The sequence below is a fragment of the Amphiura filiformis genome, chromosome 4, assembly GCF_039555335.1.
Source record: "Amphiura filiformis chromosome 4, Afil_fr2py, whole genome shotgun sequence".
Lineage (NCBI taxonomy): Eukaryota > Metazoa > Echinodermata > Ophiuroidea > Amphilepidida > Amphiuridae > Amphiura > Amphiura filiformis.
In genome coordinates this window covers 73,326,750-73,470,928 of record NC_092631.1, presented here as the reverse complement: position 1 = coordinate 73,470,928, position 144,179 = coordinate 73,326,750, and the positions used below count along the sequence as shown (strand labels likewise).

Here is a 144,179-nt window from a genome sequence, read left to right as displayed (position 1 = left end):
TTGAGACATGTAGTAGTCACGGTTACCAATACCATCATTGTACATTATCAGTGTACTGTTAATTGTTTACTCTCTAGAATCTGTAATAATGTAAGTAGCAAATTCGCTGTGAAACATGTTATTTGAATAAATTTAAGGATATTTTATTGTATTTCTCACCACATGCGTACATATACTTTTGCATTAAAATGTAAAATTGAAATGTTTACTTGTGATTTGCATTTTTCTTTCAAAGTGAATATCCATTATTACATTATGTCATGGAGCACAGATCCACTGCTTAGTGCCAGAAGTGGGTAAGTGCAATAGCTACTCGGTGTACATTTGGCAATTTACATACAGTATATTGTACTCATATGTATACATAAGGCAGTTATTGCACTTACCCACTTCTGGCACTGAGCAGTCGGGATGTGCTTTCTCACAAACCTTTCATCTTTGTGAGATGCCTCTAAAGGAGGCTGGTTTCATTTCATCATGTGGGTTTTAAACTTCAATGAAATTGATGTTTTGGCAAAACTTTGTATGGTCAGTTTTTTTTTTTCTGGAGGCTAAAATGACCCTAAAATATCACCAAAAGGATTTTTTGCAAATATATTTTGAAAATGTTTTGATTTTTTTTTTTCAAAAGTTTTCAGTCAAAATCAATAAACTTTGGCCCAAAATGGCTGATTTTACATGATTTTAGCAAAAAGTAAAAATAAATCTCCCAATATGCCTGTAAAACAGGGTTTTTTCATCTCCTTATGGATAGTATGAAGAAAAAACCGAAAGAAAATTTGACTGCCCACCTGCTTTAGAAGGTCCTAAAATTATATGTGAAAATAAATAAGTTAATCCATTAGAATAGTGGCTTTCAAGCTTAAAACTACACAATTATGTAGTCATTAGTGGTGCATATTGCAAGATACATTGTATTACCAAAAGAGATCAGGACACATTTTAGAGCCATTCCCCAGCATGTCACAATAATTACCAAGTCAACATATGATAAAAATAAACATGTTTGGAGCAATTGTTGACATACGGTAGTTATTTTTGTACAATTCCAAGAAAAATTAAGGTGTTGGGCTCACATTTTAGTGATGTTTCACCACTACACCAGTGGTTTCATCAGACTAGCAACTCATCACATCTGAGTGTTTCCTTCTATGGGTGACAGGAACCATCATAGAGGACATGATGAGTTGGTCAAAGATATTATTGAGTGAACAAACCCCCTCATCCTTATTCAGAGAGTGTCTTTGCCTTTTTGGCATCCAGATGGCTTCTTTCAGCCATGGCTTCTTTCTCTGTCGATAACTGATGTGATGGGTTGCCAGTCTGACATTAAGTGGTGAAATGTCATTAAAAATGTGAGTCTTCATTTTTCGTAGAATTTAACAGTTGAATCTAACATCCCAAATGAACTTGTTCAAAGATGTTTGTAAGAATTTCAAGGTATTGGCAGATCAAGCCAGACAATTAATTCATGTCAAAACTAAAAGGATTATTTAACAATCTTTCAATTTTCAACTGGGTTCAATGTTACATCCTGGAGAACGTCCCTTTAGCACAATATGACTTACAAAATCCAAATAAAGCACTTAATTCCAGCCATAATTATATTTCACATGGTTCATTGTACAAAATGACTATTCGCTGGCGTAGTGCATGTTAGAATATAACCATTGCTAGGTCAACTGGCTCACACTTTCTTTGTTATGAACCACTGATTGAAATGATCACCACACAATGCCTATGGCATATCATAATTAGGAATAGGTGTATGAGGCTAGGCTTGAACTAGTAACCAATGGATACAAACATGCACTACGTCAGCGAATACTTGCTGATTACAGTAATTATGTGCAAGACTGCTACATCAAAATGCAACACAAGATCCATCCAATTTGTAGCTAAATGCTGGTGTAATTTCAAAAGGATACAATGTTGCATATTGAGAAGGCGGCTTTTCAATTAACACAAAAATGGTTGGTATCAATACATACAATTTTCTTGTATAATAGTGCAAAAACTAAATTACCACATAAATAAAAAAATAATCAACATTGGATACAAACTAGACTTAAGTATTTTCTTGAATGATTGAAGTGAGCAAGCCTCCCTAATGTTACATGGGAGGCTGTTCTACAATGAAGGGGGCCGCAACATAAAATGACTTGTCAATAATGCGGTTTTTACAAGCATAAACATTGAGAAAGGTTGATCTTGTCACAGAACCAGTTGATGGTCTGCCTCTATGAGGCAAAAAAATCATAGATATTTTTTAAGAGCATTTTCATGTAAACACTCGTATACATACAATTACATACAAATCTCAAACCTGATTCTATCTCAGATAGGCAACCAATGAAGGTTAGGCGATACAGTTATTAATATGAATAAAAAGAAAAAGTTAAAATGGATTGCAAAGTAAACTTGAGTCACACCCTAAGTTTGTTAATTAGATTTTAATTATTGTCTTGAAATTGTCCCATGATATTACAGCTGACCAAGGACACATACGGCAGTGTCAACAGACCAATCGCATGCTGATATCGAATGCCTTTAGGTACTCTCAAAATCTAAGATAATCATGTGAAATACTTTGTGTGGCAGATGTACAATAGCATATAGGCCAACTGGGATCCCATCAAATATTATTCTGTGCCAGATCACAAATTTACACTTTTATTTTTGGCATCACAGAAGAATGTAAAACAAGAAAATTAAATTAAATTTGTCACATATTTGCATAATTCTAAATTTTCACAGTACTAAACACATCCATAAGAGAAAGTCCTCACTTAATTGGATGGTCATAACTTTGAGCACTATTAATTATACCATTTTTCACCCTGATGTGGCAGTGATGGTAGGCACAGCTTCAAGTAGCTTAAAGACACAGCATACATGCAGGCACGAAACAGCTGCCTCAACACTTTGAATTCCCTGCCACATCGGGGTGACAAATATTATAAAAGCAATAAAATCCCAAGAACATGCAGAGAAGGGTTTTGTTCAAGTTTGTTTGGCTTACCGTATTGCGTCAAATAAACGCCCCCGGGGCGTTACATTTTCCCAAGGGGGGGGGGGCATTTATTCAAGGTCAATTTTAGAACAATAATTCCTGTTAAAATCATTAGGTAAACTAAAAACACACGCTAAAATGACGAACTATGAACTAGAAACACTGACTTCTGGCTCACTTCGGGTTTCTGATCCAGATTTTCGCCAATTATTGACGCTATTCTCGACCATGTGCGCAACTTGGTAAGCTTACTACACAAGATAGCATGGAAATATCGGCATTTTTGAAACATCTTGGTTGAAAAAAGTGGTGGGGGGCGTTTATTTGAGGGGGGGGCGACTGTTTGACGAAATACGGTATAACTGGTGAAAAAACTCATTGTATTGATATAGAATAGCGTGCATGCAGTTGTTTGCAGCACCTATGCTAGTTGTGCGTCGCGTAATGTGTAACTGGCACACCCTTATGTGAATTTATGTGAGCATGAGTTGGGACTTTATTGATGCGGGCATTAACAAAAACTGAATAATTTTCACCAATTATGAGCCGAACAAACTTTAGCTGCAACATGATACCCCAACTAGTCAATAAGAAATGACAGAGAGATTGACATTGAGTGAATGACATTCGATATGATTCAAAAAGTTACAATGTATGAGATTATCCTGATAAAGGTTTGCATGGATATTGACCTTGCAAAATGCACTCCAGATTGAAAAAAGACTGGTCAGCAATCCATAATGGTCAGTATAGTCAAGCATGTTGAGAGCCACTGACTTCAGGTGAATGAAACATGCTCCATTGTAGGCTCTACAATTTCACACAGCATGATCATGAAACAGGTAGGCCCTATGGGGTAATCCATACACTAAAGCAGTGGAGCTGAGCGAGCATGTGTTTCAATGGACTGTGGTGTAAAAAGCTGGAGTGCTAGGCATAATTTACCATATTCCCAGCTCCACTGCTAGAGTGCACACCAGTAAATACAAGTCTCCCACACCCTGGGAGAAAAAAATCAGTGTTTCAAACGAGGAAACGTGCAATACGACTGAATTAAATCCATTAGAAAAGGCTTAAAACCCAACTATTAGGCCCTGATTCATATTTAATCCTCATTTAGGCCTGGGAAATAGATTGTCTGTGAAAAATGAGCAGGATCTGACTTTTTATTACAATTTGGCTAAACTTTCAAAATGTGTTACATTTCAGAAACACCAAGCTATTCAGTAAGGTGGCGACGCTGTATGGGCTATAGGGTGATCTAGTCGGCATTTTTCTGGAAAAAATGCTGGACTCAGATATAATTTCTACAATAGATGACTTTATCTGACCTTCGACTTGCAGAAAGGGTAAGTTTTGAAGAACTGAGTCGCTCTGGAGTCAAGAAAATTACGTTTTCCTGGACCCTGTTTGTACAGAAAGTCAATGGGAGCTATTTACTGGTGTGCACCCTGAAGTGTATGGATGACACCATACCCATTCTCAGTGTGATGTCTGTATTTAAAAATAAAAAGAGAACGGGCATGGGTTTTCTTAGTACCAATTACCAAAGATATACCCAATAACATTTAATGTCCATGTAAGAGTACAAGTATACTGTGCTGTTAACGGTGATGGTGCTGCTACTGCTGCTGATGATAAGTACAAGTCTTTTCAGGGTTCAAAAAGTTTCTGCATTGATCATTCACTGCTTTCCAGTCAAATCTATAATTTTGGAAAAAAAATAATAGTCACAATTATCATTTTGAAAATAAAACAAAGATCAAAAGTGTAAATTATAATGAAATGTATATGTGACCAGCTCCAACAAAGCTCGGAACAAGTCGCCAGGCATGTTTTTGAGTATAGGCCTTAGGTTATTAATTATTTTAAACTGTTGTGATTTGGTAGTTCACAGCATCTTACGAATGGTAGTGAGCTTTAGCAAAAACTGCATTGCTCAATTCATAGCGAGTGTATAGAAGAATTAAAATATCACAGATATACTTTTATAGGTGCGGCGGTTCTTGAGTTACGCTGTAAACAACAACACTTTTGTAAAACGTACATAACTCATTAACAACAATAAATTAAGCAAGTTTGCAAAGTATACAATTTGTAGAATGAACTTTTGCAAAACATCAAGGTGTTATTTTCAATAATATATTGATCTAGATAATGAAAATCGATTTTTAGGTTGCTTCGACCAACAATACCTCGTCTACCCTTAAAGATGACATTCCCATAAACAAAAATCAAATTTTGGAATTCTTTATTTCATGGTATTTGACCTTGGGCCTGAGTGGACTTTCAAATCCTTGAAAGTACTTATTAGAAAGAGGCTTATTTAATCAATAATTGACAGTTGATCTATGATAATCCCTATTCAATCCTGTGTAAAGCAGGAAACTAATGAGCCCATTACTCGAATAGCCGTTCGATAAAAATATCAAGGTATCATTTACAAAATAATCCATATCTTGAAAAGTATTGATGCTATGTATATAATTTTGGTATAATTTTGAAGCTTATTATCCCGTGCTTAGATTTGTATTAAAATCATGAAATATCAAAAATGAGACTTGTTCCTGGTTTTGTCAGAACGGGTCACATATATGTGACAGGATCTGAGCTAATCATACTAAAGTAAGCAATAATGAAATTCAGATATAGGCCAAAATAAGGTGTGAAAAATACAATAAAAATACAATGCGGGACGGTGATATACACAACAAAGGGTCGTACCACAACATGACCGAAGGAGTGGTACGATATTGGCGACATGTGCGCTGGTAGTAAATTCCAATTTTCTTTGCTTTGCCGTAGTTGTTCGCTCAAAAAAAAAGGGATATATCTGACAGTAAAAGCTAACATTTTATGGCAAAGAAATGCTAATCTATTTTGTTTGAAAATGTTATAATATTGCTTTAAGTACAGAGCAAGTTAGAAAAGTGAAACTCAATTTTCAAAATGTCTAACTTTGGTCTGAGTGTATCAAATCATATGGAACAATTTAAATAATTTCATCACATTTGTAGCAAACTCATTATCTTTGTGATGGAATTTGCATCTACCTTGAATTTCAGCTGCTCATGGCTTTGTTGATATACACAACAAAGGGTCGTACCACAACATGACCGAAGGAGTGAGTGGTATGACATGGCATATGTGTGCGCTGGTAGTAAATTCCAATTTTCTTTGCTTTGCCGTAGTTGTTCGGCTCAAAAATAAAAGGGATATATCTGACAGTAAAAGCTAACATTTTATGGCAAAGAAATGCTAATCTATTTTGTTTGAAAATGTTATAATATTGCTTTAAGTACAGAGCAAGTTAGAAAAGTGAAACTCAATTTTCAAAATGTCTAACTTTGGTCTGAGTGTATCAAATCATATGGAACAATTTAAATAATTTCATCACATTTGTAGCAAACTCATTATCTTTGTGATGGAATTTGCATCTACCTTGAATTTCAGCTGCTCATGGCTTTTATAAATTAATATGCAACACATCATACTACACATTAACTGACAGCAATAACATGCAACATTTTGCTTAAGGGATCCAAAATGAGCGTTTATTGCGTTTCGACAGTATTTTTTGTGGAACATGAGAGCACCTCAGACCTATCGAATTGCATTCTGAATACGAAGCATGTCTTTCTGATATCAAATAATTTTCATTTTTTCAAAATCACAATATAATACAAATTTTATGACAAATTATAAAAATTTGATATTTTTCACATTTTGATATATAACAGTCCTCGAAGTAAATTATATAAATCTAATGATATATTCTTAAAGTGTATGTAGCAGGAGGAAAAGCCGACGGTCAATTGAAAATTTTGACCTTTTATATTGAAGATATGGATTTTTCCCAAAAAGACCTTATTTTTGTTTGGTGTTTTGGGAAAAAAAATCCATATCTTCAATACGAAAGGTCAAAATTTTCAATTGATCGTCGGCTTTTTATCCCACCTACATACACTTTAAGTATAAATCATCAGATTTATAAAGTTTACTTCAAGTACTGTTAAATATCAAAAATATCAATTTTAATGATTTGCCATAAAATGTGTATTAAATTGCGAATTTCAAAAACCAAAATTATTTGATATCAGAATGACATTCTTCAGATTCAGAATGCAATACGATATGTCTGATGTGCTCTAATGTCCCAAAATAAATACTGTCCAAACGTTCATACCCCAGCCCTTAATAAGAGCGATTCAATGCTTTTTTCCCCTTCATTACAAGCAGAGCTCAAAATATGCTGACTAATTGAGGGCGATTCACCCAAAAATATTTGCAATGCTGAAAAATATTTGTTAATGGCAACAGCAACCACACAGGCTACTTTTTCATAGGATCTGTTCCAATCGCCCTAGTAAGGCTAAAATGAAGATTTTAAAATCCAATGTGGAAAGCATTTCAATCAAAATAAGCTTGAAAAAGTTGAGATGCTCAGAGCTTTCAAAACTTACAAACACTTAATGAAATATTTCACCAATTTAAAGTGTTAATTAAACAATTGTTCCAACAAATGCTATTAACAAAAAAATAGGAATAAAATTAAATTGGCCAATTTCTCTGAGACAATTGCACACTGCAAAATGAATGCACTTTGAGACATACTTTTTTTTACAGTAATTTGCCTTCAGTATACAGGTGTACATATACGAGGGGGCATCAAAAAGTTTTAGAAATCGCCCAGAAGTGAAAGAGCTATATCAATGAAATTTTGTCAGTGCAACCTATGTAACCACATAACCAGCAAAATGGAGAAAATTGAGGCATGTAGCATGATTAAGTTCCATTCTAAGGGTTACAGTGCCCAAAAAATCTGTGATGAAATAAAAAAAAAATTCATTTTCCAAAAAGCAACAGTGACAATATCACAATCACCACCGAAGATAACTTTCATTTCATCATCGATTTTCTGGGCACTGCAACCCTTCAAATGCAGGATCTTAATAATGCTGCTTGCCTCAATTTTCTCAATCTTGCAGTTTATGCGCAGTATGGGGCAGCAGGTTATTAGCATCTAGCGTCGCCTGTAAAAAAAGTAAACATTCTTATGAGACCATTTTTGCATCATAGTGTAAATAAGGACCAGTAATTGCACTGACAAAATTTCATTGATATAGCTCTTTCACTTCTGGGCGATTTCTAAAACTTTTTGATACCCCCTCGTAAGTGTCTACACATTGAACAACTCACCATGTTGCATTCAAGTACATCATAATAGCATCATTGAGGTCCATCTGAGCATGTTTTATGTAGCGAGTGGCTTCCTCAACATCCTCACATCCAGTGAATTCAAGAAACTGAGGCACCAAGGAATCAATGGCCTGATTGACATTATGGTCAGGAGAATCTACAACATCTGTAGCTATATCGGTAGTCATGTCAGTTGTTTCCTTAAAGTAAGTAATAAATCATAATGGGATGAATGAAACACATTCTATAATCTAATAATAAGTATAACCAGCGAATATACATTGAAAGATAGGGAGTGGGGAAGGATGATATACAGTGTGGAGTCTTTACTTCAAATACATAACAGACTTATTGATGAGATTCATCAGGATCGTTCAAAGTCAAGTTAAATTAATTGAGATTCTGGTCAACCACGCATTGCCTTAAAGAAGCCATTTGATTTGATTTGGATCAGGAGCAGGGGCAAAAACCCGGCAAAAACACTATGAACAAGGACGAGGGGGCATACAAATTGGACAGAATCTGACCAGATCATCTCACAATGGCAACCAGCAAAAGTGGCGATGTCATCACATCCACTTGGGTCTGCTGACATCTAGAAACACTTTTTACAGTCATTGCAGAGTGAACAAGGTTCCTGATTGGAACTGAAATATATCGAGTGAGTATACTACATTTTCTTGGATCTGTTTACCAGAATCTCAATTAATTTAACATAACAGACTTGTTTCACTTGTCCTCATACTGTTGGAATGGCATACATTTGAATTGTTTTGAGCAAGTGGACCAACTCTTTTATTTTGCTGATTGTAGCTATAGCATATCTGTCAACTCGTCCTATTTAAAGCCATAATGTACGATCCTATAATATGAAATTAGGTCATTTACAAGTCCCCCATACAACTCCACGTAACAGCCTAAACTAGCCAGTGGAGTTTCTTCCACTTTACCTTGTTATTGTGACTTCAAATGGACAAAAACTCTTCCTGAATTGTCTTTTTTGCCTGATTCAAGGATTTCATTCAAGGATTTGAACAAGCATTCCAAAAGTGGTCCTTCTTTATTAAGAGACACTAAGATATTTATTACTGATTTACCCATAGAGAATAGACCAAAAAGGAGTACCAACTCTGCCATGTGTTGGTACTCTTTGTGTGTCACTCATGAAGTGCAACACACTGCGCCTCTGCATTATTTGCTAAAATAAGGTAAAGATAAACTTTCATATTAAAGTGCAAGCTTGTGTGTTATGCATCATGCCTATGACACATGCTTAGTGCTACAACTTTCCCTGATAATTTAAGACAAACCAATATTGGGAGATTTACCATCGATTCTGAGTCAGGACTCTTTGGGTGCATCTCTTTGTATTTACCTCATCATCAGATTCCACTGACAATCCTTCCCTCTCTCTCTTCCTCTTTTCCTGCATTCTCTTCCGGACTTCCATGAGTCTCTTATGATGCTCATCATCAAGAGCTGGCGACACAGGATCTACCTGATACGGCTGACTTGTAGCAGCAGAAGGCTCAGAATTAGCAGAGGGAAGGGATGGATTGTCTTTCTGAGCCTTCCTCTTTTCTTGGACTCTTTTTCTGACTTCCAACAGGTGTTTCTCAAATTCTTCATCAGTTTGGAACATTGGAGAAGCTGCTGCTGCTGAACAGTCATCTTGATCTGGAGCATTAGAAGCACCTGAGGGCTTCGTATGATGGTTATTTGTAGTCACTGATGGATCAGCAGTATACAAGTCCTCATCATCTTCTCCAGCACTATCACAAATTTCCTCAGGAGGAATTTCAAATTCATCATCCTCGCTGGCACTGTCACATTTCTCCTCATCATCAGGGCCTTCAGATCCTACACTAACGGATCGTTCCTCCTTCACGCCACCTGTTGCTGCTGATGATCTCCCAGCACCTGTTTCATCAGCTGACTTACTATTTTGTTCATTTGATTTACTCAAAAATTGAAGTTCCCATGCTTCTTCATCGTCAAGTTCAACAGAATTTGTAGGGCTACTGGGAGCTGAGTTGGAATGACCATTTGTGGTAGCTGCTGCTGATGATGATGATTGCACATTGTTTGTAAATGCTGGCAAGGATTGGCTGCTGTTAAGTGGTGCTGATGATGATGACTTTGGAGGAAGGCAAGTTATGATGTATTCTGGTAGTACTCTCTCACTTTTGTACACAATAAATTCTTCAAATTCTGATATTTGGCCCTAGATTGAATTGAAATAGAAAAAGAAATCTATTAGTGCAGCCTTTGTCATCGAGGCATAGGATGAGAATTTCCTGTTTCTTATCTCTCGAGTCTCGACCCAAGGGCTAAGAGCAAAGTTGTTATATTGATTGTTGGGCATGGCCTTCTTTGCTTTTCTCTATTTCTTGACTATTTAACTTCCTTTAATCTATAGACGAATCCGACAAGCCACATTCCTACACCTCACTGGGGGCCATCCATCCATTTTACGTGACGCCAGTATCATAGACGTGCAGCGTTTACCACTCCCGTGACGCGGCGCAAGTGCTACACACTCTGATGCGCTTGCGATAGTGGGTGTCTTGGATCACAATCCAAACAAACTAAGCTAGTTTGGCGCAGATGGCCCCCAGCTATGGCCGACTTAATCCTGACCATCACTTGGCTCGTCGGATTCTTCTATATAGACCACTATGTTTTTATAGGATATAGCAAGCCTGACTTGTGTATTTTGCATAGGTCTGGACCAAAAATAGACCCAAGTGTGTGTCCCTTACAGGCCAACCTATATATGTAAACAAACAAACAAACAAAACAAATACACTGTGATTCCTGTGAGTCTATCCAATTAAAGGCACTGTCAGCGATTTGCTAAATCATAAAATCTAAAAAATCAGATTTTGTACATTTTTGTACAATCCCTAATGAAAGAGAGATGGGCACTCCACCTTGTAAAATACAGGTTTGACTTCTTTACCTTTACCTTTTTTACATTTTTGTAAGGAGCCATGCGACTGATAATACTGAAAACGACCTTATAAGGGTAAAATGTCACATTTTGGTCAATTTTGATCTATAGGGTACAAACTTATTCAGTCACACAAGCATGCACAGATGACAGAATGCAGTACTCATCTCATAATCCTCTATTGCTTTTGTTAAATTTAAAGCATGGTCAATAGACTACAAACTTGTTCAGTGAGAAAAGTGTAACATTTGGAGGTGGCAGCCCTATAGACTTTTCAATAAACAATTAACAAGCGTGGTTATCTTATTTATTTGTTTACAAGGTGAATGAACGAGCAATTATTCTCAATTATCCACAAAGTAGGCATACTACTAAATCATACTCGATTACCTGGACAGAGTCATAATATTTGATTCCTAGTGGTCCAGGTTTGTCTAGCTGTGGTTCTCGTTTTAAGTCTTTTGCATTCTGTCCCTTTGGATACACCTGACAAGGAAAGACAACATTAAAATTTAAAACATGATGTACGATCTTTTAAAATAAATTTGAATATTTTTCAAACTGATTTTTTTGGTATATTTGTAGTGTATACATGTATATTGTATGTTTGTCACAAGTTACATTACACCTTGAAATTGGTACTAAACAAATTCTTTGTGCTGGTAGAACAACAGAGCAATAAACTAATGTCTTATTTTAAGACATTTAAAAATCTCCTCAGTTAAGAGGCCACAATAGTAAGTGGGTTTTCTTCCATTTTACCTCCTTATTTTGGCTTAAAATGACCAAAAAAGCTTCCCGACAGTTGTTACTAATTATGTAATGTGATCAAGCAAAATCAGTCAGAAATATTGATTTTGAGATACAGTCAAACCATGGAAATAGAAGAAAGTATTTCCTTTTGTTTCCTACTGTTTTTAAAAATCTTAAATTGCTCATATCTTTTGAACTGTTTCTCTAAATTCAATGGGGTTTTCTGCAAAATGTAACTTTGCAAATGCTGTTTAAAATCCTATAAGAAACTGAAAATTTAATATGTCCGACTTATTTTGCTTGGTCACATCACATATCATTTCATAATATTTTGGCAAAGAATAACAAACTTAAAAGTTGGCTGAAAATAAATTAACCAGGAAGTAGTAGTACATATATACATGTAACCCTGGGCAATGAGACATACATGTTGGTTTGTCACACTAGGAGACTGAAATCATGTAACTTGTGGTTATTTTGGCAAGGCTTGATCAAATTAAATGATATTGTGCTGCACAGAATACATACGATTTGTGTATTTAGCACATTGTTGGCAATGTGTGGCATATAAATTCAACCGCTACTAAGAAAATTTACCAGGTGCAGAGGTTTAACAAATTTTAATCTTTCCCCAGAGTAGGCCAGTGCACATAAACGTTGAAAAAAACCAAACAGTGCATCCAGCCAGATTCGAACCAGTAACCTTCGTATTACCAGCACAACGCTCTAACCAACTGAGCTAAAGAGGCACATTGGAGAAAAGCGGAAGATATAAATCTATAGGTATTACGTTCAAATGATGTTGAGGTTCAAAGATAGGTCATTCACCCCAAGAGTATTAGACCATGCAGAGATAACAAACCACAATTCAATGAGGATCACAGCCAAAATCAAAAATTCAGCTTTTTGCCCAGAACTGTGAGAAAATGGAGTAACAAACTACTTTAGAAAGTTATCAGCTCCCCAAACCACAACCAGTTTAGATCCACAATTTAGAGCTACTCTTTGCCCATTGCCTCTTTGTTAGTCTTTCTTGATAAGTATTCAAGAGGATAACCAACAAGTAAGTACCATATCAAGATAGAAACAATCCAAAAGTACAATATGACACATATTTCAGAGTAAGCAAACTGGGTCACTGTCAATCAACTCCCATTTTATTTAAATGTAATATACAATATGTTGAAAATTCCATCAGAAATTGGATTTTCTATTCCTGATATATAATTTGTATAACTTTGTAAATAATCAATCTATAAGAAATTGAACAACCCACTGGATTTCCTCCAAATCAGTTTTGCTGATACTGTATGATTCATTTTGCTTCATTCACCTGTTTAGTTCTATTAACATTTGATGACAAGGACATACCTTAACAATTCCAAGTAGAACTCTACATTTATACACAGTGCATTGTTTATCCTCATCTGAGTGATCTTTCTTCTCCTTCGTATAGAAAAAACATTTCCTCACATCATTGCTGAAGTAGATACCACGCCCAAAGTGGCCTATTCTTGATAGTCTTTGATCAAGTCCTTCATGACAAATATCCTCTTTTTTACCTTTACTTCCATGAAATAAATAAACTTCATTCACAGCTGTATAATGAGAGAATACAAAATACAAATAGTATCTGAATGAGTTAAATCCTTTACTCACCTAATGACTGATTCCTTTACTCATCCAACTACTCACTCATTTACTCATCCAACTATTCACTAATTATCAAACTACTCACTCATTTACACAACCAATTATTAAAAACTCAGTCCTTTGGTCATCCAACTACTCACTCCTTTCTCATTCAATGACTCTCTTCTTTACTTGTCCAACTACTCTCTCCTTTACATATCCAACTACTCACTCCTTTGCTCATCCATTTACTCACTCCTTTTCTCATCCAATGACAGACTTTTCACTCATTTACTCATTTAACTACTCACTCCTTTACTCATCCAACTACATGTACTCATTCCTTTGCTCGTCCAACTACTCACTCCTTTCTCATCTAATGACTCACTCCTTTACTCGTCCTACTACTCTCTCATTTACTCATCCAACTACTCACTCCTTCACTCATCCAACTACTCACTCATTTACTCATATAACTACTGACCCAAATACTCATCTAACTACTCCTTTACTCATCCAACAACTTACTCAACTGCTCACTCCCTTACTCATCCAACTACTCACTCATTTACTCATATAACTTCTCACTCCTTTACTCATCTAACTACTCACTCATTTACTCATCTAACTACTCACTCATTTACTCATCTAACTACTCACTCCTTTACTCATCTAACTACTCACTCACTCATCCAACTACTCATTCCCTTACTCATCCAACTACTCGCTCATTTACTCCTTTACTCATCTAACTACTCACTCGTTTACTCATCCCAACTACTCACTCTTTTACTCATCAAACTACTTACTTCTTTACTCATCAACTACTCACTCACTCAATTATTCATCCAACTAATCACCCCTTTACTCATCCTACTAGTCACTCCTTATTCTCATCCAACTACTCACTCCTTTACTCATTCAACTACTCATGCTCACTCCTTTACACATCCAATTACCCAATTACTCATCCAAGTACTCACTCATTTACTCATTCAAGTATTTACTCATTTACTCATCCAATTACTCTTTTAAACATCTTCCTTCTCACTCCCTCAATGACTGACTACTTTACTCATCCAACTATTCACTCCTTTACTCATCTAACTACTCTCCTTTACTCATCCAACTACATGAACTTGTTCCTTTGCTCTACCAACTACTCACTCCTTTACTCATCCAACTACTCTCTCCTTTACTCGTCCAACTACTCACTCCTTCACTCATCCAACTACTCTCCGTTACTCATCTAACTTCTCACTCCTTTACTTGTCCAACTACTCATTCCTTTACACATAAAAACACTTACGCGTTTACTCATCCAACTACTCACTCCTTCACTCATCCAACTACTCTCCTTTACTCATCTAACTTCTCACTCCTTTACTTGTCCAACTACCCATTCCTTTACACATAACAATACTTATGCATTACTCATCCAACTACTCACTCCTTTACTCAATCCACTACTCACTCATTTACTCATCCAACTACGCACTCCTTTTCTCATTAATGACTCACTCCTTTACTCATCCAACTATCCATTCCTTTACTCAACCATTTACTCATCTAACTACTCACTCCTTTACTCATACAACTACATGTACTCAGTCCTTTACTCATCCAACTACTCACTCATTTCTACTCCAATGACCCACTCCTCTACTCATCCAACTACTCTCTTTTTTACTCATCCAACTACTCACTCTTTCACTCATCCAACTACTCATTCCTTCACTCATCCAACTACTCACTTATTTACTCATCTAACTGCTCACTCCTTTACACATCCAATTACTCACTCCATTACACATCCAGGTACTCACTCATTTACTCATCCAAGTACTTACTCATTTATTCATCCAATTACTCTTATTCATCTAACTACTCACTCCCTTACTCATCCAACTACTCAATGATCCTATACAGGTCCAACTACTCACTCTTTTATTTATCCAACTATTCAATCCTTTACTCACCCAACAACTCACTCCTTTGCTTATGCTTATCCAACAACTCACTCCTTTACTCATCCAACTACTTGCTCCATATAATATATATTGGATGTTGAATAATCGGTGCAACAGGTACATTTGTATTCATTATCCAATATGTTCCAATTCATTATGTTCTTAGTTCTGAATGAATATTTGATTTGATGTCAACAAGCATGACTGGAAATGGAAGGGAAATAGACGAACCAGGCCTAAATCACACAAATCAACCCAATCATTCACATTTCCATTGACTCAATGCTTAATCCCATATAATTCAAATTTACCTGTTCTTGATCTGAGCATACGTTTACTCTCTGCATGGAACTTCTCCCATAATTCCTTGTTCTCTATTCGATCAATGCGCATAATCTTTGCTCCTGCCTTGCTGAATTCCCCCTCTATGCTTGCATATTCCCAGCATTTTTCACTCAATTTTACCAAGGTAAATGGTTGAATATTTCTTGAATTGTGATTATCACTGTCCCAATTACATGGTATATTAAAGTCGCCGACAGGGAATGGCTGGAGGGCACTGTTCGCTGGACTCACTTCTTCCACTTGGTACTTTTCATGTGAAGCAGCAGACATGGTGAGATTATGATGACTGGTTTTCCCCAGAACTGAAATAAATAATTTACTTTACATGAGTATACACAGTGGAGGTGGCAAGAAAAAGTTTGGGGACTCCAAATAGTTACTTTCAATTTGGCATTTCTGGCTTAAAAAGTGGGAATTTTCCTGATTTCTTAATTTGACTGGGACAAGCCCATGATTGGGGGTGCCTCTATATAAGTGTCACCTGCACCTCTGCATGATTGTGATTCAGCTGTGTAAGACACACGGCACACTGACATATAGACACCCATATGATAATCAGGATGCAACGGTGTGATGCTTCTCACTAACAAAAACACATGTACATATAATTATACACACAATATATGGCAATGGAACAGAAATGACATGTTTGTGTGATTGCATAGCCATTTGGCTAGATTGTGTAGCGAAATGCAATGCAATACCGGTTATACAGTATTATGTCCTGCGCACAAAACACTTTGCACTTGAAGCTAGCAAAGGCGATCACTGAAGATTGAATTGTTGCTTCCAAAATGATTTGTAGCTTTCACTTCAAAGAACACTTAGATAAATATTTAGAAGTACAATTTTACCAATGATGACTTTTTGTGCTAGAGATGAAACTGGTTAATATGCACATACCATACCATGCACATATTTTTACGGTCTTTTGTGAGCGATCGCGTAAATGCCACGACATGCAACGCTCTCAAGGCACGCAATTAATGCTGCCGTGATTTGTTACACACGCATGATTGACTGTCATGAATATGCAAGCTTTGTATGCTGTGAATTCAGAATTCACAGCATACAAAGCACGGGGGACTTGCTGTGCAATAATTATGAGCCCCTCCCCGGGTAAAATTTCCAAACGGCTCGCCAAAAATCGCTTGCCCTCATCCCCCCCTTCCCCTCGGCCTGCCAAAAATTCTTTGCCCCCCTGCACATGCCAAATTTTTGGGATCCTGATTTCCAAACCATATAAAAATGGTCTATACATGTTGCGAGCGCAGCGAGCATGAAAATTTGCATAAGCATTTCCATACCGTTTTCCTAAGCCTTTTTAGCGCATTTTATTTAAAAGGCGCCCCATGAATGTGTGCCAAAAATCGCTTGCCCCCCCCCTCTTGCCAAAAATGTCTTGCCCCGCCAATTGTACCCTCCCCAGGGCTCATAATTATTGCACAGCCCAGCCCCTTATATGGTGAATATTCTGAGCTGTATTTATATGTGACTGATATGCAGTGATATGTGACATAAATGTTTTTCAGATTTATCATTTATAGTGCAAATAATCAAATAAAAATGTAATGTAATTTTTAAGCTTACCTGCTTTTCATGCTATAGCCTATGGACTTTGTCCCATGTCATTTACTCATGACCTGAGAGCTGAACTCATGTGAGCATGAGCGAGCTTTAACAAAACAGGAAAGACATTTTATATGCTTTTAAAACACATTAATTAAAACATTCTACTGATTTCAGTGATGACCTGTCCACAGTCATAGATCAAGCGGTGAGAGGCAATTGGGAAACGACCGGGAAATTCCCGTCTTCCCGGTCTAGTCGATTTTAATATGGGGATGGACGTTTAGTTTCAAATTAAATTTTTTTCTTATTTTTCATAAACGAGACATAAATAAACTATGTGTACGGAAGTGATTCTAGATTAGAAGTGTGTTGATCGAAGCGGATGATAGATGCATTCTTATTTGATGAAGAGAAAATTGTAACTTATGGTGTGGAAAACACCAAAACTTTTCCCCTCCTTCAAAATATTTTCTTGATCTTGACCTCTTCGGGTCTTCGGAGAGGGAAACCCTTCCCGAAATTTACCGAGAGTGACGTCACCCATGACCTAACCTGCCCGATTGACCCGATTCCATCATCAGAGTGGTCTGAAATCGCCGCGACTGATCATTGTGTTGATAAAATGGTATAAAATGTCCAAACGTGGAGTCTGACACCGCCATTACGTTGCGTACCCGTAAGATTGCTGGTATGGTAATTTTCTTGATAGATATTTCGGTAGAGAAAGTTAAAATACACTTGGGAATCCTTACGATAAGTTAGTGTTTGTGATGGTCAAATAGCGCCATCTTGGAATTTTGACAGGATGGGACGTGCTTGTTGAGAGCAATTCGTGTGAAATTTAATTAAGTGGCTCAGTTTACTAAGGTGTGAATAAAGAACCACGTAGAGCTGATGATATGCTACGGCCATATTGCAGCTTTTGTGGCGTAATCGAGGTAAACGGAAACGTGGAAGTGGTATTATAGAGTAACAATAACATGAAGAGCTGCTGTGTGTGTGACATTGACTTCACATTGGCATTGACAATGATCTTGATGATATTGTGCTTTTCCACATGAGTACACAGACATGCAGACCTGCTGTCTGAGTCAGCTAAATTGAAAAACAAATCATCAATGCAAGCTTGGTATGAAACAATACATGAAATCACTGTCTATTCATATAAATGCTCATGATATGATGATGTTCAGCATGTGTTTAGAGCTTCTGATACGCCCCTCGGCCCTGTTCAAAACAAAAGTCACAAAACGCACATTATCAATTCATGAATTACGTTGAACGCATTTTGTTTAGCTTGGGTCTCATGGTCATGATGATGGCCTGTTCAATGCAATGCTACCTGTATATTAATTAGTTCCAGTAACTGTAACTCAGTAATCTTTATTTAACATTATCATATGACATCTGATTCAGGTCCGTACATGTCATTATGTTTATGATAAAGACTGAAGTCTTGCTGGCAGGACTACCTGTATAATATTTTGCAGTAAACCTTGGACGAGAGCATACTACTGTCATGTTGCAAAGTTAGAGCTCTACAACGCGTATGGCGCAAAGTTCATAAATCATGTCCACTCATCAACAGCAGATCGCCTCAGCAGCCAGTCAGACACTAGACAGAGACAAGTTCGTTTCAGTGCACTTACTGCACTATCGCGATATACTGTGTACGCTTAAAAGACGCTCTTGTCAAAGGTTTACTGCAAAATATTATACTTTTATAGTGGTACAAATTACAATGGCAATGCCTGTTCATGTTGTTCAATAATACTAATTTACTTGAGTGATGAGTAGTCTAGCTTTGAATTTGCTAAACTTCTCAAGCAAATGCTAAACTTGTAAAGACAATGTGGTCAATTTAAAAAATGGGACATGGCACTATTTGGCAGCAGCAAGCTTCAATTCTTTCTTGGCAGCAAAATATTTCAATGTCGGACAAGTTGAACAATGCCGGGGTGTAAACCATGTAAATCGGGTACTTTCTAGTGAACTACCTAGTTCCAGATGTACGTGCTGGTGATCAACAAACACATTTAAGCTCTATTAAATTCTCCACCCGTTCTATGCGCTGCCTGATGACCAATGGGTTAACCATGTTGTTGTCATGACTAACATTTCAACATGTACTTTACACGTGTACGTATACTTATGTACTTAATCAAAATAATAATTCTTGATCATCTGAGCCCACTCAGAACACAGCACACCCTTCTTCTTCCAATATAGTACAGTCCGCACATGTATAGCGTATGTGTTTGCATTGAGCGACTAATGCAATGACCAGAGTTATGAAGTGTGACCATTTGAGACTAGTCATGGTCTTCAAATGTGGCTGTCGCAAACGTAGGTCGCGATTGTGTTATTCCACAAAAGTCTTAAGTGCTTGCAGCTTGATGTAGGGTAAGCAGTAGGTATCATGATCGAGAATTAAATATTTTGATAAAGTCTCATTAATTAAATACATTGTTGTGTGCATAAATCAGAACCCCATTTCATTGTCAATATCATCAGTACAGTATAGGTGTATATACAGGCAATTGGCATCCTTGAGACAGTGTCCATCCAGATACACGCACGATCAAAGGCAGTGTTATGTGTATCTGTAGGATGCCGCCAATACATGCACCTTTTATCGCACATGTATCACAAATGGACACTACTGTCTCGAGGAAGCCAAACTGACTATTATAGCATAACAATTGGTTTGTTCCGCATGGCTGCCAGTAAAATGTATATAGGCCTACATACATCTGTATTGTATGTACCGGTACTATCAGTACTACAGTGGGAATTCCAATTGAATAAATGCAGCTTTCAACAACTGTATTCGATCCAACAACGATCATATTTCAAACTACATGTACAACGCGAACCTTGTATACAATACTAACCAATGTGGGTTGGCATGGTTGGATTCACTTCTGCATTACCCACACACAGTCGCACACACTGGCGTACATCATGCAGTGTACACGAAAATCGCCACGCAATGTCAGGCTGTGTTCATTCAGTTGGAATTTCCACTGTAGTACTAGAAGTGGTACCGGTAGGCCTATACATACAAATCACTCAGGACTCAAATGCTTAATGGTGCTGTGGGCAAATAGCCTCCAAAATTAAGAGAATTGTACAGGTCTGCGAAAAATGTTTGTCAATTGATCAAGAGAGCTAGCTACTTGTTGACATTAAAGGGGATAACCCTGTTGGTTTAGGGTATGGAATGTCTTCAAACTTACAATGTCAAATATCGTCTCCTATATGTATCCATGTAAAAAAATGGGAACATTTTCAGCATAATGTGAATAATTCAAGCCAAGGCTTGTGTGAATTGCACTATGGTCCTGCATCTTTTTATACACAAGCGAAACATGTGAAGATATGCCGTACATGTATGCATGCCCAGTATCGTATCAAACTTCATTTGAGAAGAGCCAGTGATTTTATATCATCATACTGTAAACGTTCGCCTAATGGCGCTATGGGCTCCCTTGACATTAAGTGAAATTTTAGGCACAACCTAAAAGTGCCTTCCCGTAAAATTCCCACTAGCAAATAAGGGCACAAAACTTTAATTCTTGTTGGTATTTCAGAGGTGGGCGCTCTCTATTTGCACATGAAATTAACCCTGAGGCAAAGGAGCACATGTGCACCATTAGGCAAACGTTTACGGTATATTTAGTTCACCCACATGTTGTAGAAAACGTGCATAGCACATAGCAGGAATATTGCTACATTTAATCATAAAGGAGTACACATTAGTCCCTGTATCACTGTAGCTGTAAGTAAGGCTGGCATTTTCGGTCGGGTGGCGGGTACCGCCGAGATTACATACCGGGTAGGAAATACCTCCCGGGTACCAATTCAAAAAAAAAAAAAAAAAAAAAAAAAAGTTTTTTTAAGTTTTTTATTTTTTCGGTTTGTAGTGTCCCTGGACCTAGACCTAAATGCTAGGATCATTCATGGTTGACCTAAAAAAAAATTAAAAAAATTCAAGATATTTTGTTATTTTTAATATGAAAATTGATAATTTGTATTCATGTCATAGTCTATTAATGATTCAATACATTTTGAAATCATTAATAGACTATGACATGAATACAAATCATCAATTTTCATATAAAAAATAACAAAATATCTTGAATTTTTTTTTTTTTTTTTTTTTGTTTGGTATTCGGTTACCCACCCGAAAATTATGGCGGGTACCCGGTACAAAATTACCCGAAAATGCCAGGCCTAGCTGTAAGGAAGCTTATGGATGTTTGTGCACATCCTGATTTCAATGTATTTTTATGATCATTCTGAGAGTGCCTTCTGTATGCATGAGTGCCCAGTTGTCAACAGAAACTTGCATATTATACCGTACATGTACTGGTACATGTTCAATTGTTCATCATTGTAATGTATACATGCATTGTAATCTTAATAATACTTTAAAGAGAACAAGACAGTTGTGTTATGCAAGGATCAAAGGGCATGCCCTGGAATTATTTTCAAGGACAAGTAGATAACAGTAATTCCCAGAAGAACCATATGTACAAGCATATCAATACACTTTACAGATGCTCTACCACTGACCAGATTGTGGTTTGATAATAGTCTCAGGTTTGATTGTAACTCATTGTGTTTTCTACCATGCATCAATGCCCAGCGCCCACACATTTTTTTTACAAGTTTTGAGTCAAACTGCTCAAGCGATTTAGATTTTTGAATCAAAAATGTGTATCCTAGTGGTTCATAGAACAGTGTACGACTTCTATTGTAGTAATCACCAAAGTAGATCATGATTATTTTTCATATGGCCAAAATGAACCTTTTTCCAGCAGGTTCACTGGGGGTTATGAGAAAAATATGGATTGAGCTTTTGTAAGGTAAAGTGGGGAATGAGGCTGTCAATCTGGTCAAGCACCTGTAAATTGTTTTCTGTTACATTAATGTAGTACTATGTTATATGGGATTACTTGTACAATACTTTATACCAAGTCTCTTTCTGACACCTGTTGATTCTTATATGAATGGTGCATCGTAAAGAAGATGTCTTAAGGTCCGTTCATACTACGCCGCAATTGCTTTGTGGTGTGTTGCGGTGTCGCACTGCACCCAATGCAAAATACAGCATTGCCATATCGCAGTAAAGTTAAATACATTTCAACTTGGAAATGTGAAGGGTTGCGTTGAATTACGGCAAAAAGTAATTGATATACCAGCAACGAAAAGCAATTGTGGCGTAGTATGAATGGACCTTTACACTTCCCATAATGCATTTCTTCCCTGTACTGATTTGCTATTCAGTAGAACATGGGTACCGGTAGATTTTTCGATAGTGACAAGAAATACCTCAATTGCAAGATCTGGATGAGCTCTGTTAATTGAGGTTTTTTTTGTCACTATGGACCCTCGTTGCACTGAATAGCAAATCAGTACAGGGGTGAAATCCATTGTTGGAAGTGTATAGATATCTTATCTGGGTGCAGCATACATGGAATGCTGGCCCAATAGAGATACTGTCAGACTGGACTTAGAATGTCTCCAAAATATTCTGACACATTCAGCCTAATGTCATTTTGATACTAAAGTAAATTGTTTTGCTGTGCATCAAGCATGTACATGAATGTCTGTAACTTTATGACAGGGTTCCTATGGCGGTGTTGTGCACTTGAAAAATTTGCATAGCAATTTGTATCAAAAACATTTTACTTAGGTGATGTTCTAAATGATATCACAGCAATGTTTACATTGTAAAAAGTCACTATACAAGCTGAAATTTGTGTATTAGGTTGTCCAAAATTGGGAGCATTTGGCTCTGCTACACCAGGTAAATTGAACGCTGGTTTTGCATTTAATGTACATTGCCCTCAAGTCACACACTCATAGAGCGTATTGGAATTCCAAGCATTTATGATACCAAGTTTATAATGATCCATTGTTTTGTTTCCTTTCAGATAATTTGAGAAAACAGCAAACCTTGCATCAGACAAGATGCAAGACTTTAAGAACTTTGACCCGCAGAGGCTGGAGTTACTAGAAGCCCGGATTATGGGCAATCGTCACACACCAATAGTTATAAGTGACGACGAACATGACAAAAAAAGTAATGACAGTGCAGGGAGTGCTAGTAGAAATTCACATGCAGAAGAACAACCAGAAATAAAGGTAAGGGTATGTTCTAGAGAGATTAGATCCAAAGAATGTTGACACGGTAAATCCACCATCTTGCTTCGTCACATATGGAGACCACACTGCCAGTTAGACTTGGTAACTGTTAAAATGCACACAGTGTTGTTGATTACTGGTACCTCCACATCGTGAAATGTTTGCATCTACAAGCCATACCTACAATTGGAAAGTTTGAGGCTTTCATCCCAATGGTTTTCTATGGTGAAACTGTGATTAAATCTATTTATACACAGATTGTACAACATTTTCTTGGGCGCCGTCCAACAATATTTATGTATGTAGTGAGTGGCCATTCCAATTCAATATATTTGTCAAAATCTGGGGGGGCCAGTATGAATTTCGAAAATAAAAGTTATGCGGTAATGGTAAAACATAGTAAATCTATTTGAGCCATTAAAGTTTGCCTGTCAATCAAATATTACAAATCATAGCTACTTGTGGTTGGCTTTAGTGTGATACGAGCTGCACCAGCATCCTACTAAAAAAAGTTAGATGTGTCTGTCATCTATCACATGATCATGGTAGAGGATAGTAAACTCAAAAATTCCTTTTCTTTATTCTCTAATTGATTTTACTATCAAACTGCAGGAGAAACAAAGTATAGATAGCTGTTAAGAAATAGTAAAATTTAGTGTTGTGTGAAGTTTACCCTTTTGGATAGTGGCCATTACCCAAGTGGTCATTTTCCTTTTGTTTCAACATCACTTTTTAAACTCAAGCTTTTTTCATTTCAAATGTTTGCAGGTAACACCACAGAGAAAAGAGAGAAGGAGAAAACGGAAAAATGACAAATCAGAAAATAGCAATGACGGCTCAGGGGAAGGAGGTAACATTTGTATTTATTTGTGCAAATAAGATTCTATTCTCCCTTTGCATCGATCCACCATCTTGCTATCAAAATGAGGTTCTGCCTGCAAATGCATGAGCAAAATGTGCATTTTTGTTTCTCACGCTTTTCTAGCAATGCGCCAGAAGGCTTTTGCAAAGCGTATACAGTAATTAAAGTATGTGTTTGACGGGGTACATGCACTCAACATGCACTTTGCGTGAAAGAACCTCATTTTGAGATGACCATGCAAAGGGTCAATAGAGGTTATTTATTCTTCTGCCATCTTGTGGGTACAAATTAATTTGCGCGTAAATATGTTGGACACTACGGTACAATGTTATGTAGAGTAGGGAATCACACAACTGTTATCATGCATTGTACCTACAAGATGAGGGACATGTGACATCACAGAAATAACCTCTACTAAAGCATTTTCCATCCTGATGTGGCAGTGATGTCAGTTCGCATTTCATTGGGTGCAGCTACAAATCGCTAGTGTTAGCTCAAAGCGATGGTGTATACATGCATAGATGCGTGCCCAAAACAGCCATGTCACTGCCACACCAGAGACTAAAGAGTGGAAAATGCTTTAGACCAAACAGTCAATGCACCCAACTTATAATATCCCACAATCAATAAGATTTTTTTTAAACATGGTGTATCTTACCGTAAACAAAGCAAAGTATGCCATGTTGGGAACTTACAGGAATCTGATATGATTGGAATTCAAACTTGTACACTTGTGTAGGATTAGTTTGTAGCATGTTGGATACACATGTAAGTAAATATGCAGGGCCTACATATTCATGAACTTGTAAGTATCCCAATAATTAGGGTAGAATAGAGTAGAGTATATTGTTGGACAATGGACAGGTTTCAGAAGTGGTGTCCAAAGACCCCAAAATATTGTTTGGGACCCCATAGTTTTCAAAATTTTGCAGATTATGAAGTCCAGCTGGACCCCATAATATTTGGACCTAGTCGGCACCCTGGTGTTGGATCTAAACATGATCTTGAGCAGTGTTTGGTTCATTTTGGTGGTTGTGCTAAATAACTTGCTCATTTGTGTTTCAAAATGGTGACCAAAAGTGCATGTACTGGTATGTGATACTTGTAACCTTTGTCAGCTTTGCCGACAGTTATACTTGGGGTGATAGGTAAATATATAAACAGAAGAGGCATTAATTATTAAGCCTAATTCTCTTTCTGCTCTTTGGCAAAAGGGAAGGAAGGAAGAAAGAAGATGAAGAGGAAAGTTGTTTTCTCATGTCCAGCTTTGAACCACTGATCCATTGCGTGATCAAGACCAGGGATGGCAAGCCATGATTGTTTAGGCTGCCCAGCCAGCATTTTCATGTGTATGTGTACTCGGATGATTGTGCAATCTGATCACATGGGATGCTTGGGCTTACAGTTGCTTTGTGTTGTTGTAGTGTTTTGTAGTACTCAGGGTTGTTAGCTAGCTGATCACATTGACATGGTATCTGAGAATTGGAGAAATGGTCATGGGTAGATTCTACATTAAAAATGGGGTTTTTAAAAAAGAATCTTAGTGGCAGTAGATGATATAACTTTGCTTCATTGGTTGCCAAATCTTTTGGATTTCTTCTTATTTCTGGTTAGCATTTATTGCCGTAAGCACTCAATATTGAAGCAGAAATGGATTGCTGTGTGTTTTGCAAAATTGAAAGGTCACTAAAGTTTACTAAATACCAAATAACCTTGTGATCCATTACTAACCTCAGTTTGACCCTACCATAGCCTTTGACCCCAATCTAGTGACCTTTTTACCGATACATAACACAGTGGCCCCCATTTCTCTTTTTACACGCAGGTGGTCATAAACTGCCTCGGTCCTCTGGATCGCCGCAGACAATAGGAAATGGACGAGGCAGCGCTAAGAAAAACAAAAAGAAATCCATGCTGATGGATATGGGGCCTAGTGGGGACCAAGCATCAGCTGATCCGCATTCTGATCAATCATTCCCAGACCCCGGAGGTTAGTGGTCAACACAAGCATGAGAAGTTTACTTTTTTAAACTGGAATTCCACTGTTTTTCCCCCAATAATGTCCATTTTTATTTATTTTTAACCTGTTTAGAAGTATTTTTGTCAGATTTTATGCATTTTTTCCTGTTTTTGTTATGTTTTTTGTTTTGTTCTGGGGTTGTTGGTTTTTTTTTCAGAATTTTCCTGTTTTTTCATTGAAATGTATTCTCATGCCTGTCAAGATCTCAAACAAAAATGTGCCTGTGTCTGTTATATTACCCCATGCTTGAAACTTGACAAAAACATTAAAAAGAAAACAAAATCACAGAACAGAGCATGTTTTTCTAATTAATGTTCTGAACATGAGGATCACATGCATGTTAGCATGTATGTGTATGTAATATCAACAACATGAAGCAATACAGGGGCATGTCAAAATATTGCATGCAATTAGTGTCAGATAAGTATGGCCAGATGTTCTGAGGTGTTGTTTTATGGAATTTTGTCCGAAACATGCACACTAGTTGGGATAAGCTATTGTTTTGAAAGAATAAAATGGCAAATCCAACAAATATTGCTCAGAAATGTTGGCAAAATGTCAGGTATGGTTTTCAAAAAGAGAACTAACTTCTTGTGCTTTTGATTAAAATAGTGAAGGTTGACTCCTATCTCAATTAACCAGACTAATAATAGAGTACAACTTGTGTACCATTCAATAACTTCTCTCTTTATTAATGTAAAATCAAGTTTACCAAAATTCTATGTTAAGTCAATGAATGAACCCCATTTGAGCTAAGGACTTACACTAAAGATCCCCGCATTAAAATATGTTATACAAATATTGAATGTATATGAGTTCAATGGTAAGAATATTTTCATGGGGTGAAATATGGACTGTTCCATTCAACGAGGCTTTACACATAAAAACATTCAATATTATTTTGTTTTATAACTCATAAATAAGTTCCCTTGCTCACCAGGAATCACCAGGAAAACAAAATCTCTACTACTAAAATAATAGCCGTTGCGTGTCTGTCCGGCTATGCGTTTTGCCGCGCTTCGACGCATTGAGCCGAAATTTCGGATATGGATAGGTGACGGGAAAAGCATGTTGACCAGGTGGTTTTCGAAGGGCCCCCTCAAGGTCAAAGGTCATCTAGGGGGGGAAATACCTTAAGTGGATAACAAGCAATTGGATAAAAAGAATCCAATAGACGATTCCCAACGTGTCTCAAGTTGCCCAAGCAGCATGGTGCTTTTATGGGTGAATAGGTCATTCATTCAATCATTCCTGGAGTATTGCCAGAGACCACAAAGGAGTATTTTGCTTTCAAAGAAATAATGTTATCTGTATTAGCTGCAGGTACCACACAAGGCTCCCTACTGGAAACAGCCCAGTAGAAATATGGGTGATTCCCCAATGTGTTTGAAATTGCTGATATACATGTATAAACCTTCAAACAGTATGCTGTGTGCTCCCACAGCTATAGGTGCACTAGTCTAATCTACTAAAATCGTAAGCTCTGTCTGTCTGTCCGGCTATGCGTTTCGCCGCGCTTCAACGCATCGGCCCAATATTTCGGATATAGATGGGTACAGCGCATGCGCTGTTGATGGGGAGGTTTTGAAAAGGCCCCTCGAGGTCAAAGGTCATGTAGGGGGAAAATACCTTAAGTGGATAACAAGCAACTGGATAAAAAGAATCCAATAGACGATTCCCAACATGTCTACAGTTGCCCAAGCAGCATGGTGCTTTTATGGGTGAATAGGTCATTCATTCATTCATTCCTGGAGTATTGCCAGAGACCACAAGGGACAAGAGTTACATGTATTTTGCTTTCAAAGAAATAATGTACATGTATCTGTAGTAGCTGCAGGTGCCACACAAGGCTCCCTACTGGAAGCAACGGAGTAGGAATATAGGGGATTCCCCAATATCTTTGAAATTGCTGATATAAACCTTCAAACAGTATGCTATCATGCTGCTGGTGCTGTCACAGCTTCAGGACCCTCACAGCTGCAGGTGCACTAGTAAATTAAAAGATATCTAAATGCATATTTATTTTAGAAGCAACACCCACACCTATAATTGGCAACCTCGCGCTATACGCTTGTTTGGTCATAATCAAGTTGAAATTTGGTCTTGAAAACTGTTGAAATGCCCACAAAAATGTAGACTTTCACCGCTTGGAGGGGATGCAGAATCGATCTAGGGCCCAAGGCACATGCCCACGCCACTGAATCCAAGATATTGACACTTATTTAACAGCCTGCCTTGATTTTGTATTATTAATACACATTGCACTAGTCCCATTTTGCAAGAATGTAATGAAATTTCATTTGTGAATGATGTACTCAATAATTTTTTTTCGTTCTCCTATTTTTTCTGCAGTACCCGGAGTCAAGAAAATTAGTGATTTTTTCAGGGGGTAAGTAGAAAAATATATCTTACGAAATGAGTCTTCATAGCTGTATCATCCAATCAGGTTAAAGGTGACAATTTTGAAAAAAGAGTTATCATCATCATCTACTTGTCAAGTAACAAGTGTACAATAATGCTGAAATGGGCTATTTGATTTCAATCTGTACACCCCCGATGGAAGACATGCCCTTATACAGGGAGCGTATATTTCAAATAGAACCACACATTCAGGTAACCCCATTTGAAAACTCAACTTTCTATGTGGGAGATGAACAGGGTATGTGGATTTTAAATGGAATAGCTAATCCTTGGCTACTAGGTTACTTGGCACAGTAATATAATCCCAAAAATAAACTCTTGTGTATTTTTGTTGTTTTTTTGGCTCACTGTTTTAACCCGTATTGCAACTTATTGCTACCTTGGGCCTGACTGGATCCGATAATCACATAATATTTAGGTTATCCCCCATCATGCATCATAGCAGAAATCTATTTAGGTAATACTGGTGGGTTGATGCCAAGTCTTGCTTTGAAGCTATATGTGCTGGTAGGGCATTCCATATGCCTGCAGAGTATGGCAAAATGTTTCTGTGGGAAATCAAATTAACAATATTTCAGTAGATTTATCAACGGGAAAGTCAGCAGTTATATTCTCTTAATTTGGCAGTTTACTAGATTTTGTAATGTTATTATTTTACAAGATTGTCCTATGTTAAAAGCACAAGCAATGTATGAAGAACTCTGCCTGCAAAGAATAATGGGCATAATTCCAAATAATGAGATAAATTCTACACATCAATTGCACACTTTTTTTTTTTTTTTGCTTTAAATTTGAGTTTTGATTACTTTGTGTTTCAGACATCTGGTTTATCAGGTAGTCCAGGAAGAGGTCACACTCCTTCTAAGTCACCTTCAAGCAGCTCACATTCAATGGTAAGAGACTTGATTTATTGTAACCCATGCCAAATGTTTCACTCTTTTGTTCCTATGCATCATGAAAACATCCTCAAATTGCAGTTTTAATTTCCCTCTCATAATTACCTTGTCTACAATGATGTACAGTGATTATATATGATCATTACCATTTACATAGGCTGTACCTGTTGTGTACCGAAATCTGGTTTCTACATTTTTTATCTCTAAAGTCAGAGAAATGTTGTCTTTTTGAAACACTTGGTTTTAACTTTGTTTATACCCCTGGTTAAAGGGATCTGTTGGAGACTGCTTATCAACAAAAATAGCCTGTGTTGTTAAATTCAAATTTTGTTAATGGCCTGAGCTTTCGATCCTAGCAGGATCTTCATTAAATCAGAGTGGCAAGACAACACACAGACATATATTTATATACCAAACAAATAAACAAAGGGTTGGTAAATGAGATGGTCATACCTTTCGTTTTATTACCAATGATTTGTCATATCTACCTTGTTTTTATCAATGTTTTTGTTTTGCAGTTTCCACCATCTCCATCAGGGAATAACTTAGAATACTCGTCCCTCCATCATAGTCAGCAGCAGCAACAGCAGACACAACAGCCACTTGCAATTAGTACACATAGCCTTCCACCTACTGGCAGGAGGGAGCTACGCTCAACAGAAACTCAGGTAAATAAGAGGGGCTCACTTGCAATTAGTACACATAGCCTTCCACCTACTGGCAGGAGGGAGCTACGCTCAACAGAAACTCAGGTAAATAAGAGGGGCTCACTTGCAATTAGTACACATAGCCTTCCACCTACTGGTAGGAGGGAGCTCGCTCAACAGAAACTCAGGTAAATAAGAGGGCTCACTTACAATTAGTACACATAGCCTTCCACCTACTGGCAGGAGGGAGCTACGCTCAACAGAAACTCAGGTAAATAAGAGGGGCTCACTTGCAATTAGTACACATAGCCTTCCACCTACTGGTAGGAGGGAGCTACGCTCAACAGAAACTCAGGTAAATAAGAGGGGCTCACTTACAATTAGTACACATAGCCTTCCACCTACTGGCAGGAGGGAGCTACGCTCAACAGAAACTCAGGTAAATAAGAGGGGCTCACTTACAATTAGTACACATAGCCTTCCACCTACTGGCAGGAGGGAGCTACGCTCAACAGAAACTCAGGTAAATAAGAGGGGCTTGCGGAGATAAAGATGAGGGGCAAGAAGAAGTCGCAGCAACACCTGATGAATATAAGAGCATACAAGCCATACATATTAATTCCTCTGAAACTCTGGGAATCCTCCCATTTAGCGTATGTTCAAGGAAGGGGTATTTGATAATTCAGCAGAATACATACCAAAATAAATTGAAAGCATCTAATATAATTTATATTATTATGAGGTCATTCAAGGTCATTTGAGGTCACATTAGTATTTAGTAAAGATGGTCTGATTTTTAAGCATTTTGATATTTCTTACCAGTTGTATGCAGTTGTGTTGAAATGTGATGAGACTAAATACTAATATGTTTATGTTTCAACAAAAAGGTCTTGAGGTGAACCGCAGTGTAGTAACATTTTATTCCAAATGAGTCAGCTATTTTGAGATTGTTTTACAAGATTTGCTTCCTTTTGTCATGTTTTTTGCAGACCATGATGACTGCTGCTGATATTGTTAGGTTATATAAAGTGGAAAATGAATTAAAAGCTAAATCAGAAACAATGGAACAGCTAGCAAGGGTAAGTACTTAACAGGAAGCATCCAAATAGTTCTTTTTCTCTTAGTCACCTCCATAGCAGGAAAGGCTCAGGTTATCATTTCTTGCCTACACATTGATTTTGACACAGCTTTGAACCTTTCGTACATTGGCTCTGGGAAGTCAAAAAAGCAGGTTATTTGTCATCTTAAGGGTTATTGTATTTGAGATAATCACAAAAATATGCACAAGATGTTTCATCAGCAAAATTTTGATGACACTTCTTTTACAAATTGAGGATTACAATAAGTTGCCATCAGACAAGTATAACACTGTCAAGCTTTTGTCAGGAGTAGCTATGACTATTGGGAGTTGTGCATGTAGACTGCTCTGTGTCTACATTATCGTGGGTTGCCTCTTATTAGACCAGAGATACAGTAAATTGCCACAAAAACACAGACTGTATGCATCTGAGCTAATACAAGTTGAAAATTAAAATAATTAACTTTGTCTTTCACTCTTTCACCTTGCAGGCAAACAAGGAAATGCAACGTCAGCTAGAATTAATCAAAAAAGAAGGCCAGAAACAAATAGACCTGTTTACTAAAAGTACATCTGTAATCAAGGAATTGCTAATAAAAGAGGTTGGTACAACATATACTATCTAAAGCTGGTTTCATACTTTCTCCAGCGTGCCACTGTGCAGTGTGACGCTTCATCATACCGCTTGCACTTTTCTGCAAGCAGAGCAGCACTCTGGGGCAGCGGCATGACTATGAAAGCCAATGTTGCCGCTCAGCATCACCAAAAATCGTATCGTATTCTAATACGCCAAAGAGCTGCAGTGCTCCCGAGTTGACTTGAACTCTAGCGATGCGGCCGCTTGTACTAAGCGGTGGAGTGATCGATATATCGGCTTGCCTCTGGTCACCGCTAGCATTTCTGGTGCGACTGCGCAGTGAAGCAAATCGTCGTCAAAGCAGTAAGCGGCAGGAAAGTATGAAACCAGCATAAGGCAAGGCTATGTAAACAAAGCTGCAGCTAAAATGTGTTAAAGAGGAACCAAAACATCTGGATTTATTCATAAACTGTTACAAAAAGCACAACATCTTATGGTAAAACATAATCATGATAATTGAAGTGTCCAACTTGCCAAGATCTATCCGAGTGTAAAAAACATTGGATATGTAGGGACAAGGAATCCAGTTACTACACTGGATTTCAGTGACTCAAGACAAGCGGTACCTCATTTCTTAACATATATAATGAACTACTTGTCTTGAATCACTGAAATTTCATCCTTGCCCCTATAATATACATAACTTTTGAAACCAGTGTGTAGTTATTTTTTGAGAAAAATGCAAAAATAGTCACAAATTTATCAATGGGCATAGTACCACCTTAAGCAGTATGCATATTGAGCACTGTAACAGGTTAACTTAATTCAAACAAATATCAATATTGATTGTTGTTGTTGTTTTTTCTCCTTAATATTACACAGTCAACAATAGAAAAGAAAGAAGCAAGGACGAAGAGTATGGAGAATAGGCTAAGGTTAGGTCAATTCACAACACAGAGGCAAGGAGCATCGTTTGTGGAGCAGTGGGTTGATGGTTATGCATTCACCAACTTGACCAAGTAAGTTGTGAATTTTATGTGAGGGTACTACAGCATTTTTATCAGAACGAGGGAGCACTTTGTGCAATTTTGTAAGTTCACACAAGAATGATTATAAGGAATGTTAGTGTCACAATTTGTTGGTCGCAACACATAGTGTTGTACAATACCGTAAAACCCCGTCTATAAGCATATATAGTGTTTTTTATAAAAGCTTAATTAATTCGAAGCAAGCGTTAATATACCAATACAATAGATCGATCTTAAAATAATACTTGTTTGTATATGCTTGGATCCGTAATTTATTTGCTCAAACTCCATAATGGCGACTGGATTAATGTAGCTTTCATCAGAAGCACACTATGCTTGTAGACGGGGTTTTACGGTACATGAAGTACAAATTACGTTTCCAAGAAAAACATGTTTGAAGGATATTTTACTAATATCTCTTAGTGGCCCGATTCCATTTGAAATTGAAGTTTAAGGTTCAAACTATTAAACTGTATCTTTAATAATTAAAAAGGAATAACTATTATAGAATATAGATAGCTCTAAACTTATGCATCACTATGTGAAACAGAAGATTTGGAAAAATCACTCTGTGTTGCGACCGACAAGTTGGTCCTCCAAAGTCCAAATAGTGTAAAATGGTTAGTTAGATGTCATCGGTTCTGACAGAGATTATATCTCCCCAAGGTCAATTCTGACAAGGTTTTCTAAAACTAAGGATATTTTTTGTCACTTTTGTTTTGAATTTTAGTTTAATACTGTCAATAGCAGGATGCGACATACTTATGAATTTCTTTTCAACATAGGGATTTCTGTTGACATTCTTTTGAGTTTTCTACAGGTATTTATGGGCAAGCACACTCTTTAAAGAATCCTGCTAAATATTATTATTACCCAGGTAATATTATACACATATTCTTGAATTTTATCTCACAGAAAACAGGAAAAGTTAGGCAAAGAAAGGGAAGAACTAGAGCAACAACGTAAGCTTCTATTGAAGAGGAAACCACCTAACCAAACCGTGACAGCAAAAGGCAATAAACCTAAAGGCAACGGACTGGATGACGGCTTTGCCAAACCTGCCAATTTTTGTCATACACCACAGGAGTATTTTGTTAGAGACGAGGTTATTAAACTAAGGCTAGCTGCTTTGAAAAAGGTAGGGCTATAAACCTATATAAAATAGGGGTTATCTACGTTTTCATTTAATGTGACCTCATTTCTTGAAAATCAGACCACTCATTACCCTGGTCAAAATAAGCCTCTTCATCACAATTGCAGATGAGTGCTCACATTTTCAACTTTATTATGCGTACATTCCAGTAACATCAGCCTGGACAAATTCCACTGTCAGAGGAGGTTTTTGTGTGTAATTGCAAGGGAGCAAATAAACATGAAATCAATACAGCATTGATTTACTAAGAATTGAACAGGGTACCTGTCTCATCAAACCACTCTAGTATCTCTTTGAAAGCGACAGAGGTGTCATTGAAGTTGAAATGGATATTAGAACTGCCAATGGTAATCATCATAATGAAAAGTACAATTCCCAAAAAACATATAAATAATGTTGATAATGGCTGAAGTCAAGATAAACACACATTTCATTTACAACTATTAAATATATTTTTTTTACTTCTGTTATAATTCCCTCTGCAGGAGGAAGCTGACCTTCAATCAACGCTAAACGACCTAGAACGAGAACGCAACGTCCATATACGGGAGATGAAGCGTATTCACAATGAGGATCAGTCACGTTTCAAGGACCACACGGTTCTCAACGAGCGCTATTTATTACTTAACCTACTAGGCAAAGGTGGATTCAGTGAGGTGCATAAAGGCTTTGATCTCAAAGAGCTTAGATATGTAGCATGCAAGGTGCATCAGCTTAATAAGGACTGGCAGGAAAACAAGAAAGCTAGTTATATCAAGTAAGTGGATCTTGTGTAAATTCTAGACTGCATCAAACAGTTTCAAAGTGACTTGCCCAATTGGGCAACATAGTGTTTACATTGGGTGCCCGAACCTTGCTGTAATTTGAAACATTTTAATTCTTGACATATGTTTGTTTGGAGAGCTGAAATATCTTACAAACTTTGTACCTTTGTGTCTAGACGTGTATGTTATCACACTCTATTCTCGGCATTACCTTCATGTAAGTCAAGAGTTAGCCTAGTATCAAAACAGGGATTATACAGCTTACAGAAAAAAAGCGATCTAATCCCTCAATGACATCTTGACAATAGGCTAATTTAGTGCATGCTTACATGAAGGATAGGTCCTTTTAACCCATTTTTGTACTAACAATCCTTTTGGAAAGAGGACACAGTTTCTTAAATAAAAACATGGGCAACATGTAGAGCTAAGACTATGATGATATGATGGGGTCGTTATTCATAATCATCTGTCTTATTTATCAACAGGCATGCAGTGAGAGAGTACGAAATCCATAAAAGTTTGGATAACCATAGGATTGTTAAACTCTATGACGTTTTTGAAATAGATCAGCATTCGTAAGTATTAATCATTGCATTACCTATTTATAAGTTAATAAATGTAACACAATCTGGTCCATGGAGGCCAAAAAAGGCATTTTTGAAATTGAGTTACTTTATTTATTACCTTGTAGTAACATGTAGGCTATCATGCTGAAAACACCAAATGTCTAGCGTACTTGGTTCTAAAGCTATGAAGTTTTGTGATTTTCTTATGCAATGTATTGTTTTTTTACTCCATATTTTTGCCTTTAAATCTCAATTTCAAATTTGCCACCTTTGGCCTCCGTGGACCAGATTGTGTCACAAATGCATGTCACTTGTTGAGAGAGAAATTAGACTTATAATGCACACGCATCAACATTCAGTGCACATGTGTTGTTTCCAATCTGTCAAGCAAAAGGATCTGCATTTGTTAACCTATTTCATACATGATAAAGAATTTTTGCTAAAAGTACTACAAATGTCACGCACATTTACATTATATAATTAGGAATTACTTAACACTTTGGTTCCATTTTGTTTTTTCTCTGTAGATTTTGTACAGTACTGGAATATTGTTCAGGCAGTGACTTAGACATCTACCTGAAAATGCACAAGACCATCTCAGAGCGTGAAGCACGCTCCATCATCTTGCAAATGGTTAGCGCCCTCAAGTATCTGAGTGAAATCAAACCACCTGTCATTCATTATGACCTTAAACCAGGTGAGTCAATTAGCGAAGCAGTCAATCAATCAATCAATCAATCAATCAATTGGTAATGAGCAATTTATCTTTACGAAATCAATTTTTAGTTGATTCACTATGTTCTCTTCATGTAAAGTTTGCCACAATACCACGCCCTGCTTTTAGTGGCATGATCATCATCCTTGTACTTTAACATCTTTATAGGCTAAAGCATTTTCCACCCTGATGTGGTAGTGACATCAGTGCGCATTTCATTGGGCGCAACTGCAAATCGCTAGTGTTCACTCACAGCGCTGGCGTATACATTCATACGTTTAAAGACGCCACATATATGGATGCGCATGCGAAACAGCTGCCTCAACGCTTTGACATCACTGCCACATCAGGGTGGAAAATGCTTTATGCAATTATATATCTTGTATTATATTTATTGGATGAAAAATAAACTTGAACTTGTCATAGATCAACCAATAATAAGTATTGGCCAAGTATGTATGTAGCTGCAGACTGTACTACTCCTTTCTTCTTTTTCTTATTGTCTGCTCCTCTTCCATCTCGTCCTCTCTGTCATTTTCCTCTTCCACTCCTTCTCTTTGTTGCGTCGTCTTCTTAATTCTCCCTGTTCATGGTTGACACATGTACTTTTGATTCTAGGCCATAGATTCAATCAGTGGGTCATTACCAAATATTTCAAAACCTACTTGATTCCCTGTTATTATAGATAATATTGATTTGTGACTAATTTTCTTGTGGTGGTGTTGTAATTTGACAGGAAACATTCTGCTTGGTCAAGGCTCCACCATCGGTGACATCAAGATCACCGACTTTGGTCTATCCAAGCGATGTGAGGATGAATTCTATGACTCGCAGGAAGGGATGGACCTTACGTCACAGGGTGCTGGCACGTACTGGTAAGAAAATTACTTTTAATGTAAAAATCATTTTGAAAGAAGTAGTTAATATAGTCAAGAAGGACTTGATAAGCACTTGACTCAGCATGCTAGGCAAAATACCCATGTCAAAATACTATAATATGACTTTCTTACCTTGTGTGCATCATACCAATGAAGAATGTTTTGAATTTCAGATAAAAATGATCATGCTGACTCTTAAGTTAAATTCCATCATAATTGATATTACAATACATACAACATGAGCAAGAGGTTGACGGCTCAGACGCGAGTGATGTGAGGTAATATTGGGTGACGGCCCCAGTAGAAACAGATCGGGTTGATGGTGATGCAGGGTAATGTTACAGTGGGGGATACGGGATAACGTTTTCAGTAGAAACCGTACAAGGTGACGATTTACTGGGTACACCAAAGTCGCTTAAATTGTGCTCCAAAGCTGACCTTACGCAGCTTACTGGTCAGGAAAAAAGTAGTTTTGGTCTTCCCATTGTAAAATGTATGGGAGTGAATAGTTAACCGCCATACCCAATTGATGGGATACACAACAAAAATATGGTGGAAAAAAAGTGGGGGGAGGAGAGGTGTAATGGTATAAACATGCACTGCTGAATGGCTAAACTGAACAAGTATAGAATTAGGTTAACTAACAACCCTCTGACAAAGCTATTGCGATAATTAAGTTGTTTTTGATTTGACTGTGATTAATTGTTGCATCTTTTCCCATGTATACAGGTATTTGCCACCAGAAACGTTCCGTGTAGGGGAGGGTACAGTGAAAATAAATCGTAATGTAGACATCTGGTCCATGGGTGTAATCTTCTATCAATGTCTCTATGGAAAGAAAGTAAGTGTGAAATATGCAGATCTGATACCTTCCGGTAGGAATGTGACCAACATCATTTGAACCTAATATCTATAGATTTATATCTTCCACTCTTCTCCAGCGTGCCTCAATTGGTTAGAGAGTGGCGTTGTGATTTGAAGGTCACTGGTCAAATCCGACCAGATGCACTGGTTTTATTTGTTTTTGTCAAATCTGAACCAATGATAAAATCAAGTAAAATTCATATATACGAGTTATGATGTTGCCAATTTGCTATGTTAATAGGTTGAACTAGCTATCAGTTTTGATTTTAACTGAAAAGCTTACATGTGGTTTCTCTCAGTAAATTTTGAATTTTGAAAGTTTTATATCTCATTAATGAGAAAGAATTAAGGTCTGTAAGTTGGTGGATTTGAAGAGCCCCCAAAACATAATGTTACACACCAATTTTCTCAAAAAGTCAAAAATCTCGAATAGAACCATATGTAATGCGACAAACGATTTATTAGGTAACATAAGTGGAGGAATTGTGAAAATATGTCAAGTTATGTTTTCTTTGCTTCAATCTAGCCATTTGGACACAACCTATCACAAGCCACCATCCTAGAGCAGAGTGTAATCCTAAAGGCTACCGATCCTAATTTCCCTGCCAAACCGGCTGTTAGTCCAGAGGCCAAGGTAAGAGACACAACTGTGTTGGGGTTATATATACCATCTGAGATAATTGTGATCATTTTTTAATTAATCAAGACAATGGAAGGTGGGTGCATACACAAACCACCCAATTTGGAAAAAAACGGTTTATTATAGTTTGTGCGGCTAAGTTCCAATTTCCGCTTGCGTAAATTCACATAAGTGCGCACCGATCATCATACATGCAACTAGCTTAAGTGCTGTGCCAAACTGTGTATGCTGTTTTATAAATCAATGTACAATGTTATAAGTCTTCTTTTTTTTTCAATTATAAGCCGAACAAATTACAGCAGTATGTTTTTCACATCTGTTAGACAAGTGTTGGTGGTTGAATTTCCATGCAAGAGGGAATATTATAATTTGATCATCAAGGTGTTAGTCAAAATCTTTAGAGTTCTGGGCAAATCTCATTTTAATTATTGAAGCCAACATATAGATCAGGGGTTCACAATTATATATTTTTATCTTGGGGACCATTAACATATTTTGAAAGATGTGTGCTTGCGGGCCAAAGACACCTTGTTTTGCTGATGCCAAATGCGAAAGGAAAGCAATGGCTGCCATGGGGGAAGTTAAAATTGAAATAAAGCAAAATAGTCAACAAGGAAAGGACAACCATAAATTTGATACAGAATAAGTTGTATTTCTTGTAAAGATAATAAAGGCAGCTTTGTAACAGTTTTATGCTATTTGAAATGAAATGTGTGCAGGGGGAATGGAACTACTTCCCTCCCAATTAATAATGAAAAAGGCCACCTTTTTTGTAAAAAAATGTTGAAAATCAGCCATTTGTAAAGAAAAAATTCACAAAAGGTCCACTTTTTAGCATCCTGCACCCCCCCCTCATAAATCCTGGCTACGTGCCTGGTATACACAGATGCAAAGACATCCATACTTTTGTGGTTCAGGCACAGTCTAACTTGAATGGCTAATCATAATCACACTATTGATGATTGATATAAAACATGTAGCTCATTGTAAAACCTGTTTGTTCCCTTTCACAGGATTTTATCCGTAGCTGCCTTATATACGATGCACAGAAACGGCCCGATGTAGAACAAATCTCAAAGCACGCATATCTGACTCCACCCGGTAAGCGCTCCAATGCAGCTAATAGTGGTTCCAATGCAGCAGCATTAGCTATGTCAACGGCATCAAACAGCTCCATGTCACTATTCAACAAGGGTCCAGGACAGGGTCAAGGTCAGAACCAAGGCCAGAGTGGCGGAAGTGGCGAGTCATCGTCGCAGTAGTCGTGTGTGTTTTTAGGTAGAATATATATACAATGCTGTATGAAATATAGCCCACTAGATGTGTTCCCTATCCTCCCATATGCAGCCTTACCTTCAACAAGATAGTGGAAAGTAGTGGCTTTTACCAAAGGGGAGGCACTGTTAGTGTGCTTTGGGTAGCATAATAATGGAGAAAGAAAATTTTCTTGAAGGATAGAGAGAATGTGTGTACTGAAAGGCCAGTAAAGGTAGTGAGGAAAGTCAAAATGCACGGAAGACTTCATCAATGTTCATTGGCACTTTCTTGCCATTGTATCACTGAGTAAACACAGGAGTAGATTTCTGATTGGTTGATTTGAATCACAGCATGAAGCAGATTTGCTAGATTAGCATCATGTGACTCTTGTGTGTGACATGGTTCCTTTTTAGACAATAAACCAGGTACATGGGCTTCAACATAGTGCACACATCATCACAAACTGACGGGGCTTGTGAAGAGAAGAGTCTATGATGAACTGTTAGAATATTGTAATTTGACTTATGCAACATGGATCTGCTTTTTCACAAAAGAGACTGGCTTCTGAAGACTGCAAAAAGACTTGGAGCAAGATGAATGCATCTGCTTCAGTATGTCATGGTTTCATAGCAGACCATCACTAAGCAGTGTGGCATAGCTTCGCAAATTGAGCTTTTTGAGCCCTGGCAGTTGATATTTCATGATGGTACAGCATTTCTATTGCAGTGGATACTTGAGTTTACCTGAGGTAAAAAGTCAAGTTGTTGGAGTTTGAAAACTTTTGGATATCGCTCTTTAATGTATGCTTGTCTCTTGAGCCACAGTGTATATTTATGTTCATACCCTTAGCCAATAATAGTGCCTCCCTGGGTTCACATCAAAGTTAGAATGGCTTCTAATGCTTGCAGCTTTTGTTTTTATTTTTTTTAATGCCAAATGCAGAATAGTAACATAGAATGAAAGAAAGAGTATAAACATCATAGAATATTTGATGTGAGGAAATGACATGTGGTAATTTCTTTAAGTATCACTTTAAATTTGGTCAAATATTGGACACATTCAGAAATTGAAGCCCATATGTGTTAAGTGGGTTTTGTTAGTGATGATTTCTAGTTAATAGATAAACTTAGAATGTTGTGTATGTCTGATGTCATCCATGAGTTGTGTTGCAAGTTTAGCACATAAAGGATACCGCATATCGTAATGAATTCAGCAGGCGGCCGAATCCGGATTCGGCATTTGGTAAATTCATGCTACGCATGCATTGTTTTTTAATATAGAGAACAAGGAATCAATGCTTAACCTATAGAGGGCAGCATATCAATTTTTGAACTGTTAATAAAATCATCGACCATACTGTGATGCACCGTTAACCCTGTATGCTGCTCGCTTTTGATTACTTATTACGCTGTTATCATCTGATCTTTGTTTAAAAAATTGATATGCTGCCCTTTATTACGTAAAGCATTCAAAAATAATGCATGCTTAACATGAATTTACCAAAAGCCGAATCCAGATTCAGTCGTCTGCCGAATTAAAAACGATATAAATTGACTCGCATCAAATAATGCATTAGGGCAATTTGCAAGACAGCCAATCATAGCATATTTCTGCTTAAAGTGACAGGTGACTTAAGATGCAACATTCTGAGTTTATCCCTGATGGGAACTATTGACCCTTTGCACAGTCATCTCAAAGTCAGGTTCTACCACACACTGCAAAAACAGCATATTTTAAACACTATCTTGTGTTAAAAACATAAACATCTTCATATTTCTAAACATGTTTTGGTGTTTATAAATTAACACCCCTATACCTTCACTGCACAAACAAGTGTTTATGAAGTGTTTATTAAGTGTTGCTCTGCTGTTTTTGCAGTGCAAGTGTGTGTTGTGTGTGCGTATGCCTTTCATACGCATGCTTTACTTTCTGTTTACGCTTTGAAAAAGCCTTAAAAAAACCTTCTTGCGCATTGCCAGAAAAATGTGAAAAACAAAATTAACTTTCTTGTGAATGCATTTGCAGGAGAACCTCGTTTTGGTAGCAAGATGGCGGATCTATGCAAAGGGTGAATAGCCTGTAAGAGAGATGGCATTCAGTGTCGTCAAGATCAAGATCTGACGATGATTGCCACCATCATATTAAATTATGTTACATTGCACATAATATGCTAGAAAGTACTGATAGATTTGGGCACAGGCTGAAAAGTTGAAATAGGAGATTGAGCGATTCCAGTTGAAATCCATACATCTCCTATGGAAGGCATGACCTTAATATTCCACACAGGGAGTGTGAATTTTAAATAGAATTACCTGAATGAGTGACCTGATTTGAAATCTACACCCCTGTGTGGAAGCTTAAAATCATGTATTCTATAGAGGGTGTATGGATTTCAACTGGAATAGCCCGTTGTGGTTTCTCATGACAACTCAAGTCGGAACCATCAGCCCTCAAAGTAACCCCAGTTTAATAACGAAAATAATAGTAACTAGGCGGTTACCCGTATTTGGCGGTTCTCGGCTGTCGCGATTACCTGGCTGATGGTGACTTTACCCACCAAGTGTTATGCCCATAGGACAGTTTTTACTAATTTGACCGCAGATGACCCCTTGTGATCTCAAAATGACCTTCCAAAATTTGGCTCTAAATGTTGACTGTACCCACCACGTTTCATGCCCATACGACAGGTTTTAGTAATTTGACCTTGGATGACCCCAAAATTACCGTCAAAAAAATTTGACTCTAAAAGTTGACTGTACCCACCAAGTTTCATGGCCATACGACATTTGTTACTATTTTGACCTCAGATGACCCCTGGGTGACCCCGGATGACCCCAAAATGACCGTCCAAAAATTTGACTCTAAAAGTTGACTACCCACCAAGTTTCATGCCCATACGACAGTTTTTACTAATTTGACCTCATATGACCCCTGGATGACCTTGGCCCACTTACCGAAACAGACTTGTTCTGTCTGAGGTCCAGATGCACCCACCCACCAAGTTTGAGGAACGTGCGTCCCCTAGTCTCCGAGAAAATAGGCGGAAAACAGTTGTTACTAATTTGACCTCAGATGACCCCTGGGTGACCTTGACCACTAACCAATACAAACTTGGTCCGTCTTAGGTCAAGATGCACCTACCCACCAAGTTGCATGCCCATATGACAGTTTTTACTAATTGGACCCCTAGATGACCTCTGGTGACCTTGACCCACTAACCAATACAAACTTGTTCTGTCCCGGCTCAAGACGCACCCACCCGTCAAGTTTGAGGAACGTGCGACCCCCAGTCTCTGAGAAAAACAGTTTTTACTAATTTGACCCCTGGATGACCTCGGGTGACCTTGACCCACTAACCAATACAAACTTGTTCTGTATGGGGTTAAGCTGCACCCACCCACCAAGTTTGAGGAACGTGCGACCCCTAGTCTCCGAGAAAATAGGCGGACAGACACACAGACACACAGATACACAGACAGATAGACAGATAGACAGATAGACGATGCCTATTATTATATAGATAATAATAGTGATTTTGATGTAGGGCTTGTTCCTATTTTGAAAATGAAGAAAGTAGCAATTTTGGTGGTTACATTTTGAATTATTTCATTGTTTATCTTCAATATTTTCAAAGAATGCAACTAAAAGCAGTTTGTAAATGAAGTAAATGGCACCATTTTTGTATTCAATACTAGTTCACTACACATTCTCTTTCTCATTTTATAATAAATAATAATTCAAAAATGGAATACCAAATCCACACTATGAGAATTTCTGTCTTATATTTATGCACAGAATAACCATAGAATCAAACAAGTGCTGGTACTCTGCATGTAGCCACATATTTACTGCAAAATTCTAAATATTTTTGTTGACCTTTGCTGATGATTAGGCCTACATTATAAGGGGGACACTAAATACATTAAGATATCAAGTAGAGATGGTGCTATTTCAAATTAGTAAAACACTGACAACAATAAAGCAATGATCATTGATAATTCAATTAATTCAGTCATGAGTATCCAGACCCAGATCATGATAACAATTGTTTGCTACTATTCATTTGAAAGTGATTTAATGAAAAATTCCAGGTTTGAATTGTGCTATTTCTGTTTAGGTATTTCTATAATGAATCTGCTATTGATAAACTGAAATAAGAATAAAACTAAATGAAATAATAGAAACCAAAGTTGATGTAATGGTTGCAATAAAGATTTGAGCAGGCTGAGCAAGGATTTAATATTGTCCATCATATACCATTTATAGAATTATAGGCATAGATTAGGAAATTTCACTCCAAAAATATCTTTCAAAGTCATGAAAAAAATTATGGTGGTAAAACGACAAGGAAAAAAAAGAAACCGGTCCCACAGGCCAGACTGACCCAGATTTTGTGTTGTGGGGATTTTGTTTAGATGTATGAAATTAAAAAACCAAAGTGAATTCGACTAAATTTTCTGGTAAAACATTCAGACAATTTTCAAAATATGTTTGCAGATATTGTTCAGATTTTTTAAGCATTCAGTGATTTATTAGTGCCATTAAGGGCTGGGGTATGAACGTTTGGACAGTATTTATTGTGGGACATTAGAGCACATCAGACATATCGAATTGCATTCTGAATACGAAGAATGTCATTCTGATATCAGATAATTTTGATTTTTTGAAATTCGCCTTTTAATACACATTTTATGGCAAATCATTAAAATTAATATTTTTGATATTTAACAGTACTTTAAGTAAACTTTATAAATCTGATGATTTATACTTAAAGTGTATGTAGGTGGGATGAAAAGCCGACGATCAATTGAAAATTTGACCTTTTCAGTATTGAAGATATGGATTTTTTCCCAAAACACCAAAAAAAATTAGGTCTTTTTGGGAAAAAATCCATATCTTCAATATGAAAGGTCAAAATTTTCAATTGACCGTCGGCTTTTCCTCCCTGCTACATACACTTTAAGAATATGTCATTAGATTTATATAATTTACTCGAGGACTGTTATATATCAAAATTTGAAAAATATCAAATTTTTATAATTTGTCATAAAATTTGTATAATATTGTGATTTTCAAAAAATGAAAATTATTTGACATCAGAAAGACATGCTTCGTATTCAGAATGCAATTCGATAGGTCTGAGGTGCTCTCATGTCCCACAAAAAATACTGTAGAAACGCAATAAACGCTCATTTTAGATCCCTTAAGCCTCTTCCTGAAAAAAAATGTAATAAAAAATCCTGAACAACCAACCTACTTGGCAAGTCCTTGTTGTTGCCTAGAAGTAAAATAGCCATCATAATAATTGTTATTTTCATTTTTAAAAATAACAGCATAACTTTTAGCCTTGCATACAATGTACTTGAGTACAGTAGTCTAGCTTTGTATGTTTCAAATTTCTTCCACAATGTCCACTTTACATAGTAAAGAAGCTGTCCTATTTATGAAAATTAAGAGGGAAAACAATCTCTTGAGTAATTATGTGTCAAATTGGATGTATCTTTTTCATTTTTCAGGTTATTTTATATTTTTACTTGGAATGTTAGTGATCAGCGGGGAAATATTATCAAAGTGATTTAATTGTGAAATGTTGTTTTCAAATTTGATAAATATGTTTCTGTTTGACTTTGATAATCAATTGTTTATAAATTGGACATGTTTGAAAGGTAGCAGGGAAAAACAGTTCTCAAAAGGTGTTTTTTTCTCTCTGGTTTATGGCATTATTTTTTACATGATTTCTAGTATCTGAAAGAATGAAAATGTATGTAATGAGTCATTTAATAATATTTTGTAAGTTGACAATTTGGAATATGTGAAACAAGTTGCTTTCCCTACAATTTTAGTTTATTTGTGTAAATTGCCAAAGACCCCACTGTTCAGCAGTAATTAATTTCACTAATGATGTTCTGGACTTGCTGCAAGTCAGCTCACTAAACTAAAACTTGCTGGTGATATGAACTTGTTTTGCAGGATTTGAATTTATTAGAATGTACCTCATGTTTTGTAACTTGACAATGCTGGTCAAGTAAATGAAGTGAGAAATGTTGGGTGTTAATTTCTACACTCATCAAAGAATCTCCCCTCCCATATGTACATACTTACAACCACATGCACATATGTGATGCGATCAAGCAAAAATCAGTCAAAACTAGGAAATATTAAATTTTCTTATAGGATAGTAAAAAGTATTTACAAAGCTGGAGTGTACAGAAAACTCCATTGAAATTGAACAACCAGTTCCAAAGATATTAGCAATTAAAGAGTTTCCAAAACAACAGGAAATATTTCCTTTGTTTAGCTATATCTCAAAATCAATATTTCCGAGTTCTGGACTGATTTTGCTTGATCGCATCACATACTTTAGTGCTGAGGCTTGTGGGTCAACGTCAAGGCATTGTGCATAGCGCACTATAAATCACTGCGCTTTTTTACTATTGACACAAGGGCATTACTCACCGCATCTATAATTTGTTTCACCGCAAGTTTATAGTAGCAACAGGTGTGCATTTTGCTGGTCCCAGAATCAAATGCTTAATCCCGCTGGGCATTTACACATCCATACAAGGGCAGCTTGATGGTAAGCACTGGTGTCATTGCCAAATGCTAGGTGAAACATTTGCACTGCATTCAAGCAGAAGCATCCTTACCAATATTTGATTTGTTTTTGAGGCCTGCCTATATACTATGACTGCCCAGGCTTGGACAAAAATGTTTAATTGAAAAGAAAATCAAAATTCTGCGGAAGCAAACTTTCCCTATGTTTTGGGTTTTGAACCTGTGATATGTCCTCTATATGCACATAATAGAACCAACCTCACATCAAGTCAACTCAAGAATTATTTCATCATCTGTACAATATATGTATAAACATTTTGCATGGCTGTACAAAAAATAACGCATTGTACATATATTGTACTATATGTAAAATGTCAACAGGAGAGATACTATGTTGTGCATGTGCATCACAGTAACCAAGATAGATATACACTGTTTTTTTTCCCCAATGGTTTTTTACACAGGTGGTTTACCTTGAGGAGTTGTAGTGCAAAGCTTGAGCTTTTTCTTACCTTCCATCTGTTCACCCAAGACTTACAATCAGTCTTAGGTCTGCTGTAATACAGGATACTGTATAAGTGGTAAATTTCGCGTACAGTTATTTTTCGCGAATTGAAGTGAGAGAGACATTTTTGCGATTGTTATTTTCGCGATTGCCTAGTACATTGCAATACATTATACATATATTCGCGAGGTGTTTATCCATCCGCAAAAATAAAACCCTTGTGAAAATTACCACTTATAAAGTAACACTAGCTAAATTAAATTTGAGATCGATTTTAAGTCTTCATGGCACATGCCCTTGACTGGGATTCAAATCATTTGGACCTGATTTGTGTAGAGCAGTGCCCAATCTCATAAGGTTATATGAGATTTTGATTCTGACAATGGGTTTAGGTATTTATCTAAATATTGCATGATTTTAGTTCTAGCGTACCAAATCAACTGCCTAAAGCACACAAATGCTTACTGCAGGCATGACAATTTTCAGCATTTTATGTTTGTTATTGTTTTCAGTGTTTTTCAGCCTATTTCTGAATCAAATTTACAGAAAATGGTAAAAAAAACCATGGTTTTCAGTGGGTTTTTTTTTTTCGAGATGAGTTTTCATGCCTGTAACAGCATTAGCTGCTTAGTGCACAAATGGTTTAACTGTTGTCAGGGTTAAACAAAGATTTGTTTGTGCTCTAGGCAGCTAATGGTGCTCCAGGCAGTTGATATGCAATACTTGGGGCAATAAAACAGCCAGTATTTGGTACATACAGGAAAAGTTAAAAATGTGAAGATGGGTTACAAATTGCTCTTCTAATGATAAGCATTTGGAAAAACTGCTATCCTAGACATCACAAGAGTAATCTATAGCCTCGTACAATGTAGATCGCTCTCATAAATTTGTTAGAGAGGTGTTGAGAGACATTTGCAACATTAAGGAGTGCTGTGGATGACACACCTGTGAGAGTTTGAGGTGAGCATTTTAGGAGAGCTATCAATTCTCATACAATTCAAGCCCTATGTACCATGTACCATTATAAAACATTGGTAAGGTTTGAAAAAGCTCTGTGACATGTATATCAGAGGTATGGCTTCCTAACATAACTATAGAGATATTACTTCGGAAGGAAATTACAATCGTAAATTTCACAAAACATGTTTTATAAACATGAATATTATTTATACTGAATGAATAGTATGACAGATTTGATCTGTGTTTAATGTTATAATCAAATCAATTAAACACGATTTACACGCTTCCCTGGTTCAGTTTGGGGGCGCTGTGAATTCAAAAACGACTCTTGAATTCACAGCGCCTCCGAACTGGGTTACAACCACTGGTGAAGTGGGTTACTAGTTTTATCAACATTGATCAATTTTGCATGTTAAGTACATCTAGTGATGCGATACAATTATTTATATTCATCCCTTTTTTGTAGTAAGCAGCCCACTGATTGAAGCTGATATATCTTTTGGTTAAGTTAAGAAGCCATCCCAAAATTCCTATATTTCCAGTGTATGTGAAAGATGTTATTTTTTTACATAATAGTTTTGTCTTCTTGAATTTGATTTTGAGAATCAACACAGACAACAAATATTCATTAATACTACACAAGGTTGGATGCATATCTTGAGGGCTTAAAATCAGAACCATCTATATCCACAATTACACGGCAATAAATGGACGGTTGTCGGTTAGATCTGCCCTCCATAATATAAAACGCAAGTGACTTTGGGGTATGCATAGTTTTAGTTCGACACAAGTGACCGTACACATACCCAAAGTCACTTACATTTATTATGGAGGGCAGAAATAACCGTAATGAGTAGCATGTTATTTGGACATATATGGTTCTGGTTTTAAGCCCTCGATATTTGAGAGGTTGTGATAAGTGATATTGGAGTTTCATACGCAATTCATTGTGGGACAGTTTTGGCACTGTTTAAATATGACCTATAGGGAAAATTGCTTAAAAATTATTAATTATTCATTTATTATTGTAATAATGTTATCATTGAAAATATTTTGTAATCACAAAAAAGGAATTTTCCCGATAGGTCAAAGTTAAGCTGTGCCAAAATTGATCAAAACTGTCCCACAATGCATTTAGAATTTCATGTTGATGTCAGTTATTTGCATACGCCAGTTAAATCAATGGAAAATCAGTTCTTGTAGAGTGATTTGAAATTAATGTAACTGGTGTGGACATAGAATGTTCACTTTGGTGCAGGAAATCACAAAGGGTCATTCTATTTGAAGTCCACACACCCCCTGAGGAAGACTTGAGCTTAATCTTCAATACAGAATGTATTTTCAAATTGAGTTACTTGAATGGATGACTCCATTTGAAGTCTACACCCTCTGTGTGAAAGATTAAGGTTGTGTCTTCCATAGCGTGTATGGATTTCATATGGAATCGCCCAATTTTCAATTGCGGAGGAGGCTCATCAGTTTTGGCACTTGTAGATTTATAAATTGTTTTTCACAAAACCAGGCAAATTAGCGATGGTTTATATTACCAGTTTTGTATAAAAAAATGCTTTTGATGACAATCCTATTGCTGGTGGAATGGTAGAGAAACCATCAACAACCTTGAGTTTGTGCCTGGTTTTGTGAAGAGTGTTAACTTGAAACATCTTGGCATTTATAGTAGAGTCCTCATCTTCATTGGCTCAATGAAGTATAAAAAAAATGGCATAACACTGCCATCAGGCCATGTATGTACTCATATTTTGATGGAAACTACATATTTTTGGGCATGTTTTATTTTACATTCACTTTTCCCCTTTAACTGTCAGATACTGAACAAAGGCATTTAACAATGTTCTATATTTCTGTGAAAATATTGTCAATGTTAAGTAATCTAGACATCATGCAATCCATTACATAACCAGGGAACCTGTCAAAAAACGAAACTTAATTGGCTTTTTACATAAGATAATTATATGTTAACTGTTCTTTTTTATAAGCAACCCTTTTATACTGCACATAATCTTGCAACTCTATCAAACATTTAGAGGTGTAAGTAGTCGTGGTACTTAATCCCGCTGATAAAATGTTACTAGAATTATGCCTTTTTCTAAAATGGTAATATGCTATGTAACTTGAAACCACCATTTGATGGTGTTTGTAACCCACTTTAAAACAATGGTTCAACTGTAATTAGACTGTGATTTAGTAGTCTAGTTCACATGCTGTCTGGTCTAGTCCATAATATGTAGAGAATTGCCACTCTCTTTGGGCCCAGTTACGCCCCATCTGTCAGGTACATGCTTTCATGATTGTTATCAATAAAGAAGCAAACATACTAGTAACCCAGAGATAGATTTTATGTAGATTTACAAATTATTCATTCAAATCCCAAAAGCTTAGGTAGGTTGCATCCAAGAAGCAGTGAGTGATCTGAGCCACTAAGTCCAGTGTGGGCAATTCTGAATTTGAGATATCTGGAAAAATGGAGTAAAAAACAGGCCTTTCTAAAGTTCATATCATCAAAACCTAGTACATGTATTCTAGAGCAGGCGGTGAGTGGCATGATGGTCTGAGAGAGCCAGCAAAACCGCTCAGCCGTATGGCATTTTCCATACACTCGGTTAGTTTTGTGGGGTTCATTATTGAACCCCAATGATTTTAGCTTGTATTAATATTATTTATAAACATAGGCCTACTTGTTTGTGATATTTTAAACATTTTAAAACTTCAAAATAATCCCATTCAATTACACGGTTGACAACGGAAATGTACTGAATTTAGAGAATGCACAGCGCTCACCACCTGTTCAGATAGTATCTTGATATTGGAAATCGGATGAGTATCGCATAATAGTGAGAACTCAATTTTATGCACTAACCTTGGCCTGATCGGATCTTGTCACATATTTGATGCGTTACAGGTCCTGGTAAAAGTGACTCCGGGTTGGTTAAGGTTTACCTTTAAGAGGGAGGAGGGCAGCATTTCTAGGAGGAGGTCAGATGGGGATTGGAGTAGAACAAGCAATTCAAATATTAATGAGGTCATAACTGCCTTGCATACCATAACATGTTATTATGTAACACAGCAGATCAATCATGCATGTTTCATGTACACCGGCACAGGCCTATCGAATTGCAAGCGCCTCCGAAATCACCAACAAATGCAATATATGGCTTTTTATGTACAAAAATTGCATAGAGAGTGCTACAAATTGAGGTCTCACTGCGACACTGTTTAATCTCCATAAGCTCCCTGGGTAATGTTATTCAAAAACATAATTGCATTTATACACAACATTACTCAGGGGGCTGATGGAGAGGTTTTGTTGCACTGTGGCCTCAACATCAGTATTCAATGTTTTAAGTTTAAATGCTGGTTTGAATGAAAAGCTTTTAACTCTTTATTCATGCTTAGCATAATTAAAGTTTTGAATTTTGTAACCAAAGAAATCATGTAAACATGTTATTTTAAGATAACCAAACATAATTGATACTGAATATGCTATAAGTAGCCTTGGCATATCATGTGTTTGTGACACAATCACACCACTAATTATCATAACTTAATTAACAATGGAATAATTCATATATTGTGGAAAATCTCATGAAACTATGAATATGCCAATCAAATATTTCACCTGGCCATTTTTTTCTTCAAAAAAATATGTTTACACTAGGTGTAGTTTTTAAACTGCAGTAATTACAAAGTTGTACCGTAGATTTTGTATACTATTGGGTAAAAGTTCAGATATTATGAAATACAAGGAGATTTTCTTGTTTTCTGAATCAAGGTTGGTTGAATTGGGCTATTCTGTTAAGTCTCCCCACCCCCTTGGAAGATTTCACTGCCATCTCTATTCCATTTGCACCAGCTGGAAATTTTGCTATTTTATGTTTGATTTCAGTTGAAAATTTCTGTTGAAATGTTTGATATCCAGTTGAAATATACACAATTTGGCCTCAAATGAGTATATTTTGCTTGGGAATTCCAAAATCTTTTACGTCATATCCACTTTTTATGGATGAAATGGGTTGAATGTGGGTTATTATTTAAACTGTTAAATTTGGTTGAAATTCCAAAATTTTATTCAGAGGGGGTGTGGATTTCTAATGGACTAGCCCTATTGGGTTGTTAGAAGACAAAGTTTGTTTGTTTTTTTGTAGGAAGACCTGTAAAACAGGATTCTGTTTCACTTGAGGGAAAAAAATCACCTGATTTCCCTTTTGGAAAATAAAACATGCTTATAACCTTTTTTGTAGAAATAATGCATGTTACAATTACCAAACACCTGTGTGGAAGTCACTAAATTTTTGACTACTTTCACAGCTAAATAATTCTTCCAGGTATTTGTGGTTTTTTGTTTTTTTTTATAAAATAGCAACTCAAGTTTTCTTTCAAAATTCACCCCATTTTATAATAACATTGCTAGTAATTATTTATTTATTGAGAGCCGGATTTTCTGAATACATTGTATGTAACCCTATTGTTAATGCTCTTGTCTTTTTTGACATCCAATATTACTCTTCCCAATGTAATGATCTTTTTGTCGTCATTTGTAAATGCACCATTTTCTTGGAATATATCTTGGACATTACATGTGTGTAGAACTCTTGGTATAATTGTAAAGTTGTACAATAGATAAAAGAAAATGCTGTGATCGATCTGTAAATAAACTTACGGCAGCATTGCTAACTTCAGAACACTAGTTTGTTTGTTTGATTTATTTTATCAGCCGACTTTGTTGTTATCTTCACAGGGTGAATACTTAGAGAATAAACGATAGGAATTTTTTACTATCCTCTACCATGTGATAGACGACAGGCAGGTCCAATATTTTGAGTAGTGGATGCCGGCGCAAAGCGTGCACGTATTTCGCACTAGTCTACGCATTACGCAAACAACGCAAAACATACGCGCACCTCTACAAGCGTGAACGCGTTATCAACACTCATGACGTGGTCTCGACTACGACCTGATAGATGGCACCCGAAATCATGCGATTCTCCAATCAGATTATCTGTATACGAACTAGACCCAGGGGTAGCGCTAGGCTGCATTCAGGGGTCCCGGACTCGCCAAAAATACACTTCAGACCTCCTATTTTTAAATTTTCTGCAAGTTGAGGGTTCCTGCAGACCCCCAGTTTTTCAATCAAGCACTACTGCAGACATACTATTTATGCTGAATTTGTGTAACTCGGACTCACCAAACTACTTTTTTATTTTCTGCATGTTCGCTGGTCCTTGCGGACTCTGAAGTGATTTGTTCTAGCGCTACCCCTGACTAGACCACTCCCACTGACTAAGAATACCAAATAAATGTCCTAATGAAATACTTTAAAAGAAGTATATTGCAAAGTGTGATTTCACTATATTGAACTATATGTGATATCCCAGCAAACACAAAATCTTCTTGTAAAAGGTGGATAAGATTACCAGAAAATGTTTAAATGTCAGGTTACCATAAAGTGTATGAAACGTCTTAAGGGCTGGGGTATGAACGTTTGGACAGTATTTATTGTGGGACATTAGAGCACATCAGACATATCAGATTGCATTCTGAATACGAAGAATGTCATTCTGATATCAAATAATTTTGATTTTTGAAATCCATAATTTAATACACATTTTATGGCAAATCATTAAAATTGATATTTTGATATTTAACAGTACTTGAAGTAAACTTAATAAATCTGATGATTTATACTTAAAGTGTATGTAGGTGGGATGAAAAGCCGACGATCAATTGAAAATTTTGACCTTTTCATTATTGAAGATATGGATTTTTTCCCCAAAACACCAAAAAAAATTAGGTCTTTTTGGAAAAAAATCCATATCTTCAATATGAAAGGTCAAAATTTTCAATTGACCGTCGGCTTTTCCTCCCTGCTACATACACTTTAAGAATATGTCATTAGATTTATATAATTTACTTTCGAGGACTGTTATATATCAAAATTTGAAAAATATCAAATTTTTATAATTTGTCATAAAATTTGTATTATATTGTGATTTTCAAAAATGAAAATTATTTGATATCAGAAAGACATGCTTCAGATTCAGAATGCAATTCGATAGGTCTGAGGTGCTCTCATGCCCCACAAAAAATACTGTCGAAACGCAATAAACGCTCATTTTAGATCCCTTAATCGCATTTTCAAAAACATGTTGAAAGTTCAAAAATATGTTGAAAGTTGCTGAAAAACATTGTAACAAACTGTTTATTTGAGTGTTGACAAAATATTTTGGAAAATAATTTGCAAAAATATATTTTACAAAAACATTTTGACAACATTGTTGCAATGTTTTCTCATACAAAATATATTCAAATGTTTTAATAACCTTTATAACCTAACATTATGTTATTAATACGTTTTTGAAAACAAGAAAATTAAGTGTGAAAAGTAGGTGGAAAATAACCAGTGCCGTAACCAGTGGAAGGGGGCAAGCTGCCCCCGGACACTAAAAAACTGGGAAGAAGAGCAAAAAATTGGGAAGGGTAAAAGGGGGGAAGGAGAGAAAAGAGGGAAGAAAAAAGGGAAGGAGAAGAGAAAAAGAGGGAAGAAGAGAAGGGAAAGAAGAAAAGAAAAAAAGAGGAAGAAAAAAGGGAAGGAGAAGAAAAAGGGAAGGAGAAGGGAAAGAAAGAGGAAGAAGATCTATACTACTTTCATTGTGAAATTTTGTACTCTGAACACTGGATTTTTAGCTTCTAATATGCCAAAACCATGAGCTTCAGGGGGCTCCGCCCTTGATCCCTCGCCGGGCTTTGCCCCTGGACCCGGGCCCCTGGACCCCACCCGTTTATCACTTCGCGGCAAGCCGCTCGCGATACGCACATAAATAAATCAACTTTTGCTCAAAAATTGGGAAATTTTTCAATCTTGCCACCCCGGAAGGTCAGGTCTGGTTACGCCCCTGAAAATAACCCATGATTGCCAACTGTGTATGCAAAGTATTTGGTGTATGTTCATTTGCATTCCCAAAAATCTGGGACTGACTAGTTTTTAACATTTGATCCAAAAATATCACTTATTCTTATAATGTGATCAAGTTTCAGCATGCATTCAATGTAATCAAAAAACAAAATTATGTAATATTTGACATCAAAAGCTGCTTCTAGGTTTTTCAAAATGCTCATTATAAGGGTTTTTAGCAAGACTGCTCCCAGCAAATCACTGCTAGGATGATGTATCTTGACTAGTCTGTCAGATCTCCAGATTTCCTGACTGCTCCATGTTGGCAGGTGTGCAGGACAATTCTTGTGTTTCACAATACGATGCGCCACCAGCGGTTGCGCTTGGCAGTCAAATATTTTGACTCCAGAGTCGACATCGCTGTTGTAGCTGCTATTGAATTTTCACACGAGTGCGATAATAAATATGTTGAAAACAGTTCCACAAAGGATCCCCTGTGATCAATAGATAGAAAATGGACCTACTAAAATGGTAAATTGTTGTTGTAGTGTGCATTCGCATGAAACATTATAAATTTACAATGACAAAAAAACCACGATGTATGTTCCTGTATTGTATTCGATGTCGACATTTTCCCATGTGGCACTGCATATTTTGGCCTCGACCCAGTGACCGCTGGAGGCGCATTGTATTGTGAAATGCGAGAATTGTACAAACTTCAAAATGGGATGAAAAAAACAAAATTATTATGTAATTAACAAAAGAACCTGAATTCTGATTTAAACCTGGAAATTCACATGCCTGCAGTGAATGTAGGCTACACACTCACTCATCTTGCACCTACTGTAATGTTCTATGCTCAAGAAGTGATAGCCACAGCACATCAAATTATTTCTATATAAATACAAAATGTGATATTAAGGATTAGGAAAAATGTAAATTGTGTTTTACTTATCAGTGCATCATGCATGGAATGCCCATCTCAATAGTAATAGGTCAAACTGTGTAATGTTGCCATGGGTAGGCCTCTACTGATTGGGCTTAAAAAGCCCAATGAGTTTACCTTCCCAGTATTAGCAGTACCCCTAAAACACCTGAGGTTGATAGGAGTGTGTATTACTCAATGACACAACATGCACAGCTCTGCAAGGGCTCAAGCCCACAATCTATGAGTCTTATGCAACTATGGTGATCGACTGCTAGACAACACATTGCAACATTTGAGAAAGAGTACACATACTAAGAAAAAAAGTACACAAATTGTCCAACTTGTATTGCAGATTTTTATTTCTTAGGAGACCACATACATAAGGAAACTTCATCCTGATCTTAAACGAGAGATAACTGCCGGGATTTTAAACATACTGTGGTCATGTTCCAAGGGGCAGCACTAATCTTACAGTGAAAAGTGTAGACTGCTACAGTCCTAATTTTATTTAGACATGTTAGATTTAACTTACTACACATGGATTGTTATTCACCATCAACATATCATACACCAACATCGCTTGGTAAATAATTACATTGTACAGCAGAGACACTAAAATCAATACCCATGATCGACACACATGTATGTGCTATGCACGATTTGTTATTCAGACAATAAATCTTTGGATACCGGGCTAGAAAATCATGAATATCTCCCATAATTTGTTTATTCTAAAGAAGCAGATTTCAAGGCTTGCACTTGAATATATGTGAAAATGAGTAAAATCTCAGGCATCGATCATGAATAATTTGTTGTTCCTACCCCCCCCCCCTGTTTTCACCTTCTTCAGCGCCGTGGCTCAAATAATCATGGTTCAAAATGAACATTGGAGTCGGCAAATTCCGGTACGCCTCTGTCTCACGCCAAGCAATTCCAAAAAGTTGACAGCCCTGTTGCATACCCTCTATACCCACAGGAAAAATATGGTATGTTGATGGTGCATTCTACAGTGAAAATTCAAAGCTAGGGAAAATTCAAGAAACCAGAGGCAGAGATACCCACTTACATCAAACATCAGATACTCCGGAAATGTACCTACCACAACCCAAATTGCACATGACAGAAGCAAATGGAGGCACATCACAACTAGTTGCAACCCACTGCATGATGAGGATGGCACCTGAGCGAGTTATGCCATTCTTATCAGGCCAGATGACACATCCACATCCATCAGTGTATTTCTAAAATGGGCTGTACATTGAAGCTGAAATATCAGCAGGAATTCAGCACTTATTGCACAATATTTTACTGAAAGCTTGTATTTAATATTAATTACAAATTTTTTATTTTTATATTTATTTATTTAATTTCTTTTCCAAAATGTTTAGTTCCAGTGGCGGCGCCAGGAATTTTTTTTCCAGGAGGCATTGAGGGGGCAAAGTGAATTTCAGAAAATCAACAAATTTTGCGCATAATTACTAATCGTAATTTTGGATTTTTATTGGGGGGCAACAGGGGGGAAAGAGTTCTGACTGTGGGAATTTGCCCCCTAATCCCCCCTTGTGGTGCCGCCACTGCTTAGTTCACACATTCTTGTTGGATGTTAAAATAGTTGTCTACCTGAAAGCCCAACTTGTGAAGTTATGAGTCAGTTATGATGAAATCTTATAAACATTACAAGGATTTTGCTGAGGTCTTAATTGGTAAGAAACAACGTCATCACAGAACTTGGCATATTTTAATTGAAAAATATTGCATATCATTTCCAGGGTTCAAGTAATAAGAGACTTGAAAATAGAGTGTATCTTAAAATTACATAACACAATGTGAATTACTCTATCTTGCTACAAACAAATCCAGAATGAATTCACAAAAGTTCATAGAATTTCTGTATAGGAGTATATAAGGACAGCATAGGCAATTGTCACCACCATTTTTCACAATGAAATTGCTCCTTTTTCACACCAAGTTCTTGTAAATATGTTTCCATACTGGCTATCATAGGAGGTGGACCGCAAATGTAGCATCGCACACTGGTTATGTCTAGATTCTTGAGGGCGCCTTCTAATGTTGATCCATCAATTCTGTGTGCTGAATAAATTAAAGGTGTAAATAGAAAACATTTAGTATTATGAAGTTCTCAATGTACATGGTGAATTTGACTGATTACAAGAAACATGTAGATGCTTCTTTTAAAAAGGCCCATTCAGTGGTGATTTGCTCATCTTGACGATCATAAAAATCATCAAAATTCTGATTTTGGAACCTTTGTCATTGTCATAGATGTGCTAACATAGCCTAATGAGGCTTCAACTTTGTCAATACTGCTGTTTTCTTCGTTTTTAGCCAAATTTTTCACTTCAAAAATTACAAATGACATCCTTCACTTTTAAGCAATTTATAATATTTATATATTTTTTACACTTGCGCTGGGATCACTGCCATGGGTCTTTAATTCTTAAATTGGAAATGTCAAGTTTATAAAATGGCATTTTCTTTGCTGCAATCTTTATTTACAGTCCCATAAAGCCATTTCAGCATACCCCAAACTTATGCTGGTTTCATACTTTCCTCCCACTTTGCCTCTGACAACGATATTCCTTAACTGTGCAGACTGATTACAAGAAACATGTAGATGCTTCTTTTAAAAAGGCCCATTCAGTGGTGATTTGCTCATCTGGACGATCATAAAAATCATCAAAATTCAGATTTTGGTACCTTTGTCATTGTCATAGATGTGCTAACATAGCCTAATGAGGCTTCAACTTTGTCAATACTGCTGTTTTCTTCGTTTTTAGCCAAATTTTTCATTTCAAAAATTACAAATGACATCCTTCACTTTTAAGCAATTTATAATATTTATATATTTTTTACACTTGCGCTGGGATCACTGCCATGGGTCTTTAATTCTTAAATTGGAAATGTCAAGTTTATAAAATGGCATTTTCTTTGCTGCAATCTTTATTTACAGTCCCATAAAGCCATTTCAGCATACCCCAAACTTATGCTGGTTTCATACTTTCCTCCCACTTTGCCTCTGACAACGATATTCCTTAACTGTGCAGACTGATTACAAGAAACATGTAGATGCTTCTTTTAAAAAGGCCCATTCAGTGGTGATTTGCTCATCTGGACGATCATAAAAATCATCAAAATTCAGATTTTGGTACCTTTGTCATTGTCATAGATGTGCTAACATAGCCTAATGAGGCTTCAACTTTGTCAATACTGCTGTTTTCTTCGTTTTTAGCCAAATTTTTCACTTCAAAAATTACAAATGACATCCTTCACTTTTAAGCAATTTATAATATTTATATATTTTTTACACTTGCGCTGGGATCACTGCCATGGGTCTTTAATTCTTAAATTGGAAATGTCAAGTTTATAAAATGGCATTTTCTTTGCTGCAATCTTTATTTACAGTCCCATAAAGCCATTTCAGCATACCCCAAACTTATGCTGGTTTCATACTTTCCTCCCACTTTGCCTCTGACAACGATATTCCTTAACTGTGCAGACTGATTACAAGAAACATGTAGATGCTTCTTTTAAAAAGGCCCATTCAGTGGTGATTTGCTCATCTGGACGATCATAAAAATCATCAAAATTCAGATTTTGGTACCTTTGTCATTGTCATAGATGTGCTAACATAGCCTAATGAGGCTTCAACTTTGTCAATACTGCTGTTTTCTTCGTTTTTAGCCAAATTTTTCACTTCAAAAATTACAAATGACATCCTTCACTTTTAAGCAATTTATAATATTTATATATTTTTTACACTTGCTGGGATCACTGCCATGGGTCTTTAATTCTTAAATTGGAAATGTCAAGTTTATAAAATGGCATTTTCTTTGCTGCAATCTTTATTTACAGTCCCATAAAGCCATTTCAGCATACCCCAAACTTATGCTGGTTTCATACTTTCCTCCCACTTTGCCTCTGACAACGATATTCCTTAACTGTGCAGACTGATTACAAGAAACATGTAGATGCTTCTTTTAAAAAGGCCCATTCAGTGGTGATTTGCTCATCTGGACGATCATAAAAATCATCAAAATTCAGATTTTGGTACCTTTGTCATTGTCATAGATGTGCTAACATAGCCTAATGAGGCTTCAACTTTGTCAATACTGCTGTTTTCTTCGTTTTTAGCCAAATTTTTCACTTCAAAAATTACAAATGACATCCTTCACTTTTAAGCAATTTATAATATTTATATATTTTTTACACTTGCGCTGGGATCACTGCCATGGGTCTTTAATTCTTAAATTGGAAATGTCAAGTTTATAAAATGGCATTTTCTTTGCTGCAATCTTTATTTACAGTCCCATAAAGCCATTTCAGCATACCCCAAACTTATGCTGGTTTCATACTTTCCTCCCACTTTGCCTCTGACAACGATATTCCTTAACTGTGCAGACTGATTACAAGAAACATGTAGATGCTTCTTTTAAAAGGCCCATTCAGTGGTGATTTGCTCATCTGGACGATCATAAAAATCATCAAAATTCAGATTTTGGTACCTTTGTCATTGTCATAGATGTGCTAACATAGCCTAATGAGGCTTCAACTTTGTCAATACTGCTGTTTTCTTCGTTTTTAGCCAAATTTTTCACTTCAAAAATTACAAATGACATCCTTCACTTTTAAGCAATTTATAATATTTATATATTTTTTACACTTGCGCTGGGATCACTGCCATGGGTCTTTAATTCTTAAATTGGAAATGTCAAGTTTATAAAATGGCATTTTCTTTGCTGCAATCTTTATTTACAGTCCCATAAAGCCATTTCAGCATACCCCAAACTTATGCTGGTTTCATACTTTCCTCCCACTTCCTTCCCTTTGCCACTCTGACAATGATTTTCCTTAACTGTGCAGTCGCACCAGAATGTGCCAATAAGCATTAACATTGGCTTTCATAGTCATGTCAGTACCACTCAGCATTGTACCACTTCATGTCTGCCACCTGCAGAAAAATGCAAGCAGCACAGTGAAGTGGCACACCGCTCAGCACCAGCTACCAGAAAGTATGAAACCAGCATTGACCTTTTCGGTTAATCCCATAAGCCTTTGCGAGTACACCTGAGAACTCGTCATTTTACGTCACGCGGATCTGCGCTGATGCGCACATCGTTTATCAAACATCGTTACTGTGCATTGCAAGTTGGCGTGACGTAAAATGACAAGCTCTCTGTGTATCCACAAAGGCTTATGGGATTTACCAAAAAGGTCAATTAGGCATAGAATATCATCACAATCTTGCTTTTTTTTTAAAAAAAATATCATTTTTAGTCATCATTTTACAGTGAAAAGACAAAATAATTTCAAATGTTATTATCAATGCTTCATCAACTCAATATATAAAAGAACATTCTCCTAGGTGTAAATTTTAAAATTTATCTTAGACAATTAATCAATAATTATCTTGGTGCAATGTAGCAAAGTGAGTTGCAAAGGTTAGTTCCAGTATTACTAGATTTAATTTACAAAATAAATCAGTGATTACTTACAAATGATGCTATTGCTAGTTGACTGGTCCTGTTCATCTATGTTCTCTTTGGTCACGAAAAATTGGCAGTTGACATCTGGAATTCTTTGGCATATGTCGGCAATTGTTTGCTGTAACAGTAAAACATATATACACTTTGATTAGATTTTATGCTGTAGTTTCAGACTTTCTGTTTTGGTTTGCTACATTTGTTTTGGTTCTGTTTCGATTGAATGGGATTGGATTTGTTTATTTAAGTTAGTTTGAGTTGACTTGGCTGGCCATGGCTTAGCTGGGTTGATTTCGGTTAGGTTGGGATGGTTTAGCTTGAGATGGGTTAAGTTGAGATGGGTTAGGTTGGGTTGGGTTGGGATGGTTTGGTTAGGCTGTGCTTGGTTGGTTGGGTTGGGTTGGGTTGGAATGGGTTAGGATTAGATGGTTTGGGTTGAGATGGGTTAGGTTGGGGTGGGATGGGTTTGGTTGGATTAGGTGGGGTTAAATAGGTTTGGGTTGGTTGGGTTGGGATGGTTTGATTGGGCTGTGCTTGGTTGGGTTGGGTTGGAATGGAATGGGTTAGGTTGGGATGGTTTGGGTTGAGATGGGTTAGGTTGAGATGGGTTAGGTTGGGGTGCGATGGGTTTGGTTGGTTGGGTTAAGTTGGGTTGGGTCGGTTGAGATGGTTTGGGTTGGGCTGTGCTAAGTTGGGTTAGGTTGGGATGGTTTAGGTTGGAATGTGTTAGGTTGGGCTGGGTTAGATTGCGCACTGGATTTGATTCAATACTATCTCTTCAGCATTCCAAGAAAATGGGCCCAGGGAGCACCTCTGTTTTGCAATTAAAATATGAACAAAGTCAAATTTACTTATATCCGAATTGTGTAGTAACAACAATGCAAACTCTTTATTCACTTACCTTAAATATTAGTTCCTTTATACTTGAAGCACTATACAACATCTGAACCTTCCCTGTGTCACACACTTTGTTGTCATGCAAATGAGCCACGTGCTGAATGATGGAAACTAGCGGATTGATGCCAATTCCGCCTGCTAGAAGTAGGATGTCAGTTTTTGGGTCACCCGGTTGAGGATCATAGATTATTTGATCTCCACCTACTCGAATGCCAACTTTATCTCCTACTTTACACTGTGTTTAGAAAGAAGTAAGGAATTTAAGAAAGTTAGTATATTTTGTAATCTCTTTTTTGGCAAATTTGGTATATTTTCAAGGTAGATTTTTAGAATCCCAGCAGCACATTACTCCCCACCCAATCCAAAATCAAGAAACCAAATCAAGTGCTTCCGGGATCTATATAGTCTTTTAAAAAGCAATCTCAAGTTAGAAGTACTGCTGTCCTCTCATACATGTAGTCTCAAAACTGAAATCAGATTTCTCTGGCTATGCTTACCAAAACCATAATGTAATTTCTTTCAACTCATGAACAGCAGGACTTGTTAAAAACTTTTACTTCGTAAGAACTATAATTTGGATGGATTTCACAAAGCTAATAAACACTGATAGAAAAAGTAGAATTAGTTGAAAAATAAAATTATTAAAAAAATTATGTGACTTTACCGTACCTAAAAATTTTACAGTACTTTCAACAAGCAAGCAAACAAACAAAACTAACAAAAACAATTACACACTACCAAAGTACTACAAGAGGAGTGGTAAACATATTCAAAAGAGAGAGTGAACAAAATATCTAAAACTGTTACCTTTTTATGAACCCAATGTGCTGGTGCATGATCACTATACTTGACTGCTAACTCTAACGACCTGTCAATTTGTAACCTAGAGGGGGTGCTAGACATTGAGTAACCACCGACTGTGCTTAAACTTGGTATTTGAAAATCAACCCTGTAACAACAAGATTACAGAATGGAAAATGTGTTTTTGTTAGTTTGTTCGCTTGCTCATTGCTTTTCAAAAAATATAATGATGGGTTATTTTTGATTATTCAAAATGATGCTGTTTCAATCAGAGGGCTCAGTACATAATCCCAGCAATCAGTATTAAACTAAAGCATGCTTATATGAAAAAATGTTGCACGAGTCAGCACGACAATTTTTGATCATATTTCATTTCCTTTAGAGTACTAGGTTTGGCACCTCTATGCATACATGTTGATATCAAAAATAAACCCACAACATGCAAGTGATCAATCAAGCAAATAAGAGTGATAAACCAAAAAATACAATTTGGAATTAAAGTGCAATTCAGTGAGTTTAATGGTAAAAAATGTATGGTACATGTGTTCACATTATAATTGATTACTCTGTATAAATAGGTCAATTTGATGCTTAAACAACACAAATACACCTGCTATAAATTTGATTGCCATGTTCCAGTATAATTCATGATATAACTCTTTTAGATGCTAAAATATAAATGATACCAGCAAATCACTGAATTTCACTTCAAACGATGAATTTTGTTACATTGAATAGCAATACATCTCCATAGTGTAATATATATTGGGGATTTGGAGCAAGAAAGCCTTATCTGCACCTGGCAGCTATTGCAGATAGAGCCTTCTTGTGCTGACCCTCCACGTGAGCTATTGGAAGGCACAGTTTAGCTAATCTATAATAAATGTAATTTTAGACAATCTACATGAGCATTTGCTTGATTGGTCACCACATAGTCTATCAGTCAATAATATGGAGGTACCTTCTCATGTACCCATAAAGTGGGAGGGTAATCAGTAACTTGAACAGCTAGTTCCAATATCCCATGCTGTTTGAGTTTGTGTGGAGCAGAACACATTGAGAAGCCTGTGAACACTTCAATGCCTGGAATGAAGAAATCAACCCTATATAGGGAATGGACAAATCATTGGTAGTTAACATAATAGATCAAACTGAGAGAAACTGAAGAAATTTCATACAGCAAATTAGCAACTTGCAAATTGCTACTCCTATACCATAGAGCACATTATGATATTTTTGGGGTGAAAAACTTTACAGCATTTCATTTTATGAAGATTAAAGAAATTAATCCAAAAATGCATAAAATGTCTAAATACTCTCTAAATATTTTTTTTCTCATAGCATACCTAGTTAAAGCCAGATGAAATCAGTAAAAAGTGAGACAATTAGTGTTCAATAAAAAGTGAGACAATTAGTGTTCAAAATAAGGCAAGCCAAAAGCCCATGAAAATGACTGCGGGCCTTCCGATACTTTTGTTTGAGTCAGCAAAATGGACTCAGTGCCGACTTCAACACCAATTCATGCCTGCATTACCTGTTGTTGATTTGTGAGTCTGAAGTCTTACAAAGTGTCACAAATGTGGACCAGTTTAACATTAAAATTGTAATATTTAAGTTCCAGCCCATGAAATTGATTACAGGCCGTAAATTTCAAACCTAAGGACCAGAAGGGCCCTCATGAAAATGTTGGCCATTTTGGGTAATAAATTGACTTTTGGGCCTTGGCGTGCAGTGAGGGCGAGCCAAAGTTTACTAACAATACTGTGTCTTTTGGTGAGAATAAAAAAGCCTGGAATATAATTCTAAATAGTTGTATCAACAGCAGCTGAGTGCTGAATGGAATTTGCCATACAAGTTAAATAATCAATTGAAGTAAGGGATGTTTGGGTGATAGGTACATGGTGAAATATAACCTCTTTGGGTGGTAAAGCAAAAGTTTGATTTAAAAAACATATTAAGGTCTTTGATGACAATGATGGTAAAAACATGCCATTTCGAGTGAAATTTTGCTTCCCCCAAATTAAGAAATTGTAAAGAAATTATGGTAATTTACAATCAGTGTATTAACAACACAGTTACATGACACTTACATTCATCCCTATGTTACCATTGTCAACAGTGGCACTACCACTGGAGCCCAGGGGCATCCCCACAAAAAAAAACAATGTTTCCTTTGACACCCCAAGTCAGGACAACCCCTCGGGGTGGGGTCATCCTGATTGAAGGTTTATGGGGATGTGCCATGGTTTTGGGGTAGTGTACCTTTTCAGACATTTTTTTATTCCGATGGGTGATTTTCAGTGGAGACCAATGGGCAAATGTGCCTTTAAAAACACTCAATTTGTGCAAATTTGTGTGCTCTTTGTGAAAAATTGGTATGCTGATGGGTTGCAAAAACAGCAAAAAGTAGGTATACATGTAATAAGACCACTTGGCATGTGACGTCATTGCCCGGCAGTATGCGCGCGCATTATGGCAATTTCCATTGTTCTTTGCCCTGCAGTGTGCGTCGCATCGTATAGTATATTTCATATAGTACAAGAAAGCCATTGAACAGTGTTGCGGCTCGTTCGAGCATATCGATAGACGAGTCCCTCGCCTTTGTTGATAAACAGTGATGTCAAGTGGTCTATAGGAAGTCAGCATCTGAATTTTGTGTGCATGGCACCTCTTCCCCTTGTGAAAAAAATCATCAAATTTTCAGATTTTTGCTCCTACCCAAAAACAAATTGCCCCGGAAAAAATTCCTGGCATCGTCACTTATTATTAAGGCCCTGCAGTCCTGTGGCTTACCACTGTCCAGCTTTGAATGAGAAGTGTGGATTGTTGACTTGAAGTGTCAGCTGCTTCACTGATGGTGACACATCCTGGATGGAAGTTACAACAGCTTCACTTACTCCCTTTGTAAAAAAGAAAAATGCAAAAAGTGAACCATTTTATTATTCACATGGCAGCTAAAAACTTCTATTCTACATCAATTAACTTGGGAAAACATGAACATGGTCATGCAAACTAATCACAAAGTATACAAAGCACATCTTCTGTAACCTGTATAACAGTTTTAAGCAGGATTCCCAACTGGCTATGGTGTTTTTTACCATGACTCTATAATAAGCTTCTGGAAAAAATAATAATAAACACTGTATGATAAAGGAGAACATAGAAAATCCTTTGGGAAAAGCATTAATGCATAAAATCAGCATTCTGATAAAGCCATCGATCATCCAAGAAGTAAGTGAAGTGGGTTACAACATTTTTTCACTCAATACATACATGCATTTGGATATTGAGAAATGTCATAAATTGATATGGTCTGAAAAATTAAAGAAAATGGAACTTGCTTTGAACGGACGGAAAGCCAGAAAACTATCATATTCTGAGTTCTGTCCAAAAGATGTCAGAAAAAAAGTTGTTTGTAATAATTTTGGTATCGTGTTTGATGGTTGTTTGTAAACTTGTGTGTTTTATTTCATTTTGTATGCAAATAGAAATATTAAGGTACATTGTATTTACTTTATGATATTATTGTATTTGCATTTTATTTATTGTTTGTGAGTTAAAAAAAATAAAATAATAAAGACCCTCACGGGCTTTGAAAGACAAAAAAGAAAACTATCATATTATGGTAAAATATCAGTTGTCAAGACTTTTGGTGTTTCACAACTACTATATTGTGCATATTCTATACATGTACCAGATTATGTGATAAAAGAAGCAAACAAAATGCTCTTTCAATTTATTTGGGGTTCAAAGAGGAAAAAGTCAAAAGAACAACGATAACGGGATACATGGAATATGGTGGCTTGAAAATGATAGACCTGCAAAGCCAAATAAGAGCTCTAAAAATTAAATGGATTTCAAGATTACTTTGCGAAAATGATCATGGTATTTGGATAAAAATAGCAAAATTTTGGTTTAATCAAATAGGAGGCCTAGATTTTGTACTTAATTTGGAATGTAAGTCCTCTAATGTATTGGAAGTAACAAACAAAAAATTCCCAAGTTCTACACAGAGGTACTAAAATCTTGGTTTATGTTGAAAAAAAAGAATGCTGATGCCTCTTTACACGAAGCAAGAGTACTTCATGATCAAATAATCTGGTACAATAATGACATAAAATTTAGAAATAAGTTACTTATGTTTAAGAAGTGGAAAGATGCTGGTATCATGTACTTAAGTGATATTGTAATCAATAATCGTTTTATAACTCTTTTTGAGCTAAGACAAATAGTTCGGTGTCCAAATGATGTTTTTAACTTACATACATTACTGACAGCAATACCAAAAGAATGGAAAACGTTAATTTTAAATAATCATGTAGATTTCAACAAAACAAAGGGCAATGATCGATTATTTCAAGTTGGGAAAACCAACAACACATTTCAAAGCTATCCACAAAACAAATATATAAACTTTTAATGCCATCAGAATGCGACCCAATTTGCGTGAAATATTGGCAAGATCACTTCAATTGTAATACAAGTAAATCATCTTGGAGACAAATCTTCACTTTTAAAATAAAAATAGAATTGAAACAAATTTGGACACTTTCAATATAACCTTTTATATAACCTAATACCGTGTAAGAAAAACCTATTGAAATGGAAGATTAGTAATTCGGACGAATGCTGTTTCTGCAATTGTCGTGAGGACTATGAACACTTTTTCATATCATGCAGGAAAAATACATCATTTTGGATTTTCTTTAAAGAATGCGTGTTAATTACAACACACACACTTTTGAACGTGTCTCTAGAACATATTATTTATGGTTGGAACAAGAAAGACTCACATTTTGATTTTGTAAACCTGCTCTTAATTATAGCATCGTTTTCAGTTTACAAGGCCAAAATAAGATATAGTGAAACCAATATATTTACTCCTATACCACTGCTCTTTATTAATGAAGTAGAAAGATTGAATGAAATAACAACAAATGCAGAAAATGTGCCAACAATTGTAAAAGAAAATCAAAATGTCTGGGATGAACTTAAGGTTCATTTGAATATACTGTAATAAGTTATACATAATGTTTTGATAATGTTAATTTACATGTCGTGGCTTTTGAGCCGCAATATTGTGGAATAGCAAGTTTTTGAGCTTGATATATAAACTAAATAAAATAAAGGCGTTTCGCCAACCTCACTGAGGTATAAAGAAAAAAAAAAATACATGCATTTGGATACAGTATTATATTTGTGCACAAGCACATCAAGTACATGCATCCACCCACTGTCCCCTCCCCAACCTCAACGACCCACCCCACCCCATCCACTTACTGGTTGTCTGAAATTATGAGCTGTCCTTTCAAGGTGTTCACTCATTGTTCTCTGTTGTATTACAGACCTGCAAAAAACAAAGTACATGGCTCTAAATCTTGCGCAATTAGAAATACGAGTTCCTGGCTGGGAGAAGGTCAAATTAAGAGGAGAGTTCAAAATTGATCAAGAAGTCTATCCTCAATCCAGGCCACTGATAACTGCAGATGATGGATATGAGGATAGAGCTTGGAACTATCCCGGGGAACTATCTCAAGAATGAGAATAAAGGTATTGTTTTTAGCCGCTGTCGTGCATCTATCATCTCATCAGTTGTAGCTAGTAACTACTAATTTCGAACATTTGAGGACTTGTTCTCAAGTTATAGGAAGTGCAATTGCTCGAAAAGTCTAACCATGAATTTGCTCACCAGTAGCTTCACATTCAACGCTAGAGACCATTGCTCACTGAAGCATGACACAGTGTAAAGCAATGGAAGTTCAGAAGTAAACACAGCAGATCATGACAGGTGATCACATCAAAAATGTTGTTAAAACTGCACTTCAACAAAATTTTAGACTGTTCAAAATAGGCAAACTTTACTCAAAAGATACAGTTGACTCCTCGAAATAACTTTCATCCAAATTTTAACATTAACAGAATAAATAACATCCGTTGCAAAAAATGTCAATGCTGTCCGACTGAAAAACGATAGCAATGTACTAGCATCAAATGCATAACTATCGTGTGCAAATTCGAAGCTAGAGTTGTCGAGTAAGCCATAGGTAGATAGGGTGTCTCCAGTGTAAATTAACTGTTTTCATTATTATGTCGCAAAATATTAATATTAAATTGACAACCTGTTTGACCTATCCATATGATGATGGTGTGAGCCGTCGTATCCGACAGATCTCCTTTCTCTCAAAGCTGGTTGAGGGTTCGATGTTTTCTACCAATCCTGCGCGGGAACGGCAGTGTCGTTGACAGTCAGGGCAGACATAATCAGTATTGCTTGGTGGAATTTGGCTTTGTGTAGCATGGCGGGCTGAGCGGGCTTCCTGGAGCGTCGATCTTGATACGTCGCTGCTCGAATTTCCTAACACCAGCACGACAAGCGGATCGCCACTCTGGATGGGTGAGAGCCTGACTCTCCCAAGATGCAGTAGGTATATCACATGCTTTCAGACTGGATTTAAGGACATCCTTGAATCTCTTGTGTTGACCTCCTCCTGGACGCTGACCATTGACTAGCTCGCCATAAAATGTCCCATATGATGATGTATGATTTTTATGTATGGATGGGTCAAACAGGTTAATTGTCAATATTTTATTATACTAATGCAATAATAAATCCCTGGCGGAGTCACTAGCACAAAAATTTCTATAACTTGAGAACAAGTCCTCAAACGTTCAAAATTTGTAGTTATATTACTACATGTACAAGTTACAACTCAACTGCAGCTTGAAGCTCTAGCTTTGTCAGTTTGTCATAAATAATATACTATTACTAGTCATATACATACTTTATTACAAAAAATGGATGGAGTCAAAACCCGGGAGTCAAAAAGTCTGATACCTAGATTATTCCCATCATACCTAAAGTGTAAGTATAAGAGCTTATAAGATTGAATTTTAAATTACCTTATTATGGCAGTGTTTATAGCTTGAAATCTTCTCACCCCTAGAATTCTAAGCAAAACAGTCATTCTTTTTCATGCTCATTCATCCACAATCACAGCTGATCTTGCGAGTTTTGTAAACAAAGGTCAAAGTTTATGTTGTCAATCCGGGTCAGAGGTCATGTCACTGTGTCAGCAATTCCCAAAATCTCAATTGAGACTTTCCGAGTGACAGTCGAGTTTTGGGTGTGGATTTTCTCACTATTTCGCCGGAATATCAACGAAATATTTGAGTTTTCTTTCACCGATGGTGAGTGGTAAGTATATTCAACGTTTTTATGTTTTATTTATAAAGGATTAATGTAGAATTTGATAACTGTGTCGACTTTTGGTTTGCACTGAGTGACTGATCAATCAACATCATTGCATCAGACAAAACAAAACAAATCACAAAATCATTACAGCACTTTCACTTTCATTCCTTGGCTTTCATTCCTTGATATATGTAAGCTTATTCAATAAATAATATATTTATACATTTAGAATTAAATGCCAATTGAAATAAATGAATGCATTATTATTATAAAATGATTTTTTTTTCATGTTTTTCAATGTCGATAGATCTAGTCTGGTCAAAAAAAAAACTTGATTGAGAAATCTATATTTACAATCCACGATGACATGATAGTGGATAGAGATCATAGAGCATGGAACTATAACTACTTCAGTCATTCATTCATCACCATATTTTCAAATGTAATAATTCTTCAGTGAAGTTTAAGGGGTACTACTGTACACCCTGGCCAATTTTGGGCCTATTTTTGCATTTTTCTCAAAAATTATAGTGCATTGGTGACAAGTAAGATATGAATATTATAGTGTCACGGAGGTATAAGTGCGTTAGTGTTATAGACCTGACGGGGAAGTCCTCTTTTGGTCTATACGCTAGCGCGCTCGCCTCTTAAACCCAGGGTCGTGGGTTCGAGTCCCGGCAGGACCGGAAGTGGCTCGAGGAGGCGCAGGATATTTCCGTGAGGGTTTTGACATAAATGGTGGCAGCGGTGGTCCCTGGTGTTTCTTAACACCAGGGGGATCACCAATTGGAAAGGGTTAGGCGTTCATAAAAATGGCTGGCCGAGTATGCCTTGTATCAAGGACAACCAGTCTGGCCGAGTATGCCTTGTATCAAGGACGACCAGTTTAAACAGAGGAAGTTAGCGCGAGGGCGCGCCTTACGAGAGGGGGGAGCATGTCACGGAGGTATAAGTGCGTTAGTGTTATAGACCTGACGGGAAGTCCTCTTTTGGTCTATCGCTAAGCGCTTCGCCTCTTAAACCCAGGGTCGTGGGTTCGAGTCCCGGCAGGACCGGAAGTGGCTCGAGGAGGCGCAGGATATTTCCGTGAGGGGTTTGTGACAATAGGGGTAAGGTAAGCACCGGGAGAATTCGCGATGCGCAAAAACCGCCGAAATTCACGAATTTTGGGTATAATCGCGAATTTTAGGTTCGGCCGCGAATTTTGAAATTTTTCAAAGATATCTATTTTTAAAGTATTCATTTTCCAAAAAACGTAAGTTTTTACTAACATTGAAAGAATCCATGGCGATCTGCAATACAATCCATGCAGATAAAAGCAGAGTGCAATTTTGACTGTCGTAAACATGAACCCGGAAGTGAGCACACGATTAGGGTCGCAGATGCCGTCGTGTATAGAAACCAGAACATGATTGGATGATTATCGCGTTGTGAGTGGATAGATGTCCAATCACTGCATTTGTTAGAAACTTTCATTGATTAATCGGTAGTATTGATTAATTTGTTAAAAATGAGCGGAGTTGAAAGCTGGTTGTGTTTTCGTGATGGCGAGTGTTGAATCACAGATTCTCAATGTGTTGAGAATCTGGTTGAATTCTGGTGTTGAACTTGAACGTAAGTTTGCTGAGTGAATGAGCCGATCAAGTTGACTGAAGGCATGTTACGAGAGTCTCTGCGCGAGTCGACTCGTGTCGAAATTCCACCCCTGCCGGTGAAGGATTTTCCGATTTCCGAGGAAAAAAAGAAAACATTTAATTTTATTAAAAAAACTACAAATTTGAACTTTTTGGAGAAAATGCACGCATTTTGGGAATATTATGGACAAATCGCGCAAATCGCTAATTTTCAAAAACTGTTGCACGAATTTGCTCTCAAAAATCGCGCATTTTCCCGGTGCTTAGGGTAAGGACTACAACTACATGTACTGCACTGAAAATTCAGCAACTCAAGACAAGTAGTCATTGATTTATTGATCAATCAAATGTTGGTTTTCCCTCATTTTTGATTGTAACTCCACAACTGTTGTCTGTGCTGAAATAAAATTTCCAGTGCAGTAGTTCTAGTCCTTGCCCCTATAATATAAATATATTACTTGTCACCAATGCGCTATAATTTTTGAGAAAAATGCAAAAATAGGCACAAAATTGGCCAGGGGTGTAGTACCCCCTTAAGGCGATCTTTTCTTTTTTTAGACCACCCACGCTATAAGGTTAAAATTAAAAATTTATCAAATTAAACTAATTATGCATCAAGGTTTTAACATCTTTGCTGTACAAACATACCTATTATTTTGTCATCCAAGTTTTATTTGGTTCCAAAATCCATGTTTTTATCGCAATTTTTGACGTCGTAAAAGATCTGAATGCAAAACCGGTGATGCAAACTGTGTGATGCAATTCTACATTCACTCGGTCGGACATCCGGGAACATTGTCCCCTTCGTCCCCTTTGCACAAGCGCGCGCATAGCAACCAGCTCGAGAAAGGGGAACTGCACATGCGCTGCACATGCGCACACTAGTTTTACTAGGCTATTTCCCCTTTGTGACGTCAGCCCGACCAAGAGAATACGGTCATGTTGAGGTGGGCACCCAAAAAAGGTGGAGTTGTCACATTTTCTAAAAAATTTCTCTTCTTATTCCTATATTTTTGATAAAATCCATCATGAACAAATGGTTTTGGTCTTATTTTGAAGATAAAATATTAATTTAATGAAATAATAACAAATACAGTTGAACAAATGTATTAATTAATTACAACAGCTTTAATTAAGTTAATTAGTCAGGGGTGGAGCAGGAAGCGGAGGAGCTCTGTGTAATTCCAATGGGAAGTTGGTGTTCATTAATAAAATTTATGTGCTTTGGTGCCTAGAAGAAGTAAAAATGCATTTGCATGATTTTAATCTTATTTTTTTTAACTTTCTAAAGTTTCTATAATTGCCTAATATAAAATCTTAATAAACTTTAGTAATTAAGGATTTAACAAGCTTTTAATTAATGCAGTGGAATATGTTTGCCATGCAATCCAATGGAATTCAGGAAGCAGGAATAGGTTTTCATAAAGAGATCTTTTAAATTGTTTTTTTCTTTGAAATATCTATAAATTAAATCTTCTCAAAGGAGATTATTACAGTCAAAGGAATTAATCTGATTACATAATATTGATCTCTGGTTATTGTTAAATAGTTTGTTGATATAGGCTTTAGAATTGTGCATGTATTATGCCTACATATGTACATGCATTTGTAAATAACTTACTGTATTGATTTTTGGAAAACCCTATATGGGAATTAAATATTTAAATGTGATATTATAACTTTAAAGTGCATTTGATTAATGATGGCCGAGATGGGCGAGTGGTTAAGGTGTTGCGCTGTCGGCCGGGAGATACGATCGACGAGGGTTCGAGCCTTGGGCTTGCCTTAGGTGAACATTCTCTTCCCTCCCAAAAAGTTCCTATATGGTCAGGAATCCTTCAATTCAGTTCAGAAATTTAATTTCAGAATTGAATTGAAGAATTTCTTCTCGCCCCCATGCACTGCTTATAATCACGTGCAGATATAGGTAGTGTATGTGCTTCGTCCGTGATGCGGAAGTCACATAAAACCATTGGTCCCGTATACAGGAAGAGTCAAACCCTGTGTACGTTAAGTGTCAGAGCTATTCGAAAAGAGAAGGGGGACCATCCCCGGTTCTGGTATCTGCAATCAATGCTAGGTTCCAGGATCGTGCATAGGTAAACTGTGCACGTAAAGCCCGTGCATTGATACTCAACCATTTGAGGTAAGCACGTATATGGAAGGAAGGAAGGAAGGAATGGCACTCTTACACTATAGGCAATTTAAATATGACTTTTTTTTAACACCCTGTATAACACAATGGGCTTAACAAATATAGTGCAAACTATATTAATGAAAGAACTAATTACACACATTATATTAAGTTCATTTTCCAATGTAATATACTTTGTAGAAATATTGGAGTGGAAGCCCCCTCGACCCCCACCGGGGCCCTTAAGGCCAGAGTAATGGAAGACACATTCGTCCACGACCGAATTTGAGATTTTTTGATATTTATCAATACTAAGATGTATTCTTTCACTTGAAACTGATAAAATACAACTTGCTAATCATACTCGGCAGTCCACGCTTTTTAATGCGTGCCGGTTCGAAATTCTGAAAATTGGTAAAAGCGTGGAGGTTTAAACTTTTTGGGTAAAAAGCGAATGGTATAAAGCGTGGGAATAAAATAAAAAGCGTGGGCTTGTTTTAGCTTACAGTATATTTTTTATTGAATGTTAAAACAATCATAATTCCAAGAAAAAATCGCAAGATAAAATTCCATTTGATGCAGGCCCAGCGCCTGTTTACTGAGTCCAGACCATCACAATATCCTCCCCGGAAGCCCTTCTGTGATATGCAAATGTCCGATTTTTTCCATGACGTGTTACGATGTGTGGTAGTTAATTCTTTACATCGATCGTATGTATGAGTGACGTCATTAATCATATGCATAATTGATTGAGCGAAGAAGGGTAGGATATAAGTCACAGAGCCCACGCCAGATACGAATCAGTTCATGACAAGAACAACATTTGGACGCCAAAAAAGTACAGTTATGCATTAAAATGTTTATTGTACAGTACAGTAGTAGCTTTTCACATAAAATTTGCATTGTTCACATAATGTATCAACTTCATGGGAGAGAAAAAACATCGGACTAGCACGTGTGAAAGAGGTGCAGAATTCGGCATACTTGATTTACTTCGAATTGCGTGTGACTTCATCAATGGATACAAAAAAGTGGTGGGGTCAGGAATTTTCAGTATAAAGGGTGCCTCAGTAACAAGCGTGGGGTCAGGAATTTTCAGTATAAAGGGTGCCTCAGTAAAAAGGGTGGGGGTTAAATAAAAAGGGTGGGGGTCAAACCCCACTGCCGAGTATGCTAATATTTATTCGTATTTTTGCTTGATTTATTTCACTCTTTTCAAAAGTCACATGGCTCAAGACAGCTTAGTAAATTGGCGGGAAATAATAAATGCGAAAAAGCGAATGCGAAATATTGTGATTACGTGCATGCGATTCAGCGTCGTGTGACGTGGCGCAACTCTCTGCGTATGTCCAACGCAGTCAAAGGCGCATTCGGTATGATGTTAAAACGCCAGCAAATGTGGTGTAAAAAGATGCATATTTTGACCATGCACCAGATACAGCTTTTACAAGTGTGAAAGTCTTACCGTTTTAAAATTTAAGGACGTTTTGTGCATAATTTTGACATTTTTTACTAAAACATCGATTTCTCAGAGTTCACTTTTGACAATATTGCGCGATTTTTGTGACAAGATAACTCAAAAAATATGCAAACAAAGGGTAAACTTTTTGCACTATCCTTTAGAGTACGTATACATCAAAGTCTCTAGGGAAGGTTTTTCATTTTTCAAAATATTTGTTTTAAACAAAAATATACACCATTATGTGCAATTTTAGCTTAATACTAGTGACAAAATGGCTTTTTTCACATGTTTTTTCAATATTTCAAAAAAGGCGAATTTCAAAAAATAAAAAACCTTCCCTAAGTTCATGTCTCTTCTTCATGAAAAGCTAACTGATTTTTTTTTTTTACTCCGAACGGATTTTTTTCTAAGTTGTCACAAAACAATTGGGGTAAAAAAAGTGAATTTTTGTGATTTTTTTTCAAAACTTGAGATTTGTGAACAAATCTGACGTCACCATGGGATTCCTTGACTCATTTCCTTTCCAAAAATGTATAGTTTTATATACTTTGGACATACAATTCAGAAATAATGAAGCTCGAAAAGGTCCATGTTCTCTCCCATTACTCTGGCCTTAAGTGGGCCCCTGGACCCCCGCCGTGAGGGGCGATACTACGGTCGCTCCGCTCCCTCCGTTCGCCAACTTAAACCAAAACAGATTTTTTTTAGGACCACAGTCAGGCCTGCCTATGTGAAAATAAAAACATGAATATGTTCTTTTAACGGTCTATGTAAAAAAACCTCGAAATTGCGAAATCAAAAACAAGCAATTTAGTTCAAAATCGGCAAAGCACAAAAAATTACACACACAAAACTGACCACTTTTACAGTAAACAGGTATCGGTTTATACATGTATTTCCCTGCATGCTTCCATACATTGTGATGACCAGGAGGATAATTATCAGTTTAAAAGTATAATGTACCCTAATATGCCAGAGTGATAAAGATATATATTTTCCCTTGCAGAGAGATCCTCTCACCCTGCCATAAGTAGCAGGACAGTCTAGAAAGAAGTGATTTAGAAGCGTCTAGGTCTATATGCAAAATACCTGACATCATGGCTACTGTTATGGATAAACTGAAAGGAGACAAGCGGCGAATAGCAGCCCAGATGAAAGCTGACATCGCCCGAGGGGTCGGACAGAATCAGGTTAATGAATTACTAGATGTCATCCTGAATCCTGACAACACAACGCCGGTCATCGATGACTGGGACAGCATAGAGTGGTGTCGCTATCTCATCTCCGGTGGCAAACATTTCGATGATTTTACAAAGTCGGTTAGGCAGTTTGACGACGCCACCACTTGTGGATTGGTGTGGACATCAAACTTTGTAGCGTACAGGTGTCGTACCTGCGGTATTTCACCTTGTATGTCCATCTGTGCTGAGTGTTTCCATGCTGGGGATCATGAGGGGCATGATTTTAACATGTTTAGAAGCCAAGCTGGTGGAGCATGTGATTGTGGAGATCCAAGTGTTATGAGGGGTGAAGGGTAAGTCAAGATATTTTGCTACAAATAATTCCATGTGACATGTAAAAAAAGGAATACATTTGTGCAAGTAATAAAATGTATTGTAGTATCACAATTCAATAAAGGTCAGTATTACTCTTTTTCACATTTCATTGTCCTTTCTTTCATTCCTTATTTCCTTTCCTCTCTTTCTTTGCTTCCTTCATAAAGTCCATCCTTCATTTCATTTCTTTCTTTCTTTCACTCATTTGTTTCTTTTTTGTTACGTTCTTTTTTCAAGAACTTTCTTGCCTGTTGATTGACATTCTGTCTTCTTAGTTTTCAAATCAGATAATTAACATTCTTTTTCACCCTTTGTCTTCTCTTTTTAAATTTACATGTAAGTGATAAAACATTATATATCATGCAATATATTATTGTGAAAAATACATGATTCTAATTTGTCAAAATTAGCAATCAATATTGTTTTCTATTGAAATCTTGCATTGCAGATTCTGTTCACTTCATGGTCCTAATAAACCCAGACGTCATAGCATCCCTTCTGATCTCCTTCCAATGGCAGAGATCATCATACCAAGACTGGTATTCAGACTTTTACTCTATCTACGAGGGCAGTATGAACATGGTAAGTAGATTTTTTTTCCAATCATGATAGGAAGGAGATTCCACTTCAAAATAAGCTTTCATGTTTGCCCAGGGGTTTCAATAAAGTGGAAATACTTTACTGGCAAGTGAAAGGGGGTTTTAACTTGTTGCTAAAATTGTGTTATTGTTTTTGTATTTCTCTAGATGGCAAACAAAACATTCATCTTTCAAATTTCAGGCATGAGAATTTTCAGTTTTAAAAGTGAATTCATCAGTTTTTTTAGTCTAAATTTCCGCAACTTTATGTAATTTCAGCCTGTTTTTGGTACTTTTTGCCCAATGTTACACACATTTTCATTTTTTTTTAGGGAAGTGCAGTCTCATGCCTGAAATTTACATACCTTTATATACCTGTTGTATAGTGTCTCTGCAATTTTATTATGTATCATGTTTTGCTGCCTTCATGCACTATGGGGGCAAAAATCATTTTCCTAACATTGGAAAATAGCGCCAAAAATTGATGGTTTTCACCCAAAATATGGCAATTTTTGCCCAAAATAGTGTGATTTTCTTCAAAATTATGGCAATTTTGCCCTATATAGTTAATTTTCTGTGATTTTGTTTTCCTGACTGGGGGTGCAAAGAAAAAATGTGGTCTTGCCCCCCTCCCCTTCCTCCTTTATCATGACACTTCCTTTTCATGTCAGCAAAAATATGTGTATTTTCTATTGAACAGTTTATTCTGAATGCAAAAGTAGCATTTTAGAATGAGACAAAAACAACATTCAGAAACTTCAACCACTTGTTATAGCTGAGGCGTATATACCTTCATCAGGTTATAGTGTGTGACTTCTGTGATCAAAATAACAGCGAAATTTGATTCAATGGAATTCTTTTATTTATGATCTTTTAAATAGCATAGGAAATTTTTAGGATTAAATTATAAATGTCTGCTTATGCATGGAAAGTCATAGGAAAATTGGAAACATTTGTGATCATTTCAAAGTGAAAGTCTGTGTGAATCCTGTGGATTGTGGTTTTGCTTGATTGCACATTGTATATTTATATTTTTGAGCCAGCATTTAGATTATAAACAGGTTATACAATGTAATAGGGCCAACAGTACTACATGATATAGATTTGCATGTGTTGTTTCAAGTTTGGTTTGTTCAGTAAATATTTGTTTAGAAGTCAACTACATGTACTTGGTAATATGACATTGACATGAATTACAAGGTTACCATATCAGCTCTATAAAGAAATATATTCTTTATCATAGTGTTATCTGCATAATATAATATCTAGCACAAATAAAAAGACATGTCTGACAAAGGTCAGATGTACAAAGTGATTGATAAACTCTTGCTTTTTACATTTGAAATGTGCACATGTATGCTGTGTAAGGTACAGTGGCCTAGCGGTATGACGCAACCGCTACCAAACTTGAAGCTAACCAATATAGATGACCAACTTTTTTCATCACTCAAACAATAATTCGATTTTGGTTTAGGTCTAATGTTTGTCACCTTTTGGTAATGTTTTTTTGAAAAGTTATGCCCAGATGTGGAAAAAGACCTTGGCCCACCATCTAATTCTGTCTTTGACTTGGTGTGAGCCAGAGCAGTCCCTCTCTATATAAGCTCTTCTTAACTTCCTCTGGAACTCTTCCGTGCAGTCTTAAATCTCAGTGATGTTGCACCTGAAAATCACCAGGAGAAGGATGTAGCTAACCTGCACCTGCAATGTACAAAATCAAACCCTGACAGTATTTGGATTTTTTTTTCTATTTTGTCGTCTAAAAGGGGTGTTGCAAAATGTACTTGAAAAGCAAATTATGATTCTGATTTCTGGCTAAAACTCTGATGTGATGGAATTTTAATTTTCAGAAAATCACTTTCAAAACCAATGCCTCCCCATATTAACTGTTAATCCAAGAGAAAGGGTCATTTCCATACACATTCAGGTTGTAATAGCACATCAATATTGAATCAATCAATAATGAACTGCAGTCTGAACAAACAAAGACGAAATTTGATATTAATAGTATCAAGGCCATGACTTAGATCATGAGATACTCGGTGATTCAAATTAAAGATAGACTCAGTGATGATTTTCCTGACTGCAATGTTCAAATGCTAATTTTGTCAAATTCAGACAAAATATGATGTGACATGATCAAGGGGAATGAGTCACATGTCGACCCTGGTTGAAAATGAGTTTACATATGTTTCTAAAGAGGACATATAGAGCTTTCAAAAACTAAAAACCCCAAGTTGATACGACTTTCTTTGCGAAGTTACATCAATTTATCAATCGCTGAAAACAAAAGATTTTAAACACTTTCTTTGCCAATATCTCAAAATCAATATTAGCGACATCCGACTCATTTCCCTTGATCGCATCACATATGTTTTTGCAACCCCGGCCTGCTTACCTAGCCATTTAAAGACATTTCAACAAACCATGTTATTCTCATTTTATACACTCATCACATCAGTGTTCCTTCTGTGGATTTTGTACCTGTGCCAAAGCAATTTCAAAAGAGTTTTGGCCCTAGCTAAAGTGATCTAATTCAAAATAAAGCATTTTATTTTATATTTCCACAAATCTTCTCTGGGCCAATTAATTCCATTTCTTGTAAGACCATAGGCATAGTATGACCTTAGATTCTTAAGGGGCTGTGTAAGTTTGGGTCTTAATTGCAGAATATTTTTATTTGCCACCAATTTTGTTCCAATTTTAAGTATATATAACTTTATAGATTTTTTTACTTTTACTCATCAGTGGGACAATTGGGTCTCACTTGTGGGCAAATGTTTTTGGCTTAAAAAAACTTTCACCCCTCCCCCTGGAAATCTAATGGTGCACACCCAGGGACAGTTTTTTTTTGGTTATGTACACTATACTAGAGAAGTAACATGCTAGAGTCTATGATGACATGGTAGTACAAATTGCATGTTTTATCATGGTTAGTGTTAGAGTTAGGTTGCAGAAGGTATTCTGTAAATTTATTCCTTAGATAACATTTAAAAAAAAACATATATATACCCTATAATTTTCCCATTTACTGTGCATATCTGCACTCTTCTTTGTGGTAGGGTATTTAAAAAAGGAATTTATAAAAATGGAGACCTGTGATTGATGACACATATTTTCAACCTCTATACAAATAATAGACTACATACTATAAATATGATCACAACTAAACATGATATGTACAGCATGTATATATTCAACAAATTGAATGCACCTTAAAATATCACCTAGTTGTATCACTCACAGATGTTTCATGTCAAGTACTCAGGTAACTGTCTCTTATGCTATACATCTATGCTAATTACTGTCATATATTGTATCAGCTACTTGTTTATGAGCTGGCTGGCCATCTGTATACTAGTAGTATTAAGGTGGTATTGGATGCATTTTCTAGAAATTAGAAAATGCTTTGAGCATGTTTTAAACAGATTAATTGAGTAGGGTAAAGTACACTGATCAATATGCCTTTTGTTTGAGCAAATCGGGACATACGGTTTCCATAATGCATCAATTTATATTTTTCTTTGTATCCTATTGTTTTTGTCAATAATCAATGTAGTTAATGAGCTAAAATGACTGCAAAGGCTCATGAATATATTTTAGCCAATATTCTGCTAAAAATCAATGCATAAATGTTCAGGGTACTTTTATTTTACATAATTTTGCCCTGAAACTTGGTCAAAGTGTTTCTAATATATCCTAATGTATTATATAGTGAAGCCGCCCTCTAATTTGCATATTTGCATAATTAATGAGCTAATTTGCATAAATGCTAATTAATTATGCAAATATGCAAATTAGGGGGCGGCTTCACTATATAATACATTAGAACATATTAGAAACACTTTGACCAAGTTTCAGGGCAAAAGTATGCAAAATAAAAGTACCCTGAACATTTATGCATGGATTTTTAGCCAAATATTGGCAAAAATTATATGTTAATGAGCTTCTCCAGTCATTTTAGCGCATTAACTTTATTGATTATTGATAAAAACAATAAGATACAAAGAAAATATAAATTGATATATTTTGAAAACCGTATGTCCGATTGACTCCAAACAAAAGGCATATTGATCAGTGTACTTTGCTCTACTCAATTAATCTGTTTAAATCATGCTTAGAGCACTTTTATAATGCCTCCATAACCACCTTAATAGCCAACAAAATTTCATGAGAATATTTATTTGATTTTTTAATCTATTTAATTTATTTATTAAATTTATTATTTATTTATTTAGATCATAAATTGACCCAAAATAATATATCATTTTTGATTGTTAAATATTTGTAATTGTTAGAGAACTTGCACTGCTGAGCTATGCTGTTGTGTTTTAAATTGCATTTTGTTCAAAATGTTTTTTCACAAAGTGTGTTTTTTACAATTTCAAATTTAAGAAGTAGTTCAAAAGCGTCAAAGCGTGAAAAATTACATGTGCAAAAATTACCACTTGCACATTGTTTTTCATGCCTGAATTCTGCAGGTCATGATAGAGGAGGAGTATATAATGACAGACAAGCTCTTGAACTGTGTTAATGATATGATAACAATCTGACACATTCTAGACCAAACTAGGAGACATTTTTGAAAATTTAATACTATAATTATTACCTACAATGCTGGCCATAAGTGTTGGGACGGTTTGATAGGATAATGTAAATAAACCCCACTCCCCGATCAATGTTGAATCCTACTTTTATGGTCACATCGCGCCTAGTGGCACCCAACATTGATTGGTGGGGAAGGGGAGGGTTGGGGTGTTAGGAAAGGGTTTAGGCTTGTCACCAAAGAAACCTCCATTTTATCACGCTAACAATAACGGAAATAAGGCAATAATATAGTGTACGTTTTCCATAAGTGTCCCAACACATTTTGGCCATGGTTGTATTTGAAAAGTTGAAAAAAAATCATCTAATTTCAGTTTTTTGCTTATAACTCAAAAAGTAATTATGATATTGACACCAAATTTGGAGCAGTAAGAGATCCTATCATTTTGCTTGACCACAAAAAATATAAATGGCTACATTTTAAATTTAGGGACTGGTCACTTTAAAAGTCTTAAAGCCATATTTTTGGCCATGTTTAAGTTCACTATTCGTCACTTTAATTGTCAAAAAGTTAGGTTTTAAAATGACAAATTATTGTTTTCACCAATTAAAATCTTATATTAAAGTTATAGAAGAAAATAAAATTTATCACAACATCTCGTGATCAAAAAACAAATAAAGGAATCGAACCCATGCACACTTGTTTTTCCAATTTAATGCTGTCTACCTCAATTGAAGTAACGGAATAAATCAACTTGTTAGCATTAATTTAGACTACATACAATAATGGATGAACAAGTACAGTGTGTTAGCTCAGTTGATGCTCTGCTTTTATTTGTGATCTTATTTATGAAAACAAATTCCTACACTTTTTCATTTTCATTTCAACAGAAATTCAGTGATGTGAGAAATTATTTATTTTAAAAAGAAAGCCAAAAAAAAAAAATTAAATCGTTAGGAATTGAACTTGGACTTTTTGAGTACAAGACAGACGACTTATCAACTGAGCTAACATGTTGAAGTGACATTACGAAGTATTTTTAGGTATATAAGCTATTACAAATGGAATAAAAGTGTTGAAACTAACCCGCTGCTTATAGGACATGAAACGTAGCTTATTGGCTATAGAACAACGGTATTCAAGGCCTTTTCGAAGAAAATCGATTCTTAAAGTGTAAGAAAGTTTGAAACCCACGGAATGCACTCGTAAACTGAATCAAGAGATAGTAGTGATTCTCTTTTATTATAGTGCATACTGTGACATGAACTCAAGCATGTCCGCATTCAGTCTCGTTCCTAAAGTAAGACTAATCATGAAATTTAAATATATTGTATGGACTTTGTATTTAGGATGCGACGGTAAACCAACGAAACACCATCATGACCATACGCAAATGAATGCATCCCATCGATAAACCATTGCTATAAAGTCTGATCATAGTCAATTGCTTTTATTCTAAGAATACGGTGGTATATCGTGGATTCATGGCGTTATGTTTTACAAATCGACACAATATTTTCACAACAATATGGATTACCGATATGATCATTTCAGAAATTCAACTTATTTAGCTTAATATTGTCAATTTAAATATCATGATTAATTTGACACTTGTCAATAAACAAAACCATACGAAAACCAGTGGTCTCCGATAGCTCAATTGGTTAGCGTGCTGTTCATCTCCTGTAGACAGCGCGGTTCGACTCCATCCAATTTTTTTTTATTGTTTTAATTATTTCGTGACAATTTTCTTTCAAATTACTTTGCAGACGAACAAATTCCTTTTTTCAAATAACATGCAAAATGTCACTATTATGCGCATTTATTGTGGCTTGTTAGTATTATATACTGCGTTTGTTGTGTTATAAAGGTAATGTTGTATCATGAAGATCATTCACCTTTTGTTGTAACTTATCTCTAAATCATGAACTATCATATTTACTAGTACGGTATTCATCCTTAAAATCGGCATGACCTAATATGCTGAATCCATGAATCACGGATACCAACAATAATGTATATGCTTTGACCTGCTAATTTGCATCAAACAAAATGACCACCAAAATCATTAGAGTTTTACATACTAATTTAATGATTTTGGTGGTTATTTTGTTTTTATGCAAATTAGAAGGTCAAAACATTACTGTTATTTATGGTATCCATGGTTGTTGGATTCAGCATACCCAAATTGACTTTAAAAAAATAGATACCGTTTTTAACTTAAAAAATGCACCTAACACTTCTATTTCTCAGCAGGAAGTCGACTAGACTAATAGGATATGAAGGTGAATAGTCAATGATGTTTGCTATCTTCTGAAGATGAAATTCTGATTTAGGAATTATGTGTAATATTATAATAATTACTCTTTTTATGTGCTATGTTATTTTTCAAACGTAAGTTTCTTTGAAAGCGCTTTAATAGATTTCAGTCATAAAACGTAATTTAAGCCCACTCCTGCCAACTATAATTATATTTACATCGATATACTCGCTGCAAATACCACATAATGCTTTTTGATGCAAGCGATGAAAATTATTAAAGTTTGTTATTTTGTCTGAAAATTAGCTTTTTTTAATTTAAGTATTAATTTTTTTCCAAAGTCACTCTTTTAAAAGACTTCAATCAATTCCTGTCAACAAATACCATGTATTTCTGGTGACTAAATCACTACTCTTTCAAAATAAAACGTCATTTTAAGCAAAATACGTAGTTCGCATAGGCTAATAATGTACAGCACGCACTGTAAAATACATGATATTGCGTATAAAAAGCGACCGTATCGTTATATCACGTGAGGGAAATCCATTAGTTTTTATATAAGTGAAAAGATAAATAGTTTCTCCATTTTCATGTAAAATTTGATGAAAATCCAAGCTATGGTTGAGGAGATATGGGCCAAAACACACATTTTAAAATTGGATTTTTTGTACCTTAGAGACAATGCTGGCCATAAGTGTTGGGACGGTTTTGATAGGATAATGTAAATAAACCCCCCACTCCCCCCCGATCAATGTTGAATCCTACTTTTATGGTCACACGCGCCTAGTGGCACCCAACATTGATTGGTGGGGAAGGGGGAGGGTTGGGGTGTTAGGAAAGGGTTTAGGCTTGTCACCAAAGAAACCTCCACTTTATCACGTTAACAATAACGGAAATAAGGCAATAATATAGTGTACGTTTTCCATAAGTGTCCCAACACATTTTGGCCATGGTTGTATATATATAATACAAACATTAGGCAATCATATATACTGAAACACCAAAGGTCTAGCATACTTGATTATAAAGTTATGAAGTTTTGTGATGTCTATTTTCTTATGTGTTTTATTGTTTTTTCACTGCACATTTTTGCCTTTATCTAAATTTGAAATTTGCTGCCTTTCCTGTCACAATGTATCCAATTATTGACAATTTGGTGACACTTTATTTTAAACATTTGATTTACAAAAACAAGACATGGATTGATAATGTAAAGTACTAGCTATAAACTGTGCAGTACATGCTTGGTGATATGATAACACAACATATCTGCAATTGTTGCATAGCACTTATTTTATGATCTAATAACAAAATATATGGATTGACATCTGTACAGTATTGCTTGATGATATGATATTAAATGTAATTCCAATATTTCATTTCCGATTGTTGAGACTTTTATTTTTGAAACATTTGATTAAAATTAAATTTGAATTGAAAATGCAAACAAGAACTACATACCCCAAGGAACTGTAGAATACTGATTAATTGAATGATAACAAGATTTCTATCTTTAATATTTGATTGCTGACAAAATGTTGATACTTAAAATACAAAAACGAATATATGAATTGACAATACAAATGTAAACAATTTACTTAACAGTACTGATTGGTGGTATGATAACACAATTGAAATCTTTAATATCCGATTGTTAACCGTTTTTGTTGGCAAATGTTAATGGCTCATGCTGATTCTCTTTTCATGCTAAAGTCATTTTGATATTTTCTGTGAATACTATATGTACATGTACATATTGCACTCTATAGCAGTGTAGATTTTTACATGGAAAGAAAAGTAATAAAAATGTTTAATTGTTTCAGAATTGACAATAAAATGGAAATACTGCAGAACGAAAGGGTCACAGCACATTTTAAAGTATTGATGATTTTAAAAACTAATGTTTTATTATTAAAATCTAAGGGTTCCTTACATACAGAATTGAGAGTTAAGTTATCAAAAAATATCCTTTTAAAAATATTTGTTAAAGGTAAGAGGAAATTGCAGAATTTCCAGAATCTTACCCCCTAAAAATGGATAAATTGAACTTTTTGCCGATTTGGCAGGGGCTACAGGTTTGCAAATCTGTCCTCCTGTGGAAAAATGCATTAACAATGTAGCAGATATACTTGTGTTTTTCAGTGGGAGACCAGAAATATTCATGCATTATGTAGAAGTTGATATTTCATAATTTAAACCGGTTTTTGATTTGTATTGTGCTTGTCGATCAGCAGACTTTGTTCAGTGAAGGATTTTGAAGAAGTAAATAAAAAGCTGGAGGAAATGAATGTGTGGTTTGTTTTAATCAATGTGTAAGTCAACACCTTTAGTTTGAGGCAAATTTTTTAATTAACACGTGGCTACATGCTTATGTATTGTAAGCATTTCTATATTATACATGAATTAATCCTGCATCATATATCTTCTTATATCATGCAGAAATGGTGCAGACCTATTTAGTCTCTATTCCGGATGCAGAGCCGTTGCTAGGGCTACTACATGAACTTTGTAAGATGGGAGGAGCAATGAGAGCTGTAATGACAAGATCTTTGACAAATCCACAAGTCTATAAGTCTTTGACTAAAGGTAATTAAATGTGCCCTTTAATGCAAGAATAAAGAGACTGTGCATGTATGAAATAGATTCTTCGTAATATTGCAATATGATTGAATAATGACCATAACTGTTTTATTTCATTGTTTGCTCAATATTTGAGAATAGGAGCAGAAACACTTATTTTCTGTTTTGTTCTTACAATAATAGTCATGAAATTTATGATCTTTGTGTTTGAGTCAACTATTTAATTATCCTTAGTGTGCGTTATTGTTTTAATCCAAAAAAGCCACTGATTATGTGATGGGAGATCATAAGGGGGAACTTTGCAGGTGAAGTTAATTTTGAGTTCAGTATTTCTGCTTTGAAAACATTTTGCAGGCTTTAAATTTACACCTCATTTGCTAAATTTGATCAAGGCATTCATATTTTATAAGTGAAAAAGCATCCCAAATTCTTATTATTTTCCTTATTTCTATTGTAATTTGTAATCTATATCTTGAAAAGCACTTTGTTGCAAAGTCCCCCTCCCTTTTGATTTGCTGCATCACATGTATAATGCAATGACATTTTGATGAAATGTTGAGTTTTGATTCTCCCTCCTAATTGCATCTTTTAACATAAAGGACTAGGATTGAGATATATTTCACCAGACAAAATGGAGTTAGCATATACATTGGTTTATTTATTTTTTTCCAATTTAATTTCAGAGTTTACCAGTTCTAGTAAGGAACAGAAAGCTTTTGTTGAGCGAACACAGATCCAGTATGAGTCAGCAGTAGACACATTGAGTATCCCAGATGTAAGAGGAGATTTGCAGAGTAAGTTACATTATGACCCAAAATACGTCTTGTTGCAGCTTAACCTCCATTTAGCAATCATGGCTCAAAAACTATGTAATCCAAATCAAAGTTTCAATCCAAGTCCAGGGAGTAAGAGGGATATAGTGGAGCAAAACCTTAATGTACATGCAACACTTTTTTGTTCATGAAACAAATTTTCAGTTGATTTTAGGCCTTACTGTATAGTTTAAGTTGTATACTTTATGGGTCACATGCATGACAATCCAATGTGGGTGGATATCCTTTGGAGTATTTCCATCATGTATCTGTTCTAAAGCCTCAAATCTTCTTAAACTAATCATCCTTGAAATTATAGATATTTAGTAGGAGAAGATCTCCATAACAGGCAACCCATAACCTGTTTGGCTTTGTAAAGTTTTCAAGTTGGTTCATTTCACTCCTATCTTCTTCATATGTGCATGACAGCTGGTTATGTGAATGTGTTATTTGTGTGAGACTAACATTAATCTTCTCTCATTTCATTTCACAGAAATCCCCTCATTGTCAAGAAAGCTCTCACACAAGACATTCTTGGATGAGCTTGTTTTCTGGACTGTTAAATTTGAATTCCCACAAAAGATTGTCACCTTCCTACTTAACATGCTGCCTGACAACAACTACAAAGTAAGTTATGGAGAGATGTGTTATAGATCTGTTCTACACATATTACTGCTCTTTGTATTTTAATGAGCTGGCTTGAGCAGACTTGACTTCTGTTTGTCCCAGTTCACCAATGTGAAACGAGTAATGCACCTCAAGTAATGTTTTATTTATAAATTGTTTTTGTAGGGTGTAGTATATAGCTTGGAATTCCACCTTGGATGTCTTCAATATAGATTTGTCAATGTGGATTGTCCTCAAATACATATGAACAATCCTGGCAAACCAAATAAAATTCAGCGAAAAAATAAAAACAAAAACCTTCTTGATTTGTAGTGCACCATGCCAAATCCACAAGGCCTCTGCACACTTTACATATTGTTGCTGACTGTGGTCCCATTCATTCCATAAATCATTTAACAACAACTCAGAATCCGTCCTGATAGCCACATAATCCACAGATCAGCAAACTTTAGCCAATCCCTGCTGATTGGCATTTGTTTGGTCACTCAGCTCTCCCAAGTTTTGTACAGGCTACAATACATGTATGACAAGTAGTAGTAAATTCTTTGTCCAGGAGAATATCAGGCTAACTCAATTTTATCAAGAAAACAATGACACAGTCAGGGCTTTTGATTGATTGATTGATTGATTGATTGATTGATTGATTGATTAATATTATCAAGGTGTTGGCTGAAGGCCAAATTACATACAATAATTGCAATAGAAAAATACATACACATAACAATTATTGATCTAAATATAAGCAAAATTATACTGGATATAAAACACACACACAAAGTATTCAGATAATTGAATATAAAAGACATACAAAATATATTTCAAATTGTAATCCTCATGCACCAGAATCAATCCAACTCGTATCCTCACACATCAGAATAGAGTCTTGAGCTATCTTGGCCTATAATGTCTTTGACATATCTTTCTTCTAATAACTCTTGAACCATTTTCATTTTCTTGATATTTGTAGGAGCCTTTTACAGAGACATTTGTCCAGCACTACGGCCGCATGGCCATGTCACTAAGCAATGCCATGGAATCCGACAAGCTTGCCAATCGTGTGGTACATATCAGCGTACAACTTTTCAGTAATGAAGACTTAGCCTTTAAGATGACTCAAGAGATGCAGCTGATGCATGTGTTGATTTGCTCAGTTAGTAGTCTAGTCAAGAAATCACTGATTGATAACCCAATGACAGGTAGGTGTAAAAGATTTGGACGTAAGGCAGCTGAGCCTTACTACAGTGAACAAATGATAAAATCTTCCAAATATTATAAGTGGAGGGTTTGGAGTAAACTTAAGATATTAGTGAAAATAAGGTATATTGCTGATAGCAATCAATAGGCACCAGTGATGCATGCTGGGAATAAAAAGGGCTCAAATCTGTGATCTTGGGTGACGAATTTGATAGCATTTAATGAGCCCTTTTCATTCCCAGCATGCATCATGTTTGCCTATCGATCACTATCAGCAATACACCTTATGAGGTCTTTGTTTCAATGTACTCATTCTGTGGATCGTTGAATATCATTTTGCTCTGAATAATGTACAGATGTGGTTCCACATCAAATATTGAAACAGGTGATTATATTTTGTCTATTCCTAGTTCCTACTTTTTGTAGACTGATTCCTTGACGGTAGGGGAAAATGACCTTGGTTTACCCATTCCTGCCTATAAAATGTCTATATGAACCTGGACTGTCCAATCATCTGTAAAATATGGACTACAGTTATAATAGTCTTGTCCAAGACCCTGTCTGATAAGTGCTCTGTTTGAAAAGGGCTCTTTGTTAAATATTTATTATTATCTGTTATATTTGAAGGTCAGACAAATAAGTTTTTATTTGTGTAATCTTTGTAGGTCAATGTCAGCATTGTATTGTATTAGTATACTATCCTTATATTTATATTGTATTTTTAGGTCAAGGCATATCAATGCCCAACAGACACAGAGTCATCGACTGTGAGCAGATGGTGATGAAGAAACACTGTTATTGGCCCATTATCAGTGACCTCACCAATGTACTATCACACAAAGCCGTGGTGCAGAAGTTCTTCACAGATCCACTCTTGTTGTCACTATGGACTAAATTTCTTAGCTATTTCATGAGTAAGTGGTTTGTGTATACCTATATGCTTATCTTGCTCTCCAGAAATGGCAAATAAAAAATAAAAGACACATGGATGGTGAAAAGGTGCATGGAAACACCTGTCTGAAGGTACAATTTGGATATGACACCAATTAAAAAAAAATGTTTTACTTACAGGAAATTTATACGATCTTGCCCACCTGGAGTAATGAGGCTAGTTGCATCCCAGTGCAGATTGATATTCCTCGTTTCCCAGGCCAATGGCAAGAGAGTTATGAATAGGCTATATTGGTGATCCATTGATTATCCTTTTCTGGTGCATTGTGGGATAGAAAAGGGGGAAATTAGTGATCGATTTGCCCCCTTTCCTATCCCACAATGCACCAGAAAAGGTTAATCAATGGATCAGCAATATAGCCTATAGGTGTAAATTCAACTTAAGCACATGGATAGAGTTACAATTAAGAGTCTGATTTCCCACTAGGCCACCCAATACACCCTACAATAGGCTACATAGTAGGACGACAACTGGTCAGTTAAAGACTCTCACCATCACATCTGGTTTTTTTCAAGTGAATACTTTGAAGTAATCCCAATTTTGCAAAATGGGTCATATATGTTGAAAATATACAAATATTCTTCTGCCCAAGGATGACAAAATCTGCTAAAACAATTGGATGACCCTTTCTTGTCACATACCTATCAATCAAATTATTTGAAAAATATTACATTTTGGCAGAAGATTAAAATTACTGTTTTTTATTACCTCATAGGCATGAATCTGAATACACGGCAGATGAAGCAACATGTTGAATTCGAGCCTAACACCTACTCAGTAGCCTTCTCTGCAGAATTGGAAGCATGTGCTGCTCCTATGTGGCAGCTTGCCCTGCACTGCAAGGACTCGGTAAGAGACTAAACACTCATTAAGCACTATATTTATCCCTCGTAGTTCAGACCAACTTGCCCTGCTGGTCAGTTGGTACTGTTAGCTCCAGCTTTGTACAGGGAGAATGGGTAGAACACTTCCCTGTTACAATACCAAGTAATGGAGACTTGTTTGGTTATTGACATGGAAAGAAAGAAAAGTTATCTGAATCTAATTGGTAGCAACTATGGATCAAATTCACACTAGTATTTACATTCTCCTGATAGTACATTTTAGGTAAATGAACCATGAGGGTGCTGTTCTTTGGAGGGGATGTTAAAGCCACTGGTCCCATGTACAGAGAGCCTAGACAGTCAGTTTTCAAGAGAGTTGGGTACTAACCTGCTACTGTCCTTATCTGACCTGGTGTTGGCCTGGTCTTAGTACAGATGGGGGCTTCAAGGCTGCACTCCTGGAGGATGTGAACTGATTCCAATATCCACTATTAATGAAGTGCTTTAATATGTGCACGATGTGGAAGACGCTATTTAAATCAGAAAATGTATTACATTTCTTGGCTTTGAATGAGTTTAATATATTTCTGTTTGTTATCATTGCAGACATCACAGAAATATACTAGGGCTATGCTGAAATCATCTTGTGAAGCGCTGAGAGAATGGTTAGCTGTACTCAATATGAGAGGAATGCCCCATCCAGGACAGGTGTCATTCCATCTACCGCTGCTTAGGAACTTTGCTCTCTTTCTCAGCATGGTATGTATGTAGTATGTCAGATGTAAACATGTTAAATTCCGACATTTTCCATCATTGCAGTTTATCAATTTAACAATTAAATGCTGTTTTTTTTATATAAGAGGCTCTAAGGTCTGCACTGTTGCTTGAACAAAAGAATGTGCATAATTTTCTAGACATCAGACTCATTGCGAGGACCAAGCATTATTGGTCAGATACCATCAGTGGTCATCTGAAGTCAAATAAGTTAAGATTGTTTGGTTTTCATGAAAATTGGTTGAAATAAACTACATTGTGTACCAAACATTTACAAGGTAATTTTGTGGTTATCATGGATCAACTGAGCTCAGTAAAGTATAAAGTTTTTCCCAGGAAAAGTGCCCTTGTCATTGTAGTCAGCAAACCTTGCATTGCGCAAGGTAGACATGATGGTTTACAAATCATCTTGACTCAGTACACCGGTCGATCTTACCGCTTCCGATGTTGATTAAGATACTTCTTGCATCGATCCCGAGATGCGGAAAAACCAATAGTCATTTTGTCCCACATAAATGAATAAATAACAAAACCCCCGATCCCCGGTGGACTCACCCAAAAGGTGACGCCACACCATATGATCGTCCTTATCCTCCTTGGTCTCCGACTGACACAGACGTGCCTATCGATTGTTCATAGCACTGTGTATCAATTTCTCGACCACGGCGAGATCTACGGTTGTAGTTTCACACCTTAGGTAAAACCAAACCGGTATTGTTCGGCCGAGGATAGTTTTGACGGCATTTTCTGGCGAAAAAGTGACAAAAACGATCCAAAACTTAGCTACATATCGTGCCTCCGCTTGTATACGGGACACACGAGCAATTCAAAATGGCGCTTCGTTGACGCCATTCATTTTGTTTCCCACGTAAAACAACCATTGCAGCCTGTAAGTTACAATAGATGTTTGTACATACACATTGTATTTCATGTACGGTAGGTTATTGTTGCTATGTTAGGGTGATTACTCTATCGTTATGTCTTCATTACCGTCCAAGAAAGACGAGTTAATCAGATATTCATACGGTGGGGATTGGTAGGGACCCGTCTGACATTTTAGTAATAAAGTTAGCCAGTCCTTACTTTACCACTAACGTTAGCGACCAGCCTCCGTGCTCAGGTTTGCTTACTGGGCTTGAGTCGCGTGTTGAGGGGGGGGGTAGTGCCCCCTCCCTTTTCTCCTCGCTTCGCCTCGGCCCTGTCGGGCTTGCCCTTCCCTGGTGACGGAGCGGGACCCACACCCGCTCTGTTTCACCCTCAGGGAGTGCTCACGATCTTCTAGATGTCTTTCTTTTGCTTAGGACTCTCCGAGTTCCAGCTTGACGATTGGGATAGGCTCCGTCATCGCCATAAGACGAAGAAGAAATCTACCAAGGGCACTGTTAAGGTCGAGACTGTGGATTCTGCTGTGACAGCCCCTATGGGTCATGGCAGGTCTGCTTAAGGGGGCTCCGGTCCCCGGACAAGCAGGCGGTTCCTTCGGGACTGCTAAGCGCGTCCAAAGGCTCAGCAGCCAGCGAAAGCACTGACTATACGTCGGAGCAAAGTAGCAGGCAGCAGAGCGGTAACCACCAGCGAAAACCCTAGCGGGTTTTGCAGCAGGAGGATACCAGTCGATCACGGTAGATTCTGCTGTGACAGCCCCTATGGGTCATGGCAGGTCTGCTTAAGGGGCTCCGTCCCGGACAAGCAGGCGGTTCCTTCGGGACTGCTAAGCGCGTCCAAAGGCTCAGCAGCCAGCGAAAGCACTGACTATACGTCGGAGCAAAGTAGCAGGCAGCAGAGCGGTAACCACCAGCGAAAACCCTAGCGGGTTTTGTAGCAGGAGGATACCAGTCCTCTAGCGAAAATCCTCACGGGTTTTTAGCAGGAGGACACCCGCCTGTTGCAGGCATATCTACGGGCTCAAACAGCCACAGTAGTAGCTAGCGACGGGCAGCATGCAAGGGTACCCGGGCTTGCCTGGGTTGAACCCTAGCATGCATGGGTTCAGCAGAGACGATACCGCTGCTAACGCTGTGGGTGTAGTCTTAGCAGAACCAACTGGGGTTGTCACACGGCAGCGTTCCATGGCGGGACCGCCGAGTGATACCCTGGGCCCTAGAATAGCTGCTGGCTGTCCACAGGGACTGGCTGGCGATTATTCAGGGGTTGGGCTCGCAGTCTCTCACGGGACAGCGACCCAGGTGCATTCGGTGGCAGCTACAAAGACGAAGCTACGGCTTGACTTCAGTGGTAGCCGCTATGCACCCGCCCATAGCTGCCGTGAGTGGTCCGCCACACACAGCGACCTTGGGCGAAGCTCTAGAGGGTACAGTAAGTAGCTTGAACAGCCTAGCTGATCAACAACCCACTTATGTCCTCGAGAGCCAGCGGAGCGTGGGTGATCCATTACCGTCAATGGGTCAATTACCTCTCTTGATCGATCACTGTCAAATCAACAGGGCATAGCTCCATTGATTGACGCTGCCTATTCAGGTGGCGAGGTGATTGATCGGGGTATGCACGCCAGCTACCCGTGGTACTAGGCAAGCTCCCTCTAGCCAAGGGACAGCCGGTATAAGGGTACCCATACACACGGGCTTGATCCCTTGCGGGGAACGCAGTGAGGCATGGGTACAGTGGTACACAGCCGGAGCCCTCACGGGCACCTACGCTGGAACCACGCATACAGCGGTACACAACCGGAACCCTCACGGTACCCATGCTAGTACCAGCGCCGGTACCACGCCAGCACACAGCTTGATCCCCAAACAGGGAACGCAGTGTGGCGAGGGTACAGCGGTCCACAGTTGGGAACCTCACGGGTACCCACGCTGATACCGCACCGGTACCGCAGCACCGCTTTAGTCGCCACAGTCTCTGTGGCAACAAGGGGGAGGCGGTGCTGGTACTGCAGTACCATGGGGTTACCCTGGTGGCGGATCCTTTCAGGGTCAGCTGCCGGCTGGGTATGCCCGTGGTACCCGCCGCAGGGTGTTTCTTCCACGGCCCAGCACCGTGGCAAGTGTCGCCAGCGATGGCCACGCAGTACCAACATCAGCTGTTGACCAGGCCAGCCGGCATGGGGCTAACCCAGATCTTGATCAGGGTAGGCCCCGGGCTGCTAGCGCTAGGACGACGGCTGCGAGAGCATGCGGACCCAGTGGTGCCATGGCGGATACCTCAGGGTCTTGCGGGAGTACTCCCTCTTCTGCTGGCAGGTAGTCGGCGAGCCACACAGTGGTTATGCCTTCTTACCCGCTTTCAGATGCCCGTCCTCAGTTACCGTCATCTTCGGAGCATGATACGGATACTGTGGGCGAGGGAAAGGAGTCGGAAGCTGAGTCCGTAGTGACATCACTACAATCTCCTTCCCCGCTGCCCCGCGAGGGGAGCAACAGCACTGATCTTCCTCCGGACACCCCTAAGGGGAGTCCATGGAGGAGGACCAGGGATCCTTTCAGTAGGATGCTCAGCTGCTGCTTCCTCACAGGGACGCCTGCACTCTCATTCCCGCAAACCTCACGGGTAGATATCGTAGGGCTGTCGAGCTCAGTAGAGCTATGACGCCGCGTGCTTGCACGCTTCCTCTGCGTGTAACGCAGGAGGACCACGGGACCTACCTGAGGGGATCCGAGAGGGACCCAGATGTCGTCAAGCGTATCACGCGCAGACAACATCTGAGCTCTTCCGCGAGGTGAGCCTATTAGCGGTGCTAACAGCTAGCCTCAACGAGAGCTCCATGGGCCTAGCCCATAGGGTGTCCACTCAGCGCCGGGGAGGGGCCTGCCACTCCAATCGCTCAACGCGATGGAAAGGCAGGGTCCTTTTTCTTTGGATGCTTCTGCGCCACGGTGGAGGACCGTGCAAAGAAGCTACCAACGGGAGCACTCTGAAGAGGTCGGAATCTGCCCTTACCATGGGTAGGAGCTCCGACTTCAGCAGGCCGTGCACCACCAACAGTACCCGAGCCCACTACCTCTGCAGCACCCATTTCTGGGAGGCGCAAGGGTAGCACAGGAACAGCTGGCAAGCCCGAAGAAGAGCAAGCGCTCTTCCAAGGGAAGCTAGGCAGAGCATTCCTGGGGGCTCAGCGGTTTTTCCACAGGGGATCTCCCAGTGGATTCGACCGCTATGGCTTTCACCCAGAGGTGGGAAACCATCTCTTTGAGCGCCTGGGTATGGTCAGTGGTGAGTGGGTGTTACAGACTGGCAACCCAGTCTCCCCACATTCTGCCTGCACATTTCAGAGGTCCACAGTAGTGCCGTCAGACGGCCCCCAGCGTCGGGCACTACTGACAGGGATCACACAGCTTCTCACGAAGCGGGCGATTGTCCCGGTCTACCCCCGTTCTACGGGTGATCTTGGAGCCATTGGCTCCAAGGAAGACCGGCGACGGAGCCCCATCCGAACCGCAGGCTGTTGAACACGCTCTTCAGGCCCAAGAGGTTCAGAATGGGGACTCTCGCCTCGGTGCTAGCCTGCCCCATCAGGGGCATGGGAACAGCATCGCTAGATCTCTCGGACGCCTATCTGCATATGCCAATCGCCTCTCAAGATCGGAGGCATCTGCGCTTCTAGGTACAGGATCAAAATTACCAGTTTTGATACCGCCATCCGCCTGTCCATCTCTCCCAGGGTGTTTACACTCTTGGTCAGAGCGGTGGCAGCATACCTGAAGCACAGGGGTGTCAACATCAGTTGCTACCTGGACGTTTGGCTCATATACGGACGCACTCCACTGAAGACTACGGGTCTCATGGGGTTGATAGTCCGTGGGTGCGGGACCCTGGATTTTTGATCAGCTCAAAAAGTCCAGCGTGGTCCCGACGCAGACACCACTATTTGTAGGGGCCCAGATCACCCTCACGGAGGGGTTCATGTGCTCTCACCCGAGCGGGTGATTTAACATGGTGCGGTGTGCCTGACTCTTGGCCGAGTCTCGGGCAAAACCCGCTGTGGCATGGATGAAGGTGGTAGGCCTACTGGCCAGTATGGTAGACCGCGTACTGTCCTGCCCTTTCTACGCTAGGCTTACCCAACTACACCTTCTAGCCTGCTTGCAGGCCCAGTCGTCACCAATATCCTCGCGGTTCCGTTGTCGGAGATCGCGCGAGAGAACTCTGGTGGTGGACCCATCAGCCCAATTTGACCCAGGGTGTCAGGTTTCCTGCACCCCGGTATGTCACGTAGTGACGACCATAGCGCCAAAACGGGGCTGGGGGTCCACATCCACGGAGACTCCGCCTCGGCCTATGGGGCCATAGAGACAGAGTTTCACATCAACCTCCTCGCCACGAGGAGGTGATCGTGGAATCACATACCGTTGTCCTGACGGATAACACAACCGTGGTAGCCTACCCCAACAGACAAGGGGACTCCGGGCCACCACGATTGAGCCTGCATGCACGACACCTGATAGGGTGGTGCAAGTTCAGGCAGATTACGATGAGAGCGATACACATCGCGGGCGTCACCAGCATCCTCGCCAAGCACAATCTGTCACGAGGAAGGGTGTCGGGACCAGCAGAATGGTCCCTTGTTCCGCAGGAGTCGCTCAGACGATCTTCAAGGGATGTACCACCCTCGAAAGATCTGTTCGCATCTCATCGCAATCATCCACTGCCGGTGTACTGCTCAAGGGTCGCGGACCCCCAAGCATTCACCGTGGACGCTCTGTCCATAGACTGGGGGGGATGACAGCTTATGCAGTCCCTCCGATCTCACTACTCATGAGGGTGGTGGCCAAGATCGGGTGGGAAGACTGCATTGTCATTCTGCTAGCGGCAAGGCCGCTGGCACTCCCCGAGGTACCAGATCTACTCCGGATGCCCGGAGCGGAGGTACCCAGTCTATCACTAGAGCACCTGCAGTTAGCTGCATGGCCCTTACCAGGGAACACGCAGCGGAGGGATACTTTTCATCAGAAGCTGTTTTTCTCATCGCCGGGCTAGACGGAAGTCTACCCTCCGTGCGTATAGCCAGAGTCTGGCTCCATACTACGCTTGGTGCAATGAGACAAATAGCTCTCCCGCTAGAGCCTCTGTGCTGCTAGTTCCGGAGTTTCTGACAGAAAAGTTCCAAGCAAGACTTCAGCGGGCCACTGGGGCCAGCTATAAGTCAGCTGTCCTCTCCATTCACCGAGGTTTCGAGGCGGTCGACTATCATAGCCGATGGTTACCTTATTAGTCTACGCCTCGACGGTATGTTCAACGAGTGTCTACCAAAAAGGAAAGTGATCCTCCTAAGGGATCCCAACACAGATCCCACGACCCACTCGACACGAGCTATCTCATCATCTTGGGTATACCGTTCGGTTGTCCCTTGAGGAGATCTAGCAGGCGGTGTCCCGGAAGCCACCTTCGCCCTTCTCTACGATACTTCCGCTTACGTTAGTAATCAGAGACGGGCGGGAGGTTTACCGACATTGTTCGGCGATCATAATACGGTGGTGTACGGGTACCAGGTTTTCAGACTATACAGAATACTCAGCATGGTAAGAACCAGTGTCGCTATTCTTAACCACCAAACTTATTAAGTAAGGAGGTTTATGTCTGTGATCGCGTGGTCTTTTTGTTTCCCGACCGTTGGGGAAAATATTTTCTGACCTCGCGAAAACCATCGTTACCGCTCCCGATCCCTGATCAGATGCTGACCAATCTTGTACCTCCATCCGTCGGTTACTTGCTAGATCGATCTTTCAGATGTTGATGCAAGAAGTATCTTAATCAACATCGGAACGGTAAGATCGACCGGTGTACTGAGTCTAGTCCCAAACAGAAATGTTTGGTAGACTCATAACCGGTGCGATCTTACCTTTCGATGTTGATTATCCCGGACCCCGCCACCCCCTACAAGTTTGGTCCGGTAGGGGATCCCAAGTCGGATAAGGGATTTATCATATGGTGTGACGTCACCTTTTGGGTGAGTCCACCGGGGGATCGGGGGTTTTTTGTTATTTATTCATTTATGTGGGACAAAATGACTATTGGTTTTTCCGCATCTCGGATCGATGCAAGAAGTATCTTAATCAACATCGGAAAGGTAAGAGTGAACCGGTTATGAGTCTACCAAACATTTCTGTTTGGGACTAGTTTATAATACTGATTTGTAACATATTTCTTTTCTCTTTCAGGCTGTAATTAAGCAAGAGATGACATTGAATGAGTTCATCCCATCTAACTTCTTCATGGAACAGTTGCTAGTGTTTCCACTGCAGATACAGGTATGATAACAGGTTTACATGTGTGTCGCTAATGAAAACCATTCTATTGTAATACAACTAAATACAAAATTGACTTTGCTTTCAGTAGGCCTGATAAAGTTAAATGATATTGTTTCCAAGTATCTTCTTAGTCTTACTGTGATCAGAAATTAAAGTCTTATTGCATCACACAATGTTCACCCTCACATAGAGGTCCATCATGTGAACATAGAGGTCCATCATGTGAACATGGAGGTCCATCATGCTCACATGGAGGTCCATCATGTGAACATGGAGGTCCATCATGTGAACATGGAGGTCCATCATGCTCACATAGAGGTCCATCATGTGAACATGGAGGTCCATCATGCTCACATGGAGGTCCATCATGCTCACATAGAGGTCCATCATGTGAACATGGAGGTCCATCATGCTCACATGGAGGTCCATCATGTGAACATGGAGGTCCATCATGTGAACATAGAGGTCCATCATGTGAACATAGAGGTCCATCATGCTCACATGGAGGTCCATCATGTGAACATAGAGGTCCATCATGCTCACATGGAGGTCCATCATGTGAACATAGAGGTCCATCATGCTCACATGGAGGTCCATCATGCTCACATGGAGGTCCATCATGCTCACATGGAGGTCCATCATGTGAACATAGAGGTCCATCATGTGAACATGGAGGTCCATCATGCTCACATAGAGGTCCATCATGTGAACATGGAGGTCCATCATGCTCACATAGAGGTCCATCATGTGAACATGGAGGTCCATCATGTGAACATGGAGGTCCATCATGTGAACATGGAGGTCCATCATGTGAACATGGAGGTCCATCATGTGAACATGGAGGTCCATCATGTGAACATGGAGGACCATCATGTGAACATGGAGGTCCATCATGTGAACATGGAGGTCCATCATGTGAGGTCCATCATGTGAACATGGAGGTCCATCATGTGAACATGGAGGTCCATCATGTGAACATGGAGGTCCATCATGTGAACATGGAGGTCCATCATGTGAACATGGAGGTCCATCATTTGAACATGGAGGTCCATCATGTGAACATGGAGGTCCATCATGTGAACATGGAGGTCCATCATGTGAACATGGAGGTCCATCATGTGAACATGGAGGTCCATCATGTGAACATGGAGGTCCATCATGTGAACATGGAGGTCCATCATGTGAACATAAAGGTACTTTTTTGAGTTCAATTGCTCCAGCAGTTTGAATTCAGGAATTGAAAATGTGTATGGCCTATAGAACAATATATGTCTTCCGAGGTGGTATACCACCAAACTACCATATTTTTGTTCATACCGCCTAAACAAAACATATTTCAGGCTTAAAATTTCACTGGGGTTATGAGAAAATCTGCACTTTGATGGGGGTAAAGTAGGGGATGAGGCTCTCAATCACATCACACACCTTTAAAAGTTACTTTTTATGTAGTGAATATTAATATTTTGTTCCAACTTCCTCTATCTTTGTGCAGGCTATGTTGAGTGAGATTTTCTGTGGCATGTGGGTGCGTAATGGTGTACAAATCAAATGCCAAGCTATGACCTATGTACAATGTCACTTCTGTGCATCGATGGCAGATCTGGATATCTTCTTCCTACAGGTAAAGCTCATCTCGGTATTAGCAGTATTCAATCAAATGTTTCAACAAACATGCTCAAAAAAACATTGAAGTATATAAAAAAAGAAACGGAATTGCTGAAAACAACTACACCATTAATGTTAAACATTAAAATATACCAAAGGGAAAAAGGAAGAACATCATAAACCTTGCAGCTGTGACAGCCCTGAGAGCAGGCTATGTAATGTGGCTCTATAGGATCATCAAAGCTTTCAGAAGATAGCATTACTACCAAAACCAATAGCATATGATAAAACTGGTTTAATACACTGAAGCCTGGTCTGCAGTCTGGAGAGGTCAGAGTCGGCTAAATGAAACATAGAATATTACATTCCAGTTTTCTTCAAAGAAAACTATATTAGGTGTGCACATTCTATTAAAGATGGGTGATTGTTAATGCTAGTGGTAATCGCTAATGGCCCACTTCTCTCACAAAAACAACACATAGATAGTAATCTTTCATTGTTGCGGCTAAACATTGGGGGTGGGGAATATCTCATCTTGTACATATGAGGGTTTCTTTCATTAAGCTTAGCAACGATTTTGATACATACATGTACAGGAGACCTATTAGAACAGCAGAGATATTAGAACTTCAATTGTCACCAGAATTCTTCAGGAAACTGTTTGATCAGTTTTAAATTAAATAACAGATTTTGAATTCAAATCAAGAACTTCTGTAACTGAATGCTGCTGCTGCTTTCTGGGAGACTTTACAATAACTGCCACCAACCCAAAACATTAGGGTTAGGTTTGAGGGTTTGGATTAGTCTTAGCATTGATATAATAAGGTTATGATTAGGATTAGAAGATGTAATGTTTGAGTTAAATTTATGGTTAGGTGTTAGGTTAGGTTTGAGGATTAGGGTTAGGATTAAAAGATTAGGATTAACATTAGATTTATGGTTTGTGGTAGCAACCTGTATTCTAATTGCTCCCTACATTATTTGTTACAGGTCTGCGCAATCAGGCTTAACCCTGACAAGTTTGTCTCTATGGTCATGGACAGGTAGGTTGATACTTATATAATTTGCTTCCTTGTTTGTTTGCTTCCTTGATTATTACATTGTTTGCTTTGCTTGTTTCTTTGATCTGTTTGCTTTGTTTAAAAAAAGTGAACGCATTGACCATGATTGAGCGACAGGTAAAGAAAATAACAAATGGAAACAAATACACATAAGGGGTAAAAAAATATAAAATTCATATACTTCTTATTTCAGAGTGTTATCAGTCAGATGCATTTTCATATTACCATATCTTGAAGGTGATTGTATTATTAATAATTTGGTATTTGGAGGCACTAGGCTGCAGATTGTATTTTTAATTTTGTAGCATTTCGCTTAATGTTTTAAGCATTTCACTACATTTAGATCTGGATTTCTGAGCATGAATATCAGATATTTTGACAAAGAAAACTGAAAAAGTACTGAGTTGTATGTTTCTTGCTTCCACAGATTCAAGACATTGAAATGGTTTACCTTTGACCCAGACTATAGTATCAATCAAGATGTATCTGGATCTGGATTTGCTAAGTATTGCTTCCTTGATCCTGAGCAGGAGAAGGCCATGTTGGAGGGTGCTTTGAGACTGTTACTTACATTGCTTGTCATCAAGACTCACCGAGGTATGTAAGATAGGAAATAGATATGTATCATCAGGTGTGAGAAACAAGCAGTTCATGCTGCTCTCTTCCATAAAAACCACTGCATAAAGTTACATTATTGTGCAACAAGCATTTACACTCCACTCCCGCATGCCTTACAAAATATAACTTAAGTATACATAATAACAAAATACAAAATTAAAAATAATACTTATATGTGATGCGATCAAGCAAAATCAGTCGAAACACGGAAATATTGATTTGAGATATAGCCAATCAAAGGAAATATTTCCTCTTGTTTTGGAAACTCTTTAATTGCTCATATATTTGGAACCGGTTGTTCAATTTCACTCAATGGCGTTTTTTTTTGGCAAAATCCAGCTTTGTAAATGCTTTTTACTATCTTATAAGAAACTGAAAATTTTATATTTCTAAATTCCGACTGATTTTGCTTGATCGCATCACATATATGGAAACAAGTAATTCGCAAGTGCCTTTTTAAAAACATGAATTGAAGACGACTGTCTAATAAACATAGGTTCCATTTTTTAGGGGCAGATACAGTGAATGTTCTATTCCTGACCTTAACTTTTGTAATGGGATAGTCAAGACAAAGATAGTCAGCAGCAAATCTTAAATTTATACTAGGAAAATACAAAGTTAAACAATTTAGTAACAACATGGTGCTTTATTATGCAGTGATTTGCAGACATATAAGAGCAATTTGAAAATAATTCTTTGATGAATAGGTAGCCAGTGAGGAGACTTTGATAATGGCTATATTGTATAGTATTGTCATCAGGCTATTCCAGTTGAAATCCATACACCCTTATGGCAGATATGATTGTAATCTTCCACACAGGGAGTGTGAATTTCTAATGGAATTACCTGAATGGGTGACTCCATTTTGAAATCTACACCCCCTGTGTGGGAGATTAAAAGCATGTCTTCCATTGGGGGAGTATGGATTTCAACTGGAACAACCCATTATATTTTCTTTCTTTCAGGAGCAACTGATGAAGAATTACTGAGAGAAGAGATTGTGTCATTGCTGTGTATGCATGACTGCACGCATAGTCAACTTACCGATCATATATCCTTTTGTATTGAAATAAAGATTATTGAAGTTAGGTCAGCTATCGATTGTCGAAGGTATCGATAGTCTGTCGAAGGTATCGATAGTCAGAAAATTCATAGACTTCCGACAATGGTATATAGTATCGATACACAAATGATATGGCACACATGCTTAGATTATCCCAAATTGCCGTCTCCCAATTCCAAGCTGAGCCATCATGTCATCTCAAACCCCTCGAGAAGATCCAAAAAAGACTTTGTTCAACCGTTTTGTTATGTAGGGGGCCTATTCTGTTGTATAATAATCATTGAAGAAACGTAAAGTGCATCTTGAAAATGTGTCAATATATCGATACTGTATCGATATGTTGCATAATTTGCTTCTGATATATCAACTTAAAAAAACTGTATCGATAACAGGCCTAATTGAAGTAAGATTGTAGGGGAATCATTGTTAAATATTTTTCACTTTATGTTCTTGAGAGTCAAATTTGATTTCTTTTTTTAATGTAATTGTCATCATTTTATTGCTTTTAAACTTAAAATTTGGTAATTATAAATAGCTAAATATTAAATGTTTCTATAGATGTTGGCAGGCTTTAAGTCACAATCTTACACACACATTTTATTAATTTTCTCTATTGTTTGCTTAAAAGATAACATTTTATACTTTGCCACTGATATTTAATTGTATAATTATGGGGGAAAATGATGTGGATTTCGGCAAACTTGTGTGAATATTTACACTTTTTAGGCCCCCTAATACTAGTAGCTAATTTTACTCAATCATGTGTACCTGACAATTCATGTGGGGTCTTGTCTACCCTAATATTAATTGAGAAGCAAATTTGATGTATACAATGCTAGCAACTACTTTCCTTGACTAAATGTGATTACGTTCCAGAGAAGACTGGGCTTGTTAGTGCACATGATAACTTTGAACAGGTCCTGAGTGAGGTAAGATTGGGTGACATTGAAATTAGCATGAAAGTTCATCTGTGTTGGTAGACTTCATAATTGGAAATTTAAACTTATGATCTCAACACAAAATTAAGACGTACCTCAAATTTTCGGTCACAACTTCATCTGGAGACTGGCAACCCAAGTTTTGAATCAGTGACCTTTTGGACAATTAACCCCAAAACCCGGTCGTACACTCTGGGTAACTTGTATCGGCCCCCGTCGCGGTTGAGAGATGGTTGGTTGACTCTGATGTAAATTGCCTCCTTCACACCCCTTTCAAAGTATCTAGCATTGAAATTATTAACTATTTTAGATCTCCACAAGAAACAGTACATGTACAAGAAATTTAACAATTTTCAATTCTTACTCAACGTTTTGGTTGGAGCTGTGTAGCACAGCACTGGAGTCACATGATTTGATAGTTTTTTTGAATATGATGAGTTGTAGATTTACATTGTCTAATACTTTGAAACTGCTTAATACACAAAAATGAATAGCATAACTGTGTTATATCATTATATGTTGCTGTAAGTTGCTGATAACTGCTGATTTACTGTTTCAGACTGGTGGTCTATAACTTTAACCTAGAGCAACATATCAAAGACTAATGATCTACAGCAGTGTAACTATTTACCCAACCTCCAATGTATGGTATACATGTTTCAGTCTGGACTCATTCTATGGTATTGATTTCTCTGTAGGTCTCTAATTATCATGATCCACTATCGGAGAATGGTGGACTCCAGCAGGGTCACTATAGACCCAAACCTAGTGTATGGTTTACAGAGTTCAACCCAGTGCATGTCATGCTACGTGCCATGCAGAGAAAGGACTTCCAAAGTGCCATGGACCGATACACTTCAGCGTAAGTTGCTTTGAACTTTGTCATTTTGATTCCTCAATATAGAATGTAGTTTGGTATAAGCATGTCATTTTTAGAAAAATGACAAACAACAAAGAGATGATTGAGAGAAACAATGATTAAAAAAATAGGTCAAATTTTTCTCATAATCCCAGTGAAGTTTTAGACCTGAAACATGATTTTTTTTAAATCTGTTATGAACAAAAACATGGTAGATTGGTTGCTACCACCCATGATGTTGTGTGCATTTGTATATATAAGAGTCTCAAAGAGCTGGAGCAATCTAACTCAAAACTTGGAATAAGTTTGGGTGATGGGCCAAAATGTGAGATAGAAAATACCATGTGTTACTATCAGACCACCTCCGTTTAAATGGTGTGTTTTAATTCTGAAGGAAAGAAAGATAAAGGAATTTTAACAATAACATGTTATTTTTACATACATTTAGGATGAAACATGCAGGAAAATGGTCAGGAAGTCGTGACCCTTGGCCTCCATTTCAACCTTTGACCGCAGCAAGACCAGCATTCAAAGGACTACATGAATTGCTACACACCAAGACATTGCATGGTATTATCTTCAACATATTCTTCAAGGTGAGATTTTAATTTACAGCAAAAAAATGTTGGCCAAAGGGACTTTAAATGGTACACCTTTGATGTTACAGTAACATCTGTGCAAATTAGGAGATACCATTCAGTATTTATATTCTTTGTCTCAAAACAAGGTTCTACCCACAAAATGCGCATTGACTGTTGCGTATGCGTACGCCTGTCAAACGTGTGCTTTAACTGCCGTGCATGCTTTACAAAAGCCTTGTGGCGTGTTGCTAGAAAAGTGCGAGAAACAAAAATGCACTTTTTTCGTATGTGTTTGCAGGAAGAACCACATTTTGGTAGCAAGATGGCGGATCAGTGCAAAGGGCGAATAGCCTCTATAGTCATCATATTATAATCATATCTCAGAATTCCTCTGTAAAAAAACTCAAATTCAGACTCACACATACAACTCATTCCTTGCGGGTCTACTATTTTGGGATCCTGTATCGGTTGCTAGTGCTGCCGTTTAATTGAATTTGATTTTCGTAAAGGGAAAACACTTGCAGCCCATGATATCTGTTTAAGGGAGTGGATGGTTGGTTGAATAATGCATACATATAAAGGGCCCATACAAATTTTCAAGGGCACAGCCTTCGCCAACTTTGCTGGAGAATCTCTCCTTAAATGGGGAATTAAGTATATAATCTGCAGTTAGCTGCAGTATCCCTCAGCTTGGCTTGGGAAAACTGCACCCTTGTAAATAGGTATGGGTCCTAAATATATATATACCGCTAATACATGATAACAACACCCTTAGAATATTGTCTTGATAGAGGTAGAAATCACAAATCACACATCAAATTCCCAGTACTTTCTATGAAAAGCAATTAATATTACAGTTTTAAAGGGATTGTCAGATATTTTCTATATAGAATATTTTGGGTAAATACCAACAGATGATCAACAAGGCCAACTTGATTATAAAATATCATGCCTATTTTATAGACATTGCAACTACTCCCCCAAGGGCATACACTAATGGTTTCCATATTCGATAGCCTCACTTGAGCCAATCATGCAGACGGGTGGAATTAAAGTAAAGACATACTTTTATATATAATATCTGAATTTTGATGAATTATTAGGTGTTCTGGTTTGACAAATCACAGATAATCCCTCTAATTGTTTTATCATGTCACTTAGATCTGCAATTTAGTCGAAGATGTTATGAATTCTTCATGAAATATGGCTCTCATTAATTGATGAGATAGGACTTAGCTAATTCAGGGGCAATTATGATTACCATTTCCTTTATCTCCAATTACCTATGTTAAACAACAGAACCTATTCAAATATAACAATTTCACAATTTCTGAATCCATTTCTTACAGGCTGTGAATACGCAATCCATCTCTGATACGACATTGTATTTTTGCATGGCACTACTTGATATGGCAATACAAACAGCCCCAGAGTCTGGTCCAAACAAGGTTGGTATATACGAGATTGCAAATATGTTGACTGTATAGACCTTTTTCCCTCTTTCCCATCATGCACTATTCCAGGGGGGGTATGAGTGTCATAAACTACATCATCTCCTGGGGAGTACAGAGTTAAGTTCATTACATTCTGGAATACGGACATTTCGGCTGGTGCCTTCATCACAAAAAAGGAATCCATTATAATCACGATAATGGCGCCGCGATCACTAATACCTTTCGGGGGCAAAAAACAACATTTTTATTCTCTTACACAGATGTTCTGCATCGCTCTGTAACTGCATCACTCGTGTATTCAATAATTGCATAATTAGTATCATTGATGGCCTTTACGATAATCCGCATATATGGAATCAGTATGCCCATATTAAGACAAAATAATTGCAAAGGTATGGCAAAGACCATCGGATGCACACGATCTATGAGGTTGATGAACTACGTCATACCCCCCTGGAATAGTGCATTGTGGGATAGAGGGAAAAAGGTCAATACACAGATATCAAGTTGATTGAGTACAAATTCACCTGTTGTGTGTTCAATTAACCATGAAGATATCATGAATGAATGAAAAGATGGAACAGATTTCCAGCTGAAGAATATCAATTTGAATAAATATCAAATTCAATTCAATTTTGGCCAATTGCAAAATAAGCTGTACAATGTCAGCAACCAGTTGTTGTGCTCTGGTAATAGGTTACTGAACCCTGTGCTTACCTGTGTCAAGCTAAAATAGGGCGAAATTGAATAGAAAAAAGACAGAGAAATTTATTGTTGCTGAAGAAAATGGAAAACCATGTTGGGTCCAAGGATGTAAAAATATTTTTCTTTCATGACATATTTAAAGAACGATACAATTTTCAATAAGACAATTAAAACCATGTGTCTAAGTTAATTGAATGCTTCAATGGTTATTGAGTCTTCAAGAACAGTGAAATGTTTGGCACATGGTGCAGTAAAGTTAAATTAGTTTGAAAACCAGAAATTATATTTTAAAATAATAAACATGAACTTTGTGACAATACTATTACAGCAATCAACTTCTGAGGTAGTGAAAGACTTGGACTTCATTCATTGGTTTCCAGACCATTTGATATTGGATAATTTGGTCCACCCAATAATAGCTGTGGAGGTCCCATGTAAGCCACCTGCAGTGCCCAGCAGTGGCAGGACATCAAAAGCTGTAAGTTGTTGAAATAAGTATGTGCACAATTCCTTCTTGTGTGTAAATGTGAATTGGCAATGAATGTGACTATTTGTCATGAAACTGGTGTATAATTTGTGAATGGAACTGAATTACGGATTACTTTCAATGTAGTTCATTTATCAATTCTAAATGAAGAGAGCACTACTTAATGCCAATTAAGAATCTGGCCGCATGAGATTAGTAGTGGCCACAACTAGATTAAACCCAGACCTTGTGCACCATAGGCAAGTACTCTATCGCTGGGACATACTGTCCCTACAACGAATAAGAGAATAAACGATAGGAATTTTTGTTTTTACTATCCTCTACTGTGTGATAGATGACAGGCAGGTCCAATATTTTGAGAAGTGGATGCTGGCTACTACGATCAAATATTGGACCTGCCAATCGTTTATCACATGGTAGGGGATAATAAAAAACAAAAATTCATATTGTTTATTCTCATTCTTAGTCAGTTGAATATTATTTTAATATTTATTTATTCTCATTCTTTGTCAATTGAATATTATTTTGATAATTACAAACTGTTTTATAGAGCAAAAATTTAGCTACTGTCATAAAACTCCCTTTATTATAATTGTACATGTACTGTCTGTAATTATGTGGGAGTATTATGCACTAGGTCTTTATGCATAAAAAACGCTACATACGTGCACCTCTACAAGCATTTTATGCATTGTCAATACTTGAGATGTAGCGTTGTCTTCGACCTGATAGACGACACCCGAAATCATGCAATTGTCCAATCAGATTATGTGTCTATAAACTTGACCACTCCCACAGATTAGGAATTGGTAATTAAAAAATACCAGCATTAAAACTTGTTTAATAACCATTCCACATTTGTTTCAACAGAAGAGTGCAGTAACCAATACAGACAACCTGCTAGAGCAGATTCTGACGGAGGAGATCTTCTCGCTAGCTGGTCCTGCTTTAGGGGGCACTGTTCAATTTGAGACTGTTGCTGTCATGGATTCAAGCGATGAAGAGGAAGAAGGTAAACAAATGTTTGCAATTGATTCCCTCTGTAGATTTAACCGTTTTGCAGTTAAAATTGTTTCTTGTCTTGATGGGAGCAACTTTAGAATAGTGGTCACCATCCCAATGATTATCCTAACCTAGCTTAAATCATAATCTCTTAATCTTATCTCTAACCCTAAAAGCTAACCATAATCTGCATCCTTATTTCTAAGGGCATAGGTACTTCTACACTTTGAAAGTTCCCCTGATGTTATTGGGTATATATCTGTTTCTTTTCAAATAATCTAGTTAACAAAGTGTTCAGTGTCTTGTGTATTTTTCTTTCAAACTAACTAAGACAAGATAAAGACAAGACATGTCCAAATTTTGCAGGAAATTATTTAAATAAGCAGGTATTTTTAATTGATAACTAAATAAATTGAACTGGTAAGTAAGGAAATACAATAGTGGGGTGAATTTGACAGCTAAGTTGTTTGGTTGCAGAGAGAGAGAGAGAGAGAGGTAGAAATGATCATCATTATTATAAGTCTTTAATATTTTTGTATTTAGAAATGGACCATGCTGAAGTAGAAGGAGATGACAATGAAGAGGAATTGGAAGAGGAGGAGGAGGAAGAGGATGATGATGATGGTGTAGCAGAGATGGAAATAATCCATGAGACAGGTGTCAGTACTCATAGTATGATTGATGCTATCATAGATGAGATGTCTACCCATGTATATGACAATGAATCAGAGATAGAGGAAGGATTAGTATTTACTAGTACTATACCACACGGTAGCGACTCACCTATGAAAGACATACCTAGCACCTCAGAGGGCGCTTCAGCATCAACAGCATCAAAGATATTGGACCCTCCTAGTAAAACAATACCTGTGAATGAATCTATTATTACTTTACTGTTAAAACTCTATACGAGACTGTCAGAAAAGAATGCCACCTATTCATTGCCTAGTTATCGGTCAGATACTGTCAGACGCGTGGGACCATTTGTTGGGGGTGGTTCGGAGTATATTCAGCGGTTCTTGGATAAAGTGGCTGGAATGCACGAAGGCATTAAGAATATGTTAGAGGAATATAGCAGGAAGCATTTGCCCAGCAGTGGGACAAGTCAAGTGGAAAGTACAAGTGATGGGGACTCAGCGGAGGATAGGTATGTAACATGTTAAAATGCAAAAATGCACATATTTTATGGATTGTTAATGACACTTAGTAAAACAAAAGTATGGTTACACACAGAACAACGTAAGCGATAATATATTTTAAGCCCCTCCCAGTTGGCAAATGCTGCGGACATTTCATTGTAAAATGAAGAATATTGTAGTTGATACTGCAGCTCAATTTTCATGACACTCAGGGCTCAAATAGGCATCATTGCACATCAAATTGACTATCTATAGTCTGTATTTCTGCCTCGAGTCACCGACACTTTGAAGTTCAGTATGTGGTGTGTTGGCTTAGCGTAGTTTCTTGCGTGTACATATGTGGCACGTTGATTGCGTGTGTAAAAGTATATACACACACCAAGCTAACGCAAAACATGCTGAACTTCTCAAAGCTAATGCTGGTGACTCAAGGTAGATGTACAGACTATAGCCTACTGAATTAACTTGATCGCTTGTAATTCAAATATCCATAACTTCGTTAGGACTGTATATTCTTTTGAAATCTCAATTATTAAAATAATTGGTCTGAAATAATGACTCCATTATAAGCATTTGACTTGTCACAAGATGAATAGCTCACTATCTTATCATTATCTATGACAGACGTAAAAAGGCTAGAGAAGCACAGAGGAAATTGTTTGCCAAATTAGCACAGGAACAAATGAAATTCTTGGAGATGACAGATGAGCCGGATGTGGTTGATGAAGAGGAAGAAGGTAAGACAAATGACAAGTTAACCCCCCCCATACCAATTACCACATCTGTGATTGGCTTAACACATAATATGCTTGTCTTTATAACCAATCAAAATAGTTCTTAGATAGTGCCCATGGGGTTGGGTTAAAGGAATAATCAGAGACTTCCTTTGCGAAATATTTTGTCTAACTGCACCACCGAACTGTCAACAGTATCGGCCATTGGTTAAAAACAACAGAATTCGTAATGAATCATAAATTGCTCATCAAGTTAGCCTCATTTATTGAAAAGTACCTCACAAGAGGACTTGCAATTGGTGAGACTAACACAAAATTTCATTGGTGATACGTAGATAAGAACAACAAAATGAAACATGCCTGTGCTGTTTAATTCAATGGGCTATTCCAGTTGAAATCCATACACATAGAAGACATGACCTTAATCTCCCACACAGAGGGTGTAGATTTCAAATGGAGTCACCCGGCCCCATTTGAAATTCACACTCCCTCCCTATGTGGGAGATAAAGGTCATGTCTTCTGTAGGGGTGTTTGGATTTCAACTGGATTTTCCCAATTATGCTTGTGTATGGATATTATTACAAGACTAGAGAGTAACTGTTGTCATGCACAAGAGATTGGTGTTGGAGTTAAGAGAAGATATCTTACACTTCCCATAATGCATTTCTCCCATTTCAGTTTTCTGTACTAATTTGCTATCAAGTGCAACATGGGTCGATAGTGACAAAATGTACCTCTAAGAATGTATCCAGGTCTTGCAAAATATGTTTATTTCTTGACTATCGACCCATGTTTAGCCAGTCTATTCTCAACATTTAAACAAAGGGTTCATGAGAGAGATTAGGATAAAGATTACATTTAAGGGAGTGACCACTAATATTGCTTCCGACATTTTAAAATCAGAGCCCAAACCAGTAGAAGAGCCCGTACCTGAGCCAGCAGATTCTACCGACAGGCCAGAGAGTCCATCCAAGAAGCAAGCCATGGAAAAGGAGACTCCCAAAGATCACTATGATTGTGTCATCTGTGGACAAAGTGGACCGTCAACTGCTGACAAACCATATGGACGTATAGTGCTATTACAAGCCTCCAGTGGTAGGTGTAAATAATGCTATCAGAAAATCTATGATTGCTGATTAAGTATATATGCAAGTATATAAGTGAAACAAAGTAGAAAGCATCCAAATATTAGTAATAATGAAAATGATAAATATCATAATTTATCCCTTATCATATAAGAATTTGATTATCTTTTCAATATTCAATAATGTCGGCTGAGTAATGAGAAACTAATCAGCAAGTCTCAGAGGTCTGAGTTACCAAGATAACAAGATATTAAAAACCATGATTGCTTCTGCTATGAGATCCCCTTCTAAGTTTACCACCAGGCACCAAGTAGAGTTAGAGGCAAGTCCACATGAACCAAGACCAGATGAAACAGGGTCTTGAGTTTGGATCAGTGATGAGTACAGTGAAAATTGGGACTCAAATCTGCACTTGTGTCTGAATGGAAACTGCAGTACCACCAAGTAAGATTTGAATCGAACATTCTTTCTTAAGAAGTAAATTGGTTTCTTTATATAATTTACTAATCATAGTGTTTCTTTCCCTCCCTCTAGTTCTGGGTCATCAATCACAGATATCAGAACCACAGCAGCTTCCTATTAATGACCAGCAAGAACTCTCTAAAGCTGGCAAATGTTATGAGCAACAAACCGAAAGACTTCATGAACTTCAAGAATGCTTTGACCAGGTATGTTGGCTTCTTATTCATTTCATTTCATTTCATTTTATTAAAAAAGCATCGTGGCCCTAAGGCCAAATTGAGCAATTTTTACATTAGTTAAAAGACATCAAAATATTACAAAATTACAAATACAAAATATATAAACAACAAATTTAAATTCAAATAATGCAAGATAAAAGATGAAAAATATTGCACATGCATAAATGGATATTGCCACATATTAAAACATCAGCATGCAGGTGTGAGTCGGATGTGGGTGGAAAAAGGGTACACAGGTGAAGGGAGCATGAGTTGAATATGAGGAAGTGATTCAACAGTCATCTGCTGTTATTCAGTCTGGATCGGGGAGAATACCTCCAGACTGGATACTTTTAGTGCACTGGTTGGAGCCCACCGATTCTGATATGTTATGTGTGTTTTTTGTTTTCTCTCTCCAATATCTGTATAAACAACAGCGCTGTAATCTTGATGAAATGGTGCTATACAAAAGCGTAATATGTATGTATCGTGATAGATTGAGAGTGTGGCATCCTACATAATCATGGAAGTTATGTTGTGAAAGATTTCAACACCTTTCTCTCTTTCTCTCTTACCAGGGTGGCTGTTACTATGCAGTAAGCGTTGGTTGGCAGGGAGGAGTGCACATCCAGACATGTGGACATACACTACATCTAGACTGTCACGATTCCTATGTCAAATCACTCAAGGTAAGCGTCTAGACTCCTATGTCAAATACTCGAGGTATTGTAATGATGCTTTCCAACATTTACATTATTCTAATACCCCTCGCATCTTCAGAGTCAGGATTTGGTTGCTATGAATGGATGAAGCTAAATTTATACATCCTTGTGATTAAGTTGTGAAGAAGCAACACGGTTATAAAATTCATGATAATGATGACCTTAATTGCCCTTAAATCCACTGCAAGAGGCTTGTTTAAGATCATAGTGATAGTAATTTGCCTTATGATCCTCGTATATCTTTTTTTATTACATTTGGTGTAATACCCTAATAAATTGCTTTGCTATTTACGTGTATGAACCCTAATGCCCAAGGTGGTTTGGTTGGAAGTGGAGTAAGCTGAGAGCCCCTGTCCCACCTTGGTCCCGGGGAAGCACCCAGGTTATAGCATTGTATGACTTTCAGAGTGTTTAGGATTTTTTCTGTAATATTTTAGTAATGACCTGCTGCTTTTGTTAATATAATTGGTCTACAGAGAAATGAGTTCCAGTCACCACATCTTAAAGTAAAGAAGGGTGAATATGAATGCCCATTATGCCGTCAACTAGCCAATTCAGTCATGCCATGTATGCCAAAGACAACAGAGGAGTCATCACAAGCCTTGGTTCTTGCCCAAAGATGCCACACTGAAATAGTCAAAGAAATATCCAGAGTTGTGTCACTTCCTCAATTACCGCTATATGGGGTAAGTAAGAAAGACTTGTTGCAAGTTGCTAAGAAAGTCAATAGTAGAGCAGCATGTCACACTGGTTAAGGTATTTGCCTTTGGAGTGAGAAGTCCTGGTTCAAAATCAATACATGACCAACAAAATCAAATCAAATCAAATCCACTCTCCTTGTGGCTCATCTGGAAAAACGGGCAGATGACCCATGATAAAAGACCTTGTTACAGTTGGTTTTGATCAGGGAATGCCTGATTGCCAGCTATACTTGCCTACACTTGTCGGTTACACAATATTCTTCAAATACAGGCATGAAAATTTTCAGTGTTTTAGTTGATTTCAGCGTTGTTTGTTATTGTTTTCAGTGTATTTCAGCCTGTTTCTGAAACAAATCCACAGAAAATGGTAAAAAAAACATGGTTTTCAGTGTTTTTTCCCAAGACCAGTTTTCATGCCTGCAAATATGCTGACCTGCTACAGTGACTCCCTTCACTGGTCACATGGCCTGTTTGAATTTGGGTCAGTGTTATCACCCAGATTTCAGCTGTTAATGTCTAGATATGCTTTCCATAAAATTTAACAAATGGATTCTTTTATTAGCCCTATGCTACTTTTTTGATGCGATGGCCACATTGAGAATTTCAGGCACTTTTGTTCTATACTAAAGGTTTTTTTTAAAAAAGGCTTGACAGGCCGCATTGACATCCTCAGGCCACAGGTAGGCCACCCATGATTTAGGTGATAAATACTTTACAAGCCTATGGGATCAAGAGATAAAAATGCAACATACAGAAAGAAAGACATGGTTGTATTTCCAGTCATTGATCTTGGATATATGCTAAAAACATGAAAAGCCATGTACAACATTGTAATTTTTTGTTATCAATTTGATGCAGATGGTGACTAAATATATGTCAGCGGTAGACGTGTTTTGTCAAGACATAACAAGAGAAGAAAGATGTAAAGAGAGCAGTACAATGAGTGAACCATTTGCTGAATTGTGCTCTACTGCAAGGTAAGATGATTGCTGGAATTGGGCTATTCTATTTAAACTCCAGGTACCCTCTGTGGAGAAGATTTGACTGCTTTATACATGTAGTTGAAAATTGTTAAAATTTATAATATCCAGTTGAATTTTACACAATTTGGTCTAAAATTCAATAACTTTGTCTAGAATTTGTCACTTTTTATGGATGAAAATGGTTGGATCTGGAATAATTAAAACTGTTAAATTTTGTTGGAATTCCAAAATCCTCCTAAAGGGGATATATGGTTGTCAAATGGAATCGCCCATCATAACCAGGCCATCAAGGAACGTTTTCTGACTTGCATTGCAAACTGCATCCCATTATACCTTTTGTAATGGAGTGCCATCAGGGATTGCCTTTTGAGTGAGAGCAATCACTCCTCTACAGCTCTTCTTAAGTTGCATTTTGCAAGAGTGATTTATAGCTCCTCTAGATGACTCATTAAATTCTTTATGCTTTATGCTTTAATGGCCACAGGTGGAAATAGCTCTTCATGAAGAGACCAGAAGAGCATTCTAAAGCTCTTTTCTAATTTTCAATAAAAGGCAGTCCCTGGCCATGTTATATTTTATAATGCTAAGATGTAAGAAAGTTGTATCACAATTTTGCACTGCACTTTGGATGTTTTATCATGACAGAGAAAATATGGTATGCAAATTGCAATGCGATACTAGCAGTCTGATTATGATTGAATATGTGGCAGAAGTAGGTATGCTGATAAGTAGATCAAGTGAGAGCCAGATGATATTGCAACTACCAAACACTGGTGAAAACAAGCTGCATGTTTGTAAAACTTCTTGCGTGTAATAGGGTCAATAAGGGCATGCATGTGTATCCTGGGATTGCGCTTGATATCAATACAGTGTATTGATTGGACAACCTAAATTTGTAGCAAGTGCATTGCCTTCATGTCCACCCTGCTCTATGCATTCATAATTCATACAAAAAGTAATGTCATTTCTTGGCATAAGTATAAAGTTGCATTCCAATAGCAGAAATTGCAGATGGGGAAGTGTGAATTTAATATCTTCAAACGAGTGAAAGTTTTAGAGCTTCTTGAAGGTGGAGCCTCACTGATTTGTTTTGAAAGGGCATTCCATGCATTTATATGTGTACAATTTATTATTTTCAGATTGAATTTGGAGATGGACTTGGTAGTGCAAGGTGGTAAACTGGTTGCTCCAACTGGTTTTCCATTTAAGAGAAAAAGCTGTTTAGGTAAGTACTAAAGATGGTATAGATTATGACTCGAGAAAGTTGTAACAAATCTGTAACATGTCAAGATTAAATGTCTAGTTGTAAATGCTTACCTGATGGCACTACACATGCCAATGAATGTTTATCACTTCTTCATTGGGCAGGAAAAACCTCCTATGTGTCATTGGCCCCTGAACATGTTTAGAGCAAAACCTCCCACGTAACCTGTTGGCAGTTTTATTTTAAACATGTTCAGGGGCCACTAAGCTACATAGGAGGTTTTTCCTGCCCAACATTTACATACTTGTTAACTGCACAGGCCGTTGTAACCCTTTGCCCAAACGACGACATAAAAAGAATGGGATCAGGTCATTATCATCTAATGTGTCAATGTTTCACAGCTTTTCACGGTGTGATTCAGTCAGCTAATCAGAACCACACTTCCATTTTGATGCAGTGTACACTCTAAAGTGTTCTATGATAAGTAACTTGAAAGATCATGTGCACTTTGACATACAAATTTGTCAACCACAGCAACTGGGCAAACTTTGATATGTTTTCAACGGGTGAGCCCTGTTCTAAATCAGTTGTCAAAATATGTGAAACCAAATCAGTAGCAAAATAATTGGTACCAGTTTTTGTTCATGAAAGTTCATCTGTGTTGGTATAACTAATGACTGAAGTTTAAAACTTTTGATCCAAACACAAAGAAATAATTCGTACCTCAGAATTTTCAGATGGGACTCATTATTAGTTAAAGTGAGAGTGAATTGTATCATCAAGTCGTGACCTTTTTGACCTTAGACTTGATCACAGTGTTATAGATTCCTGGGAGTTTAAGCCTGCCCTCGTCTGTGTTGAGTGATAACTCATTAATGTTTTGTGTATTAACTCCTTGAAGCTGACATTGGTTTGTGTTTGTGACTTGTTTAGGTACTTTACTTGAGGTTATCAACCAGATAACGAGAATATCATGTTTTGGACCATTGACTCAACTGTGGAGTCTACTAACAAACGGTGAAGTGGGGTAAGTCATTGTTCTTGTCTTTCTTCCCATTTAATAATAGCATATATATCACAAACCTAATAATTACCGCAAGAAAAAAATGACCACAAAAAAGGCATTACTGAACTTTTATTGGCCATCTATTGTTATCATCAGGTGTTTTAAAGAAAATGAATGTTGAATTATAAGTAAAGTTATAATGAACAATTTCCATCAAATTTTAATTTTGTTATTCTTTAACCAAAATGTTGATATAATCAGTATTACTGTCTGGAAGGGGTTCCATCCATTTTAAGCCAAAATAATGAGGTAAAGTGTAAGAAACCCACTGGCTATTTTGGCTGTTGTGTGGATCTTACTATGTGAATTATTTTACCCACAAAGGCAAAAAATTTGGCTGATTCCATTTAGGTGTAAGTTGGGACATATGTAAACATTACAAATATAGCAAAAAAATCTTGTTTGAAAAAAAAAATTACCAATTTCATATTATAAGATCATACATTATGGCTCTTATTGAGTTCCAACATTGTGTCATTTCACATTGCCCAAATAGATCCCTGGGTTTGTTTTCATCAATCATGATCCTACACTTGACTATTACTATTATTTCCATTGTAGGGAGTCAGCACCAAAGATAGATGTTCCAGCGTTGCTGATGGATCCTGTAGCACTCCTAGTAGAACTAGTCATCGCATTACCACAACCATTGGCAAGAGGTAAATAAATGGGCTATTCCAGTTGAAATCCATACACCCTCAGTGGAAGACAATAACCTTAAACAGAATTCTGAATGGGTGACTCCATCTTAAATCTACACCCCCTGTGTGGGAGATTGAGCTCTTCCATAGGATGTATTGATTACAAATGGAAGGTTAGCACTATTTTAAACTGTTGCGATTTGATCGTTCACAGCATCTTGCGAATGGTAGTGAGCTTTGGCAAAAATTGCATTGATTATTTCATAACAAGTGTGTAGAAAAATTCAAATATCACAGATATACTTTCGTAGGTCCTGTGGTTCTTGAGTTATGTTGTAAAGAGGGCTGAAACAACAGCACTTTTGTAAAACGTACGTAACTCATTAACAACAATAAATCAAGCAAGTTTTCAAACTTAATAATTTGTAGGATGAACATTTTTTGCAAAACATCAAATTGTTATTTTTCAATAATATATTGATTTAGATAATGAAAATCGATTTTTGGGCTGCTTCAATCAACAATACCGTGTTTACTCTTAAGACCTTTTTATGTTTCAAGCTATCATTATCTTGAAAGCAACATATGTTCTCAGTGCCATATAGTTTTATCTTTGCAAATATAGCTTACTATGGCACTAATATACTAAAGATGATTTTGAAATTGTTCAAAGTTAGGCCTAAAAAAAATTGTTTGATTGGTGTAACATGAAAAAAAAAAAAATTAGGGTAGGTCGATTGGCAATTTTTATTTAAAAAAAATTTTACACACATTTTAAGCTGAAAATTGTGAATTTTTCCCTTTTTTTAAATTCTAATCTTTTTTACTTTTTGTATCCATTTTTTGCAAAAATATAAGAAAAAAAGTCTAGGGTCGGACCTATTTTTAGGGTCGGTCGGGTTACGCCAATCAAACAATTTTTTTAGGCCTTATTTGCAGTGTGTCAATCGTGACATATGCATATGGGATCATATTTCATAGTTTGAACTTTTTGTATGTCATATTTTTGTTTCACAATTTATTCCATGCTCGGACTGTACCATAACTCTTGAATAATTATGACATTGGCTTTGATGTGTGCTTGTATTCTACCACCAGAACATTTCTGCTCAGTTGTGCGAGTTGTATACAGTCTACTTTATATACAAGCTCTAGCTGTAGTGAGCTGTAGGTTTCCTGCAGAAGAGAGGGAAGCATGGAGACAAAGTGGAAAGTCAACACAGGTATGCATACAGGGACAGGTTTGGAATGGGGGTGTGTAGATGGGGGTAGAGTTGTACACAGTGTACTCTATATTATACAAGCTCTAGCTGTAGTGAGTTGTAGGTTTCCTGCAGAAGAGAGAAGCATGGAGACAAAGTGGAAAGTCGTCAACACAGGTATGTATACAAATTTGGAATGGTGGGATGTGTGCACACAATCATACACATGAGAAAACACTAATAGCGGACGCAGAACATCCTCGCTTTTTTGGATGTTATGGATCCATAAAAGCATATTATAAACAATGTCCGCAATTGGGGGTGTAAAGTCAGTCCACAGAGAGAGTGTGTATTAAGGCCATATGTGTGGGTCCTTGATGTGAGGCAAATAAAACTCAAAAATAATTAATAATTATAATAATTTATGAAGTCAGGGATGTGATTCTTCAGGATATTTCCTGATTTCAGGATTTTTTGTGGCCAAACTTTACACAATTTTATTGATTTCAGCCTGTTTTGGAATATTTAACCCCAATTTGATGCTGTTTTCAGGATTTTTTGCTACTTTGAGGATATTTCACAAGCTTTGAATCAGATCCATGTGAAGTGCCTTGCAAACAAATCATAAAGTATGTATTTATGTCTGTGATTGCCCTTGTTCTTCCGTGAATTGCAATTGGTTTGATGTAGTAGGTCTACTTTTGTTTTGTATTATGTAAATAAAAAGTAAATTTGATTGTTTATTATTTTTCTGCTCTCCATAGGGTAATGTGACACAGCCTAATCTGGACTCCCTACTCAGTCAAGTGATTGGTATACTGTCTCTCACTAAGCTATATGAGGATCCACACATGTTTGAGGGACTTGCAGTAAGTAGTAGTGATATTATGTAGAAATGAATTTTATATGCCATGACCGGATGCAAATGTCACAGGTGCATATCAGTGCCTATGTGTACATATATAGGGTACCTGCCTTCAAAATGATAATAAGTTTTTTATGATATCCTGTTTTAACCAAGAAGATTATACAAACTCAGACTCTGCCATGTTTGGATGTTGCTCATTTTGGAGCGAAAAGTGTACCTCCAAATTATTTTGTACACCTCCCACGTTGTACTATGTGTCTCCTCTATTGGTAGTTGAACAGTCATTTTAGGACCACTCTGATAAATACTAAAATACTAAATTAGACTCTACACATTAAGAATTGCAAACAAACATTGACTGTTCATGAGGGAAACTATTGCCCTTGGTGAACTTGGCCGTAGGACCACCATCCCTAGTTCACCAAGGGGCAATAGGTGGCTTCATTTCCTGCACCAGCAGTCAATATTTGTTTTATATAACATAAGAAATATTCCTGTCATTTAAGAACCAAAATACAAAAACAAAACAACAACAAAATATTGTGGAGAAAATAAGCAGAATATTTTAAGGCACAAGATATACCCACTAATCAAATGGCAGGAATAGTTTCATGCATTATACAAGCTGTATCAAAATGATTGGTACCCATCAGTTTTCATTGATAATGGATGAGTCTGCCACATCAAAATTTAACATATTAAAGGTCCAAATAATTTGTTGACTGATTGTACAACAAGTCATAAACTGTAAATTCTGGAAATTTCGAGAGTATCTAATGTTGTATTTGGAGGAGGCACGCTTTTCAATAAACATAAACATTAATGGGTACCAATCATTTTGATACATCCTGTATGTTAAATTCTTAAACATTTGAGAAAGTTCCTGCAATCTTATTGGTTCTTACCTGTGTGATATAACATGGTTCAGTGCGACACAATATGCTTACTCTCTATTTGAACCAATCAGAGTTGCATAGCAACAACAGGACTGATTGATTCTAAGCCCTAGGTACTTCCTTGTAAACTGTAGGATTTAATTTGATTAAATTTGGTATTCTTATGATTAATATTTTTATTTGAAAGCATTCAATAATGAGAATAAAGGTATCGTTGTTAGCCACTGTGTGCATCTATCATCTCATTGAACACGGACAACACCATTATTTGAACATAAAAAAACTTGGCGATTTATATCATATAACCTATATTTGCATTACTTTGTCTCAACAGATCTGCCAGTCAATTTGGTCGCCACAGACAGTGGAGACATCTGTAGAGCAATACTGCCTGCCATTTCTAAGATGTGCTGCCCTTCTACAACATCATATATTTAAGGAAGATATACTGCCATGTTCGGTATGTGTGAATTATAGGTTGATAAACTGCATTATGATTTGTTATCAATACACACATGCTGAGATGTTGATGCATCTAATGCTTGAGCCCCACAGGGGATAATGCACAAGACAAATCAATATCAAAGGAAACAAGGGAAGAGGCTTACGCATCATACACTGGAACATAGAAACATTCAAACATTACAAACTAGCACACAAGATCAAATTAATGATACTTAATCATTATTCTTAATATATCAATATACAGGGTAAAGAAGAATTATGCATCGCACACTAGCACAATTAAAATGAAATTGCAAATGGAAACATGCATACCTGCCTGTGCAGGGACTTAAACCCCAGACCTTTCGCTTGTGGGGCAAACGTGACCTATTCAGTGAGACATGGACCTGTTTAAAGAAAACATTATTTCTTAATACAAAGATGAACCACATAACCACATCTATTAAATACTTAAATTTGCATATTTTGTGTACTAGGAATTATTATAAGGTGCAGTCCATTGCCTACAGCAGGGTTCCTCAACACAACAGGCTGCCCATGGGCCAGATCCAGCCCGCAAGTGCATTTCAAACAGCCAGCTGCCGAGAAAAAAGAAATAACCCTCTGGATTTGATATGTAATGGATTACATCTGCATATTCACCCATGATGTATTTAGGTCATTGACATTTTGAACTTTTTTGATGCATTCTCAAAGCTTCATTGTCACCCCCTGGACCCTCAGTACCAGGGGTCCTAAGGCGGCCTCTGGACTCCACCCATTCAGTCTGGCACTTTGCGCTCACAATAGTTTTGGCCTGTAAGATTATTTCATTATTACACTTTGGCCCACACTATCAAACTGTTGAGAACCCCTGGTCTACAAGGTTACCCATAATACATTTAAAAAATTACAAATTATTATACTAAATGAAAATACTGTAATGCTTTGGCTCGGAACCAGAGTGGCAAAAGGTAGAGAGACACCCGTAGGCAAGGGCATTTCAATACTAACAGTACTTCATTTTGATTCTAACTTTTTCAGCATGATGATATAGAATTTGAAATCCTAGCCAACTACCTAAACCTGTGCACACTGCCCCCTCGAGATGAGAAACAACAGTCTCTGTACAGTGCTAGGTGTGTACAGTTTGCACATGAGAAGCCTAGTGAACTCATCTCACTCTGGTGTAAGCAACTGATCAAAGTTGTCAAGAGAAATCCTAGAAAAACAAAGGTAGGTTGAAAAAAAGGTGTGAATGATTTGAGAAAAATATGTAAAATTAAAATATCAATGTTAGTTGTAGATCCAAAATTGTTATAAAAGGTGATGACTTGGTTTGTTAAATGCATTTTCAGTAACGATTACATATAATGCTTTCAAAAGTAGGGCAACAAATTATGTAGCAAAATTGGAAGCTGTTCCTTAAGCATAGCATATTCCATCTTGATAACATTCCTGCACATTTAAAACCATTCCACAAGTGTATGGCATTGTAAACTATGTACAACTCAAAAAACATTAATCCAATCACGCTACACAATGTTGTTACTAAGCAGCCGGTCGCTATGGTAAGAGCTTTTGTGAAGTATGCAAGTCACTACAGAAGAAGGAGTGTACACCTGTGTCCAAAAATAAATATAGCAACAGTAGTGTGTTTTTGCAAATGTTTACCATTTTGATTATGTTTGTCAGGACCCATAAATCAGAAGTAATTGTGCTTTTTATGATTTCCATGTTGTCCATAGAGGGCACAACTTTGTTGGTTGAAGATCTTTATGATGATTTCATATTGCTTAAGAGTAACTTTATTCTCACAGCCTAGTGTGATTATGTTAAATACATTTAAGAATGATTGTCACCATGCTGAGAGTGAGGATTGGGAATATATTTTGGGGTTATAGTAAGGTTTTAGGATTTGAATTATATTATGAGATTAGGCTTATGTTAGGATTAGGTTAGGATTATTATTGGCTGTGGCATCCACTAATCTGTAGGTACTCATGAGTTTCTCTATAAGTAAACAGTAATTTATGTATCAATATGTATTTCTTTTTGCAGAGTCTACTTTTATACAGTCCCATCTTCTTCCCACCGCGCCTACTCCAGCTTCCTAAATGCTACGATGTGATCTTCCGCTACTACCGAGTCAAGAAATGTCAAGCATGCTGCTCAGTTCCTAGTAGACCAGCTATCTGCCTTGTATGTGGCACCCTGGTGTGTCTCAGGAGTACTTGTTGTCAAATGCAGAATCTATGGGAGGGTGTCCAGGTAAGGGGAGTTACATTTACTAGTTTGGTGGTAATGGGCTATTCCATTTAAAATCCACACTACCCCTGAGGAAGATTTTGGAAATATCTGCCACAGAGGGAATATGAATTTCAAATGGAATTAGTACATTAACCAACTCTATTTGACACATGCCCTCCATCTGTAGAAGATTCAGGTTGAATCTATCAAATGAAATAAACACACATAGTGTTTTCATTCCATTTGATAGCAATACTCCCCCTGTGGAAGATATTTTCAAAATCATTCACAGGGGTAGTATGGATTTAAATGGAATAACTCAATTTCATACACTCCTAGATAGTGAGAATGAATCGGAGCAAACGTTAGTAAATTACTAGCCGGGCATAAATATTGTGTAATTGCACAGGCGCGCACTCCACATAGTCCATGCAATGCTTTCGGACGCGTTCATTTTTTCACGCGCGCGAGTGGATGCATTTATATTTGCTTGTATTTTCCAACACTTTCAGTGACAATTTTGTTATAAAAATGGCAATAATCGTGGCAATTTTTCTTGTATAAGAAACAGGTTAATAGGGTAAATTTAGCATACAAATCGACTACTTAGTGCCAGAAGTGGGTAAGTGCAATAGCTGCCATGTGTAGATGAGTACAATATACTGTGTGTAAATTGCCAAATGTTCACAATGCAGCTATTGCACTTACCCACTTCTGGTACTGAACAGTCAAAATAGAAAGCTCCTTCCTCTGAAAATCTCAACAAGAAATAAGGATCCATGCCCTTACTTTCTGGTGGGATTTTTACAGGAGGACAACTTAGTTTCTGCCTGAAATATCAGTTATGTCAAGGGATGTACTGTATCAAAAAGACAATGAAACAAGTCTGTAATGTATTTGAAGTATCCCAATATTTAGGAAATCTATACATTGCATGATATCAAGATCTGTTATGCTAGTAGATAAGCTTATCAGTATGAACTGGGTAGAAAGTTTAAAATACACCAAAAAACATCAAACCTAAAAATATTGTTATATTTCTCCATTTTGTGAACAGCATTCTATTACGTGTGGTGCAGGGACTGGTATATTTCTTGATGTCAACTACTCCAGTACACTTATCATCAGAGGAGAAAGGATGTGTCGATGGGCCTCAGTGTATCTAGATAGTCATGGGGAAGAAGATCAGGAACTGAGGTGAGTGCAAAACTATAGGCTTATGGGCCTCAGGGTACCTACAATCCTCATCAAATGTGTAATTTTCACCCCATCTGCATGACTTTTCTCAGGTAGTGAAGTGCCAAAATCTGTCCGTTTTGATATATTATTCACTTTAATTCAAGAACACAAGACATATGGCAATATAGATGCAATTATTGGCTTCCGGCTTCCTTGACTCATTTCCTCTGAAATGATTGTATCAGTATTAAGAAGTACACTACCGTTTCTTAGTTAAATGGATAAACTGGAAAAATATGGTTCCTGCCATCTTATTGGACTTAAGATTTCAATATGTTTCCTTATTTCCTTATTATACATTTCAGACGAGGTAAGCCATTGTATCTATGTCAGAAGAGATACCAGTTCCTGGAACATCTATGGAAATCTCACGGTCTAAACCATATGTGTAAAGGATGGAATTGGCATGGTGGAATGCAGTAATTATGATGAACAAATAATGCGATCAAATTACTTTCGTCATATTAGTTTTTTATCTTTCCTCATAGTGACCGGCACACATATGACATAACGTGTGTGTACAGCCCAGAGTGCTGCATCTCTTTAAACTACTGTAATATGAGCTTATCCTAAAGTTGGGTGCTAACTACTTTAAGGCCAAATCTACACTGACACCAGAGGTAGTTGACATCTTAGGGCATACAAAAATACATGGTTGCAATTGATCCAGAGTTATTTTAGCAGGAATAGGTCTTGACTTGATTTGACTTAGGTCCATAGGCTGGTGTAGATGTTCAGCACTTGCTGAGACAGTTTTATCACTTAATAGACGGTCACACCTAGAACATTGGTGCTGTGTGGTTTGTTCCACGATTGAGGTGCTGATGTTTCACGGTGTGATTCAATCAGCCAATCAGAGCCCTGCTTCAGTTTTTACACAGTATGCACTACAGTGGGTTATTCCATTTGAATTCCATACACCCCCTGGAAGGCACACCGCTTGTTTAGAAGATTAAAGACATGTCTTCCACATGTCTTGCATAGGAGATGTGGAAGATCAAAGACATGTCTTCCACAGAAGATGTAGAAGATTAAATACATATCTTCCAGAGGAGATTATGGAAAATTAAAGACATGTCTTCCACAGGAGATGTGGAAGATTAAAGACATGTCTTCCACAGGAGATGTGGAAGATTAAAGACATGTCTTCCACAGGAGATGTGGAAGATTAAAGACATGCCGTCCACAGGAGATGTGGAAGATCAAAGACATGTTTTCCACAGGAGGTGTGGAAGATTAAAGAAAAGACATGTCTTCCACAGGTAGATGTGAAAGATTAAAGACATGTCTTCCATAGGAGATTTATATGGATTTCAAATGAAATACTCTGTTGGTGTAAGATAAATGGCAATCTAGCCTGGAAAGTGTCTGGGTCCCGAGTTTGAAAATGGAATCCACCAGGTCGGTTCAAGCCAAGAAAAAATTTCCTATCAGGTCATTTTGCAATCAGGGATGGAAAAATAAATCGCTAATTTGGATGGTCCGGGTCAGGTTTACAGGTAGTTCTCTGTTTAGAACTAAATATGTGAAAAGTAACATATCATAAAAAAGTTGAAATATATGTTGGTGAAATATTGCATTTGAAATATTTGTAAACGGTTTATGTATACCACAGAGCATTTATGTACACTATTTGACACCATAAGTTACATTGTCCAAAGTTAATTATCACTGCAGCCACCTGTAGAGATTAGGGTTTAGGCTTAGGGATAGAATTAAAAGATTAGGGTTAGGATTATATCAGGGTGACTGCAGTGATAATAAAGTTGATCTGTTACTGTAAAAGTGACAATTTTCGCGCTACATTTATTTTCGCGCTTTTCGAGTTCCAAACTGCTACCGTGAAAAAATAACAATGCGCAAATATATTCCTTATTTGTTTAGGTTAGTGTAAGGAAACTTAGCATCGCAAATTTAAAAACATTGGAAACAGTTCAAAATCAGCAAAGTGTGAACAATTAATTGTGCGAAAATTTGCACTTTTACAGTACTTCATACATGTGCAATACAGTGATTTTAGATGATAGAAGTGTGTCATTATTTTAACAATCATTATGTACAGGACAAACCTTGGTAAGCAAGATGGTAGGATACCGCAGTCTTGCATCCTACGTTAGTAGAGTGTACACCCTATTAATGAAAGAAAACTTTTTTTAGATGTATAAATATTTTAACCCCATGGGTAGTATGAGCCAATTATCAGCCATTAAAAACTATTTTGATTGATTAGGCTATATTATGTATTGAGCCAATCATAGACATAGTAAGAATAGTCAGTAGGGCTGAAGAGGATTAAGTTTAAAATTGCTAAGACATTTAAAAGCTCTATTTTGATTGGTTAGTCAAATGATTATATCATGTAATTGACCAATCAAGGGCTCTGTATGTAAGCAAACAGTATTGTCCATGGGGTTAATGCTGTGGCATGTTGATGATCCACAATTTAAAATGAGGATAATGTAGTTTCTTTTTGGAACCTTGGTGACATGACATATTGTATACCCAGAGCTCATTAAAAATATTTTTAATTTGATAATATACCGTAAAATCTCGTCTACAAGCATATAGAATGCGTCTGACGAAAGCTACATTAATCCAGGCGCCATTAAGGAGTTTGCGCAAATAAATTACAGATCCAATTTCAGATTTGAGACCAATCTATTGTATTGGCATATTTAATTAATTTAGCTTTCATCAAAAGTGCTATATATGCTTGTAGATGGGGTTTTACGGTATACATATACAAAGATAACAAGGAATAACACAATTTTGATTTGTTTATTAGATTTAATGCATGGCAATAATGCAAATCCCAATTACTGATATAACACAACTATCAGAGGGTAAGAGTTTAGAAGAATTTTATCATTTAAGAGCAGCACAACAATTTTATTATGGCCTAATAATACATACTTTACCATCATGGAGAGTTACTAATAGCCTACAGCTGTTTTATTGCAGTAATGATATATAGTTTCCACCGACAGAGAATTATTATTTTGTGTATAAATTACACATTTCTGAGTAATTTGATATAAAATATATCTGTATGATATGTATAAATACTGTATCATTTATTTATGTATGCTATGTGTATGTAAGATATCGTGTTATGGGAATGTTTATATAAAGCACTTTACTGTATCAAGAGCACTTTATAAAAAAATGTATAAAGCCATATGAGAGAATTGTAGAAATGTTTTACTTTGAAAGTATAAAAATGCACACTACAGTTAGAGAAGATTGTGCATTGTACCGATTTCTATACATTATAAGACCTTCTTGAGTGGTGTAGAACTATTTAAAACATGGACAATTTATCGCTAAATGTTTTTGGAATAGGAAGTAGTTTTATTAAAGAAACCCTGAAACTAATTATTATGTAAGTAGTAGCTAGAACCATGAAATACTGACTACATGGCAAACAATGTGTTTAGCAGTTAAAACAATTTTTCAAAGTTTTTAAAACAATTTTTTCAAACATATTCTTGCTATAACGTAAAAACAAAATGTTGAACATGTTAACAGCATTGATGGATAATGCTTAACAAACAGATATTTAGAAATTTGACATATGGTTATTGGTTAGGCTCTGAACAGTGAGAATATTTTTAAAAGTTATAGCAAGAATCTGAGGTGTATGGAATGGGAGACAAGTTGCAACCCTCTAAATACCAGGACAGAATTGACCAAAAGTTGTAATGTGCATCTTTCTTCTTAAGTTGGCCCAGATTTAGGCCACAATTATCCTCATTTTGGCCTTCTATTCTAGTATTAAAAATTGCAAACTTTCGTGCACTTTGCTCGCAGTTGTCCCAGGAAAGTCATTTTAGTGGCAAGTCAGCGGGACGATTTTGAAAAGTTTGCCTACTATGGCAATTGCTAAACATATATTTGTAGTTAAAAAAGTAAATGCATTTCTGGGGGACATTCAATGAGTTTGAACTTACACTTTTTATCACAAATTACATTTCTTTTTTGGGGAGAGAGCTTTTTTAGGGGGCTGGATGGTGGACTATTTTGGCAGAGGTCTCTCATATACCCCTGCTTTAACATTATTGCACTGTCTTTAGAAAATATAAATTGTCAAGAAAACCTGGTACAAATATTCTGATAATTTTTACTGAGCTGCTAGTTCTACAAAAATAAAAGTATTTGTCATTGATCATCCATTGGGCTATTCCATTTAAAATCCACACTACCCCTGTGGAATATTTTGGAAACACCTTCCACAGGGGGAGCAAGTTTTTCAAATGTAACTGGTCAAAGTTAATCATTTTGAAACCCATACTCCCCCTGTATTATGTTTTTACCTGTATCCTCCACAATTTAATTGAGTATTTCAAATGGAAGTTACCCAATTGTCTATTCTATTTGAAACTTCTACTCCCTCTGTGAAAGACTTTAGCTAAATCTGCCTCAGGGGTAGTGTGGATTTTAAATGGAATAGCCCATTTCATGTGGTCAAGTCAAAAACACACCAATACATATTGATGAAATCCCAGTTACAGGTTGATAGTCCAAAGGGTCATTATTTCTGAAAACCCAATTATTATAAACCATAATCATTGAAGTTCACCCTAACCTTCGCCCTAATCCTACCCTTAATCATAACCCTTATTCTAATCCAAACTCGGACCCTAACCATAGCCTAACCCTATCCCTAATACTAATCCTAACCCTAATGCTAACCCTAACCTTAATCCTAATCCTGGATGATTAAAATGCCCTAAAGCCTAACTTTATTAGTTTTTTTGGACTAATGACCCTTTAGACTTATTGACTGTTACCATTAAAGTGAACCTTCCACACATATATTAAAAATAGAATATTGTAGCAGTCAAAGGGTTCGTCTGCACAAGTTTATGGACGGAACCCAGTAACGTTTTTAGAAATATTACTACTAAGAACTTTTGATGTTTAGCCGATATTGGAGCCTATTATGCATGTGTATTGTTTATATATGCTAGTAAATATTTTACTTTCTGAAATTTGTAGCATTGTGTTATTATTTTTGTTTGCTTGTGTGTTATCACATTTGACAAGGATCCATTGCAGTTGAAATCCATACACCCCTATGGAAGATATCGGACCTTAATCTTCCACACAGGGAGTGTGAATTTCAAATGGGGTTACCTGAATGGGTGATTCTATTTGAAATCTACACCCCTGTATATGAGATTAAGGTCATGCCTTCTGTAGGAGATGTATGGATTTAAACTGGAATAGCCAAATGCCCAGAGTCATCTGCAGCCCTAAATTTATTTTGAGTTTTATTTACTTCTTAAAATCAGGCCCGTACACAGGATTTTTTTGGGGGGGGTGCTGATTTTGAAAAAGTGGACTTTTTTTCCAAAGGGGGGCGATTTTGCGAAAAGTGGACTTTTCTCCCCAAATTTGGACCTTTTTTGACCAAAAAAAACGTACAAAACCCAGATTTTTTTGCTCGCTACGCTCTCAAATTCTTTAATTTTGGGACTTTTTGTATAGTTTTGCAAATTTGCATACGGGCCTGCTTAAAATACTTGTTGACCATTCACCCAGCAAACACAAAACGTTTGACATTATTTGCAAAAGGTTAGAAAAGATTGCCAGAAAATGTCTAAATGTCAGGTTATACAAAGGGAACATGAAGGTTATAAAACGTTTTCATAACATTCAACAACATTTTTGATAACTTACTGCAAATATTCTAACATAAAAAAGATTTAACAATAACATTTTGACAACATGTTAAAAATGTGTAGTGTGTTTTAATACACAATTTACCAAGAATTCAATTGATTTATAAACTACAATTTTGATGGGGTTTTTTATGATGGAAACAGTCATCACATTTTATTTTGTGGCATATTTTTATGATTGCCGTGTATATTTTACTATCAAAATGATGGGTATAAAGAAGTCTACAAAAACAACAATAATCAATAAATAGAAAAAAATTACAGTTGCTGTTGTCAATTGTAATTCAATCGGATCAGATGAGCATAAAATTTACAAATTATAAAAAGAAATTCAACATTTTATAAATATTTGTTGTGATGTTTGGGCCCACAACAACCCTTTGATAACAACCTGTGTTGTGTCAGTGAGGCTTATGTTGCATATTTTGTGGCATATTTTGCCTGAAATGCCACATTCGGAATTGCAAGCGGATGTATGCAGTACTGCATGCGGTACTGCACATAAAACGGTTGGTTGTAATACCTGCAAAAAGCATATGTGTGAATTTTACATCTGAACTAAATTCTATCAAATTTTTATGGACATTTTTATTTCACACTAAAAAAGGCCATAAAAAAGAATAGAATATAGAATTATCATACTACAATGCTGCCTGCGTGAGTCATAATTAAATACATTTTATTATATAGCAGGCATGAGAATCTTCAGTTTTACACAAAAAGTCAAAATTTTCAACTGATCGTCGGCTTTTCTTCCCAGCTACATACACTGAAGTAAATAACATTAGATTTATAAATTTTACTTCGAGGACTGTTAAATAGCGAAAATATCTATTTGAATAATTTGTATATTTATATCCTGAATTTCAAAAAATCAAAATTATTTGATATCAGAAAGACATTCTTGATCTTCTCTGTTCATAGTAGATTATTATTTGTAAATTCATACAACTAGTCCTGTAGTCCAATTAGATTCCACTTACATGCAGACGTTTCAAAAACTACTAGTTTTCTTTTCTGATGCTATTGTTGATGACGATCTGTGTACATACTACAGCTGGTGTTTCTGCTGCTTGGAAACGGAATTGCCAGTTGATTTTCCTTCAGAAATCGATCGTCAAAATACGTGACTTGTATTGCCCCTGTTCATGCATGGTGCTGCCTTGTTTCCTAATGGTGATTGCTTCCTTGATCCATATCTTGTATCTGTTACTCTCTTTGTCTACGATCATAGCCTCTTCCCTGTCGATGACATGGTTGTTTTTCACCACATGATCTGTAATGGCAGATTTGTAGACAACTGATTGGGAATGGGATGCTTTTCTTGGGGATCTATTTTTTTATATTATCACCGATTTTCTCTGCCTCAGGTTTGTATTCATCCAATCGCTGTCCGAACTTCCTGCCCGTCTCCCTGATATATGACAAATCACAGTTTTTGTATGGACTAGAATAGATGGCGTCTGTTGAGTTATGGGGCTCCCGCTTATCCTTGAACCAGAAGATTGCACAAAGTACAATGTGGTTTCATGGCGATATTATACGATAGACAACCAAACCTTTCGACTTTCTAGCATCATCTTTATAATCCTTTCTTTTTTAAACTTGTCCATCTGATGAACAACTTTCTCAACACTCCATGCTGGATAAGAGTTTTATGCTGCATGGATATCCACATTTTGGAGGGCGTCTTTGATGTGTTTCGCCTCTTCAGGCTTTATCATGATCTTCTGTGACAAGTTTCTTCTTTCTATCTAAGAGCGTACGACTAGACCCCAAGTTTCTGGTGGAGAGGGTGCCATGATAAATAGAATGGTTCTATGTGCTTAAAAGCATCAAGCGGCAAGTTCGCGTAAAAGCTGACAACCAAATTAGTTTGGTTCGAGTATGCCGAATTCAAATCTTTTGTCTGCTGGCTAGCTATATTTGGCCCATGACCCTAACAAAGACACCCCTACCCCCACATGATCAGAAAATTTTGCCCTATTTTGACCAACAAACGTGCTGTTTGGGGTTAAAAGAAAAATGCATAGGGCAATTTTGGGGAACCAAAATGGTCGGACCCGGGCCCATCTGGCCCAATGGTATAAAAATCCGGCCCTGCTCTCCATTATCACTATCAACCCTTATTCAATTTTCGCTTTTGTGCTCGAGGCCCCAGAACCCTCGGGGCCCATGGACTTCGTCCATCCTGCACACTAAAAACTACGGGGTTAGGGTACCTGCAGGTAATATGGGACCATTAAGGACGTTTAGCTTATGTGCATAAAAACTATAGAAGATATGCCCAAAAGAGATTGTTATGATGAACAACCTGTCCTTTAAGATTAATAAAACAGGCAATGTTATCTTGTTTTTATGTTTGTTTGGACGCTATGACGTCAAAATGACGTCATCGTCAAGTGTCCCATATTACCTGCATGTGCAGGTAATATGGGACACTGTGTTATCTCTATGGTGAAAATCAAAATGTTCAGAAAATCACTCTTTTGTTCTAAAAACATTTTTGTTACATGATTTTGAATGTTAAATGCAAATTTCAACAAGAAAATTCAATTTTCTAAATAGTTTTGCTTTTCGCATTGACAATGCACACAATTTCCTATGTGTCCCATATTACCTGCACTCATTCAGTTGAAAATCAGAGAAAATAATCATTTATAAAGGAAAGTGCCACTTTTCAGTGGAATTTTACCTGCTGATAAGCTTAACCCATCACCTAAAGATCATAAAAAGTGACAAATGCACCCTCAGTACCAGAGTATTTGGATACACAATCATAAAATGTGGCGTCATTGATTTTATATCAGGCCAAAAAAACGACGTAAATTTGTGGGCAATTTCACTCTTTTTGGCATTGATTTCCAAGAGTTTGATACACTACAGACTCCAAAACTGCATTTCTAGAAGCACAATTGATGTCTCTAAACACTTAACAAATCAACTTAAAGTGTGTACCTTCTCTAAGCTACTTTTTGTTAAAATGAAAACAGGTGTCCCATATTACCTGCTGTCCCATATTACCTGCACCTACCCTATATTTTCCGTGGTCATTTTGAATTGACCACGTTTGGGGTTGTTTTGACCCTTCAAGGGGGTTGTACTGTTTTAATTTGACCACTTTCACGAGGTCATTTTAGCCATGACGAACGTGGTCAAAAACTTAGTGGTCATTTTGCCGATACCGTCGCGCATTGATATCAGTTTCAATCTTCCGCTTTGAAAATCTCAATTCATAAATGAGTTTAAACATGAGCTGCAATTAATGTTTGTTGATTAATAAATAAAACTAATTTTTTGACCGAAGTTACCCAATTTGTCAACTTTATAATGACTTGCATTTAAGAACTATTTGCACACACGGTGTGCATCGGCTCACGTGGTCACATCAGCGCCATATTTGTTCTGATTGTGCAGCTCAGCGGATTGTCGTGTGTGCTTGTCTGCATGATGGAATATGAAAAGTTAGTTGAAAAGTGAGACTGCGTGCATAGACAAGGGTCTATGCATGCAGATTCATTCCAATTTCATGCTGTCGTGGCTGGTGTCTTGGCTGCAGTTGTTATAAGCTTATATCATGTAAGCTTATAATACGTGAACTGTCATAGGCGATGACTGACTGTGTGTGAGTGTGATACACAGATGCATTTTGCAGTTTGCTGTTTATGTAATGCTTTCTCTGTGCAGAAACATACTTATGTCCTGGTGGGACCAGCATGACCATAGGCCTACTAAAAAAATCCAAACAACCCCTAAATGTGGTTATTGAGTAACCCTATAAAACAACCCTTTCAAATGGGTCATTTCATTTGACCCCGAAATGAGGTCATTAAGTAACCCAATAAGGCAACCCTTTTGAAGGGGTCATTTCATTTGACCCCGAAATGTGGTAATATTTTGACACCAATGGGGTTACTATTTGACCCAAATACGTAGTCATTGCAATGACCCCGACCAATGGGGTCAAAATGACCCCGTTAGTGGTATGGTGTTTAGTTGATAACTATGCTGGGGTCAAAAATGACCCCGTTTGGGTCATTTTTTGACCCCGTAGTTTTAAGTGTGTGTCCCCCGCTTGCTACGCGCCTGTACAAGGGCATTTCGTGATCCACAGATTTTTATATCACTGGAAACCTCTGGCTATGGGATTTTTACACACACTGTAATGTCATAGGCCTATGCCAATAACTGTGAATAATTTCAGTGGATGTAAGGCCTTTTGCAACAGAGCCTTTCATAAACGAATTCCGGTGTAAAGATTTATGATTCTATATACCGGCGTCGAATACTGTAGTCTGGAATATCATGGCCATAACCCGTCCCTGACTAGGCAGGCATAATGCCCCACAAAACGATTCAAGTATGTTCTATTGTGTTACGAACAAAAATCACTGATTTTCCTGAAACCACTGTGCTGAAACCAGCGAGGCATGCCAAATCGGATTTTCTTTAAAAAAAAGCCTATAGATTTATACAGGTTTATAATTATCATATTAAACCTTGATCATAAGCTACTTTTAACGCAAATAACATGTGAAATGTCAACGAGTCGAGCTTGCAAGAGGACGTACATAATGGTAGATACCTACCAAAATAGTTAGTAAATGTTGTACAATCAAAGGAATCAAAGCCCCGGGATCAAAGCTACCAGTACATTATACATTTAAGTATTCTACCTGAGCCCAATATAGGAACCCTGCGCGGTAACTGGTAAGTCTGTTGCATTGTAAAGTATAGGCCTACATTGTGTTTGACAACGTTTGCACAGTATTTTTTATGGTACCTGGAAGTTAAAGCATATCAGACACACCAAATTGCATTCTAAATACGAAGAATGTTCTTCTGACGGGTCTTCTGATATCAAATAATCTTGATTTTTGTTTAAATTCGGGATATGACTTTTATGGCACATTATTAAGAATTGACATTTTTATATTATATAGTGATTTGCCTGATTTGCTCTTAGTCTTGTGTTCCACAAAAATACTGCAAAAGTTGCTTCCGATCCCCGGGATCCGATCTCTTAAGGAAGGCTTTCGGCGTTAGGCCTAAACGTCTGTGCAGAAAAAGTTAGTAGACATCTACAAAAGCTTAATACTTAGTAGACATAAAAAAAATACAATTTGCTTTCTTAAATTTTAAAGTTACCTTGCCTTGCCCCCTGCTGGACAGGGTAAGCAAGTTGTCCTAGGTTTAATATCTCTGTTGTGTAATTAATATTTTTATTCTTGTGTATTTCATGTATTTTTGATGTTTCGCAAATGTTAATAAATGCGGTTTGATATATATATAAGTATTTTTGACTATGATAAAACACATCAGAATGAGCAGATAATGGCACACCGACATCGCCCGGTTAATAATTACATTATACTACCAGAGACACTGAAATTAATACACGGGATCGATACGTAAATGTGCTATGCACGATTGATATTCAGACGATAAATCTTTGGATACCGGGGTGGAAAATGATGAAATCTCCCGTAAATGATTTCGTATAAAGAAACCATATGTGGTTCCTTGCACTTGAATATATTATTTTGAACATATATGATAGTCGTTAGTTTGCGCTTTGAGAGAGTAGCTTGCGTCTTGAGCTGAAAAAGTGACCAAAATTCAAGATTTTAAATAGCGCAGCGTAGAACCTTGTGGAGGTAGTCTCGGGCCAGACTGTATGTGGCTATCATCACGAACATACAGGATCGACGAGTGTCAGACCGACTGACACAAACTGGCTGTGTAGGAGACTATCGTAGAGACAGTCTATAGAGCTTATAAGCAGATGACAATGGCGAATGTAATGCTCGCTGACCGTACAGAGGTCAGTCACAGGCTAATGTCATTAGCCTTAGTCGGATGTCCTTCAGCCCACTATGCATTTAAAAACTATTAAACAGGTGGGAACACAATGGCCATCCGTGGCTGTGGATTCAACCTACCATGGCATTTTCTGCCATGAAGATATCGGGGCGATGACACTGTGAATGGGAGGCATAGCCTAAGGGACCGTTCACAAACACTTGTATCTACTTGTTAGAGGGGCCTGATGCAAAATGGGGGGGCTTGAAAATTGCGCTTATATGCTTTTCTATGGGGTGGACCCATAATTTTCATGTCAAAAAAAAGGGGGGGGGGAGAATTTTTGAGATCTGAAAAGGGCCCCGAAAATTTTTCGCCATGAAATTTTTTTGCATCAGCCCCCCTAACAAGTGTTTGTGAACGGTCCCTTATAGACCCTATTTGAATCAGTCTGCACTGCACTGTCTTCTCCCAAAGTAGGCCTATTTAGCACTCATTAATATACTACCGTAAACGTTCGCCTAATGGCGCTATGGAGTTCATGGAAATGAGAGAGCGCCATCCCTGTAAAAGCCGACTATTATCACTGATCATTAAGGGTACGTGTAGTTAAAGGGTGAAACCTATCGACACATACAATTATGAACAAGATCGAACAAACTTGTTCATGATAATGCGGTAATCATTCACCTGATACGTTGTGGCACAGTGAGCAGAGCATTAGACAAAAGTGCGAAGATATTAAAGAGAACATGTGGAGAAGATTGATGGTTCGAATCTCATGCAGTAATTTCTGACAGATTATGATGTCTGTCAATGTTTTTTTTCTGATTTGAGGAAATATTATTCTCTATTTTCTTGATTTTATCTTTAACATTGTTTATATAATTTTATTAATTTATCTTGTATGTGTCTTTTTTCATGATTCTTTGTTTTTATCGTTTCCTTTTGAGTAACTCAATCCATTCAATCAAATGTTGTAATGAACCTATTTGATTGTATAGGCATTTGTTATGTGTGAGAGACGAACTGTCGCGTTCGACAAGTCTTTCAATTCGCGCGAGTGTCCTTGCCTATGCATCAGTGGTCATAAGATGTATATCATTTTATTCGAAAGGGGGGGTCCCAAATATACGGGGGTCATAAAGTCTTGGAAAGAATAATAGGAGGGGGTCATAAAAGTTTTATGACCAAATGTAGGGAGTCACACGCTGACCACAGAAAGTGTGTTATTTTATTCAAAAAGACTGATTTCAGTACAATTTTGGGGTTTGGGATCATAACATTTTTGTTGCCGAAATAGGGGGTTCGCAATTTTATTGACGCAAACGTTTTGTAAATTTGGGACCCCCCACCCCCCATTCAAAAGATAACCTCTGCCCCAATAATCCCTAGCTATATTTGTTTGAAACTGTTCCACGGAGGATGTATCATAATAGGCTCAGTCTTCAAATGATATAAATAAAATTTGAATGCGTGAACGAACAAAATCATACAACGCACACCGACACCGCCTGGCTAATAATTATTTGGTGCAGCAGAGACACTAAAATGAATACACGGGATCGATACACGTGAATTGCTATGCACGGTTTTGATATCAGACGAAAATCTTCGGATACCGGGTTAGAAAATTTTTCTCAAGAAACCAGATGTGGTCTCATACACTTGAAAATACGTGTTGAACAGACATGATGGTCGCTAGAATGCGCTTTGAAAATTGGCCGTGCGCTTTGAACTCAAAATCGGACCAAAACTCTAATTGTATATTGCGTTGGTCCTGTATGGACTACATCGTGTAGTACAGCTGCACTCACTACTAGGCAGTATAAAAGTCGATGACCATTGACCTCAATGGGGTATACAAGCTTATTCACGCACAACCAAGATCAATTACCCGGCTATTGTGAGTAGTCTTACTAAGTCATGTCCCTCGACTAATTATTCGTCTCAAAGAGCTTCAAAGGTCTGAACCAAATGGCCAATCGTGGCTGTGGATTCAACCTACCATGGCGATTAATTTTCTGCCATGAAGATATAGGGTCGATGACACCATGATGACACTGTGCAACGACCAACTGAATAGAGGCTGTGCATATGACGTATCATCCCGTAAATATGGCGGACTACTCAAATGCATTCAACAAAAGCATGATTGCATCTACCGCGACAGTTCGCCTCACACACATAACAAAATGCACTACTATCAAATAGGTTGATGACAACATTTGATTGAATGGACTGCACTGCGCCATGATTACGGGGAAGAAACCGGTTCAAATCCTTTGTTTGGAGCCAATCGATAAACGCATGGCCTCTAGCTATCATTGAATACGGGCTAGGATTCCACAACACAATGAGAATATGTTAAAAGGCGCTTTGGAAGGCACACAATACCCCAATGGCTTTCCATATTATGTGCACTTAACAACTATTCAGTATCGAAGCCCGGTATCGAAGTTACGTAATGTTACTATGTCAACGGGATCACGCGCTTAAGTAATGAACCCATGGACGAAAGAGAAACAGACCGCGTACCATCAGTCAAAGTCCCCGTGTATTGTATGCTACCAGTTCTCGCATATTCATGAGGGCCGATTGTTCGATCATGTCGTGTCTAACAATCACGCCAGCGCTGCGTGCCTTCGCGTATACGCGATAGAGCGTTGCGTGCTTTAGCGATTACGCGACAGACCGTGAAAATACGCGGTAATTGCCTAGCAGTCTCGCCTGTCGCATTTCATGGAACAATCGGCCCTCATTATCGGATGAGGCGGAGACTTTGACTGGTGGTACGCGCTCTGTCTTATCTTACTCCTCTGTGAATGAACCACGATCGAAACAATCAGTACACAAAAAAGGCATACCAAAATAGCGTGATCGTAATGATCGCCATACAAACAGTGCTTGGTTCCGATACCATATCACGGAGTTACGTAACTACTTCGTGGTCAGATAGTTATATGATCAATGGTCTGATCTGCTTGGGTTCGATCCTTTTAAGAAAAGAAAAAATAGCTGATCATTTATAATGCATAAATGAATAAAGTAATGTAGTTACACAATTTGAAACATTGAGGCCGTTAATAGGTAGCAGGTGGAGCAAATTTTGTCAGCTGTTTTTGTTGCCGTTTGTTCGCAGTGCCTATTTATCTAAAAAAATAAGAAAATTAAAATTAATAAAATAAAAATTCACAATATTCGTTCGTAAAATGGGGACAAAATCCAAAAACATTTCTTGACCCTTCACATAAAAGTGGGGGCAGAAATCAAGATTCGAACAAGTAGCATTCACCATTTAAGGCGCACCTATACCGACTGAGCTATAAACGGGTCAGACAATAGAAGGGTGTAATTTTGAACTGAAGAATATTAAAAAAATATGAAGAAATTACAGTGTTATAAAAAGATTTACCAAAATGAGTTAGGTATAACGTATGAATCGATTTACAAATTAAGTCCAATGGCACTTTGAGAAAGAATACCGGTACCTGAAGAAACCCCAAAACATTTGCAACTAACCTAGTGACCTAAAGTATTGGGTCATGTCACGATTTTTTTTCTGAGGCATTATGTCCAGGCTGCTCAATTTAACACACGTGTCCTTAATGCTGTTGAGATTTTACAAGGATGGCCCTCTCACATTACTAAGAATCCAAAAGCGCCATTAGGCGAACGTTTGCGGTATAAGCCTAGTTCCAATAATTGGAACTCACAAGTCCTCAAAAGTTCGAAATTTGTAGTCACTACAACTAACTGTAGGCCTAAGGGACCGTTCACAAACACTTGTAAGGGGGGCCTGATGCAAAAAAATTTTATCGCGAAAATTTTTCGGGGCCCCCCCTTTACAGACCTCGAAAATTTCAGGCCCCCCCTTTTTGACATGAAAAATATGGGTCAACGTGACCCCATAGAAAAGCATATAAACTCAATTTTTCCAGGAAAATTTGTGGTCATTTTCAGGGCCCCCCCCTTTTTGCATCAGGCCCCCCTTACAAGTGTTTGTGAACGGTCTCTAAAGTAACCACTGAGAGGCTGGTTCAAATCATGACGGTACATCTGAGACGAATATACCTATTCGTCTCGTGATAGGCCTACATTATACAAATAATGAATGTTTATGAGTGCAATGGTAAGAATATTTACATGAGTTGAAAAATGGAATGTTCCATTCAACGAAGCGAAGCTGAGTTGAATGGAACATTGCATTTGTCAACGAATGAAAATATTCTTTCCATTGCACGAATGAAAAAACATTCATTATTTGTTTTATATAACATCTAAGTAGATCTTTGTCATTTGATTGGTTGATTGTAATGGCCTTGCACGAGACGAGTTTTAAAAAAATCATACGAATCGTATAGACAAGTAGGCCCTTTTTTAGCAATATATTCTTGTATCACCAAAAAATAAGCCATTCAACATGTTCAAAAGTATTATAATAAGGGCCTATTATTATTAATATCAGGCTTTTCCTATGCGGTAAAATGATATTTAAGCTTACCTAGCCACAGGCATGCAGGGCCTAACCAATGCGTATTGTAAGCTTACCTTTTCACTTTGTTTTCTACTTTCCCCAAAGAAAAAAAAATCAGAATAGGCATATTCGCAGCTTTATTTGTAGATGTGGATTATATTTCTTAACGGTTATTCATCATCCAGAATTGCCACAAAATAAGTGTGTTGTTTTAAAAATCTCCCGTAACCCGGTATGGCCGATCGGACTGAAAAAACATGCAATTCTCTAGCCATGCAATAGAACGTATGGAATATAACAAAAATGCAAGGTGCATATAACGAAAATGCACGGCGCATATAACCAAACTCCACGGTAGTGACGTAGGCCGTAAAATAGTTTATTTATTGAATGACATGTGACCAACAATCAACCAATCAAATGGCAAGGATCTACTTAGGTGTTATATAAAAACTTCTTTCTGCTTGCTTGTCCTTCTATCATATCATTTATCAAATTATGTGAAATAATTTGTATATATTTTATTAATTGTATCTGTTTCAGACTTTTACAGAATATACCATGGATAAGCTATTCGTGCCCCTGGTTATTGTGTCCCAAATCTTCGCTATTGCTATTCTGGTGTTATTGGGAATTTGGACCGGTGTGACGCTGGGGGGATTTGCTTGGGACGGCTCCATGAAACATTTCAATTTCCATCCATTGTTAATGGTATTAGGAATGGTGATATTAAACGGAGATGGTAAGTAAGAATAGGCCTACCAAATAGTACCACCTTTTTGGCCCCTTATTTGGTTTGACTTTGCAAAATGCTTCTAATTTCGGTCTTGCTAGATTTACTTCGTAACTGTTTTGCTTAAAAGTATGCCCAGCTTTAAAATAGAAATAAAAACCCAACTTGCTTGGTTTTGATTTTGATTTTATTACTGTTTACTAATATGCATTGAATGCAAGTAAAGTAGTTCTATTTACAGCGAGAATTAACGCTTGGAATACGAAATTTATAAAAATGCCTTTAGGCCTATGTCTTCTAAAAATGCTTTTCAAGAGATGACGCTATTACGATCGCAGAATATGATCCAGGTGCAAAACGGGATGATTTGATGCGGCATTGATCCAAAAAGCTGCTTTGGCAAGGAACCAGGAATTCCATCGATAAACATGGTTTCTTATTTTTTTTAAATTGACATTTTACCTTTACAAAAATCTTTAAAAATGCCGTGCGTATAGGCGTGTCATCTTTGTTTGAAATACAAAATTATTGGGTTTTAAAAACACCCAATACACCGTGACTTTTGTGTCGCTTAAACATGTTAAACAAGTTCAAATGATCTTCAAACCGCGGCGACTTTCCGTTAAATCAATAACCAGGCATGCAATATTGTTAGATATTATAACCGACAGTTAAGCAGTATACAGACTTTTTATTGTACGTACAATATTGTATGTACAATATGTACGTTATTTAATCTATTGCCATTCTATTTCCAGTACTGTTTAAGTTCTAACGAATGTTTGATGACGTAAAATCGATAATATATTTCTGCTAGATATTGTATGTAACATATTATCGATTTTCGTCATCAAACATTCGTTAGAACTTAAACATTACTGGAAATAGAATGGCAATAGATTAAATAACGTACATATTGTACATACAATATTGTACGTACAATACTCGGAGTCTGAAGCGCGCTTTATATCATATGTCCACTTGGAAAAACAATCCTTAAGAATTAAATAAAATAATTCTGCTCCACAACATAATTTCCTAACAGTAGTAACCGAAATGGTGAGATTTGTATTCCTTTTTATTTGAAACCAAACTTCTTTCCCATGCAGTACGATTTTACACCTCTCTCACTGCAACAAATATGCTTTACATTTCCTAATCTTTCTTTGCTTACTATGCTAATGTTACATTATTGTTTTAAAGAAAAACATGTATCCAAACGGTTACATTTCAGCCCCGGGGTGGCACATCAACATGAAATGGATATAGGTGTAGGGCTGGGCAGTAAGGGGTATCTGGTGAGAGCAAAATATAAAAAATCTGGGATCGTTGCAAGGGTGAGAGCATGATTTTTGGCATTCGTTGAGAGCAAAATGTACAAAATATGGGGTCATTGGGTGATAGAGGGACTGTTTGAATTTAAATTAAGAGGCATTGGGTGAGAATATATGAATTTTTTTTAATGGGGTCTTCGGGTGAGAGCCAAAAGAAGCCTCGAAAATTGAATTTCTAGTTCTAAATGGCTTCATTATTTCAAAAGAATTAATAAAATCAGTGATAGACGACTCGTTGCTGTTCAGATGGAAATACAAGGGTCTAGGTCTTTGGGTGACAGAGTAATGGTAAATTTGCACAACCGGTGCCTTGAGATATCCCGCGATCCCGTCTTCCATTCAGTAGCTTCACTGCGTCCGGGACTGCGTCACGGCACCAACCTATTTAAAAGTTGTTATCTTTTGCTGAAATCTGCTTCCCTCTATACACGGTACGTCATCTTCTACCTCAGTCTTCTTCTTTCCTCTTTTTCCTTTTCACCTCCTCTTTTCTTTTTCTTCTTCCTCCCTCTTTTTTCCTCTTTCCTTTTTCTTGTTAAGGCATTATTAATTTTGACTGTCATTTCCTAGCC

General features: G+C 37.3%; 5 protein-coding genes across 10 annotated transcripts in view; 3 read left to right on the top strand and 2 right to left on the bottom strand.

Annotated features, from left to right (window-relative positions):
- Positions 1-4,350: 4,350 nt before the first annotated feature.
- LOC140151392 (uncharacterized) lies at positions 4,351-17,762 on the bottom strand. The gene is made up of 7 exons (XM_072173717.1): positions 17,456-17,762; positions 15,832-16,167; positions 13,290-13,516; positions 11,556-11,651; positions 9,588-10,436; positions 8,213-8,412; positions 4,351-4,717 (listed from the first exon to the last, which is right to left on the bottom strand). Coding segments are annotated over exons 2-7 (1,677 nt in total). The 5' UTR covers positions 16,136-16,167; positions 17,456-17,762; the 3' UTR covers positions 4,351-4,716.
- A 237-nt stretch (positions 17,763-17,999) lies between these two features.
- LOC140151390 (serine/threonine-protein kinase tousled-like 2) lies at positions 18,000-41,616 on the top strand. Of its 3 annotated transcripts, none has more exons than XM_072173714.1 (18): positions 18,000-18,125; positions 23,380-23,590; positions 24,359-24,440; positions 26,278-26,442; positions 28,825-28,862; positions 29,712-29,786; positions 30,308-30,457; positions 31,426-31,515; positions 32,006-32,116; positions 32,974-33,110; positions 34,035-34,257; positions 34,758-35,029; positions 35,522-35,611; positions 36,130-36,299; positions 37,054-37,192; positions 37,925-38,036; positions 38,586-38,693; positions 39,713-41,616. In XM_072173714.1, exons 2-18 carry the CDS (start codon positions 23,417-23,419, stop codon positions 39,959-39,961), a joined length of 2,385 nt encoding a protein of 794 aa, XP_072029815.1. In that variant the 5' UTR covers positions 18,000-18,125; positions 23,380-23,416; the 3' UTR covers positions 39,962-41,616. The 3 variants fall into 3 exon arrangements, with proteins under 3 accessions (XP_072029815.1, XP_072029817.1, XP_072029816.1); XM_072173715.1 differs by lacking the exon at positions 18,000-18,125 and adding an exon at positions 18,220-18,375; XM_072173716.1 differs by lacking the exon at positions 26,278-26,442.
- A 16,064-nt stretch (positions 41,617-57,680) lies between these two features.
- LOC140151389 (oxidoreductase NAD-binding domain-containing protein 1-like) lies at positions 57,681-70,049 on the bottom strand. Of its 4 annotated transcripts, none has more exons than XM_072173711.1 (7): positions 69,917-70,049; positions 68,297-68,363; positions 65,810-65,916; positions 63,978-64,119; positions 62,220-62,450; positions 61,331-61,439; positions 57,681-57,908 (listed from the first exon to the last, which is right to left on the bottom strand). In XM_072173711.1, exons 1-7 carry the CDS (start codon positions 69,979-69,981, stop codon positions 57,742-57,744), a joined length of 888 nt encoding a protein of 295 aa, XP_072029812.1. In that variant the 5' UTR covers positions 69,982-70,049; the 3' UTR covers positions 57,681-57,741. The 4 variants fall into 4 exon arrangements, with proteins under 4 accessions (XP_072029812.1, XP_072029811.1, XP_072029814.1 ...); XM_072173710.1 differs by lacking the exon at positions 63,978-64,119 and adding an exon at positions 63,023-63,164; XM_072173713.1 differs by lacking the exon at positions 63,978-64,119 and adding an exon at positions 63,023-63,164 and having other exon boundaries at positions 69,955-70,011.
- A 40-nt stretch (positions 70,050-70,089) lies between these two features.
- On the top strand, positions 70,090-126,509 carry LOC140151388 (E3 ubiquitin-protein ligase ubr3-like). Its single transcript, XM_072173709.1, has 38 exons — positions 70,090-70,211; positions 76,445-76,972; positions 77,443-77,576; positions 86,818-86,964; positions 87,642-87,752; positions 88,264-88,397; positions 89,365-89,593; positions 90,317-90,505; positions 91,259-91,392; positions 91,974-92,126; positions 99,260-99,349; positions 100,842-100,970; positions 101,945-101,997; positions 102,443-102,612; positions 103,599-103,684; positions 104,566-104,625; positions 105,333-105,496; positions 105,942-106,089; positions 107,424-107,522; positions 108,562-108,711; positions 109,591-109,732; positions 110,266-110,869; positions 111,486-111,598; positions 112,500-112,691; positions 113,216-113,349; positions 113,940-114,050; positions 114,560-114,769; positions 115,643-115,761; positions 116,907-116,992; positions 117,905-117,998; positions 118,599-118,696; positions 119,777-119,901; positions 120,645-120,749; positions 121,979-122,104; positions 123,133-123,324; positions 124,150-124,359; positions 125,396-125,535; positions 125,883-126,509. The coding sequence occupies exons 2-38, from the start codon at positions 76,536-76,538 to the stop codon at positions 125,998-126,000; spliced, it is 5,736 nt and encodes a 1,911-aa protein (XP_072029810.1). The 5' UTR covers positions 70,090-70,211; positions 76,445-76,535; the 3' UTR covers positions 126,001-126,509.
- Positions 126,510-135,560: 9,051 nt separating this feature from the next.
- Positions 135,561-144,179, top strand: part of LOC140150364 (transmembrane ascorbate-dependent reductase CYB561-like) — a 13,010-nt gene continuing 4,391 nt past the window's right edge. The window contains exons 1-2 of the mRNA XM_072172374.1: positions 135,561-135,621; positions 142,084-142,282. Of these exons, the coding sequence (XP_072028475.1) occupies positions 135,601-135,621; positions 142,084-142,282 (220 nt within the window). The 5' untranslated portion in view covers positions 135,561-135,600. The remainder of the gene's footprint in view (positions 135,622-142,083; positions 142,283-144,179) is intronic.

Excerpts from the sequence above, each read along its gene's own strand:
- LOC140151392 (XM_072173717.1), bottom strand. The coding sequence starts at position 16,135 with ATGTCTGCTGCTTCACATGAAAAGTACCAAGTGGAAGAAGTGAGTCCA. Across the intron at positions 10,437-11,555 it reads AATATTATGACTCTGTCCAG|GGCCAAATATCAGAATTTGA; the intron begins GTAATCGAGTAT and ends AATTCAATCTAG. Across the intron at positions 8,413-9,587 it reads CAGTGGAATCTGATGATGAG|GAAACAACTGACATGACTAC; the intron begins GTAAATACAAAG and ends ACTTACTTTAAG.
- LOC140151390 (XM_072173714.1), top strand. The coding sequence starts at position 23,417 with ATGCAAGACTTTAAGAACTTTGACCCGCAGAGGCTGGAGTTACTAGAA. Across the intron at positions 30,458-31,425 it reads TACGCTCAACAGAAACTCAG|ACCATGATGACTGCTGCTGA; the intron begins GTAAATAAGAGG and ends TGTTTTTTGCAG. Across the intron at positions 38,037-38,585 it reads AATGTCTCTATGGAAAGAAA|CCATTTGGACACAACCTATC; the intron begins GTAAGTGTGAAA and ends GCTTCAATCTAG.
- LOC140151389 (XM_072173711.1), bottom strand. The coding sequence starts at position 69,981 with ATGACTGTTTTGCTTAGAATTCTAGGGGTGAGAAGATTTCAAGCTATA. Across the intron at positions 65,917-68,296 it reads CTCATAATTTCAGACAACCA|GGAGTAAGTGAAGCTGTTGT; the intron begins GTAAGTGGATGG and ends TTTTTTACAAAG. Across the intron at positions 62,451-63,977 it reads CTTTATGGGTACATGAGAAG|TGTAAAGTAGGAGATAAAGT; the intron begins GTACCTCCATAT and ends TTCTAAACACAG.
- LOC140151388 (XM_072173709.1), top strand. The coding sequence starts at position 76,536 with ATGGCTACTGTTATGGATAAACTGAAAGGAGACAAGCGGCGAATAGCA. Across the intron at positions 114,051-114,559 it reads CCTATGTCAAATCACTCAAG|AGAAATGAGTTCCAGTCACC; the intron begins GTAAGCGTCTAG and ends ATTGGTCTACAG. Across the intron at positions 116,993-117,904 it reads TAAGAGAAAAAGCTGTTTAG|GTACTTTACTTGAGGTTATC; the intron begins GTAAGTACTAAA and ends TGACTTGTTTAG.